This window comes from Anguilla rostrata, chromosome 11 (genome assembly GCF_018555375.3).
Source record: "Anguilla rostrata isolate EN2019 chromosome 11, ASM1855537v3, whole genome shotgun sequence".
Classification (NCBI taxonomy): Eukaryota; Metazoa; Chordata; class Actinopteri; order Anguilliformes; family Anguillidae; genus Anguilla; species Anguilla rostrata.
Window position 1 is genome coordinate 37,015,394 of NC_057943.1, and position 117,283 is coordinate 37,132,676.

Here is a 117,283-nt window from a genome sequence, read left to right on the forward strand (position 1 = left end):
TGTAAGACCTGAATTAACACTGAACGTTTCACTGTGTAAGTATCTAAACTGTACGGATATTATACTTCCATTTTTATGGTTGTACCCTGCATGGGAACTATACGTATGTTGACAACTGAATTTATTTGGTTTTTGGTGGGTGATAATGACAGTGCGGAACCCAACATGCATGCCAGTTATTCAGAAGAACATTTGCCAGCTGTCTCAGTGGAAATATGTCATATGACATGGACCAGAAGCCATTTGTGTAATCTCTCTACCTTGCGTGACACTGGCAATAGTTATATGCTTGCATAACCCAAACAAAGAATCAGGAACCAGGGCAGAGCAACGGTATTGACAAGCGTGTCAGCCATGGAGCTGGGTGTGTAGGCAGAGATGATTGTGTAAAATCCCACTGCTCTGTGAGCTTGCATACTGATGTTTCATTATCCACTCTGTCTACGGTGACAGTAGGGACATGAATCTTTTGATGGTACAAAGAATCTGCCTTAACTAGTGTCATTACTCATTTAGGGAGACTTTGGTAATTGTAGAAGTATTTATCATCCTTTGCACATCAGCAGAACTAAAGGTAATGAGCATCAATTTGGCTCAAACTCAGCTGTGCTTGTGTGGACAAGGACCAGCCCACACCACAGTATTTAACATGCAAACAATCTTCTTAAGCATTATTACACAAGGAGGTTTGATCCATCAAATCTTAACAAGATTGCGTGAGCATTCCATTATGTTTCCTCTATTGGATTTGGCACATGTTCCGTCTCACATATTTTTTCATTTTGGGTCGTTTTACATGGACTAAAGGCGAATCCAGTGAAGACAAAATGGAGAGCAGATAATATCTAAGAATTTCAGAATAAAAATTCTACCTAGGCTCAACAGAAAAACTATGTAATACATTAGCCTAAACTATTTAAATTGCAAAATTTAACACTGGTGTGTTTAGAGCCTTCTTTTGTACATTATGGTAAATCGAGTGTCAACATTCAATACAACAGCATCTCTTAAAGCTATAGAACAAACTTAACGAATGTCTGTAGGTACAAATCAAACAAAATGCTTTCAGCTGTGTCTGTTAGATCATTAGGTGAAATTAACGAGATGCAATAATAAAATCAGATGGACATCTGAATGCAGCAGAAAAAAAAGAAATCTAAAGACAGACTGCCTAATGGCTGTGGAAGAGGAGATGAAATAGCTGAGGAGTCTTTGGTAGCCTACCCAAAAAGGATGTGCTTAGCAGTCAGTTGGTGCAACACGGTATGTTTGCAAGCATTGCACAACCTACTGTACAGTGTCTGTATTATGCACCAATATCAATTATATAGAAAGACATTTATGAAAAAGCGCAGTCTTTAATGGCTCAGCCAACTGTATTATTAATTAACAAATAGTCAAATACTAGCAGACCATTTTTGTCAGTCACTTTACAGAGCCTGTTTATTTGTGCATTAAGAAATTGCTTTTGGGGAATTGTACGCCACCTGAAAATTTTACACTGCAGAATACGTCTTTAGAATATCACAACTGACAAACGTGTTCAATAGTATTAAATTAAACAGCAGCTGCAGCCTGGATGACTGCAGTGTATGCTAAGCAAGTGAATGCATCCCATAGGCGCTTTAGAGAAGTGTGTGGGTTGTTTCAGAACCACAGAAAAAGGACGGATGCCCCTGCCCTTTCACCCCTTCTCCTTCCATCTGATTGCACAGAAGCCGCAGGTCAGTCCACAGTGAAATTACAACAGAGAAACCTTAATTTACTGAAAGTCAGTGGTGTAACTCCATAGGAGTTACTCACGTTCTGCTTCTTTGTTTTACAGTGTGTTTTTTGTTTCCCTGAAGATGCTACACTCAAGGGTGTCATTCTGCAGTAGTGAGCCTATCTATAGGTCACACATAGTGCTGTAACAACCATTACAGTGATGTGGACGTGGAACGCTGCTGTCGCACATTAAGCTACATTCAATACATACAATGAAGGCTAAAGATGGATTGCTTTGATAATATTATTGTGACACCTTCGTGAAATTCAGCTAAGGCTCTGCAATACCGATGGCAGGACAGCTGCTATCTGGCTATGGTGAGGAAGGTGATAGCAAACGGGTTTAGTTCTGCCGTTGTTACACCATCATAATGGATTATTTCTGTAAATGACCAAAAACATTAATAACTAATGCTAGATTGATAACTATACTAAATTGATCACATATAAATCCACAGAAATGGCAATATATGTATGTAGAGGTTGAAGAAATAGCGCAGCTGTAAAACAATATGCGTACATATTTGTTATGGCTGGAAAATAAACATTTAAAATGTTTTTGATATAACTCGTGTGTTGCTTTAAATATTCAAGGGCAACACAGAAGATAATTTCATCAGTATTTTTACCATATCTTTATGGCCAAATGATACACACAGACTGCACAGGAATTCTCAAGCTAACCCATACATTAGAATGTGGGAATGAAAAGCAACAAAGGCATAAGAAATGACCAGTATCTCCTAGCTCAGTCTATACCGTTCACTATCATAAACAGGATACGTGTTCTAGTAGAAAGGAATGTAGTTGCAAAAGACCTAGTTTTCATTGATCGGTGTGAAGTCTTCAAAGGGAAAATACAAGGGCATGAGAAAGTTTTCCCTGTGACTCAAAGTGCTGATGGATAACTCAAACACAACAAGTCCTCTCTAAAAATATGGCAGAGGACACCTCAGACGTGTGGCTTGGACAGGTTCCCAATAGACTGTCTGTGTGTGTTTTTCCCACGGCGTGCAGGAACTGGCGCCGTGGGCTATGCATGGCAAACTGTGGTCACTCACTCACTCACAGACGATCTGAGAGGAATGTTTAGTCGGACACACGCGCAGGTGGTGCCTCGTTTAGTAGGAGTAGGCGAAACGGGACGCATGCGCAGGTGGTGCCTCGTTTAGTAGGAGTAGGCGAAATGCAAACATGTTAGGGTTGGCTAAAGTAACGTTAGACGTCATTTTGGGAGATGCAGACATTTAAAGGCGGATCGCCTACTTTAGTTAACCTAGTTCGCGCGTACGGATGCTATCCCGCACGCAGTTGGTTAATGCAAAAGGTGTCTCTTCTGTGGGCTTATGGGCTCAGTCCAGGTGTTAGGTTATTTATTATGTGCACTTTGAGGGCATTTGGTAACACCCAAGAGGGTTTTTAGGGTGAGATAGCAACCTGGTAATTCAATTGTTTTTAAGGATGCACATGCTCAGAGCTCTGCTGGACTATTATGGACAACACAGGGTAAAATCCTGACAAATGTTCCATTTTAAGAGTCCATTAAAGCTGGCAAAGCTAAGGAGCATGGGAAATCAAGTAGAAGCACACCTTTGCTCTCCTTTGACCTATGTTGTGATAGTGCTAAGTGTAAGTGATATGTGTTTTTCGTGTGGTTTCTTCTTGTGTATAATTGATTTCCACAATGGTCTTCGCACTTTACTTCAATAAAGTATTATCTGACTGAGGAATAACAGATTAGCTGTCAGTCTGTGCAATGTATTCTATATGGATTGAGGAGCTTCAGAAAGCCAGCATCATTACCTCAGCTGGTCCTGAGTCCATATGCCTTTCAAAATTTCAGCATCTGAAGTAAATACAACTGCCCTAAATGGGAGTCATAACTGCTATAAACCCTTAGCTGATTCCACTATGACATATGAACTATTGCATGCACTGTTAGCGCACACTTTCCCCTAGAGCACCCAATATTCTTGACAATTATATTTACTGTACATGACACAGAGATGTAATTTATGGGATCAATTCAAGGCCTGTAATCTTTACTAAACGCAAAATGGACATGCCCTTCTCAGGACTCTGAAAGCGTTTGTTTGCAAGCGCAGCTCTTTAAGCCTGTCTTCATGTGACGTGGCAGGGTTGTGTTAGCCCTGGGTACGAGCTGACAGGGGGGAGAACTGCCCTGGCTCCCAGCACTGTACTCTCGGTCTGCACAAGCCTGCTCCCAGCACCTCAAACCCAGCATTACACAAACATCACAATGGTTAAAATAAAAAAAGGTATATACAGTATAAAGTACTACAGACTGGGCATTCTCTTCAGTGTCATCTTTTGCAGGCAATTATCCTCTAAACATTTCCTTTTGAAATGCCACTGCAGCAGGAATAATGAGGTTACAATTTTCCTGCATCTTCACTTTTATGAAATGGGCCTCTATGTGACCATCATTCAGATATTGTCATCTCTCTGCATGGGTCATGTTGTTAATGAGGAACTGATGCTTCCATCACATGTTTCTTTCAGAAAATAAATCATTTTCACGCTTTTGACTGACTGTGGAGAGGAGTGGGGTGTGACTGTGTTACATTATTACAAAAAAACAAAAACAAAACAATCCTTTGAGAAAGAGGTCTTCTAATTTCATATTATTTCTACAACCCAGGAGTTTCTCCATTTGAAAATTTGATTGTCGTTAGCAATAAATGTTTAATGTTGTGAGCCATTGCATTAATGAACACGATTCATTCATTGTGCTGTGTCTTGAAATTAAAAAAGTATCAACTAAAAACAGCCGCAGACACCAGGGGCGTAATGGTGACCTTTTTCTTTCATCAAAGCAATGATGGCCTAATTTAAGAACCATTTAAAGCATTGTGGCATCCATTTGACTTTTTTTGTCAGCAATTATACTAGAGACTTTCACTCAGCTTGGAGTGAAAAATCACTCAAAACTCAGCCATCCCCACTTTACTCCTCATTTTTCTGACAATGCTTGTGGGTTAAATGGACAGTGATTACAGCAGCAGTATTCTCTGAACAGCATTTAATTTAGCAGAATCCAATCTTGCACGAATATCCATTTGTCAATGGATATGCCTTAGTATTGTGTGTGCTTCCTCCCTCTAGTGGTTAATAAACAAATAGCAATTTCTGCATTAACCTGGGATGTAATGAGATAAGAGAACCAGAGCTGTCAAGACAAAATTAAACCATTTAATTAGACAGGTGGGCACAATCCAACAGATTATCATAAATCAAAATAGCCCATGCACCCCTATGCACAAATAATACATGTTAAAAAAGAACCACAATGGAAATAAGCCTTTGGGCTTCATTGTGTTATTATCCTTGTGATGATTTCTGTATCTGGGGCATCTCTGGCTAGCAGGGCCACTTGTATTTTAATAATCAATAAAAAATTTCAAGCAATCAATCAACAGGTCAATCAATCAATCAATCAATCAATCAATCAATCAATCAATCAATCAATCAACACCCACTGACTGCCACTCGTGCTTCTTGATTGGCTGAATCAAATTCAAATTCCGACAACCAATTACAGCCCAGCAGCCTGTGTAAAAACTCAACTGTCAGTCCACCTGTCAGCCATCTTTGCCATTGACTTGTGTTGTGTGAGTTTGTGCCTGGTCTAGCATTTATGATTTGTGCATAGGGGTGCATGGGCTATTTTGAATTATGTCACATGTCACCTGTTGTATTTTTTTTCTTTTGTGGTAGATTAGTTAAGTTTGATTTAATTTTAAGTTGCTCCTGGTTTTGTTTGTTGTTTTGGCCTTTAAAGGGAAGTAATAAACGTTAAAAGTGCCATGGTAGGCCAGTTTTGCAAAGTACAGGAGGGTAGTTTTATTTACAAAACGGTGCAACAAGGAGAGGGGAAAAAAAAGACCAGGATGAGCCCAGGCCAAAACAGCAAACACAACCAAGATTCCCCATTCATATTAATATGCTTTTAGTTACCCTAATATTTCTGTATTTGGCCTTCCTCAGTGTGAAAACAAATGCAAAGATAACACTTTGGCTTAAATAATTGTGCATTCACCAGCTTTTAAAAAAAAAAAAAAAAATTACAAATTATACACCTACCACAGTAGGTTTTATTCATTTTTCATGTTTTACATTTACAGGAAGCCTCTCATTTACCAGGGGTTTTACATTTAGCCTACTTTGTGTTTATAGGAAAGGCTATGCTGTTCTTTGCATGTAGATATTCATGAGTTTTAACACATTTTTATCTCCAGCTCTGCAATCAACCTAGACAACTAGATGCATCAATCAATCGACACCAAGTAAGACCATAGTTATGTACTTTTCACTGGTTGGATGCCGCTGTGCTCAAGACTTTTTTTTTTTTCGCTTTGTGGAGATTGTCGCTTATGCTTGGTGAGAGTTGTTGACAAGAAGTGAATATTATATTTTTTAAGTTTGGATCTCTGGTGTTTGAATCCTGTGAGGAATTTTTGTGGTGATTTTGATATCTTTTTTTCTGGGTTATGGCTGCGTTGCTGCTGTGCTGTTCAGAAGTGATTGTTGTTGTCTTTGTATTTTCTGGACTGATTATGTAGCGATCTGATGATATTGTGATGTTGTGAATTAATTGTAGGTGTATAGATCTTCGCTGTGTTGTTGCCGAAGCCCTGGTACTGACTTGAGAGTTAGTAGCATTTGAGAGAGAGTAGTTTAGGTCAAGCTAGAAGCAATCCTGCTACTGCTGCACGGTTGGTGTTGGTGGTGGGTTGTAGGTGCATCTGCCAGAAGACATCAAAAGTAAGGAGCTGGTTATGTACCTTCACTGGTGGAATGCTGCTGTGCTGAAGTGCTGTTTCTTTTGGCTTTTTGGAGATTGTTGCTTATGCTGCACTAGGTGAGAATTGTTGTTGAGGAGTAAAGATTATATTTTTAATTAGGGCAAAGTGTGTAGATTTTGATCATCATTTTGGTTCTGTCATTGTTTTTCTGGACTGATTAGAAGCAAGAGGAGCTAGAAGCAATGCTGCTGCTGTTGCACGGTTGGTGTTGTTGGTGGTGGGTTGTAGGTTCCCAGAAGACGTCAAAGGTACGGGCATGCTTATAATTATTTCAAAGCTGGTTTTTTTTTCACGTGTTGATGCTGTTTTTTTCAATGATGCTGCTGCAGTGATGGAAAACGGTGATGCTACAGTGATGTTTGATTGTTTCATGGTCTTAAAGGAATATAGGAACTTGGAATTTATTAGAATGATTTCAGGTTTTTTGAGTGAAGGGCTTTGGTTGCTTTTGTTGTGCTGGTACATGGTTTTTAGAGAAGGTGTGGGGGAAAATGTTACTGCAGAGTAGTTTGTAAATGCTTGCAGATTTTAGCTTTAAGCTTAGAAGGGCTCGGCGGTTATCTGTGTTGCAGATGCTTTGTTTGTTTGTTTGTTTGTTTGTTTGTATTAAATGTGTAAAATAGGATTTGAGTGGTCTGACTGGCTTACTGACTGAGGTTCAGAGTTTGCTTATGTCCATGGCTGTGGTGTCCATAGTGTATGTGCCCTGAGATGGATAGGTGCACCTCTAGCCAAATTCATGCTGGGATAGGCTCCAGTCAACTCCCTCCCCTCCCATCGCCCTCCCCCCATCACCCTCCTCTCTGGTGAGAGAAGGTGAGTATGAATAGAATGAGACAGAAGTGGACAAGTTGAGTGGGAGAAATCCTCACACTGGCGCTGACTACATCATGGAAATAGATCTGATGAAGATGATGAAAATAAGCTGCTGATGTGCTATTCACTTGTGGATGAGATGCTTGAGTGGATGCAGATGGAGGAGAAGACCTTTGTTATCCTGCTGTAGAAGTGTCATGTTTTTCGGGTGAACATGACAAGACGGATCATCGCGCTATAGAACTAGGCATGACCTGGCTCGATGCAGAGGTTGGCTTGCACTACATTGAAGGTTTGGACCAGAATCTCGTCAAGGTAGACTCTGCAGGCTGTTGCTGGAATGTCCTGAAGTATCTTTTCCATCAGCCATTTGAACATTGCTGGGCTGTCTTGGGATGAGCCGGTGCCAGAATATGGACCTGCCAATAACTGCTGTGGGGGTTGAGTGAGCTGAACCAGTTGGCAACTGCTATGCTGTCTAGGATGTAGTCAATGCTGGGAAGAGGCTACGAAGATTTGCAAGTCACTGTGTTCAACTGCCTGTTGTCCACACAGAATTGGAGGGAGGTATTTTTCTTCCACACCAGCACTTCTAGGGGCTTTCAGTGATCCTTGGATGGACAGATCATGGCTGCAGCTAACCTCTCCCAGACCATAGCCTCTGCCTCCTCCCAGCCCTGGGTCTCGCATTGAGACTGGAAGGACTTTGTTCACCGGAAGGGGCTAAACGAGCTTGGAGAAGACTATGTTCTGACAGCACCAGGCCTTGGGTCTCAGGAACACCAACTTTTTCCACTTTCTGCATCTAGTCATCTGAGTAATGTCTTGTCCTTTTCACAGTCATTGTGTCACAGGGTGAGCAGTTGACCCACCTCCCAAGGCTTCTGACTGGCTTCTCTGTTTGTGCTGGAATCCGCTCTCCATCCAATTTGAACCAAGTGATTGTCATCCGCCTTGTCCTTGCCTCTCTTCAGTGCCAGCGTCCTTGAAGCGCTGGGTCTGAAGCTCATTCTTGTTTAGGCAGTGGATCTGTCCAGGTCTTCAAACACCGATCTCTCCTCTTTCACTGACTGTGTAGTGATGGTGATGCTCTCTGTGAAAGTTCATGTCAGTGGTTGCCACACCTTGGATTTTGTCTTGGGCCCTCTGCTTGGTCTTTCAGCAGAGTCCACAAGGATGTAAACAGCAGCTATGATGAACACTGTGCACCTTGTTACTGCCCAGCCTCTACTGTTTCGTAGTATAGTCACATACTGTTACCCTCACCCTGAAATCATTAAAAAAAATAAAAACTAATAAAAAAAAATCAAATAAATGGTTAGCAGAAATAATATAACCTTGATAAAACCCAAACCATAATACAAATGTATTTTAGAAAATTATATTTAAAAAAAAAAATTAACTCAAAATAAATAGCAATAAAAATAAACAAATAAATAGTAATATATATAAAAATAGGAATTTAGAATAGTTCAGGATGAGGGTTATAGTGTAGGACTGTACAACCAGAGGCTGGGAGTGGCATGGTTATGGGGTGCACAGTGTCCATCATTGCTGTTGTACATCCTTGTGGACTCTGCTGAAAGACCAAGCAGAGGGCCCAAGACTAGATCCAATGTGTGGCAACCACTGATCTGAACTTTCACAGACTGCATGACCATCACTACACAGTCCGTGAAAGAGGAGAGATCGGTGTTTGAAGACCTGGACAGATCCACTGCCTAAGCCAGAATGACCTTCAGACTCAGCCACTCAAGGAGGCTGGTACTGAAGAGACACAAGGACAAGGCGGATGACGATCACTTGGTTCAAATTGGACGGAGAGCTGATTCCAGCACAAACAGAGAAGCCAATCAGAAGCCTGGGGAAGTGGTCTGGTTGCTCACTCTGTGACATGGTGAGTGTGAAGCGGTCAACACACCGCACACATGGCTGGGTGCAAAGGGTGGAGAAGGGTGGTGTCCCTGTGTAACCCAAGGTCTAGTGCTGTCTGCATGCACTCCTCACCAAACTCCTAAACCCATTCCAGTGTAAAAACTCACAGTATCAGCAGTGGAACCAGTGGACAGAAACATTAGCAGCTAACCTCCAAAAATTCCAAAAGCTTCAGCAGAATTGGCCTAAACAGCAGGGGAATAAAATGGCTGATGCCTTTCAGAGAAGAGATTGAGGACTGCGACTGCAAGAACTAAGTGAGATGAGCATCGATCAAGGTTCACATTGTGGCTCAGTGATATTCAGCTGATGAAAAGAAGACTTAACACTATGCCTTATTCCCCTGGAAGATCCTTTGCAAAGCCCTTAGTTGAGGACTGTGGAGTTGGTGAAAGAGCACAAGCAATACAACTGTGACGGAGGTAATGGTGCCATAGGACGAGAGGTTGGAGGAAGACACTTCAGTAAATTTATTTCATTGGCTATCACTTAAGGATGAGTGCATGGGGAAGAGCTGGGCATCTAGGTGCTTACCAGTAGACATGGGATAAGAGGCATCTAAGGACAATGGATGCAGAGGATCCAAACTGAGGATTCCTGGAGCAAAGACCGCAACATGCATGACAATGTGAAAAACGGCTAAACAGGAAGAAGCAAGTGCATCAAACCATATTTGACTGAAGAGTGCAAAGGAGTGGATCGGCTACCTGGATCAGGCCAGGCCATTGATAACAAAGTTGTCCTCCAAAGAGGGGAGGGTGGTGGGCAAGAAAAACCTTAGAACCTTAGCCAGTGGAAGTAGACCCAGGTTGTTCCCCAGGTTAATTACTCTGAAGGTACCTTAGTGTTTTTTTTTTTTTTTTCTTTTTTCACCATGGGTGGTAAGTGAATTCCAATTCAAATAGAAGCCAGTCAGAAGCCTGGGCTAGACCTGCAAAAACAAAGATGTCCTCCAAAGAGTGGGAATGGTGGTGTGAATTTTAGCATGGCTGCACACAAGACATTAGCCCCCCAGTGGCTAGCTAGCCACTTTAGCTAGCCTCTGCTACACTAATCTCCACCCCCACCCCCCCTTTCCCATCCCCAGATTGGAGGAGGACAAGCTGAGTACTGATGTGGTATCAGAGGGTGGCTGGCTACAGAGGGGTGATGAAGACCAGGTGCTGGCAGAAGACCGGTTGAAGGTGGTGAGGTGGTCACAGTGCGGAATGAAGAACCATTGCCAGAATCATGTCCAAGAGGCACCACAGAATTGTACAGGAGCCCTCCCAGTCACTGTTGAGCATATCACGGAAAATAGGTTTGATGACAAAGAATGGAAGTTTTTGGCGTACGAGTGACCATGGATGAGAAGCTTAATTGGATGCAGAAGACTGAGATGGTTAGTTCCTCAGAGGTCAGTGCTGATCTTTCTGTCCATTAGCTCAAGGATGTAAACAGCAGCTATGATGGACACTGCACCCTGTAACTGTACCACCCCCAACCTCTGTTGTTTTGTAGTACAGTCACACACTTGTAACCCTCATCCTGAACTTATCGAAGTAGTTCTGTAGGTTAAATATTATTATTATTATTATTATTATTATTATTATTATTATTTAATTGTTATTATTGTTAATAAATAAATTAAATAAAAATATTAAACTCTAAACCTAGCCCTAATTAAATTAAAATTTCAAAATAATAATAAATAAATAAATAAATAGAATCAATAGAAACACAAAATAATAATAATAAATAAAAAAATAAAAAAAACAATTAAAATAATTTAAAAAGGTTCAGGATGAGGGTTACAGTGTGTGACTATTTTGGGGGTGGGGGTGAACACGATTAGAAGGTGCATGGTGTCCATCACAGCTGCTTTCTGCATCCTTGTGGGCTCTGCAGAAAGACCAAGCAGAGGAACTACAACGAAATCCAAAGTGCTGAAACCACCAACATGAACCTTCACGAATGGCATAACCATCACTACACAGTCGGTGACAGAGGGGAGATGGACCTGGATATATCCATTACCTGAGCAAGAGTGACCTTCAAGCCCAGAATTTTGAGGATGCTGGTACTGATGAAAGGCAACAGCAAGGAGCATGACGACATTTGGCTCAAAGTGGGTGGAGAGTAGATTCCAGTTCTCACAGAGAAGCCAGTCAGACGCCTGGGGAAGTGGTATGACTGCTCACTCTGACACAGTGAGTGTGAAGAGAACAACAGACCGTGCACCTGACCGAGTGCAGAGGGTGGAGAAAGGTGGTGTGCCTGTTTAACCTAAGGCATGGTGCTGTCAACACACGTTCCTCCTCAAGCTCCTCTAACCCCTTACAGTGTACAAATTGAGGTGAGGTGCTGACATTCCTACTTCAACAATGGATTGGAGCTTCCCAAAGCTTCAGGACAAGCTACCCTTCAGAGATGACACTGAGGACTGGGACTGCATGAACACTCCAGTTCAGCAGTGATCAAGGTTCACACTGTGGCTTACTGTGATTGGTAGTGGATGAAGAGGAGTCCTGCCTTTTTCCACTGGAACATCACAGCTCTCAGGGTAGGATTGGTAGGAGTGAAGGAGCACAAAAGAACACTTATGTTGAAGCTGATTGTGCCATGGGAAGAGAGGTTTAAGCAAGCCAATGAAAACAACTGAAGTACTGCTGAAGAACTGCCAATCACTTAAGGATGGGTGTATGGAGAACAGCTGGACAGCTCAGTGCTTAACAATGAAAGTGGGATAAGAACGTTCTAAACAGTCGATACAGGAAAAAAAAAAACTGGAGCAAAGAGGGCAACATACAAGATGATGTGCAAAACCGCCAAACAGGGTGAAGTGAGAGGATCACACTGAAGAGTGTGGGGCACTGGATTAGCTACTTTGCTCAGACAGCCATACTAGGAAAGATGTCCCCCGATGAGGGGGGGTGGTGGTGGGCAAGAAAAACAAAAGTACAAGATCATGTGCAACACAGCTGAACAGGAGGAAGAGAGCATCACACTGGCTTTAGCTGAAGAGTGCGTAACAGTGGATTAACTACTTGGCTCAGGCCAGACTTGCAATAACAAAGATGTCCCCCAAAGAGGGGGGGCTGGTGGTGGGCAAGAATAAAACCCAAAACATGCCAACAAGTATTGTTGAATGGATGACTTCAGATTCAACATGGGTTGAGAATGGATTCAAATTCTTCAAAAAGCCAGTTGGAAACCGTGGCAGGGCATTGGATCAGCCACACAGTTCATTCTGGGCCTGATCAACCCAGTCTGTGTATCCTTCAGAAAGTATGTGTGATAGCACCAGAAGAACTACTGATGAAAGGACCTCACCTGAGGATAAAACCAGAGGCAGTAGAGTCATTCTGGTGTGCACATTTGAAGGGTAAATATGTAAATGTAATTTTATTAGGAGGTGAGTGCAGTTTTCCCACATTGTTTATGCCCCCCCCCCCCCCCCCCCCACTGGTTTGACAAAAAAATGAAGCTTTCATTTTTCAGTTGATTTTACTGCAGGAATGGAAACTCCTGCATCACCAGGATCACAGCATTATTTCAGGTAAGACCCTCACAATTTATTTCAGTTTTTATTGTAAGCAATTACTTGTATTATAGTGGCTAAAATGTTTTACATGTTTGGTTTGTGGTATAATCTCATTAAATTGCTAATTGTATATGTTTTGGCAACTCTGCTTCTAATTTGACAGCTGTTAAGTTCTTCCATGTTAATTATAAAGGACTCACTAATCTTCTGTGAAAATGCATAATTATTACCAGAAAGCAGTGTGTCACCTGTCAGATTTTTCATGCTTTTCTGTAACAGTACCAATCTTAATCTTTCCACCAGAAATTCTGTAAATGTATGTCTACTAAACATCAAATGGAGCAAAGACAACATTGTTTGGCAATAACAAAGATAAATGTACCATTTCTCTTTATTGCTTTCATGAAGTAAGGTTTTGCCAAATTTAACAAAGACCGCACCAAACACCACCAGATGCTGAGTTAAACTTTGCTTTGGGTTTGTAGCTGTTGTATGCTAATAGAGTATGCTGTCGGTGCTCTTAATCTCTTCAAAAGTTTCTATTTTTGCGGTCACCACACACACACACACACACAAATAACTTAAATTTGCATTCATGAAAACCAGGCAGTGCACATACAGTACAGAACTCTCTCCATGGTAAACGCAAAAAGCCCCTGATTTAAGCTCCTATATACAGTAAAGACGTTTATGGAGGATAAAACCGCAGCATTCTGTGGCCGATTTGAACTTTAGGCCATAAATAAGGACAAATTTGAATGCATATGCCATATGTCCAAAACATGTTGTTATATATATATATATATATATATATATATATATATATATAATGTGTTGTGTTATATATATATAATATTGTATATATAATAATAACAGTTACATAAACAAACATTCAACCTCACGCTCTCCAGTCCATAATTTTGTCAGTGCACCACCATGATATAACTGTTCAATACATGAGTTGTCTTTGGTCAAATGTGTCTGTGGGTTTAAAGAAGACAGGCCAGTATGCACAGTGGAGCTCCCATTGAGGCCATATGGCCTGGCAATATTGTAGCTGGTTAACTGAATGTGTAGATGGTACATCATAATGCAGTGTATACGTTTGGTGAACGGCGGGTAGATGTGGTGCAAAAGCAATAATTGAGAAGGAACAGACAATTATTAGTGAGGGGAAAAAAGCAGGTTAAAAAAACTTGTGCTTGCTGGGCTTTTACCTAGGACCCTATGATCCATAGACTGTAACATTGATCACTGAGCCACGATTTTGATTGGTTTGTGAAGGTGAAGGATTGGCTGGTGTTGGTAAAATGTCCAATGGGGAGACATTTTGTTTGTGGGCTAGGCGGCAGGAAAAAAAAGGAGAAAACTCAAAATCCCTTAAGTTTGGAGCTTTATTGTGTGGACATGTGAAGTTGTTTATGAATTCTCTCTGTTGAAATGGTGTCAGAATGTACAGAAATTAATGTTTTTAAGGGCTGAGTGTCTGTGGCTGTTGTGGTGATTTCTGTGGGGAACCCTGAAAAGTGCCAAACTCTCGTTGCTGTATAGGTATGGGGCATGCCGCCCCACCAAGACGTAACTTGGCGGAATGGCATGGCTACCATCCCAATTGCCAGCCTGGTCCGTGGTTGCTAGGCCGACTGGCTTGTCTGACACTGGACATTTGACATGCAAGTCAAATTGCATGGTTTAAATACTCCAAATCAGCATTTTTAAAGGCTAAATAAAGGAATACACATGAGACATTATTTAAAATGTCATTCATAATGTGACTTGCTACATGAGGTGTTATAATGGGTAACAGCGCTTAACATACTATTTATTATACCACTCTTTATGATAGCATTCCTGCTATGAGCATCCCTGCATGATATTCATTATTGGTGAGGGCGTGACAGTGAGGGGACAGAGTCTTATTACTACGCTGAAATTTCTCTGCTAACCACACCATCCATGTCTTCAGCTCCAGCTGGGTTTTTGGTTCCGATTGTGTCTTATGCTCTCACATTTCACTTTTTTTTTTACCCCTTTAACCTGAAAGATCACAAATACGTGATTAGAATGTTCTTAACTGATCTTTCTAATGCTGATGTTACAGCCGCTCCTGGTAATTGTTACGGGAGTGCCACGGGGATCTGTACTGGGTCCTCTGCTGTTCTCCATATACACCAAGCTCTTAGTTCAGTTATTAATTCACACGGCATCTCCTATCATTGTTATGCAGACGACACAACTCTTCTTCTCCTCCCCCCCTCTGCCTCACAGGTTGACAAAATATCTTCCTGCCTGGCTGACATCTCTACCTGGATGGCCATCCACCACCTGAAGCTCAACCTCAACAAAACTGAGCTGCTGTTCTTCCCATACAAGACCTCCCTACTACGTGAGCTGTCAATCACGGTTGATGGCACCACAGTGACTGCCTCTCACTCTGCAAAGAGCCTGGGGGTGGTCCTGGATGACCAACTGGACCTCAAGGAGCACATCAAGGCAACATCACGGTCCTGCAGATTCCTTCTGTACAACATCAGACGGATTTGACCATACCTGACTACACACTCCACTCAGCTGCTTGGATGAAATGTTTCTTTAAGTATTATTTGTTTTTCTTTAGATCCAATCTCGTTTTGTCACAGGAGTACTAATATCAAATGTCAAATGCCAGAAAAGCAAAAGGTGGAAGAAAATCATTTTGGCTTCTGAAAATGGTGGTATGCAATTGATAGGGTCATGACATAGGAGTAGTGTTTATGTATATTTATATGTACACATGTAACCCAAGTACCAAGGCTGTATAATGAAGTTACCTCATTATTTAGACTGTGTGTCAATTTCCTGGGCCTTGAGTATTTTTTATGTGTCCAAACTGGAACTGCACTGGAATGTACTAGACCATGCCTTCCCAAATAGCTCAGTGGTAAGCTGTTTGTCTCTCAATCCTTTGGTTGAGGGTTCAAATCCTGGTGGTAGTATTGTCAATTCTTCATTTCATATTGATTTTTTTCCAGGATGGGCATAATACATACAAGAAAAATCCATGTGACAACGATGGTGCTTGAACTTGAATTTAAAAAATTGGACTTATTTTTATTTTATTTTTAAAAAATTGCATTAGTGTTTTTGTGCCTGATGTCCCTTTGTGTTTCCATCGTGTGGTTCACAATAGGCAAAACGTGTCTTTATATTTTGGAATTAAATATGGCATGTGAAAATGGTCCATTGGAGTATTTTTGTCTTGGTAAAATAAATAAATAGACATACATGTACATACATATCATTTAATTTGTTAAATATTTAAGATCAGACTCAATTTCAAATGAACACATGAATACAGACAATTACATACATTTAAGAAATACTCCATTCATCTCCATTTTAAAATGAGTACACCAAATTGTGCTAAAAGTATACAATTAACCTAAGTATCTAAACTGTAAAATGTATTCAATTCACAATGTATCTCATGTTTCAAAAACTTTGTGGAATTACAGCCTTTCATATTTTTTGTTCATGCATACATGTACTCAACACTGACTTTGCCAGTAACTTAGTGAAAAGGACTTTGTTTCCCAATCCAAAGGTTGAGGGTTCAAACCCTGCCTTTGCCTTACTTCACCTGGTCTTAATGCTAAATCTTCAAGTTCTTCGGTTGACTGTGTCTCATCATTTCAGCTTGCATTCATGAAAACCACATTTCATTAACAATTAAATAACAAACAAGCATCCAAATGCTCCCAATCTGCTTGGACCCTGATCATCGCCGCTTGCGGCTATATTTTTACTTAGCTCGTTGCTAATATTCCAGCAAAGATAAGCAAGCAGAGAGCGAGTGTCTCTGTTTGTGGTCAGCTAAAAGCTATTGTGTTGTTTGTAATGAAAAAGAACTGCTGCTTTTCATTAAAATATGTTGCACTGGAAGACTTGTCATCATTCTGTGAGTGTTAAAAAAATTCCAGGTCAACTTTCCAACTGCTTGTTTACTCACTAAAGCAAAAAAGAATTAATAATAGACACATCCAGCATATGACAGGGGAAGCAAAACAATTCATTTATGAAGTAATAAAGTATTACAGAATAGAATATAGCAAAAACAAAATGGTATGTGAACAATACCTTGCTACCTAACTAGAAGTGAAACATACTTCCCCCTTCTTCCTCATGTGCTCTCAGGGTCCGTCTAATCATGTATCTGGTTTGCAGTTGTTCTGACTGTAGTACTTCTGACAGTGCACACAAACACAACCAAGAATGACAAAATGTCTCCAATTTCTTTGGTATTCTCCAAAACAGATGCTCAACAAAAAATCACACTTTGGCCAAGTGTGACGGTGGTTTTCAGAAAACAGAAAAGGTAAGGACATTGTGTCTATGTGCCCATATCTCACAGACTGACCATTAGACAATGGTGGCTTCTCTGCTCTCACTGTTCTGGATCCCAGGGTTGAGGGTAACTGTGGACATCTCCATAGAGCTAATCTCTCTGTTCTTTGAGCTTGCAGGCTGCGAAGAACTGGGCAAAGTCATGCCTTTCTTCGGGAACATGAAGTGATCCAGAGGAGCATGTTCAATCCGGCACAAACTGTCCTCACTATCGCTGTTGTATCCAGGATTGCTAGCTCCACCCCCTGAGATGCCTGGCCACAGTTCCTCGGGTATCGTTTTGGTCTGGCTCTCGGCAGGCCACACTTGCTCTGTCTGAATATCCATCTCTCTCTGCCCTCTCCTTGGCTGTAGCTCCACCCCCAGGACCTCCTCTGAGATAGGCTCCACCCCTAGATCTTCTGAGTAGGGTTCCACCTTCCGGAAGATTTGTCGAGCAGACAAGCTGATGCAGAACATCTCCACTATCACCGAATAGTGATATATAACTGAAAAGGAAAGATTGGGGGGGGCACTCATAAATGAAGAAATCATTATCATCACACACCGCTAAACGGTGTAGTGAAATGTATTAGACAGCGTTAAGGCAGAGCTGAAACTAAATGGTAGATCCAGGATAGATCCAGGATGTGTTTTGTATGCCAGGATAAACCCCACTCAGTGGGAGGGGTTGTATTAAGCTTTGTCAGTAGGTGCGCAACAAAGCCATGGTCTGATACGTCACATGATGCAGAGAAGAGTAAAGGGAGTGCACTCACGCTGGGACCTCATGAGGTCAGAGAAAGGGGGGCTGCAGGGGATGACTTTCAGCGCCCCCATAGTCTCCAGGATCCCGCTCTGCAGGCCACACAGAACCAGAACCACGATGATGCAGATGAATTTGGCCCGGAGCCCAAACCCTTTTAGTCCCTGCTTGGTGGCCTTGTAGAAGAGAAGGTACCCGTAGAAGGACAGGAACGTGGACACACCGATGATGGCATTGACGTAGACATTGGGGTTAACAGAGTCCACCTGAGGAAAGAGGACCCCCAATCTCATCCTTCCACAGTGGCAGTGTGGCATTATGGGTATGACTATACCCTAATTACACCGTTCTACAGAGATGGCAGTGTGGATCTTGTTTTGTTATGTACAATCTTGTATGGCTATGTCTTGTCTTTTGTGTTGTTTGTTTACACCGAACAGCTTTAAGGTCTTGAACTACTGTACTGGAAATCAATTATCCCAGCCTAGCCTGGTGGCAATAAAGGAAACTTGAACTTATGGGTAAGATTTGAATACACTAACAAATTATGGTATTCTGGAAAAACCATAGTTCTATACCCACACAAAGGTAGCCTAAGTTGCTCTAAAATGCCCCGCAAGTACAACAACTGTTGAAAGGTTAGCCAATAATTTATTGCATGATCCTTCTTTACTGGCTGTTGTGCATCCATGCTTTCATTGTTATTATTATTATTTCTGCTGATGTAAATGGTATTTAAGGCATATTGGCATAATTGCATTGCAGTTCACTCTGGGTAACAGCATCTGCCAAATAAATAAATAAAATACTGCCAAATAATTAAAAAAATATATATATCCTAATGATTCCATTCCACATGGGCAGTTGTGTGGCACTGTGAGTAAGCTTCTGTGTCTGATTTTCTGGTTCAACGTTAAATATATGCTGTATATTGGGTCAAATGTAAGAACTGCGCACATTACCATGCACAAATAAATAGTGAATGATGCATCTGCATTGGAGTCTGGCTCACATTTTAGGTGTGGATTCTGTGCTTTTCCACTTGACCGCAGAAAGACTTAAAAAGTTGAGAGAAAGTAGAGGATGTTTCCCTGCGATGCCAAAGCCTCAGTCATATAACCATTCCAAATGCTAACTGAAGAAAACAGTATTCAAGTGTTTGATTTAAAGAGCTTTTCAGAGTAGCATGTAAAGTGGTGGTAGAAAAGGTGAGAAATTAGGCAGACCTTCATCAGACCTACAGCAGGTTCTACTCACATCTCCATAGTCATACTGTTCATCTGTCCAAAGAACCAGCATGAGGAAGAACAGGATGGTTCTCACCACAGAGAGCTGGATTACAGCCGCAGTCATCCAGCCCAGACTGAAACTGAGAGAGCAAACACTTATAATATTGCTGGCGACGCTAAACAATGCAAGTGTGTTAGCATGTTTTACAATTGTGAGGCTACGTGTGTTAGCATGTTTTATAGCTGTGAGGCTACGCATGCTAGCATGTTTTATAGCTGTGAGGCTGCATGTGCTAGTATGTTTTACGACTGTGAGGCTAAGTGTGTTACCATGTTTTATAGCTGTAAGGCTAAGTGTGCTAGTGTGTTTTACAATTGTGAGGCTACGTGTGTTAGCATGTTTTATAGCTGTGAGGCTACGCGTGCTAGCATGTTTTATAGCTGTGCGGCTACGCGTGCTAGCATGTTTTGTAACTGTGAGACTACGTGTGCTTGTTGTACGTCGCTCTGGATAAGAGCGTCTGCCAAATGCCTGTAATGTAATGTAATGTAATGTAGTATGTTTTATAACTGTGAGGCTAATGTGTTACCATGTTTCATAGCTGTGAGGCTAAGTGTGCTAGTGTGTTTCACACCTATGAGGTTATGTGCATGTTACCTATTGATGGAGATCAGTGTTTTGTGTTACCTGCTGATGGCGATCAGTGTTTTGGGTTACCTGTTGATGGCGATCAGTGTTTTGGGTTACCTGTCGAAGGTGATCCGTGTTTTGTGTTACTTGTCGAAGGTGATCAGTGTTTTGGGTTACCTATTGATGGCGATCAGTGTTTTGGGTTACCTGTCGAAGGTGATCAGTGTTTTGTGTTACTTGTCGAAGGTGATCAGTGTTTTGGGTTACCTGTTAATGGTGATCAGTGTTTTGTGTTACTTGTCGAAGGCGATCAGTGTTTTTTGTTACTTGTCGAAGGCGATCGGTGTTTTGGGTTACTCGTCGAAGGCGATCAGTGTTTTGGGTTACCTGTCGAAGGCGATCAGTGTTTTGGGTTACTTGTCGAAGGCGATCAGTGCTTTGTGTTACTTGTCGAAGGCGATCAGTGTTTTGGGTTACCTGCTGATGGCGATGAGGGGCATACAGCAGCAGCAGCAGCAGGGAAAGGGGTCTGGAGAAACCTGCTGTCCGGCCAGAACCTCAATCATCCGCGCCTTCCCCCCAAAAAAGTCTGTGATCAGGCCCATGAACTTAAACAACGTTATGGAGTGATACCTTTAGACAGACCGATAGAGAAGGAGGGAGAAAACGAGAGAGAGAGGGAGAGAAAATGAATATAGGCCGAGACTCCTATGATATATAATCACATAAAATACAGATGGACAGTGAAAATTACTCACAGTGAAGCGATGAAGTTGCAGAGAGAGGAAGAGCGAGGCACGTACAGAGCAGTGATGGACGTCATTCCAAACGCCTGAGACACAGAAAGCACACAAAAGAGGGTTAATGGCAGAACAGAGGGACAGGCCTGGGTCAAATACGTATTTGTTTTGGATTCAAATACTTTTCTGTGCTCGGTTGATCTTGCCTGGTGCAATTGAGCCTGCCAAGTGTCTCAGAGGGGCTGTATCTCAGTGGGATTGTATCCCAGAGGGACTGTATCTGTATCTCAGTGGGGCTGCATTCTAGTGGGGCCGTATCTCAGTGGGACTATATCTGTATCTCAGTGGGACTGTATCTGTATCTCAGTGGGGCTGTATTCTAATGGGGCTGTATCTCAGTGGGACTATATCCGTATCTCAGTGGGACTGTATCTGTATCTCTGTGGGGCTGATTAGTGGCGTATCTCAGTGGGGCTGTATCTCAGTGGCGTATCTGTATCTAGTGGAGCTATCTCAGTGTCTATTTTGGACTGTATTCTAGTGGAGCTATATCTCAGTGGGTCTGTATCTCAGTGGGACTGTATTCTAGTGGGGCTGTATCTCAGCGGGACTGTATCTGTATCTCAGTGGGGCTGTATTTCAGCAGGACTGTATCTGTATCTCAGAGGGCTGTATCTCAGTGGGACTGTATCTGTATCTTAGTGGAGCTGTATCTATATCTCAGTGGAGCTGTATCTGTATGTCAGTAAATCTGTATTTGTATCTCAGTGGGGCTGTATCTCAGTGGGACTGTATTTGTATCTCAGTGGGGCTGTATCTATATCTCAGTGGGACTGTATCTGTATCTCAGTGGGACTGTATCTGTATCTCAGTGGGACTGTATCTGTATCTCAGTGGGACTGTATCTGTATCTCAGAGGGACTGTATCTGTATCTCAGAGGGACTGTATCTGTATCTCAGTGGGCCTGTATCTGTATCTCAGTGGGCCTGTATCTATATCTCAGTGGGACTGTATCTGTATCTCAGTGGGGCTGTATCTGTATCTCAGCGGGGCTGCATCTGTATCTCAGTGGGGCTGTATCTCAGCGGAACCATACCGGGTACAATCCCAGGATCCACAGGGAGAGACGCCTGCGCCTGGAGGATGACACATTTCGGTAGAAGAAGCCCATCTCCTCCAGGAACAAGATGAGCATGATGAGGGCCAGGCCAGCAGGAATGAGGAACAGCCAGAGGTCCTTCCTGATCACTGTGGAGACACGCAGTCGGATAGGCTGACTGCGAGCTCATGCGCAGCCAGATGGATTCGCTGTGGCGCACAGCTGCGCAGATGAGCTGTGACACAGGCAGGCAGTGCCACGCAGGTGCACTGCGAGGCACACACACAGCTGTACAGACGAGCTGTGACACAGCTGCGCAGACACACCGTGACGCAGACACACAGTGACATGCAGCGCTGTGCACACACTCTGAACCTCTACAGGCAGCCAGACAGAAGGCCATCCTTCCCAGTGCCTGCTCTCCAATCGTATGTTCACTCCTGTGCAGCTCTGCCCCTCAGCTCTGACACTGTGCTGTACAGACAATCAATAAATGCCATGCTTGACCTGTCAGCAAGAAAGAGAGGAGCAGGACTGGTCTTTAACCCTTTCGCGCACATGCCAAATCTGGCCAAGCCTTGTCCATTTAGGAGGTGCCCTATTTAAAGCTTTATTACTCCAGATGTGAGCATCACAGAGACTTGAAAAATGGCTTAAATGAAGCAAGACATTTGTACCATTTACAATACTAACAATACTTGGATTAGTTTATATTCATAACTCAGGAAGAAATAAAGGAAATATAGGAAGTTGTCCTGAATCGTCTACTAATAAAGTTAAAACACAAAGTTTGTGTTTTCAACTCATAATTTGGTTGCAGGAGCACAGAAGGTCCGAATTGAGCCATCTAGGCACGCCGGTGTGCCGACCACTAGGGGGTGTGCGCTAGGTGGCCAAACTCATAACTGTCCTGAACCCGTGATTAAAGCTTTTCATAATTACAAAGTAATCCGTTCAGTATCGACCACAAATTAGCCGCTGATTTTTTTTCTTTTGGATTTTCTTTCAAGATAACCCTTATGTGGTAGCGCTTCAGTACATTTTGTACTTGGCGTTAAATCCTTTTAATAACCATGAGTTTGGCGTACACTGGCGGAATACTTTTTCAGAGTTTTCCAATAAGGTACATCTGTACCTTTCAAAGGAGAGTTGAAAGGACCACCATCCTTTCATTTTTGACTTTATTCAGACGAGTGGAAAGCAGAGAGGGTACCAGACACAGAAGGTACCACAGCTGAGAAGGTGCAATGGTGGGGAATGAACATGGGGGATGTTGCTCGAGAGCTAGCCGCCCTATGGACTCTGTGCCTCCCCATAAGGTATATTTTTTAATGGCCCATCGGGCTAACTTTTTAAAGTTTGCAGCCCACAGAAAATATCGTCTCGCCAAAGATTTTGCATGGGTGGTGCTCACATTCTGAAGGTTTTCTGTGGTGCTGTATTTTTATGTTAACATCAGCAAGGTCAAATTTCCTTCAGTTTCCCTCCGACAAGCGCCATCATTTTGACGGTGACATTACAATGCTGATGCACTCCAAAAAATAAACAGTTTCTTTCAACCGGTGTGCAAATTCCTTGAAGCCATAATAGTTCCTGACCCCAAGCAAGTCTGCAGCCTTGACAAGATCCTACTCTGAACTCGATTCCTGGACTTTGAAGAACTGTTTTTTCAGACTAGTCCATTTCAAGTATATTTGCACCGGAAAAGAACACTGCAATGACATTGAGCATGTTCTGTATGAAGAAAATGTTTCCATTCCAACCAATTCTATGAAAAAAAAATACATCTCTTCATATGGTCAAGTTTACACCAAGCATTGTCAAGCAATGACAGAACATACTGTTAAAATTGCCAGGATTAAATTCAACCACCTTTTCTTAACTTTAAACCTTGGGAATGCCGTTCACACACTTCAGAAATGTCTTCACTGAATAAACATTCAGTGAAGACATTTTGCAAATAAAAGAAAATGCAAAAAGCAAAGTGCGCTGATGATTCAATCCCTCAGATGTTCATCAGTGCTGGAGGGTACAGTAGTCACAAGCACCCAAAAAGAGAAGTTCATTTGGGTCTGTTGGCTTCACCTAAAAAGGCTATTATCAACCAGGTAAGCACAATGCAACCACCCACAACCACCATTAGACTGCACAGGATATTGTGTAGTTTCTGCTCCTCAGGCGTGTTGTCGGGTCTCAACATCTCTAGCCTTGCACTGTATGGAGCGCGTTTAGGTCGTTTTACCTGAAACCAGTTGTGTTTACTCACTAAACCGATTTCATGTGATGTACATCACTGCGCTCACAGATTCAGTCCACCGCAGAGGAGTCACTTTTTGGGAATGCTTTTTACTCGGAGCAGAATAATTATCGCAAAAAAGGAAAATAATTGTCGCAAAAGTGAAACTTCACTGCCTACAGCTCAGCTCACTGGCCACCACCACAGTTTAAGACTCTCCCTTCACCCCATGGAGCTACCTCACCCACTAACTGTCGCTGCCTCCCAGGATTCTACCTCACCCCTGATCCCACCCACCACCCCTGGCCACGCCCCCTCAAATTGGCCCAACCCGCTCACCATCGAAGAACTGAGAGGACAGAGGAATCTCTGCCCCCACCCAGCTGCAGTTGGATCCTTTACTCATCTTCTCACAGGATCACACACTCGGGTCGGCCCCTGGGAATAACACAGAACAGCTCAGTCAGTGCTCAAGAGATCACCTTCCGGTTTCACCAGCTCTAATGACAAGACTGCTGCAGACACACTCCCGTCACACCCAGGCACATCTGCAATCTTCAAGTAAACAAACCATCAATGTTCCAGAGAAAGAAAGAAGGAAGGAAGGAAAGAAAGAAGACAGTCCACAGGCGAGCGGCTGGCGCAGGAGAAGGGCGTCCAATGTGAAACCGAAAACACCGTCAAACTGAGCTCTGTTGTGAAACTACACAGACGACAACGCTGAAGACACATAAGCCATTACACACACGCGCCATTGGCTTATCAACACACCGCGAGAGCTCAGCAGGCCACTTCCCATTGTACAGACCTCGGTGCTGTGAAGGGAACCGGCTGGCACAGCTCACCCTGAAGAAGTGCTGCTGAGATCCTGGTTGTCAAACTGAAATTTTAAACGGAAATAAAAGCCTGTGGACTACGGAGTCCAATCAGTTCCGCCTGTACGAGGACCCATGTTCACCGAGAGAGACCTTCCTGGACACTGGGATTAATGATTGACTGAATACAGGTAGGCTCTCAGGTAGGGGACTAAGTCCACTCTTCGATTCCCTGACTGAACAAGATGGGACTGATGGGAAGGGGCGGGGCCAGCGTTACGGCCGTAGTGTATGTTCCTTTCCTTTTTTTTCCTGTTTCCTCCTGTGTCTCTCCCCAGGTACCGCCCTTCCCCCCCCTCCTTACAGCTGCAGTGGGTGAGTAAGCACACCGGTGTTCGCTCACTCATCAGGGCCCGGTGGTTAAAGACCTGGGGAAATGTGCCGACGGGGCCAGTGGGCCAGTCGACAGCTTTCAGTCTGCGTGTTGGTTGGTTGTAGAACCGAGCTATACTCGAGTTGTAGTGTGCCGGGGTCGGTAACTCTAACTCCCTATTGGAGGGAGGGTGTTTATTAGCGTTGTGTCTAGTCTTTTCTTTATGATTTAAAAGTTAAATTGTTGTTTATGTCTAACTAGTCCGGCTTTCTTTTCGTTACTTAGAAAGTATATTTCAGTTGTTGTTTTGTGGTCTTTTGTAAGCGTTTATTTAAATTGTAAATAAATTCTCTATTTGGTCATACACTTCCGTTTTCCTTGATCCTTTTTCCTTGGGTTAATTTTTACTGTTACTCCCCTCATCCCCTAGACTGTCTCAGGGACGTAGCGGCCAGGTTTATGAAACACAGTATGTAAATCGGCCAATGACTGCCTTCACTGATTTTAAATATATGCATTTTTAAAACTGGTCTTCTATCATTTTTTAATATATTTTAATGTGGAGAGATGCAGTAGGCAGCGATCACAGACTACAAAACAGCCCAAGAGCAACAGCATCGAAGAAGCTTTTCACACTCTGTGAATATTGCACAATTACAATATTTTTCAAAAAAATAAAAATAAATAAATAAAGCCTGAATTGTGTGGGCCATGGAAGGCTGTGGCCCTAAACAACTTCACAGAGCTTTATGCCACCTCTACAGGAAGCATGTTTATCCCCTTGAGCAGGGGTGTTCAGTCTTATCCGAAAATGGCCGGTGCTAGTGCAGGTTTTTGTTTTAGCCTAGCACTACAACATCTGGTTCAACTGATTAACTACTCGTGGTCTTTAGTCAAGACCTTGGTAAACAGAATCAGGTGTCGTAGTGCTGGGCTAAGACAAAAACCTGCACCCACACAGGCCCCTTGTCAGATAAGACTGGACACCCCCCTACAGAGGGACACAGGGCCACAGTTTGTCCCCACTGTTAAAGAAATAAAATTGGCTCACTAGGTCTGTCTTGCAAGTCTGTCTTTCTTGAAAACAACCTTCCTAAACCATGTGCATCCGCACTCACTTCAGCATGTCTAAAATATGAGTGTCTGCCAGGGTAATGTTTTACTTATAACTGAGTATAAAGCTTGCATAACTGCTTATTAAAGAACAACAGGTGCATGAATTAAATAATTACAAGTGGGGAAATGAAAAGGCAATTCTCCTGCACACTATTTCGGACAACTATTTATGTACACCTTTCAGAGACAAATGAGGAATTATTGATTATGACATGTATGAATAAGGAGTCTGTGCAAGATACAGTGTGAGAGTATTTCTTTATTCCTCTTTGTCATCAAGTAGATTTACACTATAGGCTAATTGAAGAACCATTGTATTAATTTAGAGCATTAGCTTTTTGGACATCATTTACAAATACTGACTTAAAAGATATAAGCTATTTATTATCATGATAAATTATTCACTCATTTGGCCACCATTTTAAGACGCATGATACTATGGTTTACCACATACCGCACAGCTCCAAGACTACACCAAGCACCATATAAAACATCAGACAACTAACCAATTAAAGTATTAGATGCTATTGTGCAATGTTTCTACATTCTACTATTTAGGACATAAAACACTAAATATAATATAACTCTTAGAATCTTGAAATACTCTAAATAGAATTATGAATTAATTTTAAGCCTTGTAAATGGCAAAACACGCTGCTGCATATTGAAATTATCCATTGAAGCTGTCCACTTTCTTATTCTTCTGTATCGCAGAACGTTAATTAGCAAGGTAATGGACGATTGGTGCGCGATTTCTGTACGTTCATTTGGACAAAGCGCCGGCGCTGGTGGACAATGAAGCGCATTATTACGATCGGGATGGGCGTTTCGCCTGAGCTCAGCAAAGGCGCTCTGCGGCCCAACGGCCCAGCTGACTGGACTCTTTGCTTGTTCCAGTCGCTCTTTCCCGAAGGGGCCCCAGTGACACCCGTATTCACGAGACCGGGCCATAAATGCGCGTGGCTGACGGCGCTCGGCATTGCGTTTTCTGAAAACACGACGACACTGGATTGCAGCCAAAATGCCAGGATCAAAAGGTTAGTTACCTATTAAATAGTTATCTATAAAGTTATTTTATTTATTTATTTATTTATTTTTAATATTACATTAAATATGCTTTATGAGCGGTCTGATATGAGCTAAATGAATCTAACTGACTAAAAATTGTATTGACCTAGTTATACTCGAACACCGTAGCGTACTCTCCCTAAATAGCATATATTTCGCAAATGCTCATTTTAATTTTATAATTTAGTAAATTGTCTTGTGAACAAGACCAGGAAATACAATTAAATTAGCTGTTGTAATGTTTCTGTAAATATCAAAGTATTTAGGGAGAAACTGAGATGTAGCATATGCAAAAATAAAAAATTAAGCTATGTAACCCCCTCCAAACAAAAAAATAAAATAAAAGATTTCTCAGTGTCTTAATGGTATAATACTTAAAACAGTCCATGTATGATTTCATTGATTAGGCCTATATGTCATTTCCACCATAAAACAAATGCTGTTTTTATTTTTTTCATTTTTACTTACAACAGAATACCAAACACTGGCTCAGCAGATGCAGAGCAATGGCATAACCACCAAATACTCAATGTGTCCAACTATTCAAGTTTTGGAGACATTTTAGAGACACCGACATTAAAGGGGAATTTCCCTTTATAAGACTTCTGGGGTCATTTTGACACCTACCCGGGCTTTTGTATGCACCCCAGACAGTTTTTAGTTCGCTTCACAATATTTAGATATTTAGATATACCCGTATAAGCAACCCATACCCCCCCACCCCCCATCCAATAGAAGCCCATTCAATATCAAACTCCACGTTAGACTCATTGTAAACACACGTCCCTGCTTCTCATGACTGATATTGTCCTTCTAATCAATGTGTCGCCCTTCATTTTTTTTAGTTATTTAATTATGTTAATATTTTACGCTGTTTTGTTGCTTTCCTTTACAAAAAGATAAGAGGGATCCTCAATCCTATCCAGAAAGGGCTGGTGTGGGTGCAGGCTTTCATTCCAAGTTTCCAACCAAGCAGTTACACACCTGATTCCACTAATCAAAGTTGTTAGCAGAGGCTCTTGTGGTTTATTAGTGGAATTAGGTGTGTAACTCCTTGGCTGGAACAAAAGCCTGCACCCACACCGGCCCTTTCTGGATAAGATTGAGGAGCCCTGCGTTAGATAGCTAAGTTAGCTAGACCTAGCAACTTCGCTGAGCTAATGTTATCTTGCTAAACAGCAATGGTTCCGATACCTCAATACGATTTCACATAGCTCATTTTGTATACTTTCTCACTAATCATCCAGTGTCCTCACTTGCCTGGGTACAAAACACATCATCCTCAACATTTCTAGTGGGAAAATTTGATCGGTTAATGCAGAGGTCCTCAATCTTATCCAGAAAGGGCTGGTATGGGTGCAGGCTTTTGTTTCCACCAAGCAGTGACACACCTGATTCTACTAATCAAGGTCCTTAGCAAAGATTCTAGTGGTTGATTAGTAGAATCAGGTGTGTAACTGCCCAGTTGGAACAAAAGCCTGCACCCACACCGGCCCTTTCTGGATATGATTGAGGACCCCTGGGTTAGTGAAATAAACAATTGTGTTGCTAGCAATGGAACAACGTCAATGTTCGCGGCCAACTGTGGAAGGAAGTTGACCGATTTGTCAACATTTCATTCCATTTTAACAAACGTAGATAGTGCTCTTGATAGCCACATGGTTTTAGAATCAGTATATCCACCAGACTGCTCGTTCATTTTTACTTTATGCACAAGATCAGCTTAAGGCGGTAGCACACACAATGACATGACTGTGAGGGGATTCAGGCCTGGTATCAAGGTTGTTTCTCTAGCTTTCATTTGACAGGAAATGAAGGTTGTTGTGACAGTGTCAGGGAAAGTTTTAGCGTTTTAGATTTTGTAGGCCTATGCTGTAGAATTTAGCTCACGCTCTCCTTGTGCACAAACATGTCTCTTTCAATATAGGAGAACATGAAAAGAAAAAAATGCTTTGTATATCAAACCCCAATATTCAAAAATTGTAAGGATTAATCTTGATACAAAGTTAAGATTTATTCAATTTAGTTAAAATAGAATGTTCTTTTTGAATGTGCGGTTTGAATATTGGAGTTTGATATACAAAGCATTTTTTTCCCTTTTCATATTGTTATATTTTTAGGTAAAAGTGGTCGAGGCTCCATTAACACTAGTGACTGAAATATTTTAGCCAATCATATTGTTTTGCAGAAGAATGACAGAATGTGGTTACTTCATTGGGATCATGAAGCCTGACTCATCGATGATATCACTCAATTTACTAATCACATATTCCCTGTCCCCCCTCAACCAGGTAATAAATCGGACAAGAAATCCAACACAAAGGTATGATATAATGCCTGCTTTGTAAAAACAAGTGAGAATAATGTAGTTTCCAGTGGAGCTTTCATAATGTTTGAGGTTGCACACTATATTTTAGATACGGCTGTGGGAGATTTAAGGTTGTCGTTTTAGAATCTCAATGATTATGTAAATTTCAAGAATGTTAGGGTGTTAGGGATTTCAGTGTCTAGCTCTCAGATTGTCTCACATGTTAAAACACCACTTTTTATCTACTGGCAATGGTAGCTGAGAATAGCTAGGTGACCATGGTGTATCCATGATGGTTCCTTGCTTAGTATTCGGAAATAGGTGACAGCTAAAGACATATAACAGTTAAAGATAAGTAACTGCGAGAGATAAAGTTTGAAGACTAAAGACATGTGCATTGACTGCACCCCCTGCAGCCTCCTCAGAGCCCCAAGGATCAGCCCAAGAAAGGTGATCAGAAGGGAGATGAGAAACAGGGAGGTAAGTGCTTAACCAGGAGATTTCCCAGCATGCACTGTAATTCAGTAATGGGAAAGAAGGTTTCCTGAATCCTATATTGGGCAGGAACGTGGCGCATGTTCAAATACCTCACCGATTTGAATCAATATTTCCTGCAGAGAACTGACTGTTTTGGTTAATTCTTATTAACCAGTGAATCACAGCATGTGACGACTTTGTTTATTTTGGGCAAGCACTTTTTTTTAAACACTGCTCGTCTTCACTTTATACAGGAAAGATATAATCCAGAGGGGCAAAACCAGTCCTATTGTAAACAAACACTCATTGGTTATCACTGTTTGGACTCTTACTCTATTTCTCTTCCATTAGATTTAAAATCCTCATCTGGACAGTCTGACCACTGTTATCAGTCCAGAGAGAACTGCTCGTACAAAGACAGGATTTCCCTGAAGGCACACTGCAGTGAGACAGAAAAGAGGCCTAGAGATGTCAGGGCATGTCTTCACGTAAGATATCTGTTGCTGTCCTCTGTCTCCCTGCAGGACAGCAGAAGGAGAAGCAGTAACTTCCAGGCGTTTCTGAAGATGGCGCTCGAGACACTGCTCGGCTCCTGTCGTCGCAGACACGGGGGCTCCCGTGGCTGGCATGGCTGAGGACCCGACCCCCCTCGACCCCCCACCCGGCTGATCCCACTCTCCTGTCTCTGGTCCACGAAGCAGACATTTGCAGACACACTTAACAGTCAGAGGTCCCTCCTCCTCTACTGCATGCTGACCGACAGCAGTTTTCTAAACCAAGCCAGTCCCCTGATGTTCCCTCCGTCCTCTGTCCCCACTCAAGACTTTATCCCTTCTGATCACATTGTGACGTTCCTAAGCTGTTCTGTAAATAAAGAACTTTCTTGCTGCAGTCTTGGACCATACTTGTTTTTAGCCTTGAGGACTTTATTCAGTATACAGCTGCTAAATAAATTTGAAATCCTTTAAATCCTATTTTAAATGGTAAAATGTAGTAAAACTCCATTACTACAGATTTATAGCAATCCATCCTCCAAGCTTTGCAAATTAGTTTTGGTTATAGATGCTCTTCACTGTGACGACACTTTTATAACAATGTATCAGTGCTTAACTGTATTTGTTCCGAAATTTTTTTAAAATAACAAGTGCCTATCAAAATGGGTCATCGCTTTATATATTTAGTGCCCTCCAAAATTATTCAAACCCTTGATAAGGATGAGAAAAGCAGGCTGTATGAAATAAATACCGTGGTCATTTTAAATTTCATTTTTCCTGGATCTGATCCAGCATTCTTAACCAGGATAGCAGCGTAATATAATATGCCTGAGAAATTAGAGTTATCGCATCTCCTAGTTTCCAGCGGTCCTGTCCCTCCCAGAAGTGTGTCACACTGTGTGTCACAATTATTCACACCCTTGTTTTCCGTAGACCGCTTTATTCATCATCAATTCATTCCTAGGATAACTATCGAGTTCTCTTCTTAGTGTTTTATGAGATTAGTGAATATTTTATGGGAATCACTTTTGATCATTCTTTCATGCAGATTTTTTTGTTTACTCTTGTGGACTTCCTTCTTCTGTTCAAACCACAAAGTTTTGATTGGGTTGAAATCTGGAAACTCAGATGGCACTGTAAAACATTAATTCTGTGGTTAGTTAATGGTTTCTCTGTAGATTTTGAGGTATGCTTGAAATTTCCTTGCTGAAAGACCCATTTGTTGCCAAGTTAGAGCATCTGGCAGAGGGAACCAGATTTTTGCCCAAAATGTCTTTGCATATAAAAGAGCCACTGGGGCCTGTGGAATTCACCTCGAAACTATATTGTATTTTAACGTGTGGTCAGACGTGTTCTGTAATTACAAGTAAAGGCTTAAGTGGTAGTTTTAGGGAGACTGTTTTGGAACTAATTCGATGGGGCGACAACTCCCACGTGGTTGCCAAACTGGTCAGCAGCACAGGGCGGTCCGTTCGCGGTCCAGCGGGTGCAAACTGGGTGCTGTAAAAGGTAGCCAGCCAATCGACAGTCTCTTTTTCGTGCGAGCTGATAGAAAGTTTGCAGTTTTGTTTTTAATTGCGGTCTTTTTATTCAGATGGGTACCGTGACAGAGCCTGAAAGCGTGACAGTTGGCAGCCCAGGTCGCACGAAGATGTTCAGAATCACCTAAACATTCCAACTTTGATTGGTTCATTTGTCGAGCTCGCTGTGTGTAATTGGTCAGTTATTGTGATGGGGCGGGGATTTGGAAGCTTTCGTATTCTTTTGCCAATAACATTTATGCAATCTCTATATAATATTGTATGTATATTGTAAAGGCCTATATATATATTTTACACACTCAGACACATACATAATACACACATTACTCAGTAACTTGTTAAATCCCTGAAAAGAGAGTAAAAGCCTCTTGAATTGCTCCAGCTCTCCAGATGAATTATATTCAAACATTTGGCCCAGGGTGCGTTTATAAAAATAGCAAACTATAGCATAAACAAAGGACTTCATACGACAGTTTTCATACGTGCTGCTAAAGAAATGGCTAAATCAAACAGGGTTTCATTAGCCTACTTCAAAAAATATATACAGGACACGGATATTCGTTTGCCTATGGACCAATGGCAACCCAGAAATCGCAATACCGCAGCCAATCAAAAACGAATCTTGCTGCGGTTATGAGGGTAGAAACCGGAGGGCTTGGAAATCGGAAGCTTTAATATGGTTTTGAGATTGCTTGTTTTTAGAGTGCGCTGATGGATAAATCATACAGAAAGCTTGTTTGAAACAGCAAGCTTTATGGTTTGCGACAGGTTAACCGTTACAGTAGGAGCTATTGGTACGATTTCTTTCTCGACACTCGTTTGAACGACATGCGTGAGTTACATGTCGGATAGGCTACAGAAACAGAATTTACTGGACCAAGAGGAACTCAGTTACGGTTATTTTTTGTCTTTTTTATCATTTCAGTCTGTATTGTTTGTTTTTGTTTGTATTTGCTCGATCTAATCTGATTTCTGAAGAATACACCAGGCAGTTTCTTGCAGTTTCCGGCTGCGGTTTCGCGGTTCATTCACAACATATAGCGAACTATCGGTAATTAGCAGGATCATGCGTTTACAGTGTAAATATTGTTCTGTCCGCGGCTGTGATCTGCAGTTGTCACATTCTGGCCTACATGCTCTTCAAAACATGCCCATGTGAAAGTTAATGTTCTGTTGTAATGTCGTTTACGCTTTTTGTGTGCCTTAAATGCCATTCTGACTGTTGACAGGCCTGCTGTGCGATTGTTTGCGTGATGGAGCTACAAGCGGCGAGTTTTAAACAGGAGCCAGTAGAGGAGGACCTGGGGCTGGAGCCTGTAGCCATCAAACAAGAGCTCCTCCAGACAGAGGTGTTCTCCATCAAAGAGGAGGTGCCGGAGTTGGAGGAGGCCGCGCCAGAGGGCTGTCCGGAAGTGAGCTGTGTGCATATCAAAGAGGAGGTGCTGGACATGGAGCCGGCCTACATTCACAGGGTATTTCCGGACGCTGAGCTTTTCTGCATGACGGATTGTGGGCGCGCGGTTGTGGACGGTCAGGGCGCAGAGGGAGAAGGGGACCCGGTCACGGAAGCCTTCTGCGTCCCACACAGCTTCTTCCTCTCGGACCGGCTGTCCCCAGCTCAGCGGGGGGGTTGCCCCCACAGCCGGGGTACCCCCCAGCACTTCACCATCCGTGCCGACGGCTTCACCCCCCGCATGAATTTCCCGTGCCCGCGGGACCTGGACCCGGACCACAAGCCGTACCTGTGCGTCGCGTGCGGGAAAGCCTTCCGCCGCCTGGACCACCTGCGGCGGCACCAGAGCATGCACTCGGGCGAGAAGCCCTTCCGCTGCAGCAGCTGCGACAAGCGCTTCTCCCTGCGCCGCAGCCAGGAGGCGCACCAGCGCCACTGCAGGGGCCTGCGGGGCTGCAGCTGCCCCATCTGCGGCGACGTCTTCCAGAGCTTCAGCAACCTGCAGCAGCACCAGCGCATCCACGACGGCGAGAAGAGCTACGAGTGCAGCCGCTGCGGCCAGAACGACAAGCAGTCCAGCTACTATCGGCAGCACCAGAGAGTGCACTGCGACGACCAGCCCTACCTCTGCTCGCTCTGCGAAAAACAGATGGAGTGCTGTGAGAAACACTGACCTCTGCTGGCACATCCAGGGCACTGCTTGTCCCCTTGACTCAGCCCAGAGGACAGCCCTGTCTGTGGAACAGGAACCCTCTAACACCCCATTGGATGAGTGGCATCCCTTTAATTTATTCCTCTTGCTCTCAGCGCTGAACAGTCTGTCAGAATGGATACACTCCATTAAGGGAGTTATGAGGCATTTTTCAGTAAGGCAGTGGGTCCTCCCCCACCCAGGGAAGGATTTAGAAATGATTTGTGCAGGGACAAAATATGCCCCCCCCCCCGTGCACATGCATGCACACACACACTCACACACACACACATGCACACACGCACACACACACACCCATGTGCAAATGCACGCGCACACACACACCCATGTGCAAATGCATGCACACACACACGTACATGCAAATGCACACACGCACATACAACATACAAACACACACATAATTGTCATTTCCATGTGGTATATAATTTAACAAATATTGATAAGCAATAGTAAGAGCTTCCTGATAAAGGAGGTGTAATGTTGCACACTATAAATTATAAAATAATTTTGTGTCAAAACTTCATAATGGATTGAATTTATATTTAATACATTTTTAAGGCAAAATATGCCTGTGTCAAGTGAAATGACTGTGGATGGAAGTTCACTGAGAGGTAAAAATATAATTATCTCCAAAAGTACAGCACACAGAACTATTCACTACTCTGAACTGCAATACCCACAACTACAATGCTCAGAACTGCAGTACCCAAAACATGCACTCAGAAGTATAATGTTACATATTGTTATGAAGCGCATGGTTTTCTGGTAAAGGTGACGGTTGTGGCGTGGACTGATGATGTCATTATTCATGTTGCACAGTGGGCTACTCTCTCAGAGGCCTCGGAATGATCATTTGGTGATGTCATACCAGGACGTGTGTGAGAGTTCCATTACGGGGTCTTAATGAGGAGCTGTAATGCATCTGTAGATTCACTCCAGAACAGATACTGCAGAAAACGGAACCAGAGCTGAAAGGCCGCTTTTCATTTTTATATTTCCCTCGATTCATGTCTTATCTCCAGACTGTTTCATCTGTGCGGATTAAACTGGCTGAAATATTTCCAGGTGTTCATCTGTGTTTGACTAATCCAGGAGTCTTTTCATGGCATTTATACTTGTGACAGGTGTTTAACCTGAGTAACATGATCTTAACATGTGCTACTGCCAGTAAACACAATATTTAGATGTGTAAACTAATCCCATTGGTTATTTGTGCAGGGGTACACCTTTGGCCCAGTTGCTGATTGGCTGGCAGCCTTGCAGGACAAGGTATAATCGGTGTTAGTGCTGCAGTAGCTGCGTTGCTGCAGTAGCTTGTCTTTACTCCTCAGGCTCATGCTTTCTGCAGCTCCAGATGCGCAGAATGTGCAGTTCTGTAATATCTGCGCAGCTAGACTACTCGACTGCAGGAATGCAGAAAGGCCGGCTGGTTTCACACATTATAGGGGGCATGCCTGCTGGCTCTGTGCTCTTCCAGGTCTGCAGAGGGCGCTGCAGTTTATGGATTACAATGGCAGTTGGGCATTAAATATGCTGACAAAATTTGTCCACATAATGTTCTGTTAAACGGATTGACAAAAGAAGGCATTTTGTTGATGATTGGTCATTTACTGCTCTACAGGAGTAACACTGGTTTTATACCTTTCAGTAAAGAAATTCAGTTTGATTTTAATTATAAAAACTTTATTTATTTGTAAACTGCAAATAATAAATAAGATTCTCTCAAAAGGACTGGCACAGAGCCCTTAGGTCAACTGAACAGTCCGGGGAGATACCAGTGTGAAACAGACAGGTGGGAACATCTATGTTTACTTTAAAAAATTTTTTTTTTTTTAAATTTAAATATGCTCATTCATTAAAATGTGCACATGTTTGAATGGGTATACTGTAGATTTAGATAAATCGGTGATTTATCCTCTGGATTTTATGGTATTTTATATTCGGACTCGTGAGAAATAGCCTAGTATCACATAACGGATTTTACTTTTCTGTACTATCATTACATTCTGAGCTAAACCGTAAACCCTCCTCCATTCTCGCAGTGGTAGGAAGATCCCTTGTGAGCACATTGCTAAGCGGGTGCTTCGAATGCACAAACGTGAATAGTAATAGTTCTCGAGCGGTGCTATTGGTTGCATTTTATTTAGCTAAGTTAGCAAATTTATTTCCGAAAATAAAAATTGGGCTTGTTTATAAAATATAGACTACCTGATACATTTTTGCCTTATCGTGGTTATCCGCCTGTAAAAATCGAGTATTAATTCGAGCCGTTGTATGAATAATTTTTTGTCATATTTCGGCAATCGCATGTCCGCGTGACGTAACAGTAGCATCTGTGACGTGCCCCTACAGGTTCTATATATTCAGGTAATCTGAACCAGTTTTACCCCGTCGTTTCAAAAAACTACATTGCTTTCATTTAAGCTACTAGTGGTGATTTTTGCATCGACATTACAACGTTCAGTCAAGAGCATTCTAATCACACATTTGTGATCTTACTAAACCTTTTGCTCCGAATTAGCTATTTGCTTATACGTTACAAGAACAGTCATTTGGATCATAAGTAACGTCGGAGATGGATTTATTCCGGAAGTTACGATCTCGGGTAAGTAGTAAAAATGCCGATTTTTTAAAAATTAAAAGCAATTAAGTATTAACAGGCTGGTTGAACGCAACATGTCTTGAATTAATTTTCTGTTACAAGTGAACTGAAATAATGTATTTTACCTGCAATAATGAAGTGTCTGAGAATATGGTCATTGAACTCTATATAATAATGTCAATAAAAATAAATAATACAAAAAATAAATTATGCAGACCTGGGACAAATGAAATCACACGTACGTGTGTGTTGTGGGATTTGATAATGCTACTGTTGTGTGTATTCTGATGTTAAGAGGGGAGTTGTTTGTCGCTCATGAGAATAAGGTGACAAAATGGGACACGGCACCAGGGAAGAATGACAATAATTATGTTCAAAATCATTTTTTATTGCTGACCAACGGTAATATAACCTGATCCTGGGGCTGCCCATCAGTTTTGCCCCCAAATTTGCAGTCGTGGAAAGTGGAGAGGGACCGGCAGTGGTTAAAAGGGGCCCTTTTGCGGTGGCGGTGTGTATCTTGCATGTAGCACAAGGCAGCACTGCCTGACCCAGGCTATTTTTCCAGCTGCAGTCTGAAAAACTTATTTAGCAAATCTTTTCCGCACAAGCATCGTGCTGGTGTGGGATACTTAAAGGATCAGATTTGACTATATTTTGGGGCCCTGATAAACACCTGAATTGCTGATAAAAACCTGTGAAATCAGCTTCTGCTACAAGTGCATACTGCCAACCAAAAACTTGACCAATGAAAGCCATTGAATGGGGAAAAAAAACCAATTCATGAATAAGGTCACTGCAATTTCTGCAACTACTGTGTAATCCGGGAGCTTGCAGCTGCTTACGTCCTTTTCTTTGTGTTAAACAGAAGGCAGGCGTGCGAAATATTGATGCCGCCATGGCGATGGCGATAAAGGCAAAAGATGAGGAGATGTTTCGAGAGAGGGAGGAATGGAGGAGAGAGAAGGCAGCTCTGGAGGCCAGGGTCAGAGCGAGGGAAGTATTGGCAAGGCAGGAAGTGAACCAGATGGTGGAGAAACAGAGGGAAGAGATGGAGAGGGTGATGTGCTTAGAGAGAGATTGGTGGATGCGAGAGAAGCAGACTATGGTGCATGCGAGAGAGAGGATAGAGCAGGAGAGAGACAAAATGGAGGAGGAGAAAGAGATAATGGTGGCGCAGATGGAGGAGATGGAGAGAGTGAACAAGAGGATGGAGGAGGAGAAAGAGATAATGGTGGCGCAGATGAAGAGAGTGAAGGAGAGGATGGAGGAGCAGAAAGAGATCATGGTGGTGCAGATGGAGAAGATGGAGCGAGTGAACGAGAGGATGGAGGAGGAGAAAGAGATCATGGTGGCGCAGATGGAGAACATGGAGAGAGTGAACGAGAGGTTAGAGGAGGAGAAAGAGATCATGGTGGTGCAGATGGAGAAGATGGAGAGAGTGAATGAGAGGATAGAGGAGGAGAAAGAGATCATGGTGGCGCAGATGGAGAAGATGGAGAGAGTGAACGAGAGGATAGAGGAGGAGAAAGAGATGATGGAGGGGTGCCTGGAGAGAGAGAGAGAGCGGGTGGAACGCATGGAGGAGGTAATAGTGGTGCAGATTGAGAACATAGAGAGGGAAAAAGAGCGGATGGAGCAGGTGAAAGAGACGATAGTGGCAGACGTAGAAATGATGGAGCATGAGAAAGGGCGGATGGGGCTGGAGATGCGTGAGATGGTGGCAGAGAGGGAGAGGCTGGCACTGGAGAAAGAAAGGGTAGTTCAGGAGAGACTGATGATGGATGTGACGAGAGAGATGGTGGAGTGGGAGAGTAAGTTCATTCACAGTGAAAGAGAAGCCATGGAGAGAGAGAAGGAGTTCTTGCAGGTGGATTTCGATCTGCAGAATGAGCTGTGGGCCAGGCAGAAAGAGTGGATAGAGACGCAGAGGCGGAAGGTAGAGGACGATCGGGAGAACGTGGAGAGGGAGGTAAGCTGTAGGCTGCTGGACAGGCAAGTGCTAACGGAGACGCCCCAAAAAAAGGCGAGAAGGCTCCCGCTGTTAGCGTTCTTTAGGAAGAGAACGGGCAAGGACAAAGAACGTGCGACCAAAGAGGAGGAAGAAGAATCCGAGCAGCCAAGGACGTCCAGAAAGACGTTCCTCTCATCCATACGATTTTGGAAAAAGGGTTGAGGAAAAGATTTTAAAAAGGAGGACTCCCCAGTGAGGTAATTATTGAACATACCTACCAAGTGAAGCCGGATAGTGATCCAGTTTTATTCACCTGAAATAACAACATGGTCATTCTGGTTCCAGGGTATGGAGACATGGGACAGGCGGAGAACAGATGAGGATAATTTTGAGCATGGGTTGGAAAGTGGTGCTCTTGCGACAGGAAAGGTGGCTCACGATGAGCGCAATTTAGGCCCTGTGGTCGCAGGTTCGAGGTCGTGGAGACACAGTCTGCTGCCTTGGCTTTGCCGTCAACCAGTCAGAGCAATGACAGGGGTGGTGTGGGTTTAAGGGCACTTAGGGAAAATGGATATTGCCTCAATGTAATGACAGGCAAATGCTTTTTGCCAAGTGGTCTTGGTAGCTCAGAGATACGTTATCAGATTTCCAAAAATGCGTTATGAAGAGGGTGGCTACTGCAGTGGAAACTGTGGAAGTCCTGTGGGAATGTTTCACCTCGTAAGAGTTTCAGTTGGCAAGGATGATCGTGCTCCTTGTGAAATAGCACCCCCTGCTGGCCAGCCTGGCTCGTGCAGTCACACTTCCTGAGCTGCACGTGTAGCTCCCACTCGTGTCTGTGCGAGCTCAGCCTGTAGACTACGCTGTGGTAAGAAGCTGCGGCTGACACCGCATGCTTCGGAGGAGAGCGTGTGTGTCTTCGCTGGCTCATCCACACCGAGAGGCTGCAGCAATCAGCACCGATGATGAGTGAAATGGGGCATTCCCAATTTAGGAGAAAAAGTTTGGGAATCGTTCTCAAAATGTCGGTGGCACTTTGCACTGGGTACAGTGAGGTTTAATAGTGCCGTCATCAACGCAGCCAAGCTAGCTAGCTTGCTGTCCCCATACAGGAGCATGGTGGATGGGGAAGGAATTTAGCATTCTTATGCTGCAAGTCAGAAAGCGTTGGAAATCAAGATGAGGGAACCCATTGCTCAAAAATGCGAACTTACTTCCGGGTTTTGTGACTACAAGCTTCTATTTAGCGAGTCAGGCATCACTGTGACAAGGAAAATTTAGCAAGTTAACCCGGATTTATTTCCAGCTAGCTACCTTACAGCTTGGTTAATTTAGGCATTGTTAAAATTAGCAAAACTCATGCCCAGCATGTTATGCCAAGTAGAGAAAATGTGTTTTTTTAGGCATATTTTTCTCAAAGTCAGAAAAAAAAAACAACAGTAAACAGTACTTTTACCACATTTAACTGACAGTGAGGGTAATGTAACTGTACCAACTCAAACTCACCTACGATCCAGATCATTCCCTCACTCATTCAAAATGAAATCCAATAGAAAGATGACTGGGTCATTTTAACTTTTTACCCCTAATTTAAATTATTCTTAAGTGGAAAAAAAAAAAACCTTATTTTGCTGATAGATAGGATAAAGGTAAAACTTGGCCATCGAGATGACAAAATTCAGTTGAGTGTTTCTCTGTCAGTAATTAGGTTAGGCTACAAACAACTGCACAATAGGTCAGTTCAACAAAAAACCAAAAAAAAGGCATTGCCAAATGTTCTGTGTTCTATGTACATTTTTGTACTATTGTGTCAGTTACTTCTAGCTTTCCCTGACCCAATTACAGCTGACTAAAATGACAGAGAACAGTCTCAGCTGCAGGCATAGCAAGGTTAAATATAGGCCCTGTTTACAATATCCGGTACAGCTGGCAGAACCGATTTCTGCATTTCCAAAATATGTTGTCTATTCACACTGCAAATGTACTGCTGATTCAAGTCTGATTCCATGAATTCAGGCTCTAACTGTGTTTGCCCTCAGTTATGCTGTATTCAATCTGAATTTTAGAGAGCAACATGTCTCATGACTCCTTAATGTGGAAAGGTATCAGCCAGTTGAATGTTGGAGACAGAAGAAGCACGCAGGAACTTTCACATTCAGGTCCAAGACCCAACAGAATGTGAACCAGCGTACCTCCACATGCAATTCAGATCGGATTGGATCAGATTGGATTTGGACAAATCCAAGAATACAAGTGCAATCAGGGTAAATGTCAGCTAATTTATAATATAATTTCAACTCTTAAAATCGTCCAGACCGCAAATTAGCAACAGTTGTCAAGATTAATATTCTGTTTCAGCCTTTCTCTGTGCCCCAGAATTCTGGGCCTGTATTTATTTTGCCTCAATATAGCACTGAAATTATACAGAATACAGTGGAAGCAATGCTAAAAGCAATTAATTAAAGCAATTAATTGTTATTGCAATATGTTGAATTGAATTACTGTAAGATGTCGAGTCATTGCAGAATGTTCAATCTCAAACTGAGCGAAAGGTCATGGATTTGCAGGCCAAACTATTTTTCTGCTAAATTTACCTGCCAAACTAATCAACCTCTATGCAGGCTACATATGCCTACCTTCCTACCCTAAGCAGATGTATATGATTGGAGTGAAACCCTGCAAGCAGTATGACTGTAGAGACTGGCCCTATCACCATCCAACAGTCAGCACAGCAGAAGTTCATAATGGAATAATTAATATTGTATAAAAATGATTAATTACATCAATAAAAGATTTGGTAACAATTTTTCGTGTTCAGAACTTACTGATGGACAAGTCTACTACACTGCCACTTTGTGTTTGTCATGCAATAGTTGACTGTATTGCAGCATATTATAGTTTAAAAGGAGGTAATATCAAATATAACAGATATCAGAAGATATTATCCTCCTGTGGTGTCCATTGACAGCCATTGAAAACCAAAGGTGTAGTAAACCACATTTTAATCATCTCATAAATATTTTTAAATGTTCAAAAATGTAGTTGTCACACATTTTTATGAAAATATTTTCAAGATGAAAAGTTTGAAAATAATGACTAATAAAGCCTACAAAACATGCTGATATGAGAGGCTGTGGATGTGATCATTTGCATGAAAATGGGAGGGAAAATCTGTGCATTCACATACACATGCAAGTGAAGCGTGAAGTTAGAAATACCAGATTGGTGGAGTCTACTCGGAACAATAGATGCTCTACCACACTCCAACTCACTAGGTGGCAGTAGAGCGCCAGATAACCAGTCTATAACCACAAAGACAACTGCTACAAGAGATCCATAGGTTTCTCACTCTTTCTGCAGTCTGTGCACTCATGAATCTCCCAAAAAGCAAGCATAGATATCATGATAGCATTACACGGTAGGAGGTTTGGCTGTCCTGTGCAGAGATTAGGTGTGGACTGAATCTGAGTTCACTGCTGCCAGAAGCTTCAGAATAATCACGCAGTAATCAGGAGACAACCAGATTCAGTCACAGGAAGGAACTTACATCACTTACAGAATTATACACCCCTAACTTGGGAACATTTTTAATATTGTTACATCTCTATTGCAAGTCCATTAGAAATCACAGGTACAGTTGTAGGCCCAATGAGGAATTAAGAGTGGATGATAGGTAAGGACTACATACTGTGTTTATTTAGTCAGAGAGGTAAGGACTACATACTGTGTTTATTCAGTCAGAGAGGTAAGGACTACATACTGTGTTTATTTAGTCAGAGTGGTAAGGACTACATACTGTGTTTATTTAATCAGAGTGGTAAGGACTACATACTGTGTTTATTAGCCAGAGCGGTATGGACGACATACTGTGTTTATTTAGGCAGAGTGGTAAGGACTACATACTGTGTTTATTTAATCAGAGTGGTAAGGACTACATACTGTGTTTATTAGCCAGAGCGGTATGGACGACATACTTGTTTTATTTAGCAATGGGGTAAGGACTACATACTGTGTTTATTTAATCAGAGTGGTAAGGACTACATACTGTGTTTATTAGCCAGAGCGGTATGGACGACATACTGTGTTTATTTAGGCAGAGCGGTAAGGACTGCATACTGTCTTTATTTAGTCAGAACGGTAAGGACTACATACTGCGTTTATTTATTCAGAACGGTAAGGCCTACATACTGTGTTTATTTAGTCAGAGGTAAGGACTACATACTGTGTTTATTTAGTCAGAGTGGTAAGGACTACATACTGTGTTTATTTAGTCAGTGAGGTAAGAACTACATACTGTGTTTATTTAGTCAGAGAGGTAAGGACTACATACTGTTTATTTAGTCAGAATGGTAAGGGCTCCATACTGTGTTTATTTAGTCAGAGTGGTAAGGACTACATACTGTGTTTATTTAGTCAGTGAGGTAAGAACTACATACTGTGTTTATTTAGTCAGAGATAAGGACTACATACTGTTTATTTAGTCAGAATGGTAAGGACTCCATACTGTGTTTATTTAGTCAGAGGTAAGGACTACATACTATGTTTATTTAGTCAGAGCGTTCAGCAGCATCCTCCACCACTATAACAGGGTTACAGAATATAGCTCAAGCTCCAAGTTGTCCAATCTCCAAGCAAGTTTCTGAAAGGTATTCATGGTTATTGCTTGATTCATAAAACCAACACTGGCCATCAATAATGCTATATTTTGGATGCCATGAGCTAATAAAACTCAGTATTTGAAAAATTAAAAACACATAGGCTTTTTCCACAGCAAGAATTTTATAATATCAGAAGCAATAAATATTCACATTTAATTTCTCTGTTTTGTAAGTTGAAACATAATATTTATATATACAAATAAAATTCATATATATTTTTTCTTTTAGAGTACTATTAACTGCTTTGACACACACAAATACTTTTTGTACAATTTCAACTGAGTCTCCCAAACCCCTCATCCAAATAAAAACAATTGATCATTCCAACCCTCCCACCCCCCATGGGTTACATAAACATGGTACAGTCCATTCCATAGTCAATGTTGATTATTTGTTAGATAGTATATACATTCAGGCTGTACAGCTTCATTCAGTAAGTGCAGATACACATGCAACACAGGCCACAATGGAAAGACACTGGCTGTTCTGATCAGTGACAGCCAATACAAGAAAAGCCCAAAGCTTTTGACACTTTAATAGCCGACCCTGCCCCTATTTGAATTCACCTCTAGCCCAATCAGTGCCCAGCCTCTCTTACTGCCCGCCCCCTCTCAGCTTACAGTATGGGGGTGTGGGAGTGTACTGCGCTCAGAATCATGGGACAGGTGAGACTGTGGTGTGTGTAGGGATGTACGTTAATAATCACCCGTTATGGCTTCGTAAACAAGAGGCCGTCCAATACTAACTGAGTACAGCATGTAGCACAATGCCGAGAAGGGGGGTGGGGGGTGGTGGGGGTCACGGCCAGTAAACCCCCCAGAGCAGGGGTCTCAAACTCCAGTCCTGCAGGGCTGCAGTCACCGCTGGTTTTTGTGATTTCCTTTCAACCGGCAGCCGATACAGGCCGTGGAAACAAGGTGTGCAGACCCTTCAGCCAATCGGTGACTTAAACTAAGCACCTAAGTGCAGGAACACATTAAAAAAACCAGCAGACACAGCAGACCCCTCCAGGATTTGAGTTTGAGAGCCCTGCCTCAGGGAAACAGACGGAGCTAAGAGAGCTGGGGTTCGAGTTGGCAGGGCTTAACAGATGCTCTGCTGACTGCACAACCCAAAACCCCTCTTGAGTGCATGTTTGTGCGTGAGTGTCTGTGGGTTTGCGTGCGTGTCTTTGAGAGACTGCGCGTGCGTCCCTGTGTGTCCCTGTGTGTGTGTGTGTGTGTGCGAGAGAGTGTGCCTGCATACCCTTCTGTGTGTGACGCGTGGGGGTGTACCTGTGTGTTTGCTTGCTCCTGAACAGACCTGAGCAGGCACTGGACCAGCCACTTTGTACTAAAATCAGCCCTTCCACACCGGTGTGTGTGTGTAGCCTGCCCCGACCTGATGACCTTGAACACGCAGTGTGTGTGTGTGTGCGCGCGCATCCATATGCACGCACTCGGGTGCATGGCTGTAAACGTACGCGTGTACGAGTGTACATGTGTGTGCACAGATGTGCCGATAAGCTTGAGTACTACAGAATCACAGATGTGACCTTACAACAAACAATGCCTGTCATACTATTATTAGTATTTAATGAGGTAATACAGAATTTGTTTCTTAGTTATTGTATAAATTTTTTACTTTTGAGAACAGTATCAGCAAGTCGCAACGGTCCGGAGGGTAAAATATGGCTCAAGGTTCGATACATTTCTATTCAATACCAATTCACATTCCATTCTCCCATGTAAAGGTCTCAAATCAATGACCCTGAGATTTACAACTCTGTGCACACACATGTACGTGCATGCACACACATCCTCACACACACATCCTCACACCAAGACGACACAGGACAGTAGAGAACATGAATATTAATATTAATAATAGACGTTTCACTAATAATACTGTTGTAATAATGATGAGAGTAGTAATAATCATAATAAAACCATATAATTCCCAACCACAACGTCAGGCTCTCATGTAAATTTACAGGGTATTTATAACATATTCATATGCTGTTTAGAACATACCTAATGCTATTTGCCTTGCTCTGGCTCACAACCATTAGAAAAAAGTAAGATCTGCTCAATAGAACATATTCATAATATGAATTATCAATGTAACACTCATATACCAGCAAAAATAGACTCAAGTTTGCAAAAAATATTATTAGTAACAATAATTATAGATATCATGTAAAACCCCTGGCACAGAAAACACATCAGACCTATAGTAGCAGCTGCGATGGTCCCGCGCTCTTCTACACCTCATCCGTCTTCCCGTACAAACACATTTCTAAGCCCCATAGCCGTTATCTTGGCTGGGATTACTGGACCTGTACATAGGAATGTTAGTAACACATATTTACACAGCCTCCCTGAGTCTGAACCGCTTGAACCCGTTCAGTTTTAAACAAGGAGGATGAAGAGAGAGCGAGAGAAAGAGAAACAGAGAGGTACAGCGAGAGAGGAAAGAGAAAGAATGAGAAATAAGAGTCGAATAGAGAGAAAGAGAGAGAGAGAGAGAGCGTTTGAGGCCAGTTATATGTTTTATAAGTTTACAGCTGATACAATAATAACATTGAATGCTCCACAAACTGTAAAAGCAGTGGCGTAGTACGCGTGTAACTTTGTCCTTGGAGTGGAATAAAAGTGCAGAAAGTCCGCTGGTGTGCAGTGCTGACTGCACAGGGTCCGCCGTCTCGGATCGGACCCGCGACGAGCTCCGGTGTCGAGCGAGCGTTCGGTTTCTGGGAGTCCGTACGGTCCTCGCAACTGCCATCCATCAAGAGCGACTTCGGCGCGGAGAGAAGGGGCGTGGCCTTCGCGCACGTCACCCGCGGACCGGGGGGGGGTGAGATGCGCCGCGGCCGGATTATTGCGGGGCGGCGGAGCGCTGCGCTGCGCTCCCGAGGCCCCAGCGCGCTGATTAAATCGCGCTCCGCCCGCACGCGACGCTCGCTCAGGCCCCCTCGGCTCTGTCCGGAGCCGATCCGCCGTGAGTCTGCGCTCTCTCTCGCCCCGGACGGAGGAGTCCGGCCTTCCTGTAGAGGACAGAATCGAGCAGCAGCGCGCGTGACTGCGGACTGGGGATTAGTGAGTAACCACGTCTGCGAACCTGCCCGAGTGCAACTGCGTCTGTGTCTGCGTGTGTCTGTGAGTGTGTGTGTGTCTGTGAGTGTGTCTGCGAGCTTGTGTGTGTGTGAGTTTGTGTGTGTGTCTTTGAGTTTGTGTGAGTCTGTGAGTCTGTCAGCGAGTTTGTGTATGTCTGTGAGTCTGTGTGTGTCTGTGAGTTTGTGGGTGTCTGTGAGTCTGTCTGTGAGTTTGTGTGTATGTCTGTGAGTCTGTGTGTGTCTGTGAGTCTGTGTGTGTGTCTGTGAGTCTGTGTGTGTCTGTGAGTTTGTGTATGTGTTAGGTTATGTTTGCTTGTCAGTATGCCTGCTTCTGTGCCTCACTTGGAGTCACACTAAATCCGTTGAAATCAGTCAGTCTGAGTGATATCAGTAATTGTGAGTGTTGTCAGTACGAGCCTGGCTGATGCACAAACTCAAAATTTCCTTTTCAAATTCAATAAAATCTGTCGTCTCTCAGTGACACGCTTGTTTGCCACACTGACTGCTCCTGCTGGAAGTGTCTTCCAGACAACAGCCACAAAACTCCTTTCAGCTGATTCATTCCCAGAAGGCGTAATTTCCCTGTCATCACCTGAGCAGTTTTTCTGTATCTTCGGGATAAATTTAAATTGCGAGTCAGCTCCTACTGTGAATCTCTCACTCCTAAATCACTGCCACACTGTGTTCCCCTGGAAACGGTATGATCCATGCGAGCCCTATTATGATGTAAAACCAGCCGAAACAACACTGTTCACCTGCTTCCCCTCTCACCTCCAGTCTCTGAAAGACTCTCTCTACCCCCATTAGGTGTTTGCACAGTACTGTATGACAGGGTCCCTGGCAGATTCATCCACACTGTGAGACTGTTTGTTTCTATGTGTGTGTGCGCTCGAGCGTGAGTCTGTGCATGTGTGGGTGCTTGGATTCATGCATGTATGTGTTCTGTGTGTATGTGTGTGTGTGTGTGTGTGTGTGTGTCTATGTCTCAGAACTTTTTCTTCCTGTGTGGGAAACGGATGTGAAAGTAACACAGCTTGAGAGAGCTGCGCTTCTTTCTGCGAGGTCTGCCCCTGCCCCTCCTCGCCCTCCCCCGCAGCCCCGCCCCCCGGCCCCTGCGGCCCCACCCTCTCAGACCACCGTACTGATGCGGTTGATAGACTTGGATTTGCCGCTGCCTCCGGTGCCGGTGGCCCCTGCCCCTCCCCCGCCCCCCTGCCCTCCCTGCGCCCCTCCCTGCTGTACCTGCCCCGGGTGCTGGGGGACGTGAGGGGACAGAGGTGTAAGAGGGGTAAGGGGGGTGGAAGGGGGGGGTAAAGGGGAGTGGGGGGGGGGAGGGGGGATAGAGGAGAGCGGCGGGTATTGGGGCAGATACTGGTTGCCTTGGGGCAGGTGGCGGGCGGAAGGCATCAGGGGCGTGTTGAAGACGAAGTGAGGCGGGTGCCCGGTGTGGGAGGAGGAAGGGTGGGGCGTGTGGGCGTGGCCGGGGTGGGTGTAGGAGGGGTGGGTGTGGCCGGGGTGGGAGAGAGCTTGTGTGAGGGGCAGCTTGTTGGCGGGGCCGCCCCGGGCCGAATGTGTGGGCTGGGTGTGGTAGAGAGGATGTGGGGAGACGGGGGAGAGAGGCGGCGGGCAGCCCATGCCATGCGCCATGTTGCCGTAGCGACCCTGCAAAGCGTGCGGGGGGAGCTGGGACAGCTGGGCGTGGGTGGGGACGGGCGGCGGGCGCCGAGGCAGAGAGCCTCTGTGCAGCGTGTGGTGGGTGGGTGGCGGTGTAGGCGAAGCGTGGTTTGGGGGGGGCACGGTCTGGACGTGGTAGCGATGATGGTGGTGGTAAGGGGGCGGGGCCTGGACGCCACTGGCGTGACAGTACTGTGCGTGCAAGGCCTGGATCTTGGAAGGCACGCCTCCCTCTGATTGGCTCAGAGAGGAGGGGGAGTGAGGGGGTGGCCCTCCGGTGGTGGGAGGCGGGACAGGGGCGGGGTAAGGTGGCCCTGGGGGGATAAGAGGTCCTGGCGGTTTTGACCGTTTGGTGCCGAACAGAGACCCCAGGAAGGATCCAGTCCCCCCCCCACTCCCCGCCCCCCCCCTCTCTCCACTGCAGACTGCCCCACCCCCGACCCCTCCCCCGCCCCCTCCTGCTGGCCCCGCAGGGCTGTGCTGTTGCCCCGGCCCACCCCCCACCCCCACTCCGGGGCTCAGGATGGGGCGGTGAGGCCGGAAGTCTTCAGCACCATAAGCGCCAGACACCACTCCCGCCATGGGGAGGCGCTGGTGAGGCCGGGGGCTGCTAATGATGGATCCCTGTAATGCGCAGAGAGGAGGGGAGAGCGTCAGCACACCTCAAACGCGTCTCATTCACACATCGCCATCTCCTGGCGCTCACTGCCCAAATCACCACAACCCCGAGCCAGAAACCAGCTGTACCGCCATCTGGCACACAGGGGGCGCCAAACCAACTGTTCCCATAGGAACCATGCGGTGGGATTGGCAGGTGTACTATGACTCATACAAGTGCATCACTGCTTGCATCCTCACACTGTGACATTGCTCATGTCTACCATATATGGCAATACAAAATCAGCCCATATTTTTTTTTAAAAAGTTCAAATTGTAGGATATATTACATAAGTGTTTTAAATTTTCAATAATCAAACAGCATATGACATAAAATGAGTATAGTTTAACCACATTTGTCATACATACTTTATCTAGAGATAAACACACACACACAAAGTGATTTACCCAAACTCACAGGCATAAATACAAACGTAAAAATATCAAGAAGAAAGAAAGGTGTTGTAAGAACTAGGGATGACAGAGATGCTATCTGAATCTGTATCTGTTCAAACAAAAAACCGATCTGTATCTGTATTCGGATAAAAAACCAAAAGTAGATGTGGCTTAAATCAGTTGTGTTACAAGAGAAAATGCCACTGTTCCAGTCTAATTTGCACTGACAGTGCAATCAAAAACTTGAATTAACACTAACTTACCATTACTCTTTGAAGAGTAGGTTTTCCAAAAAACCTGCTCTTCAAAGAGTTAACCAAGAAAATTATTTGAAGGATACATAGGCCAAACAGTTCAATGAAAGCTAGGAATGGTTCTTTCCAGAAAAGACATGGTGTCAGTGAGTCATGAGCAGCTTCTAGTGTTGTTAATAAATAAATATATCCACCAACATGTCCAGAAATGAGACCCCACACCCAGGGTAGTATTCATATGTTTTGGGGTCTCCAAGACTTACTTCAATGGTGCTATCCAAGGATCCAACGCTGTTTCTGCGACCCCGTTTTCCTGAACCAAACCAGAACCAGCCCAGTTAGACACACGTCTCACATATACACATGCACACGCAAAGACACGCACATGCACATACCGTACCTGCACACACACCACACACACCCATAAAGACACACACATGCACATACCGTACCTGCACACACACCACACACACCCATAAAGACACACACATGCACATACCGTACCTGCAACACACACACACACCCATAAAGACCACACATGCACATACCGTACCTGCACACACACCACATGCACCCATAAAGACACACACATGCACATACCGTACCTGCACACACACCACACACACCCATAAAGACACACACATGCACATACCGTACCTGCACACACACCACATGCACCCATAAAGACACACACATGCACATACCGTACCTGCACACACACCACACACACCCATAAAGACACACACACGTAGAGCCAGCAGGATGCTATGAACAGTCTTCTCACCGCCTCTCAAGGCTCGGTAAACCTCTTGTCCAAATCATTTTTGCGTACGCTTTTGTGCACTTTAAAGGGCATGTGAGTCCGGTTCATCACACTTGGCACTATGAGTCCGGTTCATTTGCTTTTTTACCTTAGTTATGATATGGTAGTGGAGCTTGGAGCTAAGCTATATTAGAACTGTTTGGCGTTAGTTAGTTAGAAAGTGCAATTGGTTTCAGCTGTGCAGGACCCACAGAAGTTCTCCTAGACCGGGCTAAATATCTGTTTTTTGCCAGTAGTGTAGCTAGATTGGACTGTTACCTGTACTTCTACCTGTTTTGTTTTGCCCAGCATTAGTTTTGGTGTTTGTGTAGTATTTTATTAGTCATTTGCTTTAACTGTTTAGGCAGGTATTGTGTGGAGCTAGTTAGTTTCGCTTGGCTTGCGGGTAATTGCTCAGTCATCAGCTGCTATTCATTTGGTAATTGGCAGCGCTTGTAGTCTCGCTTGGAGCGACGCTAGCGTCACTCCCTCCCAGTTAGTGTTAGTGCATCTGTATCCTTCTGCCATCACCCTTCCTCTCACTACTCCCTGTCCTCACTGCTCTGCTGTGTGTCTCAACCCCAACCCAACCTGTTCTCTCCCCTACAGAACGCGCTTCCGCAGGCGAGGCCCCCCACGGCGCCGGAACCTCTCCAACCTTCGCTATCCCTCACTGACCCCCTGTGACAACTTCACGGTCGCAGGAAGGCTATGGAACTGCCAGTCTGCTACGCGGAAGGCTGACTTCATTTCGGCCTATGCGTCCCTCCTCTCTCTACATTTCCCTGCCCTCACCGAGACCTGGATCACACCAGGCAACACTGCAACCCCTGCAGCCCACTCCTCCTCCTTCTCCTTCTCTCACACCCACCGCCTGTCTGGCCGTGGTGGGGGCACAGGTTTGCTGATCTCTCCCTCCTGGAAATTCTCTGTTCTCCCCCTCTCTCACCTACCACTCTGTCTCAATCACTTATCCTGTTAACTTGTATATTGTTGTTATCTATCATCCTCCAGGGCCCCTGGGAAACTTCCTCGATGAGCTCGACACCCTGCTCAGCTTCTTCCCAGAGGATGGCGCCCCACTGATCCTCCAGGGAGACTTCAACATCCACCTACGCAACCCAGCTCCTGGTTCAATTGATGGTCCTGTCCCGCCTGGACTACTGAAACTCACTGCTGGCTGGTCTGCCAGCATCCGCCATCAGACCCCTGCAGCTCATCCAGAATGTTGCAGCTCGTCTGGTCTACAACCTCCCCAGATATTCCCATGTCACCCCCCTGCTCACTGACCTCCACTGGCTGCCTGTTATGGCTTGCATCAAATTTAAGACTTTGGTGCTTACATACCAGGTGGCTAAGGGGTCAGGACCAGGATACATCCAGAGGATCATCAGACCCTACACACCAGCCAGACCTCTCCGTTCTGCCACCTCTGGACACTTGGCACCTCCCCCTCTTCATGTCTGTACTTCCCGTTCGCGTCTGCTGTCTGTCCTGGCCCCTCACTGGTGGAATGACCTTCCCGTGGCGGTCATAACAGCAGAGAATCTGACTACCTTCAAGCGCAGACTAAAGACTCATCTCTTCAGGCTGCACCTCTCCCCACCCCTCCCTAGCCTCTAGTTTAGCTCTACTCTATTTACCTCAATGTACCTAGTTAGGCTAATGCGATCTCGTTAGTTTTGTATTTGGCAGGCTTGTTTTGTTTGATTCTGATTAGGCAAATGTGATTTCAGTGCTAGTTTTGTACTTGGCAGGATTGTTTTGTTTATTTTCTCAACAGGTTACCCTACAGGGTTGGAGTCCTGATCTATGTGGTCACTTCTGGCACTACGATCTTTACTTCACTCTAGTGTGTTTTTCTGCACCTCTGCACTTTGAACTGATGCACTTGTTGTATGTCACTCTGGATAAGAGCGTCTGCTAAATGCCTGTAATGTAAATGTAAATGTAATATAGCCCTGCGTTCTAATCTGAAATTGACCAGTATTTGCTAGAAAAAATAAACTGCTTTTTTCGCAGCTACTGGCACAAGGGCTAGCAACCAGCTAGCAATGCCCTAGCAACCACACTTGTAATCACCTAAGCACCTAGCAACATATTAGCACCTAGCGACCCCCTGTAATTACCTAGCAACACCCTAGCAATCACCTAGTGATGCCCCTAGCAACCATCTATCAAGTGATACTTAAGCAACCAACTCATACACCACATAGCAATGCCACAGCAGCCACTTTTAATCAGAAATCCTTCACTGCTCAGACCCGTTTACCATTTGGTGTGCTTGAGCAGAACATACAGACAGACACATGCCAACACATACACTCTGAAACACGCATGCACCCACAAAGACACATGCATAGGCACATACATTCAGTTATGTACATAAGTGTGTATGTATCTGTCTCTGTGAGGTATATGAGTGTGTGTGTGCCTGTCTCTGTGAGATATATGTGTGTGTGTGTGTACCTGTCTCTGTGAGGTATATTTGTGTGTGTGTGTGTACCTGTCTATGTGAGGTATGGGTGTGTGTGTACCTGTCTCTGTGAGGTATATGTGTGTGTGTGTGTGTGTGTACCTGTCTCTGTGAGGTCCCTCAGGGACGAGCTCAGTGCAGTACGTTTTAGTCCTTCTCCAGTGGTGTAGGTGTCATCCAGACTGGGCCTTCCCAGAATGCCATTCACTGCTTCCGTCTTCACCCCACCTCCTCCTACCCCTCCACTCAGGAGGCCAGGTCTCATCACTCCCTTCTGCTTCTCCAGTTCAGCTGGGGGGGATATTAGAGGGGAATATTAGCATTGAGATACACCCTCATCTCTGCCCCTCCCTCCCATTATAAGCCCCGCACTTACACTCCACCCGGTACTTCTCCATCCCCTGCACCTCCACCTAGCATTTACACTCCACCCGGTACTTCTCCATCTCCTGCACCTCCACCCAGCACTTACACTCCACCCGGTACTTCTCCATCTCCTGCACCTCCACCCAGCACTTACACTCCACCTGGTACTTCTCCAACCCCTGCACCTCCACCCAGCACTTACACTCCACCCGGTATTTCTCCATCTCCTGCACCTACATCCAGCACTTACACTCCACCCGGTACTTCTCCATCCCCTGCACCTCCACCCAGCATTTACACTCCACCCGGTACTTCTCCATCCCCTGCACCTCCACCCAGCACTTACACTCCACCCGGTACTTCTCCATCCCCTGCACCTCCACCCAGCACTTACACTCCACCCGGTAGTTCTCCATCCCCTGCACCTCCACCCAGCACTTACACTCCACCCGGTACTTCTCCATCCCCTGCACCTCCACCAAGCACTTACACTCCACCCGACTTCTCCATCCCTGCACCTCCACCCAGCACTTACACTCCACCCGGTACTTCTCCATCTCCTGCACCTCCACCCAGCACTTACACTCCACCCGGTACTTCTCCATCCCCTGCACCTCCACCCAGCACTTACACTCCACCCGGTACTTCTCCATCCCCTGCACCTCCACCCAGCACTTACACTCCACCCGGTACTTCTCCATCTCCTGCACCTACATCCAGCACTTACACTCCACCCGGTACTTCTCCATCCCCTGCACCTCACCCAGCATTTACACTCACCCGGTACTTCTCCATCCCCTGCAACCTCCACCCAGCACTTACACTCCACCCGGTACTTCTCCATCCCCTGCACCTCCACCCAGCACTTACACTCCACCCGGTAGTTCTCCATCCCCTGCACCTCCACCCAGCACTTACACTCCACCCGGTACTTCTCCATCCCCTGCACCTCCACCAAGCACTTACACTCCACCCAGGACTTCTCCATCCCCTGCACCTCCACCCAGCACTTACACTCCACCCGGTACTTCTCCATCTCCTGCACCTCCACCCAGCACTTACACTCCACCCGGTACTTCTCCATCCCCTGCACCTCCACCCAGCACTTACACTCCACCCGGTACTTCTCCATCCCCTGCACCTCCACCCAGCACTTACACTCCACCCGGTACTTCTCCATCTCCTGCACCTCCACCCAGCACTTACACTCCACCCGGTACTTCTCCATCTCCTGCACCTCCACCCAGCACTTACACTCCACCCAGTACTTCTCCATCGCCTGCACCTCCACCCGGTACTTCTCCATCTCCTGCACCTCCACCCAGCACTTACACTCCACCCGGTACTTCTCCATCCCCTGCACCTCCACACAGCACTTACACTCCACCCGGTACTTCTCCATCTCCTACACCTCCACACAGCACTTATACTCCACCCGGTACTTCTCCATCTCCTACACCTCCGCCCCTCCCTCCCGGTATAAGCCCAGCACTTACACTCCACCCGGTACTTCTCCATCTCCTACACTTCCGCCCCTCCCTCCCGGTATAAGCCCAGCACTTACACTCCACCCTGTACTTCTCCATCTCCTGCACCTCGGCCACGCTCTCCCGCAGGTCGCTGGTGAAGCGGGTGCGGTCCTGCTGGCTCGGGGCGTTGAACACGATCAGCACCTTCCTCTCCCCGCCGGGGACGGCCGACGTCAGCCGCACGCCGTGGGGGTAGTCTGCGGGACAGGCCGTTATTTACACACACACTCCTGCTAACACGCATGCACACGTTATTTACACGCATGCTCCTGCTAACACGCACGCACACGTTATTTACACGCAGTTCAGCCCACACGCTTCTGCTAACACGCGTGCGCATGTGCATAAGGCCAGCACACGCATGTACACGCACATGAGGGGCTGCTGGGTGGCTCGTTCGGTTAAGGCGCCGCACCGAGGTGCACGGATGAGCTCCACGGGCTTGGACCGAATCTGCACTGCGCCAGCGCCGACAGCGGCTGGTAGCCCCATAGGGCAATGCGCCATTATCGATGTAGGGGAGGGATGGTGTGGGATGGTTCAGTCAGACAGGGGTCCGCTTTTCACTGCTCTCTAGCGGCCTCTGCTGGTCGATCGCACGAACATGCTCAGCAACCATGCTGCACACCACATTCATTGAAAAATATGCACATACGCATCCACAGAAACACAAATACATGCACACAAATACGCAATCACATAGACACGCAGATATTCGCAAGACTACAAACACACGTTCCTGTCTAACACACACACACATTTAGATGTGCCTACAAACATACAAACTTCTACTATGTATCATCAGTACTATACTACCATATGAATCACTTTACTTTTATATAACTGAATGGTGTTGGGGAGAACACTTTTTCTTTAATCACTGAAAATGAGAACTCTAATTGAAATGTGGTTTGAAATGTGGTTCATAGAATGGCTGGGTGTTTTATCAGTTTCACACTGCCTAAATATCTACGCAGGGTTTTTATTTACAGTGAGCCATTATGAAACTAAAACTGTGGTCTGAAATTAACTTGACGCAGTACACATCTCTACAGAGTCTCTGCTGCACATATTTCTCAACTGCTGTGGACGAGATCGCTAATGCCTTCTCTCTAAAAACACAAGTTCCAGAGAATTTTCCTTTCATTGACAACCCTTTAAAAAAAGGCAGTTGTCTGTGTCCATTTTCCTGTGAAGCCTAGCGGCAAGCGGCACATTATCTACCTTTCCTTACTAAATTGCTGTTACAAATCATCAGCAGCAATTACGCTGGTTTAATTCAATGGCCTCTTTTAAACACAGGTACATTTTAGCCTGCGCGCTAATGTACTGTGAAGAAAATGGAAATAATTTGCAGACTCTGATCAATTGGAGCCACCGTTATGAATCCCTAAGAACTACTGTCGCACAGATTTTAGCAGACAGGAAAGCTGACATTTTTTTATGAATACCCCCCTCAGTGCCTTATATTTAACCTACAGTTTATACGCCACTCAACACACATGCTACTCAAGAAAATGCCAGCCTTGACATGCAAACAACAATAATAGCAAATTTAGCATGTTTTCCTGGAAGTAGTACTTGTTACAGACTTTAATCTATATGATACAATGCCTGTGGAAGAACTAGGCCTTTCAGACCAGGCACAGCAACAACACAGATTCACCATATTTTTTAAAACTTTGAATCTTTTCTTTTTGAGCCACGTAATGAAAGCCATCCATAAAATGTGTTCGAAAACACTCATTTGAAGGTGACACATTTAGCTTTTGTACGTAGCTATGGATAAGGTTCTGATGGTGGTTCGATGGCCGTTTCGAGGACCACCAAGTTTATGTTATGATTGGAAATGCCACCTGCTCTCCCAAAATACATGAATCCTACTATTTTGTGAATCGGCAGTTTCTGCCAGGAATATGAGCAGTTCTATTCCGTCTGATAGCAAAGTAACAAGACAAACGGATTCAGAGGTCTGCAAGCGAAGGCTATGCTGAAAGCAAAGAACATAGCATTTTTCAAGGCTATTTATTCACTGTTACTTCAGGTTCTTGTACATCAAAGATATATGAACGGAAATGCTGAGAAATGTACATAAAGACAGAGAGACAGAGAAGTGGAGAGAGAGAGGCAGAGGGACTTATGGTGGAGAGAGAGTGATTCTTACAGGAGTTCTGGAACATGTGAACCTGCATCTCCACCAGAGGAAACGACTGTCGGAAGCTATAGGTCACTGAGTTCTTCTTCTTCTGGAAGATTTTGGTTACCTAGAAACAGAGAGAGAGCGAGAGAGAGCATGATGCAGTGGTGCACAGGTTGCAGTGCATCGGCGTACAGTGTGTGTGTGTGAGTGCGTGTGTGCGTGTTCGCGTGTGTGTGTGTGTGCGTGCGTGTGTGTGAGTGTGTGTGTTTTGCGTGTGTGTGTGCGTGCGTGTGTGTGTGTGTGTGTGTGTGTGTGTTTCGCGTGTGTGTGTGCGTGCGTGTGTGTGTGTGTGTGTGTGTGTGTGTGTTGCGATGCGAAGCACACAGCGCACTGCAGGGGTGCTGCGGTTCAGCTCACCACCAGCAGGTCGTTGAAGAGGAACACCTCCCTCTGGTGCACCCCACTCCTCTGGGGTCGGCTGGGGTCGGGCACCTCATACAGCTGGCAGCAGCACACCAACCTGCGGTGCGGCAAGGACAGCACCTGCACAGACGCAAAGGTCACAGAGAGGTCACACTAAGGTCACACTGAGGTAAAAAAAAAAAACAATTATGAAAATACCCCTTTCTATAAAACAACAATTACAATCAATAAAGGATGAATGTTCATAAAAATTCAGAAGGTTAATTTCATGTCACATTTCCATCGCAGGAAAAATGTATTACTTGCAGATAATTTTTTATTTTCTCTTCATCATTTCCATTATTTTAAAAAACATCTCATCAAGGGTAAATTTAATGATTTTTGATTATACACTGCAGTGTGGTCATTGTGAGGTCAGGGACAGGTCACAGTGAGTTCATGGAGAGGTCTTTAAGAGGTCACAAGGACGTCAGTGTTTACAGTTTGAACTGGTTTGTTTTTTATACAAAACCCTGATGTTAAGGTACGTTTGAAATGGGAGCACTATAAAAACAGAAACAGACATATTTTTCGGCGCAGACGTTTTTGTTTTACAGTCGCTTTTCGCGAGCTTTTCCGCGAGGGTGCCGGCGAGCGCGCTCACCGGTTTCTTTCCCACGATGACCCGCTCCACCGCCTGCACCTGGGACACGTGGTCATCGTTGGTCCGCAGCTCCCACTTCTGGATGCGCTGGTAGATCCCCACCAGCAGCTCGCGCGGGATGTCCTGACCGTTATCCACTCCTGTTTGGGGGGGGGGGGGGGGAAACACACGCCCGGACAAACGAGTGAGCGGAGGGAGAGAGGAGAGAAACGAGTGAGTGGAGGGAGAGAGGAGAGAAACGAGTGAGTGGAGAGAGAGAAGAGAGAAACGAGTGAGCAAAAGAACACGGGAGAGAAAAGAGAGAGGAAGGGAGAGATGAGAAGAACACAGGAGAGAAAAGAGAGAGGAAGGGAGAGATGAGAAGAACACGGGAGAGAAAAGAGAGAGGAAGGGAGAGATGAGAAGAACACGGGAGAGAAAAGAGAGAGGAAGTGAGAGATGAGAAGAACACGGGAGAGAAAGGAGAGAGGAAGGAAGAGATGAGAAGAGAGATGGAACTGCGGGAGATAAGAGGAACAGGGCGGAACACCCAGCAGGGCTTCGGAAGAGAAGAGATAAGGTCACATGTGAAGGTCAGGAGAGAGAGAGGGAGAGGGCATGAGACAGGAACGCCCAGCGCCCTGCGGTACCTCTCAGGTTCTTGATGAAGTCTTCGAGCTTCATCTTCCTCTCAGCCTTGACGTTGGGGCTGTACATGTCCGTGTTGAGGAGGATGATGGCGAAGGCCAGGATGAAGATGGTGTCCGGGTTCTGGAACTGTCGGACCAGCACCGGGTTGCACACACAGTACCGCTGACTGGGGCCCAGGGAGAGAGACAGAGGACTGGACTGAACCTGGAACAGTGCCTTATATATCTGTCAAACCTTCCCCATGGTCACTGACAAGTATGACGAGGAACAAAAAAACAGTTTTGTTTACGCTGACATATTTAGGTCTTAAAAATCAAAATGACACATTTCTTCCCTTTTTTATAATTTGATTTTGCTGCCAAATATTGGAGTCTTACTTCAGGGCAGCGTTTTGCCTACATCGTCTCAAGGCTGCCACTTAGGGACATGGCTGAGCAATCTGAGACGAAACCGTGACATGGACATTTGGTTAAGGACACGCTGGTGAAAGCAGCAGCACTACCCCCTGTACATATGCACACTTGCACACTTGCACACATTTTTACTTGGTATGAATTTCCATTTCCCTGCACTAGCTCAGTGATTTTATTGTGTTGATGTTGTCCTTTTGTATTCTGTCTTCATATGAACCTGGCTGCAAAACAAATTTCCCCTAGTGGGACAATAAAGATATCCTTGAACCTTGAAGCAGGGGAAAAATAATGTCCATATATTACATACATGATACGTGTTCATGTACGCTACATTTGCAAAAGTATGTGGACACCCCTTCTAATTTGTGGTTTTGGCTATTTCAGCCACACCCACTGCTAACAGGTGCATACAATCAAGCATACAGCCATGCAATCTCCAGACACAAACATTGGTAGTAGATTGGGTCATACTGAAGAGCTCAGTGACATTAAACGTGGCACTGTCATAGGATGCCACCTTTCCAACAAGTCAGTTCATAAAATTTCTGCCCTGCTTGAGCTGCCCCGGTCAACTGTAAGTGCTGTTATAGTGAAGTGGAAACGTCTAGGAGCAGCAACAGCTCAGCCACAAAGTGGTGGGCCGCACAAGCTCACGAAACGGGACTGCTGAGTGCTGAAGCGTGTAGCGCGTAAAAATCACCTGTCCTTACTGGCAACACTGAGTAGAGCGTGGTGTGATGTTCAGGTGTCCACATACATTTGGAAATGTAGCGTATGTATTTACTGTGCACCTTTACATCCAAAACACTTATGAATGAAATGCAAAATGGTAAAATGGAACCTTGTTTGTAGTTTGATTAACATTGTCTTATGGAGTGTTCTTTCCATGAAGGCTATCACATTGTACATTCACATGTGTATGTATATATATCACACACACACATATGCACGCACACGCACACGCACAGCGCAGCCGCAGACACCAGCACGCACGCGCACACACACACACACACACACCGCACACGCACACCGCACACACGCACGCACGCACACACACGACACACACGCACACACGCACACGACACGCACACACACACACCACACACGCACACCACGCACACACACACACCACACGCACCACACACCACACACACGCACACACACGACACGCACACACACACAGCACACGCACACGCACACACACACCACACGCACACACACACACCACACGCCACGCACACCACACAACACTGCACACGCACACACACACACGCACACGCACACGCACACGCACACGCACACACACCTGAAGGCCTCAACGAGTCTCTCCACTTTCTGGGCCTCCCCTTGGACTTTAATCTGGGCCTGAAACTTCCTCAGAGCGTCGTCCAGATCCATCCCTGAGAAGTCCATCTCATCCAGCACACAGCTGCGGGAGCGAGGGAGCAGGGAGGGAGGGGTGAAGGGGGGAGGGTTCAGGAAGAAAGAAAGACGGAAAAAAAAACTTTCAAATCCTGAACAGAGGGGTGTCAAGTACCAAGAAAGGAGACAAATCTAATCGCACCAATGAAATGTGATTTCAAAAGATGTCTGCACATTTCTGAAGTATGAGTTCCCTCTTATGCAAATATCTCTTATTAAAGGAGAGAACCGGATGAAAGGCTCTATCACATACTGAAAATATTGTGCTCTCATTCATTCAGCTGCATAAAGGAGGTGGAGGAGAAGGAGGGAGAGCAGAAAGAGAGAGGGACAGAGAGCGAGAGACACAGACATGCGTTATCTGATCTGACTAAACCACCATACGTCCCCTGCTCATTCCTCTCATCTCCCTGCACTCCCATTCCTCTCTCTCCTCATCATCATTTTCTCTCTCTCTCCACTCACTCTCCCTCACTCCCACCTCTCTCACTCCTCTCACTCCTCCTCCTCACTCTCTCTCTCACTCCACTCCTCACTCCATCCCTCTCTCTCACTCTCCCCATCCTCTTCATCCCTCTCTCCACTACTCTCTCTCACTCACTCCATCTCTCTCTCTCCACTCCTCCTCTCTCTCTCTCACTTCCTCACTCCATCCCCTCCACTCCTCTCTCATCACTCATCCCTCTCTCACTCCCTCCACTAACTCCACTCCCACTCCATCCTCTCTCCACTCTCTCATCCCTCTCTCCACTCCTCTCTCTCACTCACTCCACTCCTCACTCCATCCTCTCTCTCACTCACTCCACCCCTCTCTGCACTCCTCTCTCTCACTCACTCCACTCCTCACTCCACCCCTCTCTCTCACTCTCTCCATCCCTCTCTGCACTCCCCTCTCACTCACTCCATCCCTCTCTCCACTCCTCTCTCCATCCTCTCTCTCACTCACTCCATCCACTCTCTCACTCACTCTCTCTATCCCTCTCTCCACTCCTCTCTCCAACCCTCTCTCCATCCTCTCTCTCTCACTCCATCCCTCTCTCCACTCCTCTCTCTCTCTCCATCCCTCTCTGCACTCCTCTCTCTCTCACTTGACTCCTCACTCCATCCCTCCCTCCACTCCTCTCTCACTCACTCATCCCTCTCTCCACTCCTCTCTCACTAACTCCACTCCCCACTCCATCCCTCTCTCACACTCTCTCCATCCCTCTCTGCACTCCTCTCTCTCACTCACTCCACTCCTCTCTCCATCCTCTCTCTCACTCACTCCACCCCTCTCTGCACTCCTCTCTCTCACTCACTCCACTCCTCACTTCATCCCTCTCTCTCACTCTCTCTATCCCTCTCTCCACTCCTCTCTCTCATCATCCTCCTCACTCCACCCCCTCCACTCTCTCCATCCCTCTGCACTCCCTCTCACTCACTCCATCCCTCTCCACTCCTCTCTCCATCCTCTCTCACTCACTCCATCCACTCTCTCACTCACTCTCTCTATCCCTCTCTCCACTCCTCTCTCCATCCCTCTCTCCATCCTCTCTCTCACTCTCTCCATCCCTCTCTCCACTCCTCTCTCTCACTCACTCCAGCACGTCCTTGTTGAACTGCTTCTGTCGGCAGCCCAGGAACTCTCCGATCATCATGCGGCTCAGGCCCTTCCGCTCCAGCATGAAGCGGGCCACGCCCACGGGCGTGTCCGACACGAAGCCCCGCTCGATCAGGTACTGGATCCCCTTCTCCGGCTTCCTGCAGGGGGAGAGAGAGAGGGAGAGAGACATTTAGAGATGTTTATTTTATTTTATTTTTTAAAATCATTTTTATAAACAAACACAAAGATCATGAAAACGGCATCACAATATCTATGTTTGTATTGAAAGATGCAACAAAGCAAACCGAACGCAACTGAAGAGAGACAGAATGCTTGTCACTGTCCAGGGACTGCACAGTGTCAGTGAAACTCTAATAGAGCCCAATGGAGACCCAATGGGAAACACTTGGCTTTGAGGGTAGATAATCTCCCACACCTGACTTGCTGGGCTCCTACTGCCCCCTCACCCCAACCTCAACCCCGCCTTGGCCTGCCCTGCCCTGCCCTGCCCCACCCTGCGCTGCCCCACCCTGGCCTGCCCTCCATTGCCCCGCCCTGCCCTGCCCCACCCCGCCCAAACCCCACCCTACCCGGCCTATCCCGACCTGCCCTGCCCCACCCCGCCCAGCTCCCTCACTTGTTGAAGAGGTTGAGCCCGATGCGGTACTGCCTCCTCTGGACGACGTCGTTGTTGAAGGCGGGCGAGTCCCAGCTGTGGCGGCTCTCCCGCTGGTAGGTCTGCTTGCCCAGGGGGGGCAGCGGGTCCCGCAGGCTGTCCCGCGAGGACGAGCTGCAGTTGATGGTGTCGTTGGAGTTGGTGGTGGAGTTGAGCGAGTCGTTGTCCCCGTCCGAGCAGCAGGGCTGGTCCAGGCTGCCGGGGGCCGGGGCGGCAGAGGAGGAGGAGGAGAGCGGGGTGGGCGGGGGCTGCGGGTGCGGGGAGGAGGAAGAGGACGGCGTGTCGGAGTACTGGTGGTGGTGCATGGGGTGGTGGTGGTGGTGGTGGGGGTGGTGGTGGTGGTGGACGTGGTGCGGGATGTGGGCGGGGACGGGGGAGGGGAGGGGCCGGCCGATGGGGCGGGCCTGCCCCTGGGCCGTGGCGGGGGCGTGCTTGACGGCGCTCTGGGGCGAGCCGCCACCGCCGCCGCCGCCCCCCTCCTGCTCGTAGGCCAGGGGCCGGCTGAGGGAGCCGCGGTCCGAGCGGTCGCTCATGTCCACCGAGCTGTCGCTGGGCGGCTCGATGGTGAGCAGCGGCAGGTGCGCCGCCCGCAGCCGGTAGTCCCGGCACTCCGTGCACGGGGTGCTCCGCCGGCTGTTGCTGCTGCCCCCGCCCTCGGTGTCGCGGCTGTCCTCGCGGCCGCCCCCCGCGCCCCCGGGGCCCCAGTACTCGGTGTCGGTGCTGCTGGGGGCCCGGTCCAGCGAGAGGGGCGAGCAGGGCAGGCCGTCGTCCATGTAGAGCGTCACGTCGCTGTAGGAGGTGGCCGTGCTGTCGCCGTGCGCCCCCAGGCCCCGCCCCCCGCCCCTCTCCCGGTCCCCGCCTCCCCTGCGGGACGAGGGGTTGCTGCTGTTGCTCCACACGCACTCCCCGAAATCGTCGCTCTCCACCCCGCTCAGGACCCCCGCGTCACCGCCCCCCTCCTGGGAGTCCTGGGCCGCCACACAGGTGAGCGACTCATCCATGGAGTCGGCCAAAGACTTCACCTGAAAACACACACACACTCTGTGTAAGCAGCACACTGACCTACAGGACTGACCTACATGACACACACAGGGGGGACTCTGTGTAGTAAGCACACTGACCTACATGACACACACAGGGGGGACTCTGTGTAGCCAGTGTACTGACCTATATGACACACACAGGGTGGACTCTGTGTAGTAAGCACACTGACCTACATGACACACACAGGGGGGACTCTGTGTAGTAAGCACACTGACCTACATGACACACACAGGGGGGACTCTGTGTAGTAAGCACACTGACCTACATGACACACACAGGGTGGACTCTGTGTAGTAAGCACACTGACCTACATGACACACACAGGGGGGACTCTGTGTAGCATTACTGACCTACATGCACACACAACTTGGTAAGTAAGCACACTGAACCTAATGACACCACAGGGGACTCTGTGTAGCATGTTGACCTACATGACAACACAGGGAGGACTTGTGTATAAGCACACTGACCTACATGACCAATTATGGGACAGCCAGGTAGCTGACCAATACAAACTCGCAGACACTGGAACTCTGGTAGTAAGCACACGACCACACACAACACAGGGACTCTGTTAGCCAGTGTACGACCTATATGCACACAGTACAGACTACAGGCCACACATCATAACCACAAAAAACCATCCCTACAGAAACAGCTGACAATGTGTCCAGTGAAAAAAACAGACAGAACTGAACGGAAAACACTCCATCTGCTCTAACGTCACACAGTGCCAATTTCATGGGACAACCACAGACTCCAAACCACACAATCCTTACTCCACAGACCACACATGGACCAACACCTGCACAGGTAAAACAACACAGACCACCACACCACACACTCCTACGACTCCACTGACCGCAGACCACACCGCAAGTAAACAACACAGACCACCCACAAACCACACACTCCCTGCTCCTACAGACCGCACAGTGACCACACGCTCACCTGCACCTGCACAGGTAAAACAACACAGACCACACACTACCCACACACTCCTACAGACCGCACAGTGACCGCGCCCACACCAGCAGAGCTAAAAGAACGCAGGCCACACACTAACCACACACTCCTACTGACCACACAGTGACCACACACTCACCTGCACAGGTAAAACAACACAGACCACACACTAACCACACACACTCCTACAGACCGCACAGTGGCAGCAGAGCTGAAAGAGCGCAGGCCGCCCGCCGGCCGCCTCACCTGTTTAGAGAAGGAGTCCTCCAGGCGGGGGTAGTGCTCGGGCGGGTCGCCCTGCGGGTTGGGGGGGGAGGCGGGGTCCAGGCCCTGCGCGCCGCCGGCGCCCTGGGCGAGCGCGTAGTGCGGCTGCCGCTCGTCGAAGGAGTGCTGCAGCCGCATGCTGGACAGGATGATGCGGCGCGTCATGCGGCTCTCCGACGCCGAGCTGCGCAGGCGCTCGAAGTTCTTGTTCATGCGGTACTGCCGGAAGGCCGTCTGGATGGTGCGCGCCGCCCGCCGGCTCAGGAAGTAGCCGCCGTACTTCCTCTCCAGCATCTCCACCTGCACGGCACGCGGGGCGGGGGGCAAGGAGTCGCGCGTGAGCGGCGGGCGGCGAAAGGGGGAGGGGGTTACGCGTGACGGACAGGACGGGAAAAGAGGGAGAGGCTACAGACGAAGGAAAGGCCACCGCCTCTCCTGTAAACGCACCGTGATGTCACTACCACCCGCTGTCCGTTATCTCCGAGAGCCTAATATTATTTATTTATGTCTATTTGGCCTTCATTTAACCAGGGTAGGGTCACTTTGATTAAAAATTTCTTTTTCAAGAGCCAAGACAGGAAGCAGCAAGTCAATTACACAAAGTTAAAGACAGAAAACATATCGAAATAAAAGCAAAATCAGGTAAAATCAAGATCATAAATATGGTGCATGGCAGCCAAATCTAGCCAGAACATAGACATGGCAACCAAATCTATCCTGAACATAGACGTGGCAACCTAAATCATTCTGTAGGGCAGGGGTGCACAACTCCAGTCCTGGAGGGCCGATCTGCGTGCTGGTTTTTGTTCCAACCGATTGGCATAGATATCGTTTTCCGACAGCTCTATAAACTACGCTGCTTCACTCCTGCACTCGGGCTCAGTAAAATCTCTGGGATACACTTGCAGCCTGCGGCTGTAGCTGGTGCTTATACACACGTCAGATCAAGATGTGATTGGGCTAATTAAATAAACGTTGGCAAATGTTCACACAAAATCCTGAAATGGCTTGGCCCTTGCTGTGCGCCCCTGCTGTAGGGCCTTCAGGTAGAGTGAGCAGACTGTAGGGATGCCCTGTTAGGGTTAGGGTTGGGGTTAGGGTTCGGGTTAGATGAACGGTGGGTTAGATGAGTGTGGGGAGACGGTACCTTCTTATCCTGCATGTCGGTGGAGAGCTCATAGCTGTCCGAGAGGGCTTTGCAGCGCTTGTTCTCCTCCTCCTCCTGTTTGCGTAGCGCCAGGCTAGCGGGCTGGTTCCGCGTGCGCTGGGCCCACGCCAGGCTGGCCGGGCTGGGTGGGGCCACAGGGGGGCCGCGGGACCCCGGGGGGCCACCGCCATCCCGGTGGGGGTCTGCACTTCGGAGGTAGGGGGCCTGGCTGCAGGGACTGTCCGAAAAACTTCCGGCCTCCGTGTCCACACTGAGGGGCGGAGAAAGGAAGGGGGGGAGGGGGGGTGGCGTCGGTCACAGAGAGTCACAGAGTGAGAATATGAATCTTCATCTTCACCACGAACTTCTTTACTTTAATGAAATACTTTTAGATGCGTTAAGGGACACAATCCTGTGCCTTCAATTTCCAACCAATTCTTTTTTGTGATCCTATTAACAGGTCCACCTTTAACTGCTAATTGTCTTCGTGTCACAGGCTGTGATCACTGACTGAAGAGAATTGCACACCGAATTAGAAGCGTGTGTGTGAGAGGAGCGGGCGGCCATTTTGTAAAAAGCAGATCTGCACACCGTCAGGCACATTGCCTCGTGATCACATCCATTTTTTTTCTTCCACTCGGGAAATTGAATCATGTGCTATGACATCACAACCGTCACAGTTACGGCTGAAGTATAAATGTAACCGGGGCTGCGGTGGTAGGTGAGACCGAGCCGTGGCTGGGGGAGGGGGCACGTGCGGTGGGACGAGGGAGGTGACAGCTTCAGCCAAGACACATGCTATGAGTCACACTGGAATCACATGACTATGAGCATCACTCGATCCCAGCAGATCACACACTCCAGCTCCACCCCACCACATACACACACACACTCCAACACACACACACACACACACACACACACATTCCAATACACACACACACACACACTCCAATACACACACACACACACACACACACACACACACACTCCAATACAAACACACACACACACACACACACTCCAATACACACACACACACATACACACACACACACTCCAATACACACACACACACACACACACACGTCCAATACAAACACACACACACATACACACACATTCCAATACAAACACACACACACAAACACACACACATACACTGCAATACAAACCCACATACACACACACACACACACACATTTCAATACAAACCCACACACACTAACACACACACACATTCCAATACAAAACCACAAACACTAACATACAGCTACACTTCATATAGAAACACATACATAAGCAAACTCTCACACAAACACACACACACCTTCTGCAAACACACTCTCTTATATACACTCTCACACAACACACACACACACACACACACATGCATACACACACACACACATTCTAATACAAACACACTTCAAACAAACCCACACACATACACCTAAAGCTCATATAAACATACATAGAACAATCAATCAATCAATCAACCAACATTTATTTCTATAGCACACTTCATACAGAGGCAACCCAATGTGTTTTACATAAATATAAGCAATCTATCTCTCACACACAGACACACACACACACAAACCTAAACACACACACATTCATACATATGCGCGCATGTACAACTGACAAACACCCGGACACATACAGGCACGCACATACGCGCACACACAACCCTACCGCCTCTGTAGCAGTGCAAGTGAATCACGTCTCCTGTTCAGTTATTCCACAGTGTCCAGCCAGGACACAGCACACTGGGGCCCTGTGTTTGAGCTAAAGGAAGCCCTCTCTATCTCCCACTCTCTATCTCTCCCCCGACCCCGCCTCCGTCTCTTAGTCAGCCTGAGAGCAGCTGACATCCCATAGTGCAGCCTCAATTTCGGTAACCGCACCATCCTTTTGATCTGCCGTGTTAAACGACAGTGTTGCTATGGTAATGCACAGTCATTGTGCTTACACCCTTCTCTTTAAGACTCTCCCTTTTAAGAGGAATCTATAAAACAGACTGCAGTGCGAATGTATCCACTCATGACACAGACTCGCTAACTAAGGACTCCAATGGCAGGTGCTATAGCCAAGCCCTGAGCACACTGCACTCAGCACTGCTCTGTGATTTCACTCAACACTGCTCTGTGATTCTCACACTACCTCATACAACAGTAATAACACCCCCACACTGCATCATACAGCAGCAATAACACCCTCACACACACAGCACTGACCCCAAACCTCATACAGCACTGACCCCAAACACACAGCACTGACCAAACCTCATACAGCACTGACCCCAAACACACAGCACTGACCAAACCTCATACAGCACTGACCCCAAACCTCATACAGCACTGAGACCAAACACACAGCACTGACCAAACCTCATACAGCACTGACCGCAAACCTCATGCAGCACTGAACCCAAACCTCATACAGCATTGACCCCAAACCTCATACAGCACTGACCCAAAACCTCATACAGCACTGACCCCAAGCACACAGCACTGACCCCAAAACCTCATACTGCATACAGCAAACCTATGAGGTATGGGGCCAGTTTTGTGCAAAGTTTGGGGTCAGTGTTGTGTATTTGGGGTCAGTGCTGTATGAGGTCTGGGTTAGTGCTGTGTTTTCATTAATATTGATTTTTTTTCACCAAATATGTTTTCAACTCACAGGTTTGCAGTATCCATTGCATCCTCGGTTTGAATCCACTGCAAAGGCTTTGTTTGAAAATTGTCAGTTTGAATTGATATGTCAAGCCTGCCTGCCGACAGGATGTGGTACAAGTATCATTTATCAAGCCTGGCCTGGCGTGCGGTTTGTTATCAAAGATCTGTCCACAAATGGCCAGAGAATGTTATTACTTCATTTCAGTTATGTTGCCTTTACTTTCTGTTACAGGGAAAGAAGTAAAATGCTCGGAAGGAAATTGTTGCCCACAATAGTCAAAACACTGATGTAGATTGCTACATTGCTAATGGAGTTTCACATTATTTTGGATATGTTTGTGTCAAACATGAAATTGAGAAAAGTTTTGTTTTTGTTTGGCGAGGCCATGGACAAAGACTAGCCGAGATTTTAAACTGGTTTAACACGGTTTAAACAGAGTTTTCAACACGTCCGGATGGTCATAGCTGTTCTGTGGCTGGTCAAAGCTGGTCTCTAGCTGGACAAAGCTGGTTAAGCGGGTAGAATAAGCTGGTGGTCATACTGGTGGACAAGCTGACTATAGGCTGGTCAGCTGGTGAACAGCTGGCCGACCAGCTAAAACCAGCTTGACCAGTGTAGGCTGGATTATGCTGGAGTTTTCAGCAGGATGATTCAACGGTAGTGGTCTCAGTTGGTCAAACGGTTCCCAGATATTCTTCATTCTCAACTCGCTAACTAATCTTACCTTTGTTTCAGGCAAAACGTGTCACGGCAGCTGTACAATTATTAACCCAACAAGTGTGGCTAGCGTGGACATCATTTACTTGAGCACTGGCAGATAATGTTTGAATCTTCACCTGAAAATGGAATTCTGCCTTCAAGACTTCGTGATTAATCAGGAATAGCAACTGAACACTGATTTATTCACAAATGACACCCACAAAGTTACACAGCACTGACCTCACACTGCACTGACCCCAAACCTAAGTCTGATAAAAACAAACTTACATTACAGGCATTTAGCAGATGTTCTTATCCAGGGCGACTTACATTGTATCCATATATACAGCTGGATATATACTGGAGCAATGCAGGTTAAGTACCTTACTCAAGGGTACAATAGCAGTGTCCTAGCGGGGACTCGAACCTTCAACCTTTAGGTTACAAGACCAACTCCTTACCCATTATACTACACTGCTGCCCTAAAACTTGAAGCAGAGGTCATACAAAGGTCATCAAGAAAACTTAAAAAGGCCAAGGAAACTAGAAGGCCAAGGACTAGTGGGCACTAACCCACTTTGTCAGGAATAAGAGTCATATTCCGCGAATCAACTTCTCAAGCTCTTCACGTAGCAATGAATATCATCCATTTTGTGTCCGGTGTCATCAAATAAGGACTCTGCTCCTGCTGTCAGTCTGAAGTGTTAAAACTGCTCACACACATTTCACTGGCACTATCAATTGTACAAGCTCACAGGCTTACAGATGCAATGTCAGTAATCAGCACATCCACTAAAACCACTTATAAAACACGCTGCTACTGAACTAATTCTCCGTAGGTTTAAACAGGCTAATCTATAAATACCACAGTGTAACATACAGGTGATCTTTTGATGGAAAGATAAGTCTCTCTTTCTCTCACTCCATCCTATTTTAACTTTTGTATCCTTTCCACTCTCTTCCTCTCCATCGCTCTGTTGCAATGTAACCATGGTTTCTAGTGAATTTAAGTGACTGAAATTAAGAAAGGACAAACAAGAAAGGGAGAGAAATGCATATACACATTTCACCAAAAATCACTATACACCAAAATATATACACCCCCACGCACACTATACACCCAAATATATACACACCCCCAAGCACACTATACACCCAAATATACACATACCCAAGCATTCTATACACCCAAATATTCACATGCCAAAATATACACATACCCAATACTATACACCAGAATCTGCACACACCCAAACATACCACACCCAAATATACACACACCTGAGCACACTATACACCCATATACACACACACACAAATATACACATACCCAAATCCACTATACACCCACATATACACATACCCAAATATATACACACCCAAGCACACTATACACCAAAATATATACACACCCAAGCACAATATACACCCAAATATACTGTACACCCAAATATGTGATGTCCCGCCCTGCTCCTTAGGCTATGTTTTTCATTGTTTTATGTCAGTCATCGTTTCACCATTTATTTTGAAATACTCACGTCCTTGTCATTCATTCATCGTTTCCTGTTTTATTTTGAAATACTCACCTCCTTGTCTCGTTTCAGATACTTCACTTCCTGCCCTTGTGTTTTTCCCGCCTGTGTGATTGCCTACCGCGCCCCGATTAGTTTCACCTGTCCCTCGTTATCTTCCTGGTGTATTTAGTCTGTGTGTTCCCCTCTCTCAGTTTGTCTTTGCTCTCTGTATCAAGTGTTCCAGCCTTTTTCCTAGTGTCTTGTTCTCCTGGTGTTTTTGATTCTCTGCATTGTTTCCCTGGACCTCGCTTTTGTCTTCTCCTTGCTGGATTTGTTTGCCTGATCATCTGACTGACTCCCTGTGTACCGAACCTTTACAAGTAAAGACTGTTTTTGGATCAAGAATTCTGTCTCTGAGTTGTGCGATTGAGTCCTGTTGCCAGTGATTTCACCTGTCGTTACAAAATATACACACACCCAAACACACTATACACCCAAATATGCACACACTCAAATAAACACATACCCAAGCACAATATACACCCAAATATACACATACCCAAATATACACACATCCAAGCACACTATACACCCAAATATACACATACCCAAATGTGCACACACCCAAGCACACTATACACCCAAATATACATATAGTACACTCGAGCACACTTTACTCTAGTTATGCTATTATGCATGCTAGTGAGATAAAAGTTCCATGATGCTATATTGCAAACATCTGCATGAAAAGAGGAAACAAAAATGATCAAACGCTGATCAATTAATTCACAACTGAGGGGAATCAACAGGCTTATAATTAGGTTGCTGAACACACGGTCAAGTAAATGTATTTTTTCTTACATTTATTAACACATTGCAGGTTTGGCTCATTATCATTTGCTCTGTCTGTGAATTCTTCATTATCTTTATTATCAAATGGTTAGTTTTAGTGGCCACGAGTCCCCACCTTCACCAATTAGGAGCCTATTGATTCACCTCTGTCTTTAACATGATCGGTTAAATAATTCTGTAACTTCTCTTTATGCAGAAGTTCACAATATAGCACAACAAGCACAATGAGAGCATGGGACTTTTATTCTTCCTGGTATGCATAGCTATTTCTGACATAATGCCGATTAACAGGGTAAATAATCCCTCTAAACATGAAAAGCACTTAAATAAGAAAAGTTAAAAGCTTGCTAAAATTCTGGACTTTAAATTGTGGTTGGAATGAAAACCAGCATCCACAGAGCGTTATACACCCAAATATACACATACCTGTACATACATCCTGTACATATAATATACATGTACACTACATATCAAAATATACACACACCAATGCACACTACACCCAAATATGCACACACCCAAGCACACTGTACATCCAAATATGCAAACACCCAAGCATACTGTACACCCAAAATATAGACACCCAATCACACTACACCCAAATATGCACACACTCAAGCACACTGTAAACCCAAAATATAGTCACCCAATCACACTATATACCCAATTCTTAACACTCACACTACACAAAGACACATACAGTACACACAAACACATGCACTGTACACACACACACACACACACAGTACACACAAACACATGCACTGTACACACACACACACACACAGTACACACAAACATCTGCATGCAGTAAACCCACAGTAATGGCCCTGCCTCAGGCTATACTGATGTAAAGTACAGCTCATTTGCCTTGGTTATTGTTTCCATGTTTCTGATTGGTTAGTAGCGTCTTTATTTTAAGAACGTCTTCATAAATCTGTGATCGAGTGAGCCCTGTTTAGCACAGCCAATCAGAGCGTGATGAAGACGACAGATTCAGCAAGACACAGAAGGTGTGCTGGAAGTGATGCTGCATTTGCCATTTTTGAAGGCAAAAATGACTTTATTTAAGCATTTAGGTATATCACATCCCCACAGTCTCAGACTGACTGTAGCTGTTGATTTACTAATATTCCCCTTGTGTAAAATGCAAAAACATTCTATTATCTGGGCGGTAACCCAAGATAACAACTGACCTTTCTTTTTCAAACCGAAATCGCCCCCTTTTATCTGGATTTGGAATCACCAATCGCACCCCTCGTCCTGCCCCAAAGCCAGCCACACCCACACTGTAGCTGAGGCGCATGTGCCCCCACCCCCCGGCCTGCACACAGCAGGACCTCTAAGGGACCCTGGCATGTCTTACCCCACCATATTACTGGTGGCTGAAAGCCACCTGTGTCAGCCAATGACAAACGCCTCTACAGACCCTGCAACGTCTGGGCTATACCTAACGAAAAAGTCACGTGTTAAAAAACCACATATGTTCAGAAACCACATGTGAACACTGAATATGAACACACATGTGAACACTGAATATGAACACACATGTGAACACTGAATATGAGCACATGTGAACACTGAATATATGAACACACACGTGAACACTGAATATGAGCACATGTGAACACTGAATATATGAACACACACATGAACACTGAATATGAACACACATGTGAACACTGAATATGAACACACATGTGAACACTGAATATGAACACACACGTGAACACTGAATATATGAACACACATGTGAACACTGAATATGAACACACATGTGAACACTGAATATATGAACACACACATGAACACTGAATATGAACACACACGTGAACACTGAATATATGAACACACATGTGAACACTGAATATGAACACACATGTGAACACTGAATATGCCAGCACATGTGAACACTGAATATGAGCACACACGTGAACACTGAATATATGAACCCACATATGAACACTGAATATATGAACCCACATATGAACACTGAATATATGAACCCACGTGAACTATAAAAACAATCCCACTTGATGAGAACGGGAAAAGGTAACCCGTGCTATGTCAGGGTCACGCGTTTTGTTTCCACATGTGAAAACTGCAGTTGACGTTTTAAAAAGTCAGTGACACGTGAAAGTGTGAACATGCAAATGACTCACCGTGACCAATTTACTTTTCACGCGTGAAATATTTCAATTCACGTGTAAAAAAAAAAGTGGCCCAATACCCTGTTAAGTGGCATTACACTTGCAGATGTCTGTTCACTAACTGTATGCGTATAAGTGTGTATGCGGATCCATGTGGTTTTAAATCAAATTCACTAAATCGTTTAGAAAGTTACGAAAAACAAATCAGCCAAGGTCACAGCGCTGAGCTCTGCGGTACGCACACGTAAGCTTTTTAAAATTGAAACACACCTTTTGAAGCCACAGGCGGAAACTCGTTCAGTTTTCTCAGGAACAGAGATTCATTCCACTCTCATCCACCAGGACACACGTCTTCATCAGGTCAATAAAAACACTGCCCCTGAACCAGCCTCGATCACTGAACATGTCCCGCGCTTGGCTTTTTGTAATAGTGCTGTCGAGGAATCATTTGCTCTAAAATTAGATTGAATTCCCAATTTAAAACTGAAACGCATCAGGAATTCCTTGTTCTGGGAAGCGAAACAGAAACGTTTGTAGAGGACACAGCCATTAAAATTACAGTACAGTCCACGCTTCCTGTACAAGCACTGATCAGGGTGGACACTAACCTTCCTAAAGCAAATTAAAGCGAAATTGCAGCTTCCCAAATAACATTATCTGCAGTTTCAATTTACCTACAAGATGGGAATCGCACTGGGACCTATAATCACATTATCTGATGGTCTTCTAATCACATAATGTACTCCTGGACAAAAAAAAAAACAAACAAACATAAAAGCAACTGTCAGCACTTAAAAATCTGTCAGGTGAATGAATAAGACTGACTGTGCAGACACTACATTTTCAGTGCAGTGTCCACTCCACCACACACACAAATCCACGTTGATGGAACCCGGCAGGTTCAAATTATCTCAGGATTTTCAGATCACATTGCTTTTCAAACAGAATCGTGGAAAAAAAACCACCATAAAACAGAAATATGAAATAGCATTTTAAATATAATGACAATCCACTGGGGATTGATTAGTGAAGCTGCCAAGGTCCATAAAGGCCTGACATTTGTGATGGAAATTGCACTGGAGTGCTACTCTACGACGTTAAACTACAATAAAACAGCACAGGGTAATACATAATCCGGACTACAACACCTCACCTGAGTGCGGCACTTCAGAAAGCAAACGAGGACATGGTGAAGAGAAGGGAGCTTCTTTTGTACACTGTGACACAGGTCCAAAGAGTCTTACTAACTAATGCACACATCCCCACGACTATATGACAGCATGCACTTCCCCACATGCTGCTACAGGTCCTGTAGGGACACCGTTTACAACCCTGAACGGCCACTGCAGTTGAAATCCTTTACAGAAACACTCAATGGTCGGGCACAAAAATATAAGTTTTAACAATGCAGCATGCCTTACGATAATCCCATTCATAAATCATAATAATAATTCAGCATGAACCCTGATATATAACGCCAAATCATAGCGCCCATACTTTGACACACTGTGGACAACAATGCTTATATTGCAGGATAAACAATCACTCAATTTTAATGACAGTTAAAGACTGATATACAAAACTGTGATGTCTTTATAATATGATCGTTAAATGATGCACATCTTGAATCGCAGTGAGTTACGATGATGATAATCCCACGCTATGGCGTCCCCGTGTTCTGCGTCAAAGTGCTCCAGTTTATTTTCTTATATTTACAGTGCGCACGATTATGTAAACGAAGAGAATCCTTCATCTTAAAAACAGTTTGAAAAGAGCACAAATATGTAATATGATTCTCGACAGGATCAGTGCGTGGCTTCACACGACACGCCGCTGAAGTGATTTCTGTCCACGGCGAGCGCGTCGGCAGCAGGCGCTCTACAGACGCACTATGTCTTCAGCAAGGCGCTCGTCATTACTGTAACGGCTATGACACCCGTTAACATTTCATGGAGCTCGCTGACACACAAGTTTTATTTTAATTTTAATACAGCTGGATTGCGCTCTCGCATTCAGTAAAATCCTGAAGCTAACAGAAGCACAGATAAATCAGTATGAAAGGCAATTAATAAATAAATAAACGCATTAATAATACATTCGTAAATAATTTAAGACTACAGCGCGATGCCAATAAAGCAATATGTTCGATAGCTGCTAGAAAGCAAGGCGCACAGGATGCAGTCTTAAAATCAAATAGATTCGGTAATCGGTAAGCTAGCGGACTACTTGGTCAGTTGCTGACTACTGGAGAAACAAACGCACCAAGATCTCTTACCAGTACACAAGCTTGTTGTGCAGAATCGCTGGAGTCTTGTCAGACGCGCAGTTAATGCACCACATCGTTGGCGACCCACGTACAAGCACGGAACCGTAACCGTAACCGTTCCTCTGTTTACTCATTGATTTTGGGTTGAACAGCGACAGCTTCTAGGGGGCGTGTGCAACGCTTTCGTTTTAATCCGCATGATTAGTAAGTCCAGGTATCGCCATTATTAGAGAGAGGAGACACATGATCGCATCGCGCACTGTGCGCCTCTCATCTCCTAACCCCTCTCTCCTTCTCTATCTCTCGTTCTCTCTTTCTTTCTCCGCGATCTTTCCCTCTGCGCCGTGGATCTACAACACGCCAGGGGCTGCGCGAGACAGCGTGACACAGCAGTCACGGCAACAACACAACACGAGCCTGTTCCAATTAACCCGTTCCTGCTGCCTCCAGCGCTCCAGCACACTCATCTCGCACCCAGTTCCTCCATCCCGTTATTTCTGACCCACATTCCTGGGATACAGTTGGATAAAAAGTTATTTTTATCACAATTGTGACAGTTTTTTCACCAGGGAAATTCAATGTGTTATTCCCTTGGATAATCATGAAATTATTATGTCACATCTTTTATATGGCTTATAAAAGAAAAAATAAGTGAAACGGGAGAATTACGATACTCGGCCAACAAAAACTAAATCAAAATCTCGAAGAAGGACCAATAAAATGTGTTTAAAATGTTGGTTTAATGACAAAGAAAACTTTAATGGTAGGCTTCATATTACATTTAACGAATTAGTTCAGTTTACTTTCGAGAAGGGAATTGCCATATACTTTCAGTTTAACTACCCACGGTAACAATTCCTGACAATGGAATTATTTACTCGGCAGATTGCATAGATAAGAAGGTAAGTAACTTTCGTTGTGTTCAGAGTGGCAAATGTAATTGCTCTCATTTTTAATACTGTGACTCAGGCACAGTTTTCAGGAAGTTGGTTACGTGCATGACTGTGATTCATATACATAACTCAAAATTCACTCTTCAAACCACTGCAAAAATACTAGGTGTGAATTGCGTAAATGAGTCAATGTGCTCCAAGCTGCAATGAATTTAAGTGGATGGAAAGATTTTTTTTAATGCAACACAGGCTATTATTATATTTGCCTCGTGATGAAGAGATCCTGATCTCGGACGTCCCAGAGAGCGGACAACCAAAATTCCAGAGGTGTGGCAGTGGGAACTCAGTCTTTCTCTGGCACAAATTAAACACTGCTTTGGTCTGAAAAGACTGCAGGCCTTTCTAAGTCTACTGGCATGCTGCATACACACCTTTACACGTGCAGACATGCAAATATTCACACACACATAAACACAAACACAAATACAGCTAAATGTAAACATAATGGGACAATGACCATTTTGACCACTCTGTACACCAGCACATTGGATTTGAAGTAAAACAATGAACCCAAGGATAAAGACTGTCGGCTTTAATTTGAGGGTATATACATCCATATGGGGGTGATCCATGAAGGAATTACAGCCCTTTTTATAAACAGGCACCCCATTTTAGGGGAGCAAAAGCAATTGTTCAATTAGCTGCTCAGCTGTTTCTTGGCCAGCTGTGTCTTTGCCCAGGAAAGCTAACAAAAGGTCAAAAAGCTAGGTGTGGAATTTGCATCTGGAATCTGTTGCTGTTGTCTCTCAACATGAGGACCGAATAAGTGTAACAGCCAGTAAAGCAGGCCATCGTGAGGTTGAAAAACCAGAAAAAACCGAGACATAGCCAAAACATTGGGTGGGTCAATATGAACTGCTCGGTATATTGTGAGGAAACAAGAATGCACTGGTGAGGTCAGCAATAGCAAATTACCTTGTAGCCCACAGAAGACAACTGTAGTAGATGACCTAGGAACATTCAGCTGTGAAGAAAACCCCCTTATCAACTGTCAAACAGACGAAGAACACTCTCCAAGATATAGGCAATTAGGCATATACGTGTCAAAGACTACCATAAAGAGAAGACCACGCCAGGGGGTTCACCACAAGATGGAAACCACTGGTGAGCTTTAAGAATAGAACAGCCAGGTTACAGTTGACAAAAACAAAAAACAAAAGTACATACAAAAACTGAAGAGTTCTGGAACAAATTCTTGTGGACAACTGAGAAGAGTATTAACCTCTAGCAAAGTGATGGAAAGAGGAAAGTGTGGACAAAGAAAGGAACTGCTCATAATCCAAAGCACTCCCCTCCAACTGCGGAGGGAGTGTTATGGTTTGGGCATGTACGGCTGCCACTGGAACTGCCTCACTGGTCTTCATTGGTGATGTTTAGTTTACAGGCATTTAGCAGACGCTCTTATCCAGAGCGACTTACACTGTATCAAATTATACAGCTGGATATACATACTGGAGCAATGCAGGTTAAGTACCTTGCTCAAGGATACAGGATACAAGGCAGTGTTTGATTGATTGATTGATTGATTGTCCTACTGGGGAATCAAACCTGCGACCTTTAGGTTACAAGACCAACTCCTTATCCATTATACTACACTGCCGCCATGTGACTGCTGACGGCAGCAGCAGCATTACATCTGAAGTGTACAGAAACATCTTATCTGCTCAGATCCAGCCAAATGCCTCAACACTCACTGGACAGTGCTTCGCACTGCAGCAGGACAATGACCCCAAACACACTGTTACAGCAACCAATGAGATTTCAGGGCCAAAAAGTGGAATATTCTTGGCTTACCAAGTTGATCACCCATCCCCCCATGAATCAAACTGAACATGGATTTCACTTGCTGAAGACAAGACAGAAGGTAAGGACTTCGGGCAATCACAGAATGTGAAGGATTTACAACTAAGCACTAAATATGGTGACTTTATTTCATATTGTGTAAGTCTGTCCAATTACTTTTGCTCCCCTGAAATGGGGGACTATGCACAAAATGGCTGAAATTATAACACTGGTCACCCGATGTGGATGTAAATAGCCTCAAATTAAAGCTGACAGTCTGCACTTCAGCCTTATATTCACAGTTTTATTTAAAATACAGTGTGCCAAAGTACAGAGCCGAAACAACAAAAAATCATGTCACTGTTCCAGTAATTTTAACTGTATATTGTGCATATATCCACACACACACGTTTTCAGGAGTTCTTTCTGAACATGAATATGACTTTTTAAAACTTTTACAACGTGAAATATTTACAACCATAAGTTTGTACTGTCGGAATCTGTTTGGCTATAGCAGGGCACATCCTGAAAAATTTGCCCAATATACGTTTGCCCCATGGTGATCTAGGGCCATCGGAGGTCACCTGTGGTCAACATAAAATTAATTACAGGTATCTCTATACACCCATTACCTCCTGATTATGTCAGTTTTAGTGTGTGTGCGTGTGTGTGCATATGCAAGTACAGACTGCAGGAACTATACCATTTTATATCACCATAAAAACAACACTTACAGAAAGCAATAATGTAGATAAACTACAGTGTAGGATCACTGCTGCCTCAATCCACCAATGAGAAACCACACTGTGGGATCACTGCTGCTTCAGTCCACCAATGAGAAACCATTCTGTGGGATCACTGCTGCTTCAGTCCACCAATGAGAAACCACACTGTAGGATGACTACTGCTGCCTCTGTCCTCCAATGAGAAACTGAACTGAGGGGAATTTCTCAAAAATAACTCATGATACGACCAGTTTCAGTTAGGGCACTACGCTCCCAGTCTATTCAGAAAACAGCAAACCATCGCAGCAGGCTAGCATCATTCAACATTCGCATTTGTTGACGTACACCAGAAGTCCAGCCATTTGTAACGGTAAGCCACCTGCTGAGTAATTAAAATGTGGGCAGTAACACTCCAGAAGTCAGATTCACGAGTGCACACATTTCATCGCCTTATGCAGCGACAAACAACTTTTCCTGAAGGGTAACATAGCAACATAAAGGGGGCAGAACGATACACTGATTCTGCATTACCTGCAGTGGGCTCCCCCTGGTGGTAAGCTGCAACACACGGCGCAGTAACTTTGAAAGGTCAGCGGGGGGTGCTTAAAATTTTGACAGCTTTGACGCCTCCGGCTGTGGCTTTGGATCATGGGTAACTCGTGGCTTAGGATCATGGGTAACTCACTGGATGTGTTTGTTCGCACCAAGGCCAGGAGTCGGATCTGTACAGCGCCGGGCCGGCGCTGCGCTAACTCATACGGATGCCCGCTACCAGCCCGCCGCTGGCCCGGGCGGTGGTCCGGTGGCATTTTACATCCTGGCCCCGCTGGCAGCCCCACAGAGCACCGCTGAAGCAAAGCAGCGGAGACGAGGATCGGCTATAAAGAGAATGCAAAGTAGCCGGTGAAAGGTCCCTTCCGCTAATGGGCTGCCTCGGTGCTGATTGGCCAAAGCCAGCTGCGGGGCAGCCAGTGGCCTAGCAGGGGCTTGTTTGTGGGGATGTGACACAGGGTTGAGGGCCAAATGCGGTGGGCACATGTGGGTGGTGCGGCAGCTCAGCGGTTAGCACTGTTGAAATGTTACTCATGTGAATGGTCCCTGTCCAACAAATGACATAAACTAAATGAAAATGAATGCGAGGCTGTGCAAACTACCCCTGGGTAACATGGCGGGTAGCAGCAGAGAAACTGACTACATAGCTGTGTAATGTGTGACCCAGTGTGTTTTAGCACTACTGGGATCATTGTGCTATACTAGTACTATGGATCACTGTTTTATGGCACTACAGGGAAAAATGTACTAGGCTAGTAGTATGGATCACTGTGTTATAGCACTACAGGGAAAACTGTACTAGGCTAGTACTATGGATCACTGTGTTATAGCACTACAGGGAAAACTGTACTAGGCTAGTACTATGGATCACTGTGTTTTAGCACTACAGGGAAAACTGTACTAGGCTAGTACTATGGATCACTGTGTTATAGCACTACAGGGAAAACTGTACTAGGCTAGTACTATGGATCACTGTGTTTTAGCACTACTGGGAAAACTGTACTAGACTAGTACTATGGATCACTGTGTTATAGCACTACAGGGAAAACTGTACTAGCTAGTACTATGGATCACTGTGTTTAGCACTACTGGGAAACTGTACTAGACTAGTACTATGGATCACTTTTGTTTAGCACTACGGAAAACTGTCCTAGGCTAGTACTATGGATCACTGTGTTATAGCACTACAGGGAAAACTGTACTAGACTAGTACTATGGATCACTGTGTTATAGCACTACAGAGAAAACTGTACTAGACTAGTACTATGGATCAGTGTGTTAAACGGCATTGGGAACAGTGTTTAGGGTACCACTGCTACTTCTGTTGATGTGATAACATCAAGAGTCAAGATTCTGAATGTCACATCTGGCAAGTAACCACATTGACACGCGTGCTCGCACGCACACACACACACCCACACAAAAAACGCATGCACGCGCACACACACACACACACACACACACAACAAATGCATGCACGCACACACACACGCACGCACACACACACACAACAAACGCATGCACGCACACACACACACACACACACAACAAACGCATGCACGCACACACACACACACAAACACAACACAGGCATGCACACACACACACACACACACACACACACACACACACAACGCAGCATGCAACACACACACACACACACAAACAGCCACACCACACACACAACACAACGATGCATGCACACACCACACACACACACACACACACAACACACACATGCACACACACACACACGCGCACACACACACACGCGCACGCGTGCACACACACACACACACACACACGCCGAGATGTGGATCATCTCTCTCCCTCGCTCTTTGTCCTTCCCTCCCTCTCTCTCTCCCTCTCTCTCTCTCTTCCCCAGCATGTGCCTGCAGAGAGCCCTGTATAATTAATCACCTCAATATAAACCCTCCATCCCTCACTCTGGCCTTCCTTTCCTTCACTCGTCTGCTCTCCCTCTTTTCTAAGGCTCAGCATCCTTACTACAGCCCCTGACGGTACTGCTGTAGCTCCTCCTCCTCCTATAGAAACGTACACACTACTACTTCATCTAAAAATAGACAACTCATGCACAGATAAACATTTGGATCTTGTCAGATACTTAGCGAACATTTAATGAACATATCCAGTGAGGCAGGCTGAATTATATCGTTAACAAATGTTAATGTCAAACATTAATGTAATTAACATTAAGCTACAGTTATCCGAGAATTGATTGCTGCCAGGGCGGTGATTCATTCTATGGCATTTCAATGCCTTTGAATTAGTGTTCCAACAAAAAGTGCATGCTGGGAAATAAGCTTATTTAAGAGCATTCTTGTCATCCCTCAACTGTCTTCAGGGACAGGCGGATGGGGGCATCGCAAAATCAATATTCAAAACAACTTACTCACACATGCCCAATGCATTGACCTGGATTCAATCAACACCTGTCCTGAACCTTGACTTAAAAACAAACACAAGCTTTATTCCCTTTGTCACAAACTCAGATTGATGGGTTATTTATTTATTTTTTTTCGAGATCACTGAACTCACCATGAATTATTGCTTCAACGCTAGTCAGTATTTCAGGACAAATGTTGATTGAATCCTAGCCATTATCTCCAAACACAATGAAGAATAGTATTTTAGCTTCCTCTAGGCGGCAGCCAGAAATTTAGAGACTGTTGCAATTGCATTCATCAAATAGCCCCTGGGTAGCTATATACCCTCACCGTCAACATTCAAAGGTCCTGCAATTAGCTTTCAAGCTTTTACAGCAGTGATAGCCTTCCAAGCAATTGGAAAAATATGCTATATATTCCACACGGATTACGGAAAAATAACAACGCTTGGCAGGCTTGTAAAGAAATATGGTGTCCACACACTCCATATGGCACCATTTTGGCCTCACGGTTGTTCTATAACAGATGCTGTTTTTCCCAGTTTAGAAGATGTAAAACAGACTGTATACGGTAGGGGTAGGAGACATAACACACCTACCAAATGCATCTCCTCAAGCAGAAATCTTTTAAAATTCATACATAATGAGGTTTTCTCATTAGGTTTTACACACAGGAGTTTTCTATGTTACATTTTCAGCCATCCTAATGTTGCAGCATATTCCAGCACCACATCCTGGAAACCTTCAATTTTACAGCACTTCCAATAAACTCAGTATTCCAAACCACTTCCTATAAACTCAGCATTCCAAACCACTTCCAATACACTCAGTATACCAAACCACATCCTATAAGCTCAGTATTCCAAACCACTTCCAATAAACTCAGTATTCCAAACCACTTCCAATAAACTCAGTATTACAAACCACTTCCAGTAAACTCAGTATTCCAAACCACTTCCTATAAACTCAGCATTCCAAACCACTTCCAATACACTCAGTATACCAAACCACATCCTATAAGCTCAGTATTCCAAACCACTTCCAATAAACTCAGTATTCCAAACCACTTCCAATAAACTCAGTATTACAAACCACTTCCAGTAAACTCAGTATTCCAAACCATTTCCTATAAACTCAGCATTCCAAACCACTTCCAATACACTCAGTATACCAAACCACATCCTATAAGCTCAGTATTCCAAACCACTTCCAATAAACTCAGTATTCCAAACCACTTCCAATAAACTCAGTATTACAAACCACTTCCAGTAAACTCAGTATTCCAAACCATTTCCTATAAACCGAAATGAGACCCACTTCCAGTTAATGCCATGAAGTCACCAGGCAGGGCTTCTCTTTAGACTGAATGGAGGAAGTGATGCCACCGTTTCCCAAAGGAGGCGTCCAGATAATTATATGCAGCAGGAAGTGTGTGGAAAGCCACCCCTGAGCGCGCTGCGATGTTGGGGTGTCAACGCACTGCGCCCCCCTCCGCACTGCGTTCAGACGAGGCTGCTGTTTTTTCACCTCCCCCCAAAATGGCGCTGAACCCCCTCTCAGCTGTGACCTAGAGCGCACCTTAACCCACCTCCCACAGGCGCTCCGAGCCAATCGGATCGCAGCGCAAAGCAAACGAGGTGGCATCAGACGCGTGGAGCCCACGCACGATCCCAGAGCGAGCGTCAGCCCTGCCTGTGCGCCGTGAGCCACAGCAAACGCAGCCCAGCGCAGTGACCTTGGGAGAGCACAGGCTCAGCGAGCACAGCTTCCGCTGGCCGCCCAACACAGGCGCACCGGGCGCAGCTTTCAAATGCTTTATGTCCCGGATTCATTTCATAACGACCGCTATTATTGTGCGTAACCGCCGATTATTGGGAGCATTTGTTTTGTTTTTCTGTCGTACTCCATTTGTTCAGTGTGCGCCCTACGGTAACACAAATTTATGCTAGTCCTGCAGGGGATGCTAAATAACTCGTTCAGTGGTGGGGAAAGAGAGCTAAAGAAAGGAGAGAACCAATTAATAACAGAGAACCCTTCTTTTCTTCCATTTATTCAGTCCTTTCTGAAACGGATTATAATTTTTACCCCCCCACCCCCACCCCCCACCCCCCACCCCTCCATTTGTCCAGTACACCAGCCCATTGTACATCTCCTCTCCTTCCGGCCCCCTGTTTTTCTTCTTTCCCCACCTCCTCTTTCTCCTCCTCCCCCCATCACTCTCACACTTTGGAGAACAGACAGATGCACAGAAAGGGAGTGCGAGGGTGGAGAGGGTTGCTTAGTGACGGTTGCTGAGAGACCAATGTGGGAGGGGAGTTGGTTGCCGAAGTCAAGAGCCGTGTTGCCGTGGCAACCAAGGTTTCCCACTGTCTCTCTAGGTTTAGAGAGATGGGAGGATTTGTCATCCAGCACACACACACACACACACACACACACTTACACGCACATACACGACCACACACACACGCATGCACACACACACACTCACAGGCACGCACACACACACCTATACGCGCATGCACGCACGCGTACACACACACGCACACACACACTCACACGCACGCACACACACACACACACACACAGGAATGAATGTGTTAAGATTGCACAAGGGTCACTATAAAATGGAGGTTTATAAAAGCAGGCTTAGTAATCAGAAGGAAATAAACAGGCAGTATATATAAATATACTGGTTGTTCATTGATTATTGACAGATTTGCAGTTTACTGCAGCATTTCCTTGAATGCAGGCTTCAAACTGGCAATGCCAGAGAGGACCGAGTCAAACTGCACAACCCAATCACATGCCTCCGCAAAGGCTCTCTCTCCCTCTACCAACACGCATTCCCACAGAGGCTCTCTGCTATACCCCTCAATACAAATTAATTCCCACAATGCATCACTGCTATATCCTTCAGCCCAAATGTATTCCCACAATGCCTCGCTGGTATATCCTTCAGCCCAAATGTATTCCCACAATGCCTCGCTGGTATATCCTTCAGCCCAAATGAATTCCCACAATGCTTCAGTATACCCCTCAGCCCAAATGAATTCCCACAATCCACCTGTATTTCCCACAGTGTCTGGCTACTATATCCAAAGAATCAGATAAATAATCCAAAGATTACAGGAGATATGCAAGGTATATGTAGAAGTGTGTAATGTATTAGCAGATGAATTATGTAAGGTATATGTGGAGGTGGTGTGTATGGCACTTGTAGGTATATTTACAGATGTACAAAGCATATGTAGAGGAAGTGTATAGGGTCTGTGATGCCTTATAGCCACTTAATAAATCAAGAGTCTCCACGTTATCAGAATCATCGTTTATTAGTTACGTCTTTGTACTCCCCATCATCATTATTAGTATCAATTGATAAATCGTATCTGTATTTATTTTATATTTCTCAATATATTTGACATTACCCCATGAATCTCCCCAGAGGACCAGCAGACTGAGGTGGGAGGGGCCACACAGAGGGGACGCTAAATCGGCATCTGAGAGACGAGGATCTAATCCGGTCTTCAGCCCGAACCGCCCAGCGCGGTCCGTCTCTCGAGCTCAGCGGACGCGCGGCGATATCGCCGGGATCCGCTGTGGATTTCCAGCGACCCGGCGGATCAGACGTCAGGCAGGGGCAGGGGCAGGGTCCGTATCCGGAACTTTCCGGTGGGGGGGTTGGGGGGGGGGCGAGCTCCTAGAGACTGAGCGTCAGGCAGGCACAGCTCTGACCTCACAGAGCCACGGAGGAAATGTTTGCTAATTGTCAGGGGCTCGCCCCGTTAAAATGCCGGTCGTTGGCATAGCGATGCTTCCTACTGTCCGGTATCGAGTCCGCTCCCGACCATACCAGCATCGGCCACGACCCGCGGTCCCACGGGGCGGTGTGGAGCCCTCCCCATCCCCCATGAGAAAGGGTGGGAGGGTTCCGGTTGTCCCTGTACAGGATTTATTCAGTACCCTCACTGCACGAGAATGAGTCTTCTGGTCAACAGGGCCCCTTGCAGTCTCGCTGCCCTAGCCTGCCCCAGCTTCCCCGGCTGCCCCGGCTGCCCCGGCTGCCCCAGCTCCTCCGACACAACGAGAGAGAGCAGCTCTGCCGGGGGACTGTGCTCCCAGGACGCGTTTGGGAGGAGGGCGTGTGCTGGCCCGCACCCTCCTGAACCGAAGTGGGACTAGGCCTACGAACGCAACTGGCAGTTCCCAACTGGGAGAAAACACGGCACAAAGTAGAAGAAGAAGAAGAATGTATCGCGTTTGGTTACAGCCAAATTAAGGGTCTTTGCTTTTCTTAAACAGTCTGAGGTCCCGAACATGAAACAAATATAGCGAAGGCATAGGAAATGAGAACAAGGAGAGGAACCTGAAGACAGCAGAAGCAGGAGAGAGCGGTAAAAGGCCATAGAAATGGGTCTGTAAACCTCAGCATTTTCATCCTCCCCTCCAGAAACAACAGCCATGCAGCGCAATCATTCACACAGACACGTTGGGTTTCCACAATGCAAGTCAAACACAAGGTCATCATAACATTTATATTTTGATCGGTAATAAGTTAAATCCATCATGCATTCACTCACTACAGTACGTCCACGTCATTTCGACTGCGATCGTTTGCCTTGCCACTGCAGTCGTTAGAACGAGCCAAACGTTCTCCGAACATTTCCGTCGTCGTCGTCATCATCATTTTCCATCTTCATCGGTCACGTGCCCTTCCTCACACGGTACAAAAGTCACAGTTTGAGTCGATGTGTGTAAGTGCATGTGTGTGGTAGAGGGTGAAAATACCTCAAATTTCATTTAATTCTTGAGACTACAGGCTCAATTTAAACACCTGCACTGTATAGTCTATTTACAGAGCTGTACTGTATAGTCTGTATTCACACAGCTGCATTTTATCGCCTCTATTTAAACAGCTGTCTGAAATAGTCTCTATTTAATCAGCTGTATGAAACGGTCGCTATTTACAGCCATACTGCATCGTCTCAATTTAAATTGATGCATAGCTTCCAAGCCAGTCAGGTGCACTTAATTACTAAAGGAAATAACAACAGTGGGCCCCAGGGACCTAGACAAATACCATCACTACAACCCAATCAACCAATCAGGTGCAATCATATAACCACCCAATCAGTGTCATCAACCAAATGCCATTGTGCCTGAAATCACCCAAAGTGATTTTTTCCAAGTTATATGTTCACAAAGGCACCATCTACTCTTGGCTTTTAACTCACACCATTGCTAAAGAAACTTCCATCGTCATAACCCTCTCCTTCCTGAGGTTCTGCCAAACCAATTATTGCTGACCACTTTTCAAGAGGACAAATAATAGTAGTGGTAAAAATAATACGTTTTATCATCCCTAAATGACTGAATCTGAATCATAATACAATTGTACTTTGCCATCATATTACAGAAACATTATTTAGCTCTGTAAGATAACACATTTGACCATGTGCACGTATGATGCTACTCATGTCCTGGAAAGTAAAATGGTTTCCTGAAAGACAGCACAGGCTCTCTCTTCCTTCCCAGGGGCCATATCAATATTTTATACTCAATGAAAAGAGAGAAAGTGAGAACATGCTTCCGTGGGATCAAAGGAATACACCTGCTTGCGTTCAGTGGAAATACTGTGAGTCACAGTATAGCAATCAGTGTACACAGTCAGAGTACACTGGGAGTCAGAGTACAAAGTCGGAGTACAGTGAGCGTCAGTGTACAGTCTGAGTCAAGGTATAGTGGAGTTAAGAGTACGTTATGAGTCAGAAAAAAGTAGAAGTCAGAGTACACGAGTCAAACGTGGGAGTCAGTGCACACTGAGTCAGAGTCAGAGTACAGTTGGAGTCAGTGCACACTGAGTCAGAGTACAGTTGGAGTCAGTGCACATCGAGTCAGAGTACAGTTGGAGTCAGTGCACACTGAGTCAGAGTCACAGTACAGTGGGAGTCAGTGCACACTGAGTCAGAGCCAGTGTACAGTGAGCCAGTGTACACTGAGTCAGAGTCACAGTACAGTGGGAGTCAGTGCACACTGAGTCAGAGCCAGTGTACAGTGAGTCAGTGTACACTGAGTCAGAGTCACAGTACAGTGGGAGTCAGTGTACACTGAGTCAGAATCAGAGTACAGAGGGAGTCAGTGTACACTGTCAGAATTAGAGGTCAGTGTGAGTTAGTGTAAAATGAGGGAGTCACAGAAAAGTCTGAGTCAGTACAATGTGAGAATACGGTGTGAGTCAGAGTATGTTGTGCCAGTCAGGGTACAGAGGCTGCAAGAGTCATAGCACAATTAAACGTAAGTACAGTGTGAGTCACACAGAGAGGACAGCACACACAGGAGAAAGAAACCGGCAGAAGGACAAACAGGAACAGAGGGTAACCAAGAAGGATGAGAGGCAACTATTTTCTTCCCCATTTTTCTCATATTCTGCTTCTCTATTTCTCTCTCCATGCTGGTCTTCTCTTGCTGTTGACAGTTCCAATTATTTTCATAGTTCAACGGTATGGAATTTTTTGTAACCCATTTGAAATAGCTTGCGTGGTCCATGTGAAACAGACGACGAGGTTGTGTTTAACATGCAGTTACAGAGGAAGGGTCAGTTCTGGGTCTTTCCCAGTGATAGCGATCGATCCAGGCTGCGTGTAGCCGACACTGTCCAATCCAGGAGCAGGCTGAGGTGGGGGGGGAGGGGCCACCTGATCTGCAGGTTACCTAGAGGAGGGGCTACTGCACTCGGAGGCGGGGCAACAGAACTGATGGGTGATGTCATCTTCTTCCTCTTCTCTAAGAGCAACACAGACATGGACGGACAGACGGAGAGACGAAGAGCGTAAGACAGGAATACAGAGCGAGAAATAGAGAACAGAAAACGAGAGCGGGAAAGACGAGGTGATGGTGATGGTGAAGATGGAGGAGAGCAAAAGCGAAAGATTTCTCTCTGTCCCTCCCTCCTTCGATTAATGCATTATAAAGACATGCTTTGCACGTTCTTTTTTAGTGAAGGGAGCGATGGTATGGCAAACTATTTGAACTTCAACATAATCAATTCACCCAGCTCTCTTCTTTCTATTGATCACTCTATTTTGATGTTAGCTGGGGAAGGACTAGTCTCATAGATGATTATCCTGGCTGTTGAGCACCACTTCATCACCCTGCGTAAGAGATGGGCAGAAGTCCCACACACTGGCATCATCCGTGCCGAGCCATTCTCACAGCGTGTAACAATGGCATGAGAGCCAAAATGTCCGCTCTCACCTGATTCACACTCACAAATAAACAAGTGAAAGGAATAAACAACGTGTGTCTATGAGTTGGTATTTTTGAGTACGAGCTCTACAAATTTTTGAGGTTGTTTTTATTTATGTTAAATGCACCAAGCTGGATTTCACTGCAGTAGCTGAGTACGTTTTATAATACTGTTTCCAGGACATTTAAAGAATAATTAAAAACTGACCAGCAATAATGCTCTCAATTAATGCTTTTGCTTCACTTGAGCATGATGGTCAGCTGGAATTTGATAAATCACACCAAGCCTTCTTGTGGGTTTGACTCCACTTGCATATCCTTTTTACTAGGATGCTGTTACAGTAGCTGTCCACCAGATGTCAGGCTTGGAACACAGTCCAGTTTCGTCTCAGAAAAAAGGGTTCTAAGGCTTTGAACAAAGAGCCTGAAAAATGGAACCTTTAGAAAAAGAATCCTCAAAACTGATGCCAACGTAATGCTGCCCCAACAGCTTCTGAAGGTTAAGCCACTCGAAAAACGATGTTGCCATGTATTGTTTTTAAGCTCTGAAAACAGTCTTTCATATCAGTATGTTACCAAGAGGAAAAGGCAAGCTACATGTTAAAGCGTGGCTGTCTCTATTTAGCACTAGCATGTGGCACCTTCTGTCCCAAGTACCCTACTTACGCAAAGCAGCTGATGAACCAGCATCTTTAGGTACGCAGTAGGCCCTAGTGTTGGTCACAGCCAGAGAATTTAAATGTTCTCAGTTCAAAACAGAGAAAAACAGAGAGAGACAGAGAGAGAGAGAGAGAGAGAGAGAGAAAGAGAGGAGAGAGAGAGAGAGAGAGAGGGAGAGGGAGAGAGAGAGAGGGAGAGAGGGAGGAGAGAGAGAGAGGAAGCAGAAGAGCAGAATAAAAGATAATGGCAGAGCTGAACTCATGCAGGGAATGAGAGGCTGGGGGAGAGAGGCGGGGGGTTTGAGCTGAAAATGGCGCATATGGGCGCGTGTGTGGAGGGGGTGTGAGTGAGTCAGTCTGCCACAGTGAGTGAGAATGTGCCAGGTAGGGGGCGGGGGTTGGGTGGAGGTGACAGCGGCCTATAATTGTTGAGGGGCGTGCAAACGTGTGATTTCACAGGCTAATTTTGGAAGCGCACTCTGGATAAAGGAACACTTGGGATTAGAGACAGAGAAAGTGTCACCCACACTCCACCTCAGCACGGGACTGAGCGTTACTGCGTCACACAGCGCCCCAGACTGAGCCTCCCTGCGCATCATTACCCAGCCTCCCCCAGTGCGTTCACCTCCAGCCTCCATCTCCAACACAGAAGGCTCATCGCTAAAGCAGGGTCACACTACACACCTCAGCGGGAATCCTGGTGCAGTTATCTACTGATCCCAGCTCAGGTATGAACACTGGCTGTTCCCAAATCAGGCACGATGAGTGACCAATCCCAGCTCAATTACAGTGACTAAGGTACAGTGAGGGACTAATCCCAGCTCAAATAGTGACTAACCCCAGCTCAGGTACAGTGAGTGACTAATCCCAGCTCAATTACAGTGACTAAGGTACTGTGAGTGACTAATCCCAGCTCAGGTACAGTGACTACGGTACTGTGAGTGACTAATCCCAGCTCAGGTACAGTGAGTGACTAATCCCAGCTCAATTACAGTGACTAAGGTACTGTGAGTGACTAATCCCAGCTCAGGTACAGTGAGTGACTAATCCCAGCTCAATTACAGTGACTAGGGTACTGTGAGTGACTAATCCCAGCTAAATTACAGTGACTAGGGTACTGTGAGTGACTAATCCCAGCTAAATTACAGTGACTAGGGTACTGTGAGTGACTAATCCCAGTTTGGGAACAGTGTGTGACCCTCACTGTGGCCCTGTGTTAGTCTGGTGACAGCGAGCCATGTTTCTGAATGCTGGTGGGGGGCAGTAGTTGGGGGCGAGGGGAGGGGTGTGGGGGAGTTGGGGATTATCAGATGAAAGCATGGCTCCACATGCCAGCCATTAATGTGTAAATATGCAGTTTGAGCAAACAGGATCAAACTGGTTTGAGGCAGGAAGTGGGGGAGTGTCCAGCCCGGACTCCGCCCTCTCAGAGTAAGAGTCATGCAGGCAGAGGGAGCGGGTGAGAATAATGGGGGTGAGAGGAGAGAGTGGAGGATTGTGGGACTGGTGGAGGACTCTGGCCCTTACCTTGCCTGCTCCGAGGGCCTGGCAGGGGGTAGGGCCCCAGGTGGGAGGGGCAGGAGGAGCCGGGCGGGGCAGCAGTACTGATGGTGAGTCGAGTGGCTGTTAGCTGTCAGACTGGGGTGGAAGGAGGAAGTAGCAGTAGCAGTAGTAGTTGTGGTAGTAGGATTGATACGAGTAGTAGAAGTGGAATTAGGAGGTGACCTGACACAGAGAGAGGGAGAGAGGGGGTAGAGAGAAAGAGAGAGAGAGAGAAAGAGGGAAGGGGTGGGAGAAAGAGAAAGAAAAAGGGGATATAGAAAGAAAGAGGGAGGGGGAGAAAGTGAGGAAAAGGGGGATAGGGAAAGAGACGGAGAAAGAGATAGACATAGAGAGAGCGAGAGAGAGAGAGAGAGAAAAAATAAAGTCAAGAAAGAAACAAAAATAGAGCAGAAGACAAAGACAGCCACGCACAAGTAGACATGCACCTGCAGCAGCATGGATCATTACAACTACAAGCAAAGCAGGTCAAAGGGAATTCAACGGGAAACAGTGACCTCTGCAGGACATAGAGGGAACTACAGTGCAGCACACCAGCCCCTAGCTCTACTCTCTCACTGAAGCCTCTGCTGTCCTCACAGTAAACACTCTCATTAAACCACGCAGTTTAAATGCAGTGCAGCTGGCTGCGGCACATCAGTACCTCACGTCAAACAGAAGGGGGAGCTCTTCCTGCACGCTGCGAGTGCAGTTAACCAACTCTACATTACTGGCCCCTAGCTTTGCACAGGATCCCACTCAACAATTATCGCAATACAGAGGCCTGCTGTATGACAGTGGGGGCAGATTAACAACAGCAAACTCATCATCTAGATGGGAAATGCAGAGGCAAAAGGTATTTATCATTTCCTCTGGCAGTTTCATAAAATTCTGTTGAAACAACGGAAAACATCTGCTGAGGTAGACAACGAGACAGGAAGGAGAACCACAAACATCCGGCTAGCCCGTCAATCCAGCACGTTCATGATCGTCCTTGGTTGTAAGATGTGGATGGTCAGATTAACAAGGATTAAATAAACAGAAAGAAATTTGACGGCTGAGCGGTTGAGTCGGTAAAAGCACCAGCCCTTATAGCAGGCCGAGCCCAACGACTTGGACATAATCAGACCCGTTCAGGGCTGTTGAATATAATGTCCAACATCATCATACAGCAATGGCCAGGAGTGGGCCAGTGTTTTTTGCGTTACTGCTACTGCCCCCTGGCTGCTCACCGGGAAACTACAGTTGACCAGTTGTCCTCAGAGAGAGAGATGATTGGCAGGTGGCTGGCGCTTGCGCTCCTATAGCCTGCCCTTTATGCCCGCGCAGTCTTGGGGCCACGGGCACGTACGCAAAATGAACGGACACATTTTGGCGGTAGGATTCGCTCCAAGTTAGCGCAGCGTACAACTGCTGACTGCTGTACAAGAGGGAAATAAGCCGAGGTCTGTGGCTCCGGCAGGTCCTAGGTCATTGGGTCTCAGGGGCTTTGAGCGCCCCTCTGAAGAAGGAACGACGAATCACAGCCAGTTCTGTTGTATCGCAAGGTCAAAGGGCAAATATGAGAAAACCCATAAACTCAGAATAATTTCTAAAAAGCTCAACAGAGTGTGTGTGTGTGCAAGAGTTTTCACATTTACACAAGAAAATATTCTTCCTTTCATGTTGAACTTTTTCTTAAGGCTGTATCTTTGAAGCCTGGTCTCTTATGTGAAGACAAATATTTTGCAGTGTTGAAAAAGCGACAATAAAGCTGGGTGAATGTAAAGGAGTCTAAACGATTGTAATGCTGCTCCGCTATTACAAATATTTATTTGAATGAGTGAATTTTTCGCGAGCGTTTAGCGTTCCCCGTACGAGTCCTCCCGCACGTCGCGCTTCGTCAATCACCGTCGCCAATTATCAATTATGAGGAACGCCGCTGTCCTTAGGGGTCCGAGAGCGGCCCAATCAGGCGATGATGAGTTTCACCTGGCGAAGCACCGCCGTCGCCAAGGAGGGCCACTGCGTTGCCACAACAAACACAACAAGCCACTGCTCCACTTACACTAATATTAAGAGACAGACAGAAGGAAAAGGGAGAGCGAGAGAGAGAGGAAGACAGAGAGAGAGAGAGAGAGAGAATTACAGAGAGGGAGAGAGAAAGACTGCACGCATCGTCACCGCAGCTACGACTAACACCGTGCAGAAAAAAAGGGAGAAACAGAAAAAGGAGAGAGGAATGGGAGGAAGAGAGGAAGATCGCAGGGTCAACAGAGAGGAAGCAAATGGCGATTTGAAAAGAGAAGGGGAGGGCAATGCAGAGAGAGAAAGTGTGGAGGAAGAGGAGGGGTGGAGAGAGAAGTTGAAGAAGGGTGCGTGCAGGCGTGGGCTAGGGGTGTGGTCTCCAGGTTAGGCTGGTAGGAGGGCAGATTGCAGGTGTGGCTGTGGACGGGTAGGTGAACCTGCGTGGTGTTCAGTTCACGAGCGATCAGAATGCATGTGCACCATGACTTCTGTGAGCATGTGCAAGTGGTAAAGGGGCTACAGTGTTAGGAGTCACAAGAGTGTCCATCCATTCGAATCGTCGGGGGGTCTGTGGGGGGGGTGAGCTCTTGCAAGTTTGATAGATCACTTTTTTTTTGTTGCCAAAACAGAGGTAAGTACCTGATTTCATCCATTTTATTAAAGAGAGAAACAACTAATTGGATATCCGAATCACACACACGTACATACACACACACACAAACACATACACACACACACATACACACACACCCAGAGATGTAGATCATGCCATTCCCCTATCTCTCTCTCTCCCTCTCTTTGTCCCTCCCTCTCTCTCTCTTTCCCAGCATGTGCCTTCAGAAATCACACTGACTCATGAACAACGAAATCACACTCATATAAGGATCCCAAAATCATACTCATATGGGGACCTCAAAATCACACTCATATGGGGACCTCAAAATCACACTCATATGGGGACCTCAAAATCACACTCACATGGGGACTTCACAATCACACTGATATGGGGCCCTCAAAATCACCCTCACATGGGGACCTCACAATCATGCCCACCAGGACCTTAGTATTACAGTGACACATACGGATATATAATTACGGGTGATCTGTCAGAGAGGCTGTAAAAAATTGGAGTAAATCAATGAAAATCACAAACTATGACCCTAATCTGCGATTAATCAGAATTTGTGATAATGCCAGGTAAAATAAAATTCTTCCAGATGAGATTCATTCTCTGAGATTCCGGAAAAAACAAAATGGGCATTCAAGTCACACTCCTTGTTGCTGGTGAATTTAAAGAACATTTTGTACCCTAATCTCCCAGGTTGAGAAGTATGATACAGGTTTACGTGCAGGTTTATAGTTCATCCAGAACTGGATTTACTCAAAGCTACGTAAAACGACCTGATGCCTGTGCCAGCGATATATTCATCTGCAGCCTAGTAATTAGGTTGGTTGCTTAGCAACAAAAATATTGTAATTCTACAGCTTGGTGCAAAAAAAAAAAAAAACAAAACAAAAAAAAAAACAACATTTATGAACAAACCTCCTACGGTGGCCTTTAAGGTAGCAGTAGCAAACACACTTTAACAAGTTGTGCAAATAAAAATGGAAACTTTCCTAATATCTTATCCCATTGGGTACCTGGCTGACAAGCGTATTTTACTGCCAAAATATATAGCCACATTAACTATGACCTTGCTGCAAACTTGAGGTCACAAAGACGTTTGTTCCCCAATACTGTTGCAACAGCTGCCTGTTTGTCTACGCGGCTGTCAGAATGTTTTACTAAGCCACTACTTTCTATTAAGCTAGATTAGATATATCACCTTGCTTTGGAACAGCCAACCCAACATAAATAACAGTTAGCACTAGCAGAATTATACTTTTAGCATAATTACTTTTGTACACCACCATATTTCTTGTATTATAACCACCATTTATGCCACTTGAGCCTTTTCAAAGCAGGATTGCCATTTCTACATTACTAAACTTGACGGAATCCTTAGCAACAATTTCTTCTAAATTATTCACCAGATTTACTGTAATAAATTGCATATGCTCACTTAGTATGTATCGGACATGCTGTAATTATACGATTAGGGACACGTTTAATCCCCCAACGCTCCGCAAGAACTAAAGCGATTAAAACAGGTTCTGTGTCGCCACCCGTCTCCCAAGAGCTCGGAGCCGTCATCCCTTCCCATGATGCAATGCTCGCACCTCACTCAACGAAAGAGTCACCGAACGCATTCACGCAGCGAGCGTGCCGGGTACGGGACTCCGAAAGAACTGCGCGTTCTGTGCCCGGGATCTGCACAAAAATTAGTCCATCTGAGGAAACAACGACTGAATTATGAATATAAGCAGGGAGGATTGGCGAAGCAGGCTTTTAGGCAAGTATGTAACAGCTGAAACAATCTTACAAAAGTGCGATTTTGGCTGAACTGGTGGGTTCTCGCTGTTTTCGGAGCTTAGTGACAATGCCGACGCTTGTGTTGCTCATTTTGTTAATTATCGATTTAGCCAGCCCACTAAACCCGTAGATCACAACACCCGATCTGCCTCAGCCCTCCCAGCAAAGCACGCAGTTACCGGTGCCAAAGCGAAACCCGCCGCCCACATTTACGCGGTTAATTTTAATAAACATCCCACCATCCGGAGCACAAGACCAAGCAGAAATTGGCACTGTCTAATGCCTCTCAGTACATTCTCCCAGACATCAAAAATAACAATTTTCTTAAATTGTCTTAAACTGGCCGAAAAATCACAGCGATACAAGAGTTTTAAAATCAAACGGCAAAAAATAAAAAGACAAAGAGAACGAAATTATATTTTCCATCGGTATCCGCACAGAGAAACACGTGAGGAGTCGTTCTTATTGATGCAATGCCCTCAGACAGAGCTAAATCACCACACGACCGATTGGAACATTAACAGTAATACTTACACGCTAATTCTAGTGCAATGTTGCATATTAATTAGGTAACACTGGGTAGCAAATCAGAATCATTATTTGTGAATGGCCCGGTCTTCTATCAGGGATAGATAAAATGATTAATACGCTCATTTGCATTGATAACAGGCTATATAATATTGTGCGCATACAGACGAATATATTGGATGTACAGGCTAGACAGTGAAGTCGGCAGTGTGAATGGACTGCATTTATATAGCGCTTTCATCCAAAGCGACTTTACAGTAGGTGCCTCTTATTCACCAAAGCAGTTAGGAGTTAGGTGTCTTGCTCAGGGACACTTCGACGCGCCCAGGGCGGGGGATCGAACCGGCAACCCTCCGACTGCCAGACAACCGCTCTTCCCTCCTGAGCTATGTCGCCCCCAGATCAGATCTAACAGAGTCCGTATGTTTTATCCCAGTTGGGATAAAACGCTACGCGTACGACTCACCGTGACACACGGGCTACACGTCAGTGTGAACATGCAGGCTACCGTTCAGAATAAACGGAAAGGGTACGTGTCATCGGAAATCACGCGCGAGGAGGAGGGGGTTCTGGGAAGGTTCGGAGGTTCTGAGAGCAGATGCCTACACGCTTATTAAGAGGGATCTATGACTACACCCTCAGAATAATAGGCTCCTGCGGTAATTAGATTACGCGTCCATGAGAGGCACTGCGAGCGTCACCCGTGCTAACTGCGTCTCTGACTGCATCTCCCTCACCATTTTTCTCTCTTTATCATCCACATCAGTACAGCCTTGTTAGGTGAACACATTCACTTACACTTGCTCTGTCTTCATCTCTGTACAGCCCAGTCACACAGACTCCCTCCTGACTTTTACCTTCAGCTTTCTCTCTCTCTCTCCCTCCCTCCCTCCACTTCTTTTTTTAATGCACACCATCGTGCAGCACTCTGAGACTGTAAAATAGAGGTCTTTCGGGAAGAAAATGCATTATTATTATTATTATTATTATTATTATCCATCCATTACCAATACCCGCTTATTCCTGGTCTGGGTCATGGGGGGGCTGCTGGAGCCTATCCCAGCATGCATTGGGAGAGAGGCAGGAATACACCCTGGACAGGTCACCAATCAAGGCATATTATTATTATTATTATCTATTTTTTTTTCTCTTTCCCTGCATCTCTCAGTTCCATGCACAGTAACATGTCCAGTGTTACTGTAATTCAACTCTAACAGCGTACATATGAGTCCAGTCGGGACCACATGTGCTGTACTCTGTAGACCATGTGTGCTCAGTAAGAGTTGATTTAACACTGAACACCGCACTGCGCGGTGTTCAGGTATAAATAGCTGCAGTTGTGAGGGTGCAGCCGTCGTGCTCAGCGCGTGGTGGCGGGCAGAAGCTGTCGCACTTTTTCCACCAGTCCCTCGCTTTCTCTTTCTCTCCGTACACCCACCCGCCATCTTCCCCCTTTTCACACACCCCGCTCCTTCGCCGTCCATAATTGCCCACATCTGATTCTTTTCTCTCTTCCCGTTTAATTCTCTCGCTCTGCTTCATCTCCCTCCCTCGCTCCCTCCCTCTCCTCCTCCCCTCTTCTGCCCTCTCTCCCTCCCTCCCTCCCTCTCTCTCTCGCCCACACTGTCCTTCACATAAGCCCTTGTGATAACTCACGCTGTTCCCACAGCAACCATTCTTTTTCTCAAGTACACTAGAGGGTATGCATGAGAGAGAGTGTGTTTGACTGTGTGTGTGTGTGTGTGTGTGTCTATGCACGCATGAGAATGCTTGTGTACATGACTGTGAGAGCGTACCGAACATAAAAGTCCAGTATGACATTACAATATAAGCCACAGTAACAGATCAACCTAAACACAACCAAACACACAAACCCACACACCCACGCAGGCATTCAGCTGCACGCAGTCCTGTCTGTATCACTACTGGACAGAGTTCAGGGTTCACCTGTAAACTTTCTGAATTCATACAGTTGGAATCTTGTCCCAAACACGAATGACCTCATCTCCAGCTCTGACTCCCTCTGACCTTTGACCTCACTCTCGCCGCGACTCCGGGCGAGATCGCGGTCCGCTCTCGGCTCGCAGGCGCCGGCCGCTTCGCGGTTCCTCGCGGTCGCAAAACCCGGTGACGCTGCAGCAGCGGCGACCTGGCCGCTATTGGCCGGAGAGTTTAGTGATGAAACACCGAGCGAGAGAGAGCGCTCGCACGGCAGGCCGGAGAGAGAGAGAGAGAGAAAGAGAGAGAGAGCGGGGGCGGGAGAGCGGGGCGTCTCTGGAAGCCCAGCTCGGGCGGCGCTGCAGCCTCTTTCCCACCCCGGGTCTGCAGACACACTGAAAATCACGTTGCCAGGGGCAACTGTAACAAATGGAGATAGCGGTCGTCATAGTAACAGAAGCATTTGCGGTTTTTAAATAGCCGCGTTTAGCTCAGCCTGGCAGGTTAGCGATCTATTTGCGCTCCGGCTGAACGTTTGCCATCGCCGCGCAGCCAGTGAAATCGCTTCACATGTAACGCACACCAGCCAACATGCAGCTCAGCCGCGTGCCGCACGCCATCCGTGTGTATCACACGGGCGGACCGCACAGGTGAACTGTCTATGAACGTGTATATACCACATATCAGGGTGTATACGCTTCACTTTTACTGGTGTTTACCACAAGTCTGCTTGTATCTAAGAACTTAATAATATGGCACTGTTTGATGAAGAACTGCCCCTTCTGTCCAACCTGTCTCATCTTTGTACCGGTTGGCCAGACAGAATCCACTGGCAAGCTGAGTAAGTGTCATAAGCCTTTTACTCGTCATAACTTTATACCTGGAACCAATTTAGCTACAATTTGGTTTACTTAAAATTTGGCACACAGCATATTTTTTTATGTGAACATGTCATATATCGCGGTGTGCTAATCATTTCTCCTGTGGCTTGGCTGATTCAGTAAGATCATTCATCAAAGCACTGTAGATGTCAAACAGAAGAAGGGTGTCCCGATTCAATCCTCTCCTAGAGAGCGGAGCAGGTTCAGGACAGAGACGAGGTGCACACCCCCCCACCCCTCCCCACCCCCCACCAACACACTCTCAAAAAGGATGTGTTAATATCCAACACAACTTTTAGTGCTACTACTTCTGTGTTACAAATAGACAATTTATGCATTACAAAGGTTTTTTTTTAACACAGACTGTGTTGAAAGTAACACACAATGTGTTGTCCTTAACTAGACATAGAAGAGTGTTGAAAAAAAGGTTCCGTAACAGTATGTGATTGTCTTTTACACATCTGTTTGGAAAGTGCACTTTCCTTCGCTACTTCAGGTACCTGTCCATCCTGCTGCCGAGCGAAAATCTGACCTCTGACCTCCCTCTAACCTGCGTACGCATTTAATCGTTTTGTCTAGATCGTTTTCAAAACCATTTTCTACCCTCAGCTATCACACAACAGCCACCCCCAAGGCCGAGCGAATGGAGCAGATGGGCAAGGGGTTACTAACTGGTACAGCCGTTTTTGAAAAGCTTTTCTATTTCCATGGAAACCAAATGACCATGTTCCCACACCGTGGCAGTCAGTTAAAAACAGTAAGTCAATATTATGTGTTAGTCACTGCGATTACCGTTCACAAAGCGCAAAGGTTTGTCTTACAGTTACACGCACCTAATCGAATTAGATCTCATTTAATCTAATCTGTTCTACTGCACACGCAATCCCAACTAACTAGGTTTGCTGATTAAGGTCAGAAAGTGTTTTGAGAGTAATGCAAAACCAAGGCAAGGACCAATCCATCTATCGATCTTTGATTCCCAAAATGTTGCCAGAATGTGGTAAAGGCCTTTAGTTCAATAGCACTCAAGTTTTGTGATTCAAATTAAGAATTCATTTGAATTGCGGGTGGTCATTCATGTTAATTCTGAAACAAATGTTTCCATTTCAATACTTTCGTTTGTAGCATTCTTAAAATGTATGTGGCACATATCCACAGACTTGCGGCGCTATTCGTCTGCGTCCGACGGATCAGTAAAACGTTCTGCGATGGTTTGGAGAAGGTCCTCGTTATGACGTTATCGCACAGCCGAACGGGAATCGATCCGGAATCAGGCCGACGTTCTGGAAACGTTCTGTCACAGCTGGGAACACAGGCCAGGTTTATAAACGACCGGCACGTCCGATGCCTTTCCTCCTGTGCCTGTTTACACGGCACACCTATTACAGTGTGTTTAAATAAACACGACCGTAATAGAGTCTTATTGAAATTCATGGAAATTATATTTGCTCTGGAGAAAGAAAAGCACTATATATATATATAACCTGATCCGGAGAGCGGTCGCGTTTGGACAATCATGCGGAAGAGGAAGTGACTTTAATTCACCGGGCCTCGCTAATCTACGGCACATTAAACATGCTATTCATTAAAGTCCCCGGTGCCTGTGTACTGTGAGGAACAAGCAGCCTGGCTCACCGGCGTGCCTTGCCTCCGCTTCCCGTTAATACAATCACATTTAAATTCAGCCAAATGTGCCGCACCAACGATCACGTTCCGTGAAAGTTGCGTGAGGTAATCTGCGAGATCAAATCAAATTAGGCACGATTCCAAAGCCAGAGAATAGAACTGAAACATATGGTCACATCTCCTAGCGTCTGGGGTGGGGGGGGGGGGGCAGAGAATGGACGCGGGATGTGTCACCAGACTTTCAATTTTAAAACCGTTTTCCAGTCGTTATTCTTCTGTGGCCGGCTAACATTAAAGCAGCCATTAACAGAACAATACTGTGCAGAAGCCGTTGTCTGGGACAGAGTAACCCCGAGAGCAGCACCGCTCATTCAGTTTTTCGGGCTGGAGGAGGGAAAGCACAGCTTTAGCGCACACATTTAAAGGTGAGCGGGTCTCCTCCCCCTTGCCCTTGGCCAGATGTCCCATCGAGCTCCGCTGCTCAGCACAACTCCTCTCCTGTCGCCTGCCACAGCAAAACCCCACCTTTCCCGCTAAATTCTGCCCGCCACAGCAAAACCCCACCTTTCCCTCTAAAATCCGTCTTCCACAGCAAAACCCCACCTTTCCCACTAAAATTTGTCTTCCACAGAAAAACCCCACCTTCCCCACTAAAATCCGTCTTCCACAGCAAAACCCCACTTTCCCCACTAAAATCCGTCTTCCATAGTAAAACCCCACCTTTCCCACTAATCTAGCCACTCACAACACACATCAAAAAATCTGGCCACTAAGAGCAGGTCCAAGCTTTCCTAGTCAGACTGTCTAATGACAACATGCCCAAACTCTCCTGTTCGCAGTATCTCAACCCAGGCACTAGGCAGCAGAGCATAATCTTCCCAGAGCAGTTTGTCTCACTGATGCCCCAACATTTCCTTTCACACAGAAAATCAAGCATCTGCAAATAGTCAAAACCAAGCAAACTGCATTCAGTGTATCAATTCCACACAGAAAGTAGACATGACTGAGTCACACGTTAAATGAGAGAGCTGGCAACGCGGAGGGCTGTCCAATCGGGAGTGCTTTAGCACACGGCTCCTCCAATGAGCGCCTTTGTCAGGGCCGTCTCCCGCGGTTCAGCACAAGCGCAGTTTAGGGAGGGTGAGCCCCCGGCTCTCCCACACAGTCTCCCCTCCCCTCTGTCCTCAGAGCCACACACAGGGGGAGCCCAACTGTCCAAAAATCCACTATTAACACGGTAAAATGCGTTGGGAAATCCACCATTAACACGGTAAAAACGTGTTGGGAAATCCACCATTAACATGGTAAAAACGCGTTGGGAAATCCACCATTAACATGGTAAAAACGCGTTAGGAAATCCACCATTAACATGGTAAAAACGCGTTAGGAAATCCACCATTAACATGGTAAAAACGCGTTGGGAAATCCACCATTAACATGGTAAAAACGCGTTGGGAAATCCACCATTAACATGGTAAAAACGCGTTAGGAAATCCACCATTAACATGGTAAAAACGCGTTAGGAAACAAAAAAAATAACCGTGAACTCACCCGTAAGCCACACCTATTATTATTTTATTTTATTTTATTTTATTTCTGTTTTAGGGTTAGGTTTAGGGTTGCGATTAGGTCTTTCCATAAACAATGAGTAGAAACGTGTGTTTTAAAACAGATGTGGCCAACAGCTGAGTTCACTGTGTGGTTACAAATCACCATTTAATGGGGATCCAGACCCACTGTGGGATGTAGTGGCTTTCTGTCATCAGAATATGAATGGTGGATTTCCTAACATGTTTTTACCATTTCACTCGTAGATTTTTGGACAATCGGGTGGACAGGGCTAGGGGGAGGTAAGAAATAATACAAAAGGCTTACAGACCTGTCTTTAATGGACGAGTCCCCGTCTGACCTGAGAGAGAGAGAGGAGGAGAGAGGGAGAGAGAGAGAGAGGGAGAGGGAGAGAGAGAATTCAGTACATTCTCAACCAACCACTTTCGCACACACAAACGAATGCACTCGCATACAGTGACATACAGGAGACGTGTACACAGAGACGTTCTCGATGAAGGACAGACTGAGTCACAGCTAAACACAGTTGGGTGTGGCCAGCCGTTCATATGAATCACAAAATTTGGCATGGACACAACACACACACAGACTGCCTGCAAGTAACCAAAAAATGCCCCTGAATAAAGTTCTGGTCTACCCACTACCTCTTAGGTAACTTGGATACTGTAGTAACTGTCAATTCTGGACTGTATGTTCTGCAGTAATTATACTACCTCATATAAGGACAAGTTTAATTACACTGAGGTCACACTAATTACTCCTACTTACAGTGGAGCACCTCTTCCTCTCTCTCGCTCTCTCTCCCTCTCTCCAAAAAAGCTGTTAAAATGACTTTATTGGTATTATTTACTGCCATAATACAAGTTGCTTAGGAATTACTAACAATTTGAGGGAAATGAAAGCTTAGAGACAGGGTTCATAGAAATAATGACAACAAATAATGATTATTAATCTTATAAGAAATAAATAGATCAACATGAACAATAATTATATTATATTATATTATATTATATTAATAATTAGCTCTGTGCAGTGTCACCTGTAGAACTCCTCTCCTCTTTCAGGAGTTTATTGCATGAGTCTGCCAGTGCTGGGAGAAACTGGGAGCACAGTTTGCTGTTATGGTGAATAAAGCTTCTGCAAGGTCTTTATGGTGTGTGTGTGTGCGTCAGGTATTGCAGCCCTGTCTCAATCTATTGACAACTGTTGTGTGACCGCAGTCTCTGTGGAGCAGTGAACGTGACAGAGTGCCGCTGTGGTCCAGCTATGTTCGCTGTGCTCAGTGAGCGCTGGAGAGTTTGTCTCTAATCCGCTGTAATTTGGTGGATTCGAATTGCTCTTGTCGTGTCGCTGTTATCTGGTCCTGAGGATGATTTAAAAGGACCAGGTCATAGAGGACACTCTTCTTCAGGCCTGGACCTTGGCATTGCGGTGCTTTTCCGATTTAAATCATATTCAGGTTTTGAATATGTTATCCGGCATCTATATTAATGGTATAAATTTAATGGCAGAAAGATGGAGAAACAAGAATGTTTTCAAACATGTTAATTGTTTAACCCTAGGTGCATATAGTTTGCAGTAAATGCTATATTTTTGCCTCAGGAAATAATAATCTTGGGAAAAATATATAATTCATTGCAAACTACACGCACTTGGTGTTAAACACTGACATGCCTTTGCATTCATTTCAGCTTGAAATGTTCTTACTTCAGCATGTTTCTGCCATTACATTTTTACCAAAATACAGACAAAGCTTTTTTATAAACTATTTTTTGAAGTTAACTGCCAGGGCCTAAGTATGACAGTATTGTTCCAACACAGTGACATTATAAAAGGCTGTAGACATTCTTAAGCAGCCTTTATTGAATGCGCAATGGTAAAACCATTTTAGATTTTAGAATTTCACATTTCTGATGCATTTTGAATTCAGAATCAAGTAAATAAAACCACGGCCTCCAGATTCCTCCATTGATACAAATGTTGAATAGTGTTGGTAGGAACACTGCAGTCCATTCTACACAATGGTGTAATAGCATCTTCACATTTAATAACTGATGTTTTTCAATATTTCCAAACTATTTTATGAACAGAGGCAAGGGAAATAAAGAGTGGAGGAGTGACACTTAACGTTTCCAGTCACAAAATGAGAGGTCTGTTATTGAGTGACTTTGGCAGTACTCAATGTTTTATCTCCCAAATGCGTCTGGACACTCACACACAGGCTCAACACACACTTGCCACTGTACTGCTCGCTGCATACTATCCAAAACCTAACTCACACGCACTTAATCCTTTCCAAAATCTGCTTTTCATGCTGAAAGCAGACTCACTGCAGTCCTCAGAGCTTTGCAGAAATCATTCAAAGGACAATAAATTGAGCTGCTGCCTCTGATCTCAGTGCAAAGAGATTCTTTTATAATGTAAAAATAAAAAGTGCAGTATTCAACATTACCCCCCCTCCTCCCCAAGATATTTTCTGTCAATTTCCCATCAGTCATTTCCCATGTTTTCATTGCTTAGCTACAGAACCACAGACAAATACAGCGCAGCCTTATTCAGAGCAATACAGCACAGTAATACGTACAGCACACTGTATGTTATCTACGCTATGCAGATAATCTGCCATTCTATGGTACGCTATGCTGTACATTAGAATATACTGAACTCCTGGGGTAGGCGACACTTGTGATTGGTTTCTGCATCATCCTAACTTCTAACTACATAACAGAATTAATGACCAGGCTTTAAGGAACATGCATGATAATGTGATGGAGGCACTCAGTGTTTCACTATAGGGGCCCAGACGCTAAATAATCAATGAAACTGCGCAATAAAGCGCAGATTGAACCAAAACCACATAATCTGTGCCACACCAGGAGCAGGATTACATCATTCCCAGTACTGTATACAGCAGGACTACCCAGCCTGTTCCTGGAGATCTGCCATCCTACAGGGTTTCATTTTAACCCTAATTTGGCACGCCTGATTATACCAATTAGCAGCTCAACGAGATGGCTAGCTCTAGAATGAGCTGAGCTTTGTTAGGGTTGGAGTGAAACCATACATGATGGTAGATCACCAGGAGCAGGTGTGGGCCGCCCCTGTGTACAGTATAATGGGTAGTGTTATCTGCACTGGGTCTACAGTATAATGGGTAGTGTTATCTGCACTGGGTATACAGTATAATGGGTAGTGTTATCTGTATTGGGTCTACAGTATAATGGGTAGTGTTATCTGCATTGGGTCTACAGTATAATGGGTAGTGTTATCTGCACTGGGTCTACAGTATAATGGGTAGTGTTATCTGTGTTGGGTGTACAGTATAATGGGTAGTGTTATCTGCATTGGGTCTACAGTATAATGGTTAGTGTTATCTGCGCTAGGTCTACAGTATAATGGGTAGTGTTATCTGCGCTGGTTCTACAGTATAATGGGTAGTGTTATCTGCACTGGGTCTACAGTATAATGGGTAGTGTTATCTGCACTGGGTCTACAGTATAATGGTTAGTGTTATCTGCGCGAGGTCTACAGTATAATGGGTAGTGTTATCTGCGCTGGTTCTACAGTATAATGGGTAGTGTTATCTGCACTGGGTCTACAGTATAATGGGTAGTGTTATCTGTGTTGGGTGTACAGTATAATGGGTAGTGTTATCTGCATTGGGTCTACAGTATAATGGTTAGTGTTATCTGCGCTAGGTCTACAGTATAATGGGTAGTGTTATCTGCGCTGGTTCTACAGTATAATGGGTAGTGTTATCTGCACTGGGTCTACAGTATAATGGGTAGTGTTATCTGCACTGGGTCTACAGTATAATGGTTAGTGTTATCTGCGCTAGGTCTACAGTATAATGGGTAGTGTTATCTGTGCTGGTTCTACAGTATAATGGGTAGTGTTATCTGCACTGGGTCTACAGTATAATGGGTAGTGTTATCTGCATTGGGTCTACAGTATAATGGGTAGTGTTATCTGCATTGGGTGTACAGTATAATGGGTAGTGTTATCTGTGCTGTGATGGAGAGTGTAGCGCTAGCGTTTGACTCACTGTCTCTGCGACGGCGCGGCGGGCTGGGTGCTCTTTCCGTCGCTCCGGTCCGGCTTCTCCTTCTCCCGGTCGCCCGAGGCCCGGTCCACCCTCTCGGGGGCGGAGCCACAGGACAGGCCGCGGGTGAGCCGGCCGTGGGCCCGCCCCTCGCGCACGGGCACGGGGGGCGGCGGCAGGGGCGAGGAGCCGGTGTTGGACAGGGGCGCGTGGCCGGGTGCGGAAGGCGTCTGGCTCTGGTTCTGATGGGCGCCGCCGCCGGACTCGGCCCCGTGCGGGTTCCGGTCCAGTCGCAGGTCTTTGTTCTCCTGGCTCAGCCGGTCCAGCTGCACCTCCAGCTCCTCGATGCGCCGCCTCTGCGTCTCCAGCAGCTTCTGCTGGCTCTCGATGATGTTGTTGAGCTCCAGTAGATACTCCACCGCCCGGTTAGGGCTCTCTGGGCTGCCCTGGCCTGCCTCCATGGTCAGGACCCCCCTCTACCCGCTCGCTGCGGCTGGGCGACCCAGGGTGACTGTGGAGCTCCCCCCCCCCCACCAGTACTGAGTGGGGGGGAGAGGGAAGGAGAGGTAGGGCTGGATTGAGCTTAAAGACTCAGTTTCTTTTCGCACTCTATCTGAGAGCTCTGTACAGCCACTGGTAGGTCTGCTTCCTCAAAACACTCTTCCCAGAGTCCCTGTCGAATCAGCAGAGACAGTCGCACAGTTCTGGAGGGGTGTTGGGGAGCAGTGGGGGTCCTGCTCTTAGATCCACACCAACAACCAGTGGGGCTGAAACGTGAGATTGGAGGGAGTAGCTAAGCTTTGATGAGAGGGAGGAGCTTAGATTTGATCAGAAGGAGATATATGCTGGGGGGGGGGGGGGACACACGTTATGAGGGTATCTGTGTTTGTGTGTATCTGCGTGTGTGCGTGAGTGTGTGCATGCGTGAGTGTGTGTGTGTGTCTCCGGAGGGTGGGGAAAAATACATCCAGAGATTCCTAAGAGGAAGGAGGGAATGGGACACAGGAAGTATCTACCTCTTCATGTTCTCCTCCGGTGTTCCCAAATACCTTGTTCCGCTAAACCACACACCCTCCATTCTCAGTACCGCAACACTTTCGGCTGATCTTGTGAAAATTTGCAGGGAGAACACACTCATGAATCAAGTGAGACGGAAATGTCAGGCGCGCGCTGCCGTTCCTCCCAGGTGGCGGGGGAACCCACGCTGCCTGACGTCTGTCCCGCAGCGAGAGGAGGAGGAGGGCAGAAGGTGCCTCCAGACTCCAGCGCAACGCTAGCACAAGATTAGCGGACTAGCGCCACCCTTCTCATGCAGAAAACCACAGAACATCCACACTCCGCTACGCTTGCCCATCGTAACAGAACACCCCATTTCCACAGATCCGATGCCCTACCCCATCTGTCTCTCAAGCCTGCCACACGTTGGTGAGCGGAGCCATCCTCACACCTGCACCCCTTATAATGAAGCTGTATTTTACCCTCCGCTCCTGCAATGCCTCGACAGTCCTTCCCTTCTTCCTCCTCCTCTCTGCCCTTCTCACTTATGCCTGTTTATTCAGAGACGTGCAAACACAGGCTGTCTCCTTCTCTTCGCCACCGTCCTCTCCTCTCTCCCACTCTTTCAGTCTCACGCGCGACAAAAGCCAGAAAACCACGGAGAGATGGACAGCTAATTGCTCTCAGTCTTTCTCTCGTCTTCTTAAGTCCCACCTGCTATTTTGAAATTACTTTCTCCACGTTAACGGTCAATGTGCCTCCCACAGATGACAAAATCGTTTTAAAATGAATGGCATTTTTTAAATGATTATTATTATTGGCGCATATGGGTTCAGTTCGTATTTTCTGTAGCTCCCTCGGCTGCTCTCGCTGCAGATCAGAAAAAAGACGCGGAAATCCAAACGACAATTACTCATATGTCTTCAAGACGTGTGTAGCCGTCAAGAACAACGTGTAATTTAAAATGTTCCAAAAATCTTCCCTTCCCTGGCGCAGGAATCTTCTCTTTTTTTCGCTTCTCGTTGTCAATGCGGCTCTGTCGCACTGTTCCGCGTGCCCGGGAAACGCAGGCAGGAGCGCTCTGAAATACACGCATTCAAGCAATCCATACCAAATAAATAAATAAATAAACTAGTTAATTAATGAATGCTAAGATAAACAATGAAAATTACTGAAATCAAAAATCACAACATAATCAACCCTGCAATTCGCATTAGAAGCAAATGGCAAACATATTTTATAGTTTAAAGATGTTTGACTTCAACCAAATGTAGCTGGCTGACCAGCTACAACCGCAAAAACATATGCCGGATTTTGCTGCATACAAGAATCTAACGATCGTCCTGAATTAATTCACATTAATTCAATATTTATATATTAAATAGCATTTATTATTAGCATATTCACCTAATACAGTCCCCGTCTTCAAAATGATTCAGCGAAGCACAAGAGAAAATCAACTGAAGTCAAGCCGGTCCTGGATTCGGTTCGGATTTTGGATTCCCGATCACAAGGCTGATTCCTGAGGTCCACTTCCCACCCCGCCGGTCTCCGAGTGCCGCACCTGCCTCCCCCTCCGCCATACTGCGCCGCAGAGTACTGAATGCGCCTCCGCGAGGCTGGTTCAGCGTCACCGTCCGTACAACTGTAGAGAGGGGGAGCGCTGGTGCAGGTTCAGCTTAGTCCTGTGAGTCAGGGCAGATATGTCTTTTATTTTCTCATCCAATGCTGTGACGTTAAATACTAGAGGGAACTTCAGTGTGACACTATTACGCAATTTAGCCCATGTGTCGGCCATTTTGGATCTAACACCGAAGAGATTTCCTAAGAGAGGGTCATTGAACTGAGCCAGAATGGCCGCAGTCTCTGATACCCCCCAAACTTACAAACGTGCATTAACGCCTCTCTGTCTCTCTATCTCACACACATGCATTCACACACGTACACGTACGTACACACGCTCAAACCCACACAGACACGCACAAACACACACGTTTTCTCTCTTTTTCGTGCGGGTATGATTTATTGGCATGGCTATGCATATTAACAGCAAATTACACAATAACAGTTACATTAAATGTACAACATGATATAATCATGTAATCTACAGCAACAGTGAAACAATTCTCTAAATTAAAAAAGGCTGGAAAATTTACATATTTTAACAATTCAGTGTGCTCTGTTGCTCATTCATTTTTTGAAACTGAAAGAGGGACACAGTACAGGCGAAAAGTATTAGGCCACCTGTAGTTATATATATTTTTTAAACTATAGGAAGAGAGGAATTTGATGAATTTATGCACATTTATTGAATAACAAACCAAAGTAAAAATCTTTTTCAATTTATACCTACAAAAAACAAAAAAATGAATTAACTTAAAAATAATTGTAGCCACGGATTTCTTCAAAATAGCCTCCTCTGGCTTTAATTACAATTAAACAAATTGGTGAATGTCTAAACAATTATTGGGGAAGTGGGGGTAGGAGGGAGGTTGAGGGCTTGTTAAATTGACTGAAATGTTAATCTATCTTAGGTTTTTTCAAAACCATTAGTATCCTAATACATTGGCCGGTAGTGTAAGTAAAATAGGCACTAAAGTTGCAAGAAATATGACAAAAAAGAAGCAGTTAGGCTTAGATGTGCGGGGCCAAGAAACATAGTGTGGCAAGGTTATTCAGCAAACACATTGCAAAGAAGCTTAAGATTTCCAGAAGCAGTGTTCAGTACACAACTCAGAAGGGTCCAATCGATGGGCAGTAATGATGAGCAGTAATGTTATCAGGAGAAGACCAGGAAGAAGTAGGATTACATCAGAGGCAGAAGACAACTATCATGTGGTGTCCAGCAAAAGAAACCACTGCAGGAGAAACTCAGCACAACTAGAAAGAAACCTGTTCCCCTGACTACAGTGAAAGGGTATCTGTGATCTGTTGAGTCTAAAACGACGTGTATCTGTGGTTGTGTGGCAGTGCTCGGTTTGTGAAAGAGATGTGTATATGTTGTGTGTGTGTGCGTGTGTGTGTGTGTGCGTGTGTATACAGTGCTGTGAAAAGCATTTGCCCCATCCTGATTTCCTTTATTATTGCATATTTGATGGTTTCAGATCTTTAGACAAATCCAATATTAGACAGAGGGAAACTGAGTAACCACAAAACACATTTTAAAAATTATTATTTAATTAATTTAATGAAAGAACTTATCAAACACGCATATCACCCATGTGAAAAAATAATTACCCCCCTCAGTTACTCAATCAATTCATTAATTTAATTGATAATTAGATTCAGCTGATTGAACACAGTCAGACTTGATTGCAGCCAGCCCTGTTGAATCTAAACCTCACTCATATTGAACTATACCATCAGAGTGAAGTAGTCACCACAAAGTTTCTCTATGCCCCGTTCAGAGGGAATTCCAGAAGAGATGAGAAAGAAGTTGTTGAAATATACTGAAATATACATATCTGCTGCAACAGCCTCCACTCTTCTGGGAAGGCTTTCCACTAGATTTTGGAAAATGGCTGCGGGGATTAATTTACATTGGCACAAGAGCATTAGTGAGGTTGGGCACTGATGTTGGCTGATAAGGCCTGGCTCGCAGTCGGCATTCCAGTTCATCCCAAAGGGGTTGAGGTCAGAGCTCTGTACAGGCCAGTTAAGTTCTTCCACACCAAACTTTCTTTATGCAAATGGCAAACCATTTCTTTATGGACCTTGCTTTGTGCACGGGGGCACTGTCATGCTGAAACAGGAAAAAACCTTCCCACTGCCACAAAGTTGCAAGCACACAATTCTCTAGAATGTGATTGTATGCGGTAGCATTAAGATTTTCTTTCACTTGAACTAAGGGGCCTAGCCCAAACCATGAATAACCTTCTCCAATAAACTACAGTTGGCAGTATGCATTTGGGCAGGTAGCGTTCTCCTGGCATTCGCCAACCCGGATTCGTCAGTTAGCCTGCCAGATAGTGAAGCGTGATTCATCGATCCAGAGAATGCGATCCCCCTGCCCCAGAGTCCAATGGAAGTGTTCTTTACACCAATCCAGCCGACGCTTGGCATTGTGCATGGTGATCTTAGGTTAGCGTACAGCTGCTTCGCTATGAAAACCCATTTTATGAAGCTCTTGACGAACAGTTCTTGTGCTGATGTTGTTTCCAGAGGTAGTTTGGAACTCTGTAGAGCATTGTAACCAAGGACAGATGATTTTTACACGCTACACGCTTCAGCACTCAGCGGTCCCGTCCTGTGAGCTTGTGCGGCCCACCACTTTGTGGCTGAGCTGTTGTTGCTCCTTGATGTTTCCACTTCACAATAACAGCACTTACAGGTGACCGGGGCAGATCTAGCAGGGCAAAAATTTGGCAAACTGACTTGTTGGAAAGGTGACATCCTACGACAGTGCCACGTTGAAAGTCACTCAGTTCTTAAATACAACCCGTTCTACTGCCAATGTTTGCCTATGGAGATTGCATGACTGTATGCTTGATGTTATGCACCTGTTAGCAGTGGGTGTGGCTGAAATAGCCAAAACCACAAATTAGATGGGGTGTCCACATACTTTTGGAAATGTAGTCTACATACACACACACTGAAAAAACAGCATATACAGCGTATACACAGACACACACACACACTCACATATATATATATATATATATATATATATTATTTTATGCATTGTGGAGCCTTTTTCTGGTCCTCAGTGTGTTTTAAATTTCTTCTCAGAAAATACACAAATAGAAAATTCACCCTCTCTCTTTAAGTGAGGCCCCTTCCCCCCATCCCCGCCCCCTCTTCGTGTCTGCCCCCCCTCACACACACAGAATGTCGCAGGTGGGCGGGCAGTAGACTGCTGTCAGGCTGCTCCCAGTCCTCCAAGGCTGTGTCCCATGATTCATGCGGCTCGTGTGGGAGAAGCAGGAATCAGCGCGTAATTCTTCTACTAATTGCAGGCTTTTTGTTTAACATTGAAAAGGGAATCCTGCAATGCAGCTGTACCCTGCAGTGCTAATGCCAGCGCTATGCTCTGCTCTGCACAACGCCGACAAAAGCCCTACACACTGTTTGCACACCGCACTGCACAATGCTAATATTGGTATGAACGCTGCTGATACACACGTAATTGGGCTGTTAGGACTGTGTGCTGTCCCTCCCTCACCCCCACACTCACTCAGCAGCTAAGCTGCAAACAGGAGAGAATGCCCTCTCAGCACGGTGGCTAATTACCCTTGTCCGTAATTACAATACTGATAGCAGAACACAGATGTGGTGAGTGGTCTATACTGCACTGCCCTGCTGAAGCTGAAGCTGCAGACGGTCTGCACTGCCCTGCTGAAGCTGAAGCTGCAGGCCGTCTGCGCTGCCCTGCTGAAGCTGAAGCTGTAGACTGTCTGCACTGCCCTGCTGAAGCTGAAGCTGCAGACTGCCTGCACTGCCCTGCTGAAGGTGCAGACTGTCTGGACTGCCCTGCTGAACCTGCAGACTGTCTGCACTGCCCTGCTGAAGCTAAAGGCTGTCTGCACTGCCCTGCTGAAGCTGAAGCTGCAGGCTGTCTGCACTGCCCTGCTGAAGCTGCAGGCTGTCTGCTCTGCCCTGCTGAAGCTGAAGCTGCAGGCTGTCTGCTCTGCCCTGCTGAAGCTGAAGCTGCAGGCTGTCTGCTCTGCTCTGCCCTGCTGAAGCTGAAGCTGCAGGCTGTCTGCACTGCCCTGCTGAAGCTGCAGGCTGTCTGCACTGCCCTGCTGAAGCTGCAGGCTGTCTGCTCTGCTCTGCCCTGCCCTGCCCTGTTGAAGCTGAAGCTGCAGGCTGTCTGCACTGCCCTGCTGAAGCTGCAGGCAGTCTGCACTGCCCTGCTGAAGCTGCAGGCTGTCTGCACTGCCCTGCTGAAGCTGCAGGCTGTCTGCACTGCCCTGCTTGATTATCCCATCAGTTTTCTTTTATGAGCGGTGTGCTGTAAAATAAGTGATGCAGCCTGCTGTGGTACAGGACACAGCTGTGAGGCTGTGTGTGCATGCAGGACTGTGTGTGTACGCATGTGTGCATGTGCACAAATGTGTGTGCATGTATGACTGTGTGTGTGCATGTGCACGTATATGTGTGCATGTAGGACTGTGTGTGTACGCATGTGTGCATGTGCACAAATATGTGTGCATGTATTACTGTGTGTGTGCATGTGCACGTACATGTGTGCATGTATGACTGTGTGTGTACGCATGTGTGCATGTGCACATATATGTGTGCATGTATTACTGTGTGTGTGCATGTGCAAGTACATGTGTGCATGCAGGACTGTGTGTGTGCATGTGCACGTATTTGTGTGCATGTAGGACTGTGTGTGTACGCATGTGTGCGTGTGCACGTATATGTGTGCATGTATTACTGTGTGTGTGCATGTGCAAGTACATGTGTGCATGTATGACTGTGTGTGTACGCATGTGTGCATGTGCACATATGTGTGCATGTATGACTGTGTGTGTGTAGGCATGTGTGCATGTGCACGTATATGTGTGCATGTATGACTGTGTGTGTATGCATGTGTGCATGTGCACGAATATATGTGCATGTATGACTGTGTGTAGGCATGTGTACATGTGCACGTATATGTGTGCATGTATGACTGTGTGCGTAGCTAGGCATTGTTGTTGGAATGGTGTTTGTATGGTATGTGTGTGTGCCATGTCTTTGTGTTGTGTGAGTGTTGTGGCTGTGTGCGGAGCTGTGGCATGCCCATGTCTGTGTGTGTGTGTCTGTGTGTGTGTACCCATGTCTGTGTGTGTGTGTGTGTGTGTGTGTGTGTGTGTGTATGTGCTGGGGTGAGCAGTGTCAGCTGGGTATTTGTGTTCCTGTGATTCAGTCCCTCCCACATGATTCCTCTTTCTTTATTTTTGCAGCAGAGAAAAGGAGTGTCCTGTTTGTCCTCTCTCTCTATCCCTCTGCAATTCATGTGCGGAATGCTAAAGTAGTGGAATTCTATCACTGTTCGTGCACACACACACTGCAACACCACACACACACACTGCAATCACACAAACACATACGCACACATACACACACAGACACACACACACTGCAACCACACACACAAAGGCACACAAAAAACAGTAACTCAAACATATGCATTCACAGTAGCATTTGGTTAGCAGTGCCGATTTAAAAGGTGGGTGGCATCGTCACCTCACAGCAGGAAGGTCTTGGGTTCAAATCCCAGTCAGGGCCTTTCTGTGTGGACTTTGCATGTTCTCCCTGTTCCCGCATGGGTTTCCCCTGGGTACTCCAGTTTCCTTCCACAATCCAAAGACATGCAGGTTAGATCTCTTGGGGGAGGATAAGGGAGGGGTGGGGGGGCATTCACTGGGTGTTGTTGCAAATGAGCATGCTCACTCAATCAACCTACCCTGTATAAGTAAATGGTAATTAAAAATAGATAGATGAATAAAATCATTAGATTCAGAAGCAATACACCTGCATCACTTCAGTATATCTCCAGCTATATGAGTGGATGCAGTGTAAATGCAGTGTAAGAGTTGTGTAAGTCACTCAGGATAAGAGTGTGTGCTAAAAGCCTGTGGTGATGAGTTACACAGTCTCAGCGTTCCCTGTGTCATGTGTTAACTCACGGCACCGTGCGCTGGGATACCTTATATGGCGACGGTCAAACCTAATGAAACCCCCATCTTGTGTCATCACCTTCATCAGCATCACCATTGTCAACACGATCATTATGGTTTTAATTGGTCCTCAGTAGGTTTGCTCATTTAATTAGTCTTGATGAGTTCATAATTCTTTCATCCTGTAATGCCCAGAGGCTAGTTATTATCCTGTTAGAAGACCAGAGGGAAGTGAGGTAAGACAGTGCTACGATTTTTAAAAGACGTTTTTTATATTTTGGGATCAAAGTAGAGATGCAGCTGGAGCCCTGTTGTAATTGCTCTGGTTTTATTTTTATTTTGCCAGTTTAACCCTTGTGTTCTGCTTATTGTCATACATACCCAGGACATTGTTAGGATTTTAAAGAAATATGGTGGTGAAACAATACAAAAATATGCAATATATATCATCTTTATCTCAATTCCAAACAATATGAACAATGTCCTTGGATAATGGCTGCCATTTGTCTCTGCTAGATCACATTTGACAAAGAAACTGGGATACATTTTTTTGCGATAAAGATGTTATATTAAAAAAACCACTGTAATGAAGAAATGGGTGACGTAAATTGTCTATCTGTGAAAATTGAATCAATGAAACATGGTTTTCATGCAGTAGATTATTGATATTTATTGTTTTGAACTGACATTCTCAATGATTTTTCATCTTTGTCCTATCACATTCGAATAAACCATTTTGTCAAAAAGACATAAAGCAAATACAAATGATGAATAAGTAATAGAAACACAAAACAATAACCATTAATAAATGCAAACCATATAAATGTGGTGTCAGCTGTTCACATGGTGGCGCTATAACAGGCACCTGAAAATGGACATTGAAAGCACAGAACTCCTGATCCATATTACATATAGTCACAAAATGAGTCACAAAATCTGGTACTTAAGTACATCTAATCACAATGAACAATTTTGTGTCAAGTATAGATAAAGTGCTCCATGTTGGATTTTTCCACCATTTTGGATTTTTGATAAACACGTTGTAAAACAGAGATTCTTTGATGGCATGGATATGCAATTTTCACTGGACACTCTTCTTTAAAGGCACATTATACAGAATTTTTACATTGAAAAATTATTAATTAACAATGCTAAAACATATCTATGATGCACTGGCAATTTCTGTCTTTATGCGCTTTTGCCTGTATTTGTTATTCTAAAATGTGTTCGGGACATTTCTAGGAGTAGCGCTCTTTTCTGTGTGGTGAGGGGTGGTCTGGTATCATTTCAGCGAGCGGAGTGTTTGCTGCTTGCTAGCCGCTGCAATGGCCCAGATACAGTGAAGCAAAGAGACAAGACGACAGAGCTCGTTCAAACTAGATTTAAGCTTAGAATTTCCTTTCCTCGGTGGTGTCAGCTGAAGTTTGCCCAGGGGAGAAAAAATGACACGGAGTTGGCTTGTTTTCTGTTGGACCTCGCTATCAGGCTTGGTTTTGCCAGACGTCGGAACGTCAGGTTTTCAAATCATCTACGACGTGTATTGATCAGTGT

The 117,283-nt window shown here is 45.4% G+C and overlaps 3 protein-coding genes and 2 long non-coding RNA genes across 15 annotated transcripts; 3 read left to right on the plus strand and 2 right to left on the minus strand.

Moving 5' to 3' along the window:
* The first annotated feature begins 1,046 nt into the window (after window positions 1-1,046).
* Window positions 1,047-2,298, plus strand: LOC135235256 (uncharacterized). Its single transcript, XR_010324332.1, has 3 exons — window positions 1,047-1,263; window positions 1,652-1,724; window positions 1,826-2,298. It is a non-coding gene; the product is annotated as an uncharacterized LOC135235256 (long non-coding RNA).
* A 13,849-nt stretch (window positions 2,299-16,147) lies between these two features.
* Window positions 16,148-25,195, minus strand: si:dkey-16n15.6 (organic solute transporter subunit alpha). Of its 2 annotated transcripts, none has more exons than XM_064299797.1 (8): window positions 24,777-25,195; window positions 24,271-24,369; window positions 21,693-21,844; window positions 20,614-20,687; window positions 20,333-20,488; window positions 19,253-19,364; window positions 18,009-18,261; window positions 16,148-17,738 (listed from the first exon to the last, which is right to left on the minus strand). In XM_064299797.1, the coding sequence occupies exons 2-8, from the start codon at window positions 24,335-24,337 to the stop codon at window positions 17,266-17,268; spliced, it is 1,287 nt and encodes a 428-aa protein (XP_064155867.1). In that variant the 5' UTR covers window positions 24,338-24,369; window positions 24,777-25,195; the 3' UTR covers window positions 16,148-17,265. The 2 variants fall into 2 exon arrangements, with proteins under 2 accessions (XP_064155867.1, XP_064155866.1); XM_064299796.1 differs by having other exon boundaries at window positions 24,740-25,195.
* Window positions 25,196-27,067: 1,872 nt separating this feature from the next.
* LOC135234828 (uncharacterized) lies at window positions 27,068-30,979 on the plus strand. Its single transcript, XR_010324222.1, has 4 exons — window positions 27,068-27,272; window positions 29,595-29,626; window positions 30,028-30,091; window positions 30,613-30,979. It is a non-coding gene; the product is annotated as an uncharacterized LOC135234828 (long non-coding RNA).
* Window positions 30,980-32,697: 1,718 nt separating this feature from the next.
* On the plus strand, window positions 32,698-35,348 carry LOC135234829 (zinc finger protein 28-like). 4 transcript variants are annotated; one of them, XM_064299800.1, is made up of 2 exons: window positions 32,698-33,019; window positions 33,353-35,348. In XM_064299800.1, the coding sequence occupies exon 2, from the start codon at window positions 33,377-33,379 to the stop codon at window positions 34,247-34,249; it is 873 nt and encodes a 290-aa protein (XP_064155870.1). In that variant the 5' UTR covers window positions 32,698-33,019; window positions 33,353-33,376; the 3' UTR covers window positions 34,250-35,348. The 4 variants fall into 4 exon arrangements, with proteins under 4 accessions (XP_064155870.1, XP_064155871.1, XP_064155869.1 ...); XM_064299801.1 differs by having other exon boundaries at window positions 32,699-32,917; XM_064299799.1 differs by having other exon boundaries at window positions 32,700-33,013.
* A 10,070-nt stretch (window positions 35,349-45,418) lies between these two features.
* On the minus strand, window positions 45,419-110,072 carry LOC135234830 (IQ motif and SEC7 domain-containing protein 1-like). 7 transcript variants are annotated; one of them, XM_064299806.1, is made up of 18 exons: window positions 109,533-110,070; window positions 107,995-109,206; window positions 107,133-107,787; window positions 103,398-103,427; window positions 66,101-66,371; window positions 64,936-65,253; window positions 62,641-63,701; window positions 62,000-62,161; window positions 60,306-60,428; window positions 58,586-58,752; window positions 57,957-58,096; window positions 57,308-57,433; window positions 56,915-57,014; window positions 54,817-54,947; window positions 54,428-54,458; window positions 52,958-53,146; window positions 49,841-49,890; window positions 45,419-48,894 (listed from the first exon to the last, which is right to left on the minus strand). In XM_064299806.1, the coding sequence occupies exons 3-18, from the start codon at window positions 107,588-107,590 to the stop codon at window positions 47,725-47,727; spliced, it is 4,527 nt and encodes a 1,508-aa protein (XP_064155876.1). In that variant the 5' UTR covers window positions 107,591-107,787; window positions 107,995-109,206; window positions 109,533-110,070; the 3' UTR covers window positions 45,419-47,724. The 7 variants fall into 7 exon arrangements, with proteins under 7 accessions (XP_064155876.1, XP_064155880.1, XP_064155877.1 ...); XM_064299810.1 differs by having other exon boundaries at window positions 53,000-53,146; window positions 107,133-109,206; window positions 109,533-110,072; XM_064299807.1 differs by lacking the exon at window positions 54,428-54,458 and adding an exon at window positions 53,901-53,931 and having other exon boundaries at window positions 107,133-109,206; window positions 109,533-110,071.
* Between the last annotated feature and the right edge of the window lie 7,211 nt (window positions 110,073-117,283).

Bases quoted from the DNA above. Each gene is read 5' to 3' on its own strand.
- si:dkey-16n15.6 (XM_064299797.1), bottom strand. From the start codon at position 24,337: ATGAGTAAAGGATCCAACTGCAGCTGGGTGGGGGCAGAGATTCCTCTG. The intron at 20,688-21,692 runs GTATGGTTCCGC...TCTGTGTCTCAG, and splicing joins GGATCCTGGGATTGTACCCG to GCGTTTGGAATGACGTCCAT. The intron at 17,739-18,008 runs GTGAGTGCACTC...TTTCCTTTTCAG, and splicing joins TGACCTCATGAGGTCCCAGC to TTATATATCACTATTCGGTG.
- LOC135234829 (XM_064299800.1), top strand. From the start codon at position 33,377: ATGGAGCTACAAGCGGCGAGTTTTAAACAGGAGCCAGTAGAGGAGGAC.
- LOC135234830 (XM_064299807.1), bottom strand. From the start codon at position 107,590: ATGGAGGCAGGCCAGGGCAGCCCAGAGAGCCCTAACCGGGCGGTGGAG. The intron at 49,891-52,957 runs GTACACACACAC...GGTTTGGTTCAG, and splicing joins GAGGGACCTCACAGAGACAG to GAAAACGGGGTCGCAGAAAC. The intron at 48,895-49,840 runs GTAAGTCTTGGA...TGCGCATTACAG, and splicing joins CCTTGGATAGCACCATTGAA to GGATCCATCATTAGCAGCCC.